The sequence below is a fragment of the Loxodonta africana genome, chromosome 11 (assembly GCF_030014295.1).
Source record: "Loxodonta africana isolate mLoxAfr1 chromosome 11, mLoxAfr1.hap2, whole genome shotgun sequence".
Lineage (NCBI taxonomy): Eukaryota > Metazoa > Chordata > Mammalia > Proboscidea > Elephantidae > Loxodonta > Loxodonta africana.
In genome coordinates, this window is record NC_087352.1 from 83,124,180 (window position 1) to 83,268,358 (window position 144,179).

At 37.5% G+C, this 144,179-nt stretch overlaps 1 protein-coding gene and 1 pseudogene across 4 annotated transcripts; one reads left to right on the forward strand and one right to left on the reverse strand.

Moving 5' to 3' along the window:
- Positions 1-8,943: 8,943 nt before the first annotated feature.
- On the forward strand, positions 8,944-108,072 carry SS18 (SS18 subunit of BAF chromatin remodeling complex). 4 transcript variants are annotated; one of them, XM_010586802.3, is made up of 11 exons: positions 8,945-9,077; positions 12,184-12,260; positions 22,357-22,441; positions 58,244-58,397; positions 62,204-62,425; positions 85,352-85,519; positions 86,182-86,286; positions 90,066-90,158; positions 90,875-90,997; positions 93,790-93,923; positions 106,303-108,072. In XM_010586802.3, exons 1-11 carry the CDS (start codon positions 9,009-9,011, stop codon positions 106,327-106,329), a joined length of 1,257 nt encoding a protein of 418 aa, XP_010585104.1. In that variant the 5' UTR covers positions 8,945-9,008; the 3' UTR covers positions 106,330-108,072. The 4 variants fall into 4 exon arrangements, with proteins under 4 accessions (XP_023399681.1, XP_010585104.1, XP_010585105.1 ...); XM_010586803.3 differs by lacking the exon at positions 90,066-90,158 and having other exon boundaries at positions 8,946-9,077; XM_023543912.2 differs by lacking the exon at positions 12,184-12,260 and having other exon boundaries at positions 8,971-9,077.
- Positions 101,252-102,142, reverse strand: LOC100653910 (mitochondrial nicotinamide adenine dinucleotide transporter SLC25A51-like; annotated as a pseudogene).
- Positions 108,073-144,179: the final 36,107 nt, after the last annotated feature.

Consider the following 144,179-nt stretch of genomic DNA (forward strand, 5'->3'; position numbering starts at 1 on the left):
ATTCAATCCATAACACCTAGTGTCATACTGTGATAGGAGCAACTAGGAACTCCAATCATGTGCATTTTTTGGTGAGTTTAGATTGGACAGAGCTTTACTTAGAAACTAATTTTTAAAAACAACTGAATACTTTTCTCTAGCATTAAACCTCCAAAGGCAATTGATTCAGCTCATCCTTAATTCATTCAATGTTTGATATTGCAAGGAGAGATGAAAATGCCCCAGATACATATTGCTATAGTTTACTTTTAATGAAATCTGCTGGAGTATTGAAAATAAAGTCTTTTATAGAGAATTGGGAAAGCTGATTTGTTCTTTCCTGGAAGAATGATTATATACACAGATATATGCTGCTCTCCTTATAGTCTTGAAATCTGTGGAAACCACAACTCAAAATGACTCATCAAATGCCATGGAGACAGTGAGCAGAAATATTTTGAAAGATATTGCCTGAGTGGTTTTGATCTGAGCCCAATTAGGTGCAGACAGACTTGGTCTAAGCCTTCTCAATGCATTCTAAGAATTTATGGCAGCATTGGGGCTTAAAATATCAGTAAATATGATGGCACATATATTCTATTGATTATAAAAGAGTATTAAAGAAATGCCTTGTGAAAGTAAAATCATTTCAATTATCTGCACCATGTATGATGTATTTTTTGTAGTTTAAGATAATTTTTAATGTCATTATTATATACCTTTACTAACTATGGAGCACATTCCTGGAGCACTTCGCTTTATTAGTCCATTGAAGTACATTTAAGGAATACCAACAAATTTGTGTGAAACATTTGAAAATCAAGCATAGGTAATATTTATGTTAGTGTTTACTTTCAGTTAAATATGTCCTACTTAAAATCATTAGTAACTCCAAGAGTATGGCCTCCAGGCACCCTTATAGCTCAGTAATGAAGTCACTCCTGAGGTTTACCCTGCAGCCAAAGATTAGACAGGCCCATAAAATAAAAGGAGGCTAAATAGGCACACCAGCCCAGAGGCAAGGACAAGAAGACAGGAAGGGACAGGAAAGCTGGTAATTGGGAATCTGGGGTTGAGAAAGGGAGAGCGTTGACACTTCGCGGTGTTGGTAAACAATGTCAGAAATAATATATGTATTAATTGTTTAATCAGAAACTAGTTTGCTCTGTAAACGTTCATCTAAAGTACAATAAAAAAATTAAAAAACAAAATAAAAAAATCATTGGTATGAATAATGAAGAATATATTGTAATGTAGACTATTTCACCTATTCTGAGCTACTATATATGTCCTTTCATTAAGATTATTTCAAAAAACCTTGTTGTTGTTGTAAGTTGTCATTGAATTGGCTCCAACTTATAGAGACCTTATGTGTAACAGAATACAATGTTGCCCACTCCTGTACCGTCTTCATGATCATTGGTAGTTTGAGTGCATCATGTTTGAGGCTATTTTGTCAATCTATCTTTTTGAGGGTTTCCCTTGTTTTCAGTGACCCTCTACTTCACCAAATATGGTGTCCCTTTCTAGCAATTGGTCTTTCCTGATGACTTGCCCAAAGTAAGCGTGCTGAAGTCTCGCTATTCTTGCTTCTAAGGAGCATACCGGTTGTATGCCTTCTAAGACTGATTTGTTTGTTTTTCTGGCAGTCCGTGGTATGCTGATATTAAAAGATTTTCACTAAACAACATAGTTCAAATGCATCAATTCTTCTTCTGGCTTCCTTTTTCATTGTCTAGCTTTTGCACATATATGAGATGATTGAAAAGACCATGGCTTGAGTCAGGCACACCTTAGTCATCAAAGTAACATTTCTTTTTAAAACTTCAAAGTGGTCTTTTGTAGCAGATTTGCCCAATGCAATATGTCCTTTCATTATTGACTGCTGCTTCCATGGACATTGCTTATTGATCCAAGTAGAATGTGTTAAATGAAATAAAGATGGAGTCATGTGGTTGACAAAATGGCATTGGCAGTCAAGTGGACAATGCCCCTAAGAGTTATCTTTATCAAAACTTAAGTGTAGCTTTCCTATAAATCAGGCCACCCTCATTGACCAATTGGTTGTGACAGTACTTCTATCCTTGTTGACTAAGGAAATCCTGACACTATTTCAATTGTAAATTATATAAGCCAATCAGAAATAAATTTCTTTTACTTCTGTATTTTACCAATAAGACGACAGTAACTGTGGATAATTGACAGAGTATCTTGCCACGTGTGGTTTGGTACTACCCGATTCGAGAAACTTCTGCGAGAATAAGCCTCGTTTGATTAATTTTATCACTGACTTGATTTCTTTAAACAGATGAAATCATTGACAACCTCAATTTTTTTCTCTATTTATCATGATGTTTGCAACACTCATTGTCAGTTTGTCATACTGTAGTGGCTTGTGTGTTGCTGTGATGCTAGAAGCTATGGCACTGGTATTTTAAATACCAGCAGGGTCACCCATGTGGACAGATTTCAGCAGAGCTTCCAGACTAAGACAGACTAAAAAGACCAGGTGAGCTGTGGGATGCCATTAAGGACATCATACATGAAGAAAGCAAAAGGTCATTAAAAAGAATAGGAAAGAAAAGACCAACATGGATGTCAGAAGAGACTCTGAAACTTGCTCTTGAATGCACAGTAGCTAAAGCAAAAGGAAAAAATGATCATGTAAAAGAGCTAAACAGATTTCAAAGGGCAGCTCTAGAAGACAAAAGTAAAATATCATAATGAAATGTGCAAAGAGCTGGAGTTAGAAAACCAAAAGGGAAGAAAACACTCCATATATCTCAAGGTGAAAGAATTGAAGAAAAAATTCAAGCCTCGAATTGTAATATTGAAGGATTCTATTCGCAAAATATTGAATGACACAGGATGCATCAAAAGAAGATGGAAGGAATACACAGTCACTGGGCCAATAGACAACATCATCATGTTGTTTTTTTTTTTTTAATTTTTATTGTGCTCTAAGTGAAAGTTCATAAATCAAATCAGTCTCTCACACAAAAATTTATATACACCTTGCTATACACACCTAGTTGCTCTCCCCCTAATGAGACAGCACACTCCTTCCCTCTACTCTCTCTTTTCGGGTCCATTGGGCCAGCTTCTGACCCTCTCTGCCCTCTCATCTCCTCTCCAGACAGGAGCTGCCCACATAGTTTCATGTGTCTACTTAGTCCAAGAAGCTCACTCTTCACCAGTATCATTTTCTATCCCATAGTCCAGTCCAATCCCTGTCTGAAGAGTTGGCTTTGGGAATGGATCCTGTCTTGGGGTAACAGAAGGTCTGGGGACCACGGCCTCTGGGGTCCTTCTAGTCTCAGTCAGACCATTAAGTCTGGTCTTTTTACGAGAATTTGAGGTCTGCATTCCACTGATCTCCTGCTCTCTCAGGGTTTCTCTGTTGTGTTCCCTGTCAGGGCTGTCATCAGTTGTAGCCAAGCACCATCTAGTTCTTCTGGTCTCAGGCTGATGTAGTCTCTGGTTTATGTGACCCTTTCTGTCTCTTGGGCTCATAATTACCTTGTCTTTGGTGTTCTTCACTCTCCTTTGCTCCAGGTGGGTTGTGGTGAATTGATTCATCTTAGATGGCTGCTTGCTAGCGCTTAAGACCCCAGACACCACTCTCCGAAGTGGAATGCAGAATGTTTTCTTAATAGATTTTATTATGCCAATTGACTTAGATGTCCCTAAGATGTTGATGCTTTTGTCTAAACCATTTCAACAGGTAGCATATGATCAAGAACCAACACACTGAAGGAAGAAGTCCTTGCACTGGTGAAAAACAAGGCTCCAGGAAGTGATGGAATATCGATTGAGATGCTTCACCAAACAGATGCTGCGCTGGAAGTGCTCACTTATCTATGCCAAGGAATTTGGAAGACAGCTACCTGGCCAAATGACAGGAAGAGATCCATATCTGTGCCCATTCCAAAGAAAAGTGATCAAACAGAATGCGGAAATTATTGAACAACATCATTAACATCACACAGAGTAAAATTTTGCTGAATTCAAAAATGGTTGCAGCAGTACATCCACAGGAACTGCCAGAAGGTCAAGCTGGATTCAGAAGAGGATGTGTCAGATCCCTCTTGGTTAAAAGTAGAGAATACCAGAAAGATGCTTACCTGTGTTTTGTTGACTATGCAAAGGCATTCCACCATGTGGATTATAACAAATTATGGATAATAGCATTGTGAAAAATGGGAATTCCAAAACACTTAATTGTGCTCAGGTGGAACCTGTACATAGACCAAAAAACAGTTGTTTGAACAGAACAAGGGGATATTGTGCGGTTTAAAAGCAGGAAAGGTGTGCATCAGGGTGTGTCCTTTCAACATACTTATTCAATCTGTATGCTGAGCAAATAATCCAAGAAGCTGGACTATATGTAGAAGAATGCAGTATCAGGATTGGAGGAAGACTCATTAACAACTTGCGATATGCAGATGACAGAACCTTGCTTGCTGAAAGTGAAGAGGACTTGAAGCACTTACTGATGAAGATCAAACACCACAGCCTTCAGTATGGATTACGCCTCAACATAAAGAAAAGAAAAATCCTCACAGCTGGATCAATAAGCAACATTATGATAAACGGAGAAAATATTGAACTTGTCAAGAAATTGATTTTACTTGGACCTACAATCAATGCCCATGGAAGCAGCAGTCAAGAAATCAAACGACATTTTGCATTGGGCAAATCGGTTACAAAAGACCTCTTTAAATTGTTAAAAAGCAAAGATATCACCTTGAGGACTAAGATGCACCTGGCCCAAGCCATGGTATTTTCAGTCATCTCACATATGCATGTGAAAGCTGAACAGTGAATAAGTAAGACTGAAGAAGAATTGATGCCTTTGAATTATGGTGTTGGTGAAGAATACTGAATATACCATGGACTCTCTCAGAACTATAGCCAGAATGTTCCTTAGAAGTGAGGATGGCAAGACTTCATCTCATGTACATTGGACTTGTTATCAGGAGGGACTAGTCCTTGGAGAATGACATCATGCTTACTAAAAAGGGTCAGCAAAAAAGACGAAGATCCTCAATGAGATGGATTGACACAGTGGGTGCAACAGTGGGCTCAACAATGATCGTGAGGATGGCATAGGACCTTGCACTGTTTCGTTCTGTTATACGTAGTGTTGCTATAAGTCAGAGATGCCTCGACGGCACCTAACAAAAACATCAACAACATGATGTTGTTTATTGGTTCAATTGTAAGATTTTCTATTTTCTTCATGTTCAGGCATAATCCGTACTGAAGGCTGTACTCTTTGACTTCATCGTAAGTACTTCATGTTGTCCTAATTTTTGGAAAGCAAAATTGAGAATGGAGGAAAACAAGACTCAAAAAAGAAAGTAGTCCATGGGACTAACAGCCCACATGAACCACATGACCTCATCTAGCCTGATATCATAAGAACTAGACGGTGCCTGGCTACCACTAGGGGCACAATAGAAGGCCCTGGATAGAAAGGGAGACGAATGTGGACCGAAACTCAAATTTCTAAATAAGGCCAAACTTACCGGACAGATAAAGAGTAGAGGAACCCCAGAGAGGATTGCCCTAAGATATCCTTTGAATATGGAACTGAAGTCACTCTCAGTGGTCACTATTCATTGAAATAATATACTGGATTATAAAATAAACATAACCTATGTATACTGTGCTGTTTTAAATGGTCGATTATAAAGAGAGCAAAGGTCAACATTTACCCTAAAACAAAGATAAGAAGGCTTCTTTAAGGGGCAGGGAAGCTAGATCAATGGAGACAGAACAAAAAGAATGGAAAATTTTTTTTTTGATACCTTGTGAAGAATGTAATCTATGTCATGGAACAAGTTGTATAAAATTTTTAAATTGGAACCTAATTTGCTATGTACACTTTCACCTCAAATGCCATAAAATATACACATATAGAAAAGTAAAATCCAAATTTTTCTTTACATCATAAAATAAAAAATATTTATGAAATTATATGAAAAAATTAAAAAAACTTTCCTAAAAAAAACCCCTAAAACAAAAAACTAAAGGTGAAGAGCGATGGACATGATATACTAGGTCTCCCTACTTATCTTTTCACTCAGGGCTTTTAAATTTCCAGAGGGAATACAAAACTCTAAGCAAGTTCCTCAAGGCACTGATGTTGAAAATACCCCTCTCGTTTTCTGAATCTTCTACTTTCTAGGTGAGGCTGATAGACTGGGTTTTATCAAGAAAGCTAGAGGCTGAAAAAGGGTTTCTTTAGGTGGTGCTTCGCTCAAGTGGATTTGCATTTCTGGCTGGACCTCTAAGCCACTGTTTCCCAATTCCCAAGATAGGGCACTAGATAATAAGATTTTTATGGCATACTGTAGTCACAGAAAAGGTGTGGTTATCCATGCCTAGGGGCTATGTGTGCCCTATGCCCTACCCTGCTACTCTGAAGGAGTTGTGAACTATTCCCAGTTGAATTCCTATTCATTTTGTTGGGAAACTCTAATTTTAACAAAGGAAGTATCTATCCTTGGGCATATTTTATTTTTATTTTTTTTAACTGGGATATAGGGATTTAGACAATTGTTGCCATTGGTTCATATTTCTCTTTAAAATATAAAAATCATGTAGTCTTGGCTTTGGTGGCATGTTGTAAGTAAATATGGCCCTAGCAGCTAACGTAGGAGTTCATGGGTGGCTCAATGGGTTAAACAGTGGACTAATTGAAAGGTTAGTGGTTCAAACTCACCCAGAGGTTCCCCTGAAGAAAGGTCTGGTGATCTGTTTCTGAAAGGTCACAGCCTTGAAAACCCTATGGAGCACAGTCTACTCTGCACACACGGGGTTGCCATGAGTTGGAATGGATTAGATGGCAACTGTTTTTTATTTTAGCAGCTCTCGTATTATAGGAAAACCAATGAAAGGAAAGATGTCTTCACCTGATGGTTTATTTTGTAATTAACAAAGGGCACAAAGACTCATAGAAATTTTGCTTGGTGTACTGCCTTGAAAAAAGCCAAGCAGAGTGATCAGGGCAGTAGGACTATTTAGAAGAAAAATCCTTCTTAGCTAAGGCACTTTTGGCTAAACATCAAGACACAATGATGAATACCAGGTGTTGGACACATGGTGATGGATGAGATTTGGTGTCTGTTCTGAATTCAGTAGAATTTTTTTCCCAAGAAATGATGACATTAAGTCCAAATACACCAGAATGCTTTCTTCAAGGCTTAAACCCCACCAAACCCACTGCCATGGAGTCAATTCTGACTCATAGTGACCCTACATGGAAGTCCAAATTTACAGAATAATAATAAAACAACACAGCAACACATAAGCCCCATTCATCTGTGTTCCTTCCATAATTTGAAAACGTGGGTTTTTTTTTTTTTTTTTTTTTCCTCACACTGACTTGAAGCCTGGCAGCTTAGGCCTAATTTATAAGCTTAAGGTAGAACAGAAAACACTAGCGCCTTAGTGGTTAAGAGCTACGGCTGCTAACCAAAGGGTCGGCAGTTCAAATCCGCTAGGTACTCCTTGGAAACTCTATGGGGGCAGTTTTACTCTGTCCTATAGGGTCGGTATGAGTCGGAATTGACTTGATGGACCTGGGTTTGGTTTTTTTTTTGTTTGTTTTTGAAGGTAGAGCAGTGGTTAAGTGCTTGGCTGCTAACCAAAAGGCCATGGATTCCAACCTTTGTTTTAAGTAATTGTTGATTCGTTTTATCTGATTATAGATGGGGTTTCGTAAAGAACCCCACCCGGTTAGAATCCACCTGCCTGCTCCAGGGAGAAAGATGTGGCCGCCTGCTTCCATTAACAAGATGTAACAGTTCTACTCTGTTCTACAGAACCATTATGAGTCAGGATCCACTCAACCGCAATAGGTTTGGTTTTAGGGCGGCAAAAACGGTTAAGCTGTTGGAACCAGCCCTCTCTGGAAGACAGGCCTGCTTATCTGCTCCTGAAAGGTCACAGCCTTGAAAGCCCTATGGAACAATTCTGTTCTGCACACATGGGGTCTCCATTGAGCCAGAATGGACTCCAGGGCAACTAACAACACCACCAAAATATAACTGTAAAAGGAAACAGTGAGGGTACTGTATCTCAAAATTCAGTTCCAAAGATCCAACTCAGTTGAAATCATCACTTATGCAAGGGTTTGTCTCAAGAGATGTGCTCCTATGGTCGCCCTGGTCAAGGTGGTTGACTGCCCCTAAGTACAGGACACAACCCTCGTTTCCCTATTTTGCGTCAGGCTTACTTTTCAATTGTTAGGCTCGACTTTGTGCGCGTGCGAGACCGTGGACTCGGAGGTGCGCATCTGGGGCGTAGCCGAGCTGTTTAAACCAGCGAATCCGCGTTCACATACTCCTTGCACCTCTGCTTCATCTTGGCTGCTGTTACCCGGGTTTGCATGACCTCCCAGGTCCTGACCCACCCCTCTCCGGGCTGCCCCGTCCTGCCCCGCACCGTGGCGAGGACCCGGACAAGTCCAGTCGGCTACTTCTTCCCAGGAGTGAGAAGGGAGTTAGGAAAACTAAATTAGGTCCAAAACGGACCACTGAAACGCAGTTGGACCGACGCTTCAGCGCGCCGGGGAGGGAGGCAAGTTGCAGCAACGCGAAAGGGGCGGGCCGGCTCGGGTCGCTAGCATTTCCTGTGACAGGGGCTGCCCCAGCCTCTCTCTCTCCCGCGGCGGCGGGACCATTTCCTGAATCGCTGAAGCGGAGGGAGGGCTGGGGCGCGGCCTTACCATTGGCAAAAACTAAAGGGGGGGAGCTGGATAAAGAAAGGCTAAGAGATGCGGGGACAGTCAAGAACAGGGAAGTTATACTGGAGCTGTCGTTCCTAAATAATAAGTAAAAACAAAAATTTCGCGGGTGAGAGTTTCTTCTTAGGGCCAGACCGGCTGATGGTTTGTTCGGCACCGGAGAATCCCCCTCCCCTTTTTCCAGAGGTGGTTTAACCCGGAGGCCGGCGTCTTTCCCCAGTTTGCCGTTCACTCGGAGCGCTCGGGACTTGCTGATAGTGGTGACGGCGGCAACATGTCTGTGGCGTTCGCAGCCCCGAGGCAGCGAGGCAAGGGGGAGATCACCCCCGCTGCTATTCAGAAGGTGAAACCTTGCGGGTCGGGGATGCCAGGCCCACCCCGCCTTTGGGAGAGACACTGGGGCAGGGCCGGCCGGGAGTCGGCCCGGCCGGGGGCGGAGGCGGGCCTGCTGGGAAGCAGTCGTGTGGGAACCAGAGCCGCGGGCTGTGCCCGAGTGGGTGGCGAAGAGGCCGAACCAGTTTTCTCGAGGAGTCTTCGCGTGTTTAGGCTCTTTCCTTCAAGCACAAAAGCCCAATTAAGCGCTGCCTGATTTCTCTAGGGATGGGGCGGCGTTTGGGCAGCGGGGCGCGTGCGCCCAGCAGCGGGGCCGAGCGAGGACAGGCTGTTGCTCGGAGTCGGCGCCCCCCGCGCCCCCGCGCGTAGCTCCGGAGTTACTTTGGCGTCGCCCCGCCCCGCGCGCTGCTGCTTGGCGCAGACCCGACCTGGGGTCGCGGGAGTCGGGGTGAAACTCGAAGCGCTGGTCAACCCCGCCTCTCTGCCTGCCCCCAGACTCCAACGGAGTTGGGGAGCACCCAGGAGGACTCGGGAGACACTGAGGGGCGGGCGAGGGAGGACCCTACGGGCTTCGGGGTTACCTTAGGAGTCCCCTTCCCCTGTCTTGAGTCACCCCATAACCGTTTGCAGATGAAGCAAGTATTTACTGAGCGCCTATTTTAGATGGTGAAGCTACAGTGGTGAGGCATGCTTCCTGCCTTCATGGAGTGTACAGTCCAGTGGTGGAAACACTCCGATGATCGAGACAAATTATAATTTGTGATAAATACACAGGGAGCTGTGTCCCCGTTAGAGTGTAGTGCTACCGCTGTTTCTGTTGTGTAGCTGCCAGTTTGGGACACAAAGGTTTTTTATTGTCCTTTTTTTTTTTTTTTACCCCTCGTTGCCTGTGAGCAAGGCTGCATTCTAAATTTTACTCAGTCGGACTTTAAAAAATTACTTCCTAAAATAAGTGTTTACCTTAGCTGTTTCGATTTGGTTTTATGCACTGAAGCAAGGATGAAAATAGAAGTCAGCTTTTAGTACCACTTAGGACACCATTGTGTCCCCAATAGAGTATGTTAATCGGCTTCTGTTTACTTTAAGCTTCTATGTAGTGTGGCGTTTGACATTTGCCCAACTGTTGCTTAATTTTATGAATAAATTGTCTTGGCAGTGACTGGAAATGTGGTGCTTCATATAGTGCATTGGGCTAAATCTGCAGCCTGGCAAACAGCGTGTGCGCGCGTGCGTGTGCGCACACACACACACAGGCACATGTTTCTGAAGGCGCTTGTTTTTCTTTTTAGGATGTAGAAACAGTCCCGAGTTTTTCTATATTTACTTTTTTCCTGTAAAGAATTTTTCTTAAGATATTTGTCATGGGTGATAATTTAAAGGATGCTGATCAATTATTTTTCATCCCCAGATGAGAAGAGAAAGTGGATTTCAAATTAAATGCCTCATTCTACAATGTGAGGGATTGACGTTAGATACAAGACATTCTTAACGGTGAAGTTTGTGAGGTTGAGGAATATACTGAAATGATATGTTGCAGAAATTTTATGTTGAGGATTAGATTAATGTCATTTCAAGGGTTTTTTTTTTTTTCTATTTTTGCATTATGTGATTCTGTTTAAGAAATAACTGCAGTAATTAGAAGGGTATATTAATTTTTTCTAACAAGTGAAGAGTGATTCGTTTGCAGAAAAAAAGTTACAATTAATGTTAAGTGGGTCTTTCTTTTTAATTAAGTGTTATCAAACCAAAACCATTGCCATCCAATCGATTCCGACTCAGGAGATCCAATGGGACAGAGTAGAACTGCCCTTAGGGTTTCCAAGGCAGTAAATCTTCACTGAAGGAGACTGCCACATCTTTACTCCTGCAACAGTTAAATTGCTACCTAGATAGTTGTGATAGAATGATTTGGTGCTATGCCCCATGTTTTCATTGAATGGCAAGTTCAGGAGGAACACTTGCTCATCTGCTCTAGTCCCTTGATTTTACAGATAAATGAGCGCCTGAAAAGTTAAGTACTTTGTTTAGGATAGCAAAGCTGGCGCTGAAACTAACCAGCTTTCCAGTTGCTACATCAGTATTTTTTCCTCAGTGCCCTTTTATGTAGATTAATTAGCCCTTAAAGCCAGGATTCCATTGAGTCATTATAAGATGGTAGAATGATAAAATGCTTTTTTTAAAAACTCTTGGGGTAACTTATATAAGAAGCTCATAAAGTTTGCCGTAAGTATTTTACATGCATAGAAATTATTGTATTTGATTATTACGCTGTATTTGGGGAATGGCAAAACCATACTGTACAACACTTGGCAGCTAGCCAGCAAACATGTCAAGTCTGCTGGACTGATGTTTTCATGAATTTACTGCAAAGTCAACTTGGACTCTTAACTTTTAGTCATAATTAACTACAGCTTCTATTGAGGAGAGAGAAATATTTGAATAAAAAAAAAAAAAAACTCCCGATTTTCTCTTCTAGGCTTTAGGTAAAAATTCAGAGGGAGAACATGGGCATAGAGGTGTTAAAAGAATTGTTGATTAAACAAATTATCATTCCAAAGATGTAAAATAAGATTTTCTGTGGTGAACCATATATTATATATGTAATAGATCTGAGTGGATTCAATTCCTATGTAGATAAAACATTTCAAGAAACCTAAGGAAAAAATCAGTTACTAAAAGAGCTGTATATATGAACTGTGCATTCGGTATTTTTTCAGTAGATTTTTTTCAATAGATTTAAGCAGTTTAATATATAAATCAATATACTTAAACAGTTTAATATTTAATTTCATAATATATGATGAAATATATATGAGAAAGCTGAATTCACTAATCTCTGAAATTTTATTTAAGGTATTAAAATGAATTAAAAAATATCTAGATTGTAGTATCAGGTAGCAACATTTAACAAAAAATAATTTTAAGGGAATTTTGTTTTTTATATTACCATGTTTGTTTAATGATTTTTAATAATGTGTAATGATTGCTTTGGGGTAACAGTGATTCATTAGGCAATCTACTTTAAAGTTCTTCTAAAAACAGTATTTGTTAACCCCCCCCCCCCCAGTTTTCTAGTTTTTTAAACTTGTAATAAACTTTTTCTAATTTTATTTCAGATGTTGGATGAAAATAACCATCTTATTCAGTGTATAATGGACTATCAAAATAAAGGAAAGACCTCAGAATGTTCTCAGTAAGATTACTATGCAACCTTTTTTGTATTGATTTTTCTGTGTTATTTTTTGCTTTACTTTAAAAAAAAATAACGTAATTGAAATACAGATCACGTATATAATTTACCTATTTAAAGTATGCAATTCAGTGGTTTTTATTATATTCACAGCGTTGTAGAGCCATTACCACAATCAGTTTTTTATTATTTTCATCAGCCCCCCTAAAAATCCCCAACCTATTAGCAGTCACTCATCATTCCATTCCTCCCACCTCTGAGCCTGAGGCAACCACTAATTTGGGTACTTTCTGTCTGTGTAGATTTCCCTATTGTGGAGATTTCATGTAAATAGAATCATACAGTATGTGATATTTTGTGATTGACTCTTTTTTAACCTAGTATAATGTTTTCAAGGTTCATCCATGTTGTAGCATGTATCAGTACTTTATTCCTTTTTACTAATGAATTATTTTGTATTGTATGGTTATACCATATTTTATTTATGTATTAGTTGGTGAACATTTGAGTTGTTCCCAGTTTTTGGCTCTCATGAATAATGCTGCTGTGAACATTTGTATACAAGTTTTGGTGTGACTTTTCTTGATTTTTGCAAAAGAAAAATTTGCTCTTTAGGAGGTGGGTAGAGGAGGTGTAAGTTTTTTTTTCCTTATTTTATCCTACGTTATAAAATAGTGACTTTGTTTGTGTATAGTCTTATGTGTGGAAAAGTTAGATCTTCACATATATAAGATACTGAGTTGCATTCATTTATGTGGTTGAGAAAGCGAAGCTTGTCTCATAAGTAGGGAATTAATTATTGTTCATAAAGGACCAGAGTTTCTTATTTTGAAGTGATGTGTCTGAAGTAAACAGTATTTCCTAGTAGAATCTGATACTGTGGAACAAATTGAATATTTTATCAAAAATCTCTAAAATAGCACTGTCCTATAGAAAATAGAATGTGAACGATACACATAATTTAAAATTTTTTAGCGCAGTTGCTGTTAGCTACTGTTGGGTCAGCCCTGACTCATGGCGACCCCATGTATAGTGGGGTTTTGCCTGGCTTTGTGCCATCCCCATGATTAGTTGTGAATTGGACTGTTTTGATCCATAGGATTTTCAGTAGCTGATTTTTGGAAGTAGATTGCCAGGCCTTTCTTCCTAGTCTTTATCTGGAAGCTTCTGTGAAACCTGCTCAGCATCATAGCAACACTCAAGCCTCTGCTGAGAGATGGGAGGTGGCTGCAAATAAGATGTATTGGCTGAGTCTTGAACCTGGGTTTTCCACATGGAAAGTGAAAATTCTACCATTGAACCACCACTGCACCCAGTTTTCTAATCCCCAACCCAACCCCAGTGAAAAAGAGTTTTAGTCATATATTCCATTTAACCTAATACTTGTAAAATAATATTTGAGTTTATAATCCATATAAAAATATTGAGATATTTTATGTTTTTTAAAATTAAGTCTTTGGAATCTATTGTGTACTTTACTCATGTAGCGCATCTTATTTTGGACTAGCCACATTTCAGGTGGAGAATAAACGTGTCTGGTGCCTACCACATTGACGGTACAGCTCCAGGATATTTTGTTCTCACCGTTGTTTTGGGGCGCATGTTTTGGGGCGCATCTGTCTTTCCTAGAGAGCTTGCTGGTAGTTCAGTCTCAGGCAGATTTTCCCAGCAACCCAGACTTTTGTTCTGCGTGGTTTTCATGGTTGTGCCGGTCTCTTGCTATTATTGAGTTCATCCTTTATCCAATTTGCACACTGGATGGGCAAATAGTTAACATGCTGAGCTGCTGACCGAAAGGTTAGAGATTCAAGTACACCCAGACGTGCCTTGAAAGAAAGGCCTGGCAGTCTGCTTCCAAAAAATCAGCTGTTGAAAGCTCCGTGGAGCGCAGTTCTACCCTGATACACGAGAGGTAGCTATGAGTTGGGGTTGACTTGATGGTAACTGGTTATCTATTTTATAGTCTCTCATTATTACTTTTCTTTTTCCCCATGTTTAAAAATTATTTTAAAATTAGAAACATCATATACAGTCATTGTAAAAAAGCCATAAGTTATAAAAGTTTGTAGAATTAAAAGTAAGTCGTCTTTTACTTCTCATTCTTATTTTTCTCTCTTCTCCACACAAGGTAACTGTTTTTAATGCTGTAGCATGTATCCTTATAAGCATTCTTCTGTGCATTTACACATAAGCACTCACATCTAAATAAACATATATGTAGTTGTTCTGTTTTTAGTATCTATGTAGGTTAGTGGGTATGTAGGTTAGAGTTTTATAAATGCAGTTGCTGGGTTAAAGACCATGGTAAGTTGCCAGATTATCCTGCAAAAAGATTGTGTGTCTTTGCAGATCACCGGTTTCTAGCCACCGATGTCAGCAATGGATATTATTGTTGTAACGTGCTGTTGAGTCGATTCTGACTCATAGCAAACCTGTAGGACAGAGTAGAACTGCTGTAATCTTTATGGAAGCAGATTGCCACATCTTTTGGAGTGACTGGTGGGTTTGAACTGTTGACCTTTTGGTAAACAACCAAATAACTGCTGCTTCACCAGGGCTCCTTAATGTATAGTGGGTATCTTTAAAAAATTTTTGCACATGTAATTGGTGAAAATGCGTGGTTTAAAATCAGGAAAGGTGTGCATCAGTGTTGTGTTATTTCACCATACTTAATTCAATTTGTATGCTGAGCAAATAATCCAAGAAGCTGAACTGTATGAAGAAGAACATGGCATCAGGATTGAAGGAAGACTCATTAAAAACCTTTGATAGGCAGTTGGCACATCCTTGCTTGCTGAAAGTGAAGAGGTCTTGAAGCACTCACTGATGAAGATGAAAGACTGCAGTGTTTAGTATGGATTACACCTCAACATAAAGAAAACAAAAATCCTCACAACTGGACCAATAAGCATCATCATGATAAATGGAGAAAATGTTGTCAAGGATTTCATTTTACTTGGGTCCACAGTCAGCGCCCTTGGAAGCAGCCAAGAAGTCAAATGAAGTATTGCAGCGTGCAAATCTACTGCAAAAGACCCCTTTAAGTATTTAAAAGCAAGGATGTCACTTTGAGGACTAAGCTGTGCCTGATTCAAGCCATGGTATTTTCAGTCACCTCGTATACATGCGGAAGCTGGACAGTGAATAAGGAAAACTGAAGAAGAATTGATGCAATTGAATTATGGCGTTGGCAAAGAGTATTGAATATACTATGGACTGACAGAAGAACGAACAAATTGGTCGTGGAAGAATACAGCCAGAATGGTCCTTAGAAGCGAGGAAGGTGTGATTTCGTCTCACATGCTTTGGACGTGTTATCAGGACGGACCAGTCCCTGGAGAAGGACGTTATGGTTGGTAAAGTACAGGGTCGGTGAAAGAGAGGAAACCCTCTATTAGATGGATTGACACAGTGGCTGCAATGATGGTCTCAAGCATAGCAACGATTGTGAGGATGGCACAAGACTGGGCAGTGTTTCATTCTGTTTTACATAGAGTTGTTATGAGGTGGAACCAACCTGGGCATCTAACAACAATGGATGAAAAGTTGTAGTATCTTTTTATTTTGAAATAATTCCCAAAAATGTTTCTAAAATAGTACAGGAAATTTCTGTATACCTTCCACTAACATTCCATTAATGCTAACATAGTTCATCATTCATTTTCCCCACATTGTTTTTCTAAAATATTTGATAATAAGTACAGATATAATTCTCTCTTACCTTGTTTTTATTTGGATAATATTTTATTGTGTTTTTGGTTAAAGTATACACAGCAAATTCGGTTCCCATTTGACAATTTCTACACAAATTATTCCCTGACATTAGTTATATTTTTCATAGTGTGTCAACATTCTACGTTCTGGTGGTTCTATTTCCAATACTTCCGTTTCCCTGAACCCTTATCTTCTCATCTTTGCTTTATAGTAATTGTTGATCATTTGGTTTCATATAGCTAGTTTTTTAACAGAGTACCTTCTTCTTTGGTAATACCCTTTGTTTTGTGTGCCAATGTGTTATTTTGCTAAAAGGTGACCTTAGGATAGTTTCAGTTCAAAGTTTAAAGATATCTCAGGGTGATAGTTTCAGGGAGTCCTGTAGTCTCAAGTGGTTCATTAAGTCTGGACTTCTTAAGAATTTGAGTCCTGTTTTTTTTTCCATGTTTTTCTCCCATCTGTCAGGGTCCATCTGTTGTGGCTCTCATTAGAATGGTGGGCAGTAGTAGCCAGGCACCATCTAGTTCTTCTGGTGTCAGGTTAGGTAAGGCCATGGCTTTTGTAGGCTGTTAGCCCCGTAGGTTAGGTTCTTCTCCGAAACTTTGGTTTCCTTCTTTCTCTTTCGCACCTGACAAGTAGAGACTAATAGAAGTATCTTCTCTCTTACCTTTAAGAACCTCAATGTGTATTTCCTAAAAGCAAGCACCTATTGTTCTATAACCACAGTATAACTGTTAAAATCAAGAATGCCATACTATATCTCCACATCATACATGAAGTGTATTTTTTCTGGTCCTTGATCCCATTCAGCATCAGATGCTACATTTGTTGTCATGTCTCTTTAGTATGTTTTAAGTTCAGTATTATTTTTATTGATGTAGACATTTTGTAGAATAGCCTTCGTTTTAAGTGAGACTGGTGTTTACGTATGATTAGATTCAGATTGCATTTTTGTCAGGTGTGCCACAGACCGGATGTTGTATCCTCTGTGTGTCCATAGTAGCCACATGGTGTCGGTTCGTCCCAATATTAGTGATGCTTTTGATCATTTCATTAAGGTGGTACATGTCAGTTTTTTCTCTGTACAGTTACTGTTTCTCTTTTTGTAATTAATACATATCATATCGGGGAGATACCTTGAGACTCACTATTTCTCATCACACTTTAACAGCAAATTTAGCATCCACTAGTGATTCTTGGCCTGAAGCAGTTAATACTGTGGTGATTGCCAAATGGTAAATAAATCCGTCATTCCTTCTACATTTACTTGGAACCAGTTAGGAGAAATTTCCCCTCCTCTCCACCTACTTATTTATTCATTTATTTATATCTGAATGGAGCAATAGATTCTTATTATATTGCTGGGTTATTCTGTTGTTTTCTTTCTCAGACTGTCTCAAATTTTGTCACTGGGAGCCCTTCAAGCTTTTTGATGTGTCTCCATTATTTTTTGAGTGTTTTCTTGCACCATGAAATGCTCTAGGCTTATTTTGTACTTTCCAGCCTCAACCTGCAGTCACTCATTTCTCCAAGTCCTGGTTCTTTTTATTGGAAAACAATATTTAGAAACTAAGATCTTGGTGTCAGGTTACATTTTTTAATGTCTTGTTTATTTTGCATTTTATATGGCTATTTCTATTTATTTTACGTATTTTGTTTCTTGGAGGCTTCGGGTGGTGCAAATGGTTAAGCAAGTACCCAACTATGAACTGAAAGGTTGGCAGCTTGAATCCACCCAAAGGCACATTGGAAGGCAGGCCTGGGATCTTCTTCCTAAAAGTCACAGTCATTGAAAACCCTGTGGAGCACAGTTCTACTCTTCAACACATGGGGTCACCATGTATCAAAAATGATTGCAGGGCAGATGATTTTAAATTGTTTCTTGATGAATATTGTTTGTTTGTGTTTGAAAAGATTAAGAAAAAATTAGTTAACTATGGAGATAATCATCAGTGGTAAAGAGATCGATACCTCAAGTCATCCATGGAGTGCTAAAAGTTGAGAGGTACTGATCTAGAATAATTATTTTTACCTGTTAATTTCCTGGTTATGATGGTTATACTCTAGTTATATAGGGGAATATCCTTGTTTTGGGGAAGCTAACAGTGAATTATTAGAAGTAATGGAATATTAGGTATGTAGTTGACTCAGATGGTTTTGAAAAAAAATGTTTATGTACGTTGATGCCTGTGTAGGTATAGAGACAGAATGATAAGATGTGGTCAAATGCTAAGAATTGGGGAATTTAGGAGAATGGTATATGAGAGTTCTTTATTCTATTCTTGAAACTTCTATAAGTTTGAAATTATTTCAAATTAAATGTTAAAAAGATTTTGTGGGTAGGGAGGGAGTTGGAGAAATGTCTTAAAATTAAACTACTCCCTAAATAAATGCTATATTTATAGGTTCACAGGTATCTTGAACTGAAAGGGACTTTAGAGCTCTTTCTCCATTATTTTACAAATAAAGCTTTAGTATGGCAGATTAGATATAACAGTTTTTTAATGATAGTTTGTTAACTGCCAGTTAAAAAGATACTAAGTTTTTTTTTTTTTTTCTTAACAGGTTATGAGCAAACCATAGTTTCTTAGTAAGGTTTGACATTTTTTAGTTTCGATGGCATGGTCAGTGGTTCTTAGCAAGTCTCATGTCTGAGTATATACAACCATTCAAGTACTAAGGAGGGAAAAGGAAAAATTGAAGGACTAGACTTTAAAATGAGTTATATGTTCTAATTAAAAAGAATTGGTTTGTTTTAGAAAACGGCAGGACTATGGAACCCTGTATCTTAAGTAACAAGATACCTACATAAGAGTGAAGTAGTTCCAGGTAGTAGTCCCTGTTAGTGTTGTTTGAAATTTTTCAACAATAATTAACCATTATGCATAATTCAGGACAATATAATAGTTATTTTTTCCCTGATCCTTGATTATATAAAGGTCACTATAAGAGAAAAATATCAAATGTCTGGTTGGATAGCATAGTGTACACGTCAGGAGAAGCACTGAGAGCATAGACTTGTCAGCGTTGTTGTCAGTTGCTCTCGGGTTGATTACAACTCTTGGTGACCCCTTGTGTGCAGAGAACTGCTCCACAGGGTGTTCAAGGCGGTGACCTTTCAGGAGCAGATTGCCAGGCCTATCTCTTGAGGGCCTCTGGGTGGGTTTGAACCACCAACCTTTTAGGTAGTAGCAAGCATTTAGCTGTGCCATCCAGGGAAACTACTTTTAAGGTCAGTGAGAAATACTTTTTTTCCCTTCTAAAAAGAAAAAAGTAGTGAAGATGAGTGTTTTTAATAGGAAAAGAGTATACACAGTGAATTTGCTTGGGTTCCTTTAATGGTATCTGTTTTAGAAAATATAATTGATCGGTGATCTGAATGTTAGACTACTCATTTAGCTGAAGAAGTTCTTTTGGCTTTTTCATTATTTTAATTTGCATTCAGTATTTTTTTTTTTTTGCTTTATTCAAAAGTTGACAGTTCAAGTTAATTTCTCACTAAAAAGTTTATACACATATAGTTATGTGACCCTAGTTGCAATTACTATAATGTGACAGCATACTCCTCCTTTCCACCCCGGATTTCCCATGTCCATTCAACGAGCTCCTATTCCTTTCTGCCTTCTCGTCTCGCCTCCAGACAGGAGCTGCCGATTTACTCTTGTTTTTTAACTACTTGAACTAACACGCACACTCTTCATGAGCATTGTTTTATAGTCCAGTCTAATCTGAAGAGTCTGGCTTTGGGAATGGTTTTAGCTCTGTGTTAACAGAAAGTACAGGGACCGTGTCTTCTGGGTTCCTCTAGTCTCAGTCAGATCGTTAAGACTGCTGTTTTTAGGTGATTTTTGAATTCTGTACCACACTTTTCTCCTGCTTTGTCAGGGACTCTTTTGTGTTCCCTATCAGGGTGGTCATTGGTAGTAGCTGGATACCGTCTAGTTTTTCTGGTTGCATTCAGTATTTTTTAGTAAATAAATTCTAAGCAGCTAAACAGTTTGATACAGGTTTTAAATTTGTATTTATGGGGTTTAATACATGCGTGTTTTGGGGTTTACAATGAATTTTACCCAAAGAATTTGGTCTTTGTTCTTTCTAAAACCTTCGAATTTTCACAGTGATTGGAGTTTTTATTATCTGTGATATTATCCAGACCACACCTGAGGGTTTATACTAATGAGGTGACTCTTGGATGGGGGCTTGCTGGGCCAGAAAGACCCACCATGTGATACTAGCCAGACCATGGGAGTGAAAGGGGTGGAGATTCAGTTCAAACATGTGGGCAATAATTCAGTCTTTCATGTCTACTTAAGATCCCCATAAAAGCTCTGGACACTGAATATCCATGAGCTTTCTTGTTGGTAAAAGACACTGGTTCTTGGGAGGGTGACGTGTCCTTTTTTTGGGACATGAAAACTTTGCGTTGGGGACCCTCTCAGGCCTTGCCCTATGTATCTCTTCATTTTTATCCCTTTTGCTATACTAAAACTAATCGTAAGTGTAGTGCTTTCCTGAGCTCTGTGAGTTAATCTAGTGAATTATCGAGGAGGGTAATGGAAATCTATGAATTTGTAGCCAGCAGGTCAGAAATGATGATGACCCTGGGAATCCTCAAGTTTATGGTTGACTTCCTGAGCAGTAGAGGGAACCCCCGAATTTGTACCCAGCAGGTCATAAATGAAGGGTCCCTGGAGACCCCCTAGCTTATGGCTGGCCTTCTGAAAGGGTAGTAAAAACAACAACAGAAAAAACAAACCTGTTGTTTTTGAGTCAATTCTGACTCATAGCGACCCTACAGGATGGAGTAGAATTGCCTTACAGGATTTCCAAGGAGTGCCTGGTGGATTCAAACTGCTGACCTTTTGGTTAGCAGCCGAACTCTTAACCACTATGCCGCCGGGGTTTCCAAAGGGCATTGGAAACTCCGAATTTGTAGCCAGAGGTCAGAAGTGAGGGTGTTACGGGGACCCCCAAGTTTATGACTGGCATGTGAAGCCTTGGGCAGACTTGGCAGTCTGGAGGACTGTGCCCTTTTACTTGTGAAATCTAACCTAGTTCTAGTAGTTAGAGTCAGAGGAAAAAGTACTGCATTTGCAGTTGGTATCCGAACAGAATTGCGTTGATTCACTCACGTATGCTGAGACCAAACGTCAGTAATTGGATCACTGCTAATTTTAATCTGGTGTCTTCTGGGTTAGTTTACAATTCTGAGGAAAGGTTTGTCGTTGCTGTTAGCTTGCCATAGAGTCGGCCTCTGACTCATGGCAACACCGACTCATGGCAGCCCTTTGTGTAACAGAACAGGGCTGCTCCGTAAGGTTTTTTTGGTTGTAATTTTTGTGAAGCAGTTTGACAGGCCTTGAAGAAAGGCTTACATAAGCTAATGTAATGCAGTGTAATGTAAGTTACAATAATCATGTTTAACTATTTAGCTTGAATGATGAGGATTTTATTTAAGTCCTATTTTTTCCTCCATCTCTGTGGTTTATCATACAATTTTTTTTTTGGCTGACGGAGGGGATAATCTGTTCATCGTCTTCTCTATATGATGAATCCTAGTAGATTTGCAGTTTAGTTGAAGCAAGCAAACTCACCAAACCAGACCTGATGCTGTCGAGTCGATTTTGACTCCGAGAGACCCAATAAAATAGAGTAGAACTACGCCACAGGGTTTCCAAGGAGCAGCTGGTAGATTCGAACTGCAGACCTTTTGGTTAGCAGCTGACCTCTTAACCACTGAGCAACCAGGGCTCCATAATTGAAGCAAGCATGTGGAAATTGCTGATCATGGCTGCAAGAGTGAGAAGGGGAAGAAATGTGTGGTTCTTACCTCCTTTCTAACAGTTTAGCAGAATACTTGGGTTTGACATTCTGAGCAACATGTAAATGGCAGTGGAAGTGTATAAGGGCATCAGTTTTGTTGAATTCCTTCACTTTAGTTCTCTTGGGGGAAAAAACAAGTTGTACAATGTGTGGAGCTAGTACATATTTCAGTTTACTGAGAGTATATGTCTCTATTCACTAGCTGTGCAGTCTTGGACAAATTGTTTAACCTTTCTAAACCTCAGTTTTCTCACCTGTAAAATGGGAAAAATGAGAATGCCTACCTCATAATGTTGGCTTGAGGTTAAATTAACTTAAAAAATTACTATGTATGTATAAAACAATTATAACTGTATCTGGCATACAGTAAGATTTCTGTTTATTATTGTTTAATGTGTTATTTGGAATTCTTTTGCAGAGGAAATAGAAAAAATTGGAAGTACTATTGATGTTCAGATAACATAAATCTTCTATTAAATTCTAGATATGATTAGAATGCTGTTTGTATTTAAGCATACGGGAATAAAATTATTTTTTAATGATATTTCTTTTGTTTTAATAGGTATCAGCAGATGTTGCATACAAACTTGGTCTACCTTGCTACAATAGCAGATTCTAATCAAAATATGCAGTCTCTCTTACCAGCGGTAAGTACCTTTGAAATAACGTGAAGTTGCCAGTATCTAGAGTTATGTATTGTATAACACATTTTTATTTAGTGAGTTTTGAGTTTTTGTTTAGTATATCTTCTCTACTCTGATATTATGAAGGTTTTTTTTGGTATTATTTAGATGCTTTGTTTTGCGTTCATATTTAGTTTGAATTAATTACCTAGAATTGATTTCCTCCCTAAAGAAGTTTTACCCACCCATCCACCCATCCACCCGTTTACTTTTTAATTTTAGGGGTAATTCAGAGCAAATCCCAAACATCATATAATTTCACTGGTAAATGCTTCAGTATGCCTCTCTAGCAGATAAGGACTTTTTTATTTAACATCATCCAAATACCACTATTCCACCAAATGAAATGAACCATAATTTCTTAATATCTTATAATAACCAATTTATTTTAATTTTTCCCTGATTTTATTTAAAAAAAGTTTTTTTAATAATGGTTTGTGTTTTAGGTGAGAGTTTACATAGTAAATTAGGTTCCCCTTTAACAATTTTTATGCAGATTTTTCCATGTCATTAATTATAGCTTTTACAGTGTGTTAGCATTCTCATTATTTCCATTCTGTTTGTTCTGTTTCCCTTGATTGAATTTCCCTTTCCCTCCTTGCCTTCTCATCTTTGATTTTGGGTAACTGTTGACCATTTGGTCTCACGTAGTTAATTGTTTAAGGGAGCACGTTAATTGCGAGTGATATTGTTTATTTTATAAGCCAGTCTATTATTTGGCTGCAAGGTGACCTGCAGAAATAGCTTCAATTCCAGGTTGGAAGCGTATCTTAGGGCAATAGTATTGGGAGTTCCTCTAGTCTCTGTCTGGCCTTTTTTAGGAATTTGAGGATTTTTAAAAATTTTTTACTGTGGTTTAGATTAAGGTTTATAGAACAAACTAGTTTCTCATTTAATAGTTAGTACACATATTGTTTTACAGCACTGATAAACAACCCCACAACATGTCGGGAGTCTTCCCTCTCGACCTCGGTTTCCTTATTACCAGCTTTCCTGTCCCCTCCTGCCTTCTAGTCTCTGCCCCTGGGCTGGTGTGTACCTTTAGTCTCACTTTGTTTTATGGGCCTCTCTAATAGGAATCTGAGTTTTGTTCTACATTTTTCTCCCATTCTATCTGGGACCTTCTGTTGTGTCTCTGGTCAGAATGGTTGGTAGTAGTAGCCTAGCACCATCTAGTTCTTCTGGTCTCAGGTTGGAAGAGGTTGTGGTTTGTATGAGCTGTTAGTCCCATGGACTTGTTTCTTTTTTGAGCCTTTGAGTTCCTTCCTTCTCTTTTGCTCCATACGAGTAGAGACCAATGAGTTGTATATTAGATGGCCACTGGCAGGCTTTTAAGACCCCAGACGCTATTCACCAAACTAGGATATAGAACATTATTTTGTGAATTGTGTTGTGCCAAGTGACTAAGTTGTCCTCCAAGGCTGTGGTTCCAAGGCTTTGGACCCAGCAAACCAATCCTGTAAGTTGTTTGATATCTAGGAAGCCTCCATAAATGTGCCGTCTATGTGGTTTGTTGTATAGGTGGATATACACACACACAAACATATATATACATGGGCCTACAGATGCACCTACATGCACGTGCATTTGCTCACATATATCTTCCTACACATATATATGCATCCATATCTACCTATGTCACCACACGTACATTTTTTGGTTGTTCCAAAATTGTATATGCCATAGCATTTACCAAAATTGTCCATTTTTGCCATACCCTTCTTAGTGTGTTTATTTACCGGTCAGGTTATGCTGGTTTCACCCATATTTGGAATTGCCTTTCCTATCACCAAAAGTAACAAATGTCTACCATCTAGAAAGTGATTCCCTCTCATCTCAAAAATATATTTTAACTGTTATTTGCCCCAAGATCCAAACAAAGTCTTTGTATTACATTGATTGATTTGTGTCTTAAGTCGCATTTAATCTTTATCAGTTTCTCTTTTTCATTCTCCATTTATTTGAAAAAACTGGCTCATATGTTCTGTAGAATTTCTCACATTCTGAATTTGGTTGATTGTATCCTCATGGTCCTTTAACATGTTTTTCAATCTAATTGCCTGTAAACTGATAATTAGAGAGGCTTGATTGAAGTTAGGTTTAGTTTTTTTTGTCAAGAGTATTTCATTGATGGTGCTGTGTATTTCTTGTATCAAGAGGAACATGCTTGGTTGCTGCATTTCTAGTAATGTTAAGATTGATCAATGGATACAGTTGACCTCAGCCTGAGTAATCCATTGCAGAGTTCCCCTTAATGGAGGCTTGTTGATGAGATCTGGGGATTTCTACTTTTACAATTCCTTCTGCATTTGTTATTATTTTTAACAAGAAAAAGTGTCTTTCATCGTTGAATTGGTTACTCTGAAAGAGAGTCCCTACTGGCAAGCCAAGATTCTGTCCACCCCCCTTTCAATCAGTTTTCAGAAAAATGAGTTGGTCCTTAGCAATCTGCAAAGGTGACCAATTATTTTTGTTTGCAGTATCATCTGAATTTACAGATTTTTATATTTTTGATGTCTTTAAATCCATTGTAGCCATTCTTTATGATGCTAGAATTATCTTTGATCAGTGGGAGCCTCTTCATTTGACTCCTATGTTCTTTTGACATGACTTCAGTGTTCTTATATGGCTTATTTACTTTTAGAATTTGAGAGTGATATCAGGCTCATTCTGTAGATTCCTACCCCAGGACAGGAATCGGCCATTTTTCTAAGGATTTTTTTTTATGGGAATTGGTATTAAGAGACCACAGTTTGGGTGTTTGGAGCATTTATTATTACAGGGTTTTCATTGTTTCTAAGCCTTTCAGTGGACAAAATTAGCAAACACATTTTTTTTGGAAAGGTAAATAAAATACTGAGTTTTTAGTGTTATTTCCACTTTAAATGAAAGATTACAGGGTTTTTACTAACTTTGATTTTATGTATTAGTATTTCTTCTCTCTTACTCTAAAAATTGTGGCTCCTTAATGGTATTTCTATATGTGCTTTATACTGAGTAATATATTAAAATTAATTCCACTATAACAATATCAATATTAAAAAAAAAAAAAGGTTGCCATGGAGTTGATTCTGACTCATGGTGACCCCATGTGTGTCAGAGTAAACTGTGCGCCATAGGGTTTTCAGTGGCTGACTTTTCAGAAGTAGATTGCCAGGACTTTCTTCTAAAACTCCACTGGGTGGACTTGAACCTCCAATTTTTCTGTTAGCAGCCAAGTGGGTTTACTGTTTGTACCTCCCAGGGGCCCCATACCAATACTGCCTCTGACAATAAGATGCTTATCTCTAAGGACTATCCCACTAGGGATATATAATCAATAAATTTTGTTTTAAGCTTGATGTAATTCTTTGTCATGTGGTTATTGTCGTGAACCCTGGTGGCGTAGTGGTTAAGTGTTATGGCTGCTAACCAACGGGTCGGCAGTTTGAATCTGCCAGCGCTCCTTGGAAACTATGGGGCAATTCTGCTGTGTCTTATAGGGTCACTATGAGTCGGAATCAACTCGACGGCACTGGGTTTGGTTTTTTGTTTGTCGTGAACTTGATTACTAGTTGTTGTTTGGAGCCGTCGAATCAGTTCTGACTCATGGTGACCCTATATGACAGAATAAAACTTCCCCCTTGGCTGTAAATCTTTATGGGAGCAGATTACTAGGTCTTTTTTCCCTACAGAGCCACTGGTGAGTTTGAACCACCAACCTTTCAGTCAGTAGTAGCCAAGTGCTTATCAGTTAGGTAGGATTTATTTTTGTGAATGGTGTGAGGTGTAAGTTCAGTTTCATTTGTTTCTATGTGAATAGTTCTCATTCCAGCATTATTTATCAGAAAAGCAAGTCAAAACATCCTTTCTCTATTTTGCTCTGACACTTGTGTCTGTATCAAATGTCTATGCATGTGTGGCTCTGTCTGGTTTCTGTTCTGCTCAGTTGGTTTGTTTTTGTAAATTCTACTATCTTGCCACACCTTTCATAGTCTAGTAAGTCTTGATGTATTTTAGGAAAGTTTCTTAACTTATTCCTTATTTTTTTCAAGAATGTCTTGGCTATTAGTCCTTTGCGTTTCCATGTATACTTAAACATCGGCAACTCAAGTTATACACGCGTACCTAATCCTGTTGATTTTGCACTGAGATTACCTTGACTCTAAATCAGTTTGGGGACAATTGATATCTTTATAATACACTGAGTCTTCCAAATCATGATCATTGCATGTCTTCTCATTTATTTCGTTCTTTAGTGTCTGTCAGTTTACAATTCTGTGGTTTTCCTTCAGAGGATTTGCACAGCTCATTGGATTTATTGCTAGATACTTCGTATTTTTTTTAAGTCTTTGCAAATGGAATCTTTGTTAAGTTTCATTTTCTAACTGCTATTTTTTTTTTTTTTATGTGGAAATGCAGTTGATTTTGAATCTCACAATCTTGTTCAACTTTTCTAACAATTTTTCTGTGGCTACTTTCAGTTTTCTATATTCACGATCATACCATTTGTGAATAATGAGTTTTGTTTCTTCCTTGCCAATCCTTAACACCTTTTATTTCTTTCTCTTGCCTTACTTTTCTGGCTAGGACCTCCAGTACCGTCCTGAATAGAAGTGGTGCTAGAGGACATCCTTGCCTTGATCAGGACCAAGAGAAAGCTTTCACTGTTTGGCCATTAATGGCCAGTATGATGTTTGCTGTAGTTTTTTCTAGATAAACTTTTTATCAGCTGAAGGAAGTTCCTTTCTATTTTTTTTTTTTTTTTATAATAACTTTTATTAAGCTTCAAGTGAACGTTTACAAATCCAATCAGTCTGTCACATATAAGTTTACATACATCTCACTCCCTACTCCCACTTACTCTCCCCGTCTTGAGTCAGCCCTTTCAGTCTCTCCTTTCTTGACAATTTTGCCGGCTTCCCTCTCTCTCTATCCTCCCATCCCCCCTCCAGGCAAGAGTTGCCAACACAATCTCAAGTGTCCACCTGATATAATTAGCTCACTCTTCATCAGCATCTCTCTCCCACCCGCTGACCAGTCCCTTTCATTTCTGATGAGTTGTCTTCGGGGATGGTTCCTGTCCTGTGTCAACAGAAGGTCTGGGGAGCATGGCCGCCGGGATTCCTCCAGTCTCAGTCAGACCATTAAGTTTGGTCTTCTTATGAGAATTTGGGGTCTGCATCCCACTGATCTCCTGCTCCCTCAGGGGTCCTCTGCTGAGCTCCCTGTCAGGGCAGACATCGATTGTGGCCGGGCACCAACTAGTTCTTCTGGTCTCAGGATGATGTAGGTCTCTGGTTCATGTGGCCCTTTCTGTCTCTTGGGCTCTTAGTTGTCATGTGGGCTTGGTGTTCTTCATTTTCCTTTGCTCCAGGTGGGTTGAGACCAATTGCTGCATCTTAGATGGCTGCTTGTTAGCATTTAAGACCCCAGACGCCACATTTCAAAGTGGGATGCAGAATGATTTCATAATAGAATTATTTTGCCAATTGACTTAGAAGTCCCCGCAAACCATGTTCCCCAGACCCCCGCGCTTGCTCCGCTGACCTTTGAAGCATTCATTTTATCCCGGAAACTTCTTTGCTTTTGGTCCAGTCCAATTGAGCTGACCTTCCATGTATTGAGTGTTGTCTTTCCCTTCACCTAAAGCAGTTCTTATCTACTGAGTAATCAATAAAAAACCCTCTCCCACCCTCCCTCCCTCCCCCCCTCGTAACCACAAAAGTATGTGTTCTTCTCAGGTTTACTATTTCTCAAGATCTTATAATAGTGGTCTTATACAATATTTGTCCTTTTGCCTCTGACTAATTTCGCTCAGCATAATGCCTTCCAGGTTCCTCCATGTTATGAAATGTTTCAGAGATTCGTCACTGTTCTTTATCGATGTGTAGTATTCCATTGTGTGAATATACCACAATTTATTTACCCATTCATCCGTTGATGGACACCTTGGTTGCTTCCAACTTTTTGCTATTGTAAACAGAGCTGCAATAAACATGGGTGTGCATATATCTGTTTGTGTGAAGGCTCTTGTATCTCTAGGGTATATTCCTAGGAGTGGGATTTCTGGGTTGTATGGTAGTTCTATTTCTAACTGTTTAAGATAACGCCAGATAGATTTCCAAAGTGGTTGTACCATTTTACATTCCCACCAGCAGTGTATGAGAGTTCCAATCTCACCGCAGCCTCTCCAACATTTATTATTTTGTGTTTTTTGGATTAATGCCAGCCTTGCTGGTGTGAGATGGAATCTCATCGTAGTTTTAATTTGCATTTCTCTAATGGCTAATGATCGAGAGCATTTTCTCATGTATCTGTTGGCTGCCTGAATATCTTCTTTAGAGAAATGTGTGTTCATATCCTTTGCCCACTTCTTGATTGGGTTGTTTGTCTTTTTGTGGTTGAGTTTTGCCAGAATCATGTAGATTTTAGAGATCAGGCGCTGTCATAGCTGAAAATTCTTTCCCAATCTGTAGGTGGTCTTTTTACTCTTTTGGTGAAGTCTTTAGATGAGCATAGGTGTTTGATTTTTAGGAGCTCCCAGTTATCGGGTTTCTCTTCATCATTTTTGGTAATGTTTTGTATTCTGTTTATACCTTGTATTAGGGCTCCTAGGGTTGTCCCAATTTTTTCTTCCATGATCTTTATCGTTTTAGTCTTTATGTTTAGGTCTTTGATCCACTTGGAGTTAGTTTTTGTGCATGGTGTGAGGTATGGGTCCTGTTTCATTTTTTTGCAAATGGATATCCAGTTATGCCAGCACCATTTGTTAAAAAGGCTATCTTTTCCCCAGTTAATTGACACTGGTCCTTTGTCAAATATCAGCTGCTCATACGTGGATGGATCTGTGTCTGGGTTCTCAATTCTGTTCCATTGGTCTATGTGTCTGTTGTTGTACCAATACCAGGCTGTTTTGACTACTGTGACTGTATAATAGGTTCTGAAGTCAGGTAAGGTGAGGCCTCCCACTTTCTTCTTCTTTTTCAGTAGTGCTTTGCTTATCCGGGGCTTCTTTCCGTTCCATATGAAATTGGTGATTTGTTTCTCTATCCCCTTAAAATATGACATTGGAATTTGGATCGGAAGTGCGTTAAATGTATAGATGGCTTTTGGTAGAATAGACATTTTTACTATGTTAAGTCTTCCTATCCATGAGCAAGGTATGTTTTTCCACTTAAGTATGTCCTTTTGAATTCCTTGTAGTAGAGCTTTGTAGTTTTCTTTGTATAGGTCTTTTACATCCTTGGTAAGATTTATTCCTAAGTATCTTATCTTCTTGGGGGCTATTGTGAATGGTATTGATTTGGTAATTTCCTCTTCGGTGTTCTTTTTGTTGATGTAGAGGAATCCAAGTGATTTTTGTATGTTTATTTTATAACCTGAGACTCTGCCAAACTCTTCTATTAGTTTCAGTAGTTTTCTGGAGGATTCCTTAGGGTTTTCTGTGTATATAATCATGTCATCTGCAAATAGTGATAACTTTACTTCTTCCTTGCCAATCCGGATACCTTTTATTTCTTTGTCTAGCCTGATTGCCCTGGCTAAGACTTCCAACACGATGTTGAATAAGAGCGGTGATAAAGGGCATCCTTGTCTGGTTCCCGTTCTCAAGGGAAATGCTTTCAGGTTCTCTCCATTTAGAGTGATGTTGGCTGTTGGCTTTGCATAGATGCCCTTTATTATGTTGAGGAATTTTCCTTCAATTCCTATTTTGGTGAGAGTTTTTATCATGAATGGGTGTTGGACTTTGTCAAATGCCTTTTCTGCATCAATTGATAAGATCATGTGGTTTTTGTCTTTTGATTTATTTATGTGATGGATTACATTAATGGTTTTTCTGATATTAAACCAGCCTTGCATACCTGGTATAAATCCCACTTGATCAGGGTGAATTATTTTTTTGATGTGTCGTTGGATTCTATTGGCTAGAATTTTGTTGAGGATTTTTGCATCAATGTTCATGAGGGATATAGGTCTATAATTTTCTTTTTTTGTAATGTCTTTACCTGGTTTTGGTATCAGGGAGATGGTGGCTTCATAGAATGAGTGGTGTAGTATTCCGTCATTTTCTATGCTTTGGAATACCTTTAGTAGTAGTGGTGTTAACTCTTCTCTGAAAATTTGGTAGAACTCTGCAGTGAAGCCGTCCGGGCCAGGACTTTTTTTTGTTGGGAGTTTTTTGATTACCGTTTCAATCTCTTTTTTTGTTATGGGTCTATTTAGTTGTTCTACTTCTGAATGTGTTAGTTTAGGTAGGTAGTGTTTCTCCAGGAATTCATCCATTTCTTCTAGGTTTTCAAATTTGTTAGAGTACAATTTTTCATAATAATCTGAAATGATTCTTTTAATTTCATTTGGTTCTGTTGTGATGTGGTCCTTCTCATTTCTTATTCGGGTTATTTGTTTCCTTTCCTGTATTTCTTTAGTCAGTCTAGCCAATGGTTTATCAATTTTGTTAATTTTTTCAAAGAACCAGCTTTTGGCTTTGTTAATTCTTTCGATTGTTTTTCTGTTCTCTAATTCATTTAGTTCAGCTCTAATTTTTATTATTTGTTTTCTTCTGGTGCCTGATGGATTCTTTTGTTGCTCACTTTGTATTTGTGCAAGTTGTAGGGACAGTTCTCTGATTTTGGCTCTTTCTTCTTTTTGTATGTGTGCATTTATTGATATAAATTGGCCTCTGAGCACTGCTTTTGCTGTGTCCCAGAGGTTTTGATAGGAAGTATTTTCATTCTCGTTGCTTTCTATGAATTTCCTTATTCCCTCCTTGATGTCTTCTATAACCCAGTCTTTTTTCAGGAGTGTATTGTTCATTTTCCAAGTATTTGATTTCTTTTCCCTCGTTTTTCTGTTATTGATCTCTAGTTTTATTGCCTTGTGGTCTGAGAAGATGCTTTGTAATATTTCGATGTTTTGGACTCTGCAAAGGTTTGTTTTATGACCTAATATGTGGTCTATTCTAGAGAATGTTCCATGTGCGCTGGAAAAAAAAGTATATTTTGCAGCAGTTGGGTGGAGAGTTCTGTATAAGTCAATGAGGTCAAGTTGGTTGATTGTTGTAATTAGATCTTCCGTGTCTCTATTGAGCTTCTTACTGGATGTCCTGTCCTTCTCCGAAAGTGGTGTGTTGAAGTCTCCTACTATAATTGTGGAGGTATCTATCTCGCTTTTCAGTTCTGTTAAAATTTGATTTATGTATCTTGCAGCCCTGTCATTGGGTGCGTAAATATTTAATATGGTTATGTCTTCCTGATCAATTGTCCCTTTTATCATTATATAGTGTCCTTCTTTATCCTTTGTGGTGGATTTAAGTCTAAAGTCTATTTTGTCAGAAATTAATATTGCTACTCCTTTTTTGCTTATTGTTTGCTTGATATACTTTTTTCCATCCTTTGAGTTTTAGTTTGTTTGTGTCTCTAAGTCTAAGGTGTGTCTCTTGTAGGCAGCATATAGATGGATCGTGTTTCTTTATCCAGTCTGTGAGTCTCTGTCTCTTTATTGGTGCATTTAGTCCATTTACATTCAGGGTAATTATAGATAAATAAGTTTTTAGTGCTGTCATTTTGATGCCTTTTTATGTGTGTTGTTGACAATTTCATTTTTCCACATACTTTTTTGTGCTGAGGCGTTTTTCTTAGTAAATTGTGAGATCCTCATTTTCATAGTGTTTGACTTTATGTTAGTTGAGTCGTTACGTTTTTCTTGGCTTTTATCTTGAGTTATAGAGTTGTTATACCTTTTTGTGGTTACCTCATTATATACCCCTATTTTACTAAGTAAAAACCTAACTTGTATTGTCCTATATCGCCTTGTATCACTCTCCATACGGCAGTTCAATGCCTCCTGTATTTAGTCCCTCTTTTTGAGTATTGTGATCTTTTACCTATTGACTTCCATGATTCCCTGTTGTGTGTATTTTTTTTTTTTTTTAATTAATCTTAATTTGTTTGTTTTTGTGATTTCCCTATTTGAGTTGATATCAGGACGTTCTGTTTTGTGACCTTGTGTTGTGCTGATATCTGATATTATTGGTTCTCTGACCAAACAATATCCTTTAGTATTTCTTGTAGCTTTGGTTTGGTTTTTGCAAATTCTCTAAACTTGTGTTTGTCTGTAAATATCTTAATTTCGCCTTCATATTTCAGAGAGAGTTTTGCTGGATATATGATCCTTGGTTGGCAGTTTTTCTCCTTCAGTGTTCTGTATATGTCGTCCCATTCCCTTCTTGCCTGCATGGTTTCTGCTGAGTAGTCAGAACATATTCTTATTGATTCTCCCTTGAAGGAAACCTTTCTTTTCTCCCTGGCTGCTTTTAAAATTTTCTGTTTATCTTTGGTTTTGGTGAGTTTGATGATAATATGCCTTGGTGTTTTTCTTTTTGTATCAATCTTAAGTGGGGTTCGATGAGCATCTTGGATAGATATCCTTTCGTCTTTCATGATGTCAGGGAAGTTTTCTCTCAGAAGTTCTTCAACTATTTTCTCTGTGTTTTCTGTCCCCCCTCCCTGTTCTGGGACTCCAATCACCCGCAGGTTATCCTTCTTGATAGAGTCCCACATAATTCTTAGGGTTTCTTCATTTTTTTTAATTCTTTTATCTGATTTTTTTTCAGCTATGTTGGTGTTGATTCCCTGGTCCTCCAGATGTCCCAGTCTGCATTCTAATTGCTCGAGTCTGCTCCTCTGACTTCCTAGTGTGTTGTCTAATTCTGTTATTTTATTGTTAATCTTTTGGATTTCTACATGTTGTCTCTCTATGGATTCTTGCAACTTATTAATTTTTCCAGTATGTTCTTGAATAATCTTTTTGAGTTCTTCAACAGTTTTATCAGTGTGTTCCTTGGCTTTTTCTACAGATATCCTAATTTCATTTGTGATATCATTAAGCATTCTGTAAATTAGTTTTTTATATTCTGTATCTGATAATTCCAAAATTGTATCTTCATTTGGGAAAGATTTTGATTCTTTTGTTTGGGGGGTTGGAGAAGCTGTCACGGTCTGCTTCTTTAAGTGGTTTGATATGGACTGTTGTCTCCGAGCCATCACTGGGAAACTAGTTTTTCCAGAAAATCCGCTAAAAAAAAACTGCAGTCAGATCCCTATCAGAGTTCTCCCTCTGGCTCAGGCTATTCAGATGTTAATGAAGCCGCCTGGGGAGGGTGGGGGAGGGAACAGAGAGATAGGAGAGTAGCACCTCAGAATATAGCCAGAGTTGCTTGTCTTGCTTGGAATGACTGTTATATCTGAGATTCCCGCGGGCGCGTCGCCTATGTGTGCTGGCTGTGTGGAGATTGCCCCCAGGGGGTCTGGCCCGCTGGAGTCATGGTCAGATCCTCCGCTTCCAGCCCCACGCCCAGCGTCAAGGCTCCCCTACTGGGACGGTGCACTCTCAACTCCAAAATCAGTCGCTGCCTCCCGGGGACTTCTCGTCTCTCCAGCCGTGTGGCCGTGCCGCCCCCGTGAACCAGGTGGGCCCCCTCCCGGGGTTAGTTCAGATGGGTGGAGTAGCTCCCCGTGCTTGTGCCGCGACCGAGTGTCCCGGCTGGAACGCTGTTCTCCCCACTCCAATACCAGTCGCTGCCTCCCGGGGACTTCTCCTACCGGCTGCGTCCCACGCCACCCGCGCGACCCGGCTGGTCCCCTTCCCGGGGTTAGTTCAGGGGGTGGAGCAACTCTCCGTGTTTATGGCGTACCTGCGTGCAGTCCAAATCCCTGCGGGACGGTTCTCCGGCTCGGATGCTGCTCTTTCTGCTCCAAGATCAGTCACTGCCTCCCGGGGACTTCTCCTACCGGCTGCGTCCCACGCCGCCCGTGGAACCGGCTGGTCCCCCTCCCGGGGTTAGTTCAGGGGGGTGGAGCAGGTCTCTGTGCTTGTGCCGTACCTGACTGGTACTCTGGCTCCAGGCTCTGGAAACTATCGCTGCTTCCCCGTATTAGTTCGTTCTCCGTCTCTAAATCTGTGTTTGTTGTTCAGGGTTCGTAGATTGTTATGTATGTGATCGATTCACTTGTTTTTCCGTGTCTTTGTTGTAAGAGGGATCCGAGGTAACGTCTGCCTAGTCCGCCATCTTGGCTCCGCCCCTCCTGTATCTCCTTTCTATTTTTGATGTGCTCTGATAAGTAAGTGTTTATATCCTGAATGGATGGTAAATTTTATCACAGACTTTTATTGAATCTAATGAGATAATAATAGTTTTCTTTTTTAATCTGTTATGTGGCAAATTACATTGATTTACTTTTTAATGCTCAATCAACTTTACATTCTTGTAATTAACCCACTTGATCATGACCCACTGGTCATGGTGTTTTTAAAATAATGCTGTGTTCAGTTTGTTAATGTTTTGATCAGAATCTTTGCATCTTCATGAATGTGATTGACCTCTAATTTTCCTTTCTTGTAATGCCTTTGTGTAGTTTTCATTTCAAGTTTATGCTGGCTTCGTAAAATGAGCTGGAGATTTTTCCCACTTTTTTTTGATCTGGGAGACCTTACACAGTATTTCTGCTATTTCTTTCTTAAGTGATTGGTACAATTCATAGGAAAAGCCATCTTTGGAGTACTCTTTGTGAGAAGGCTTTTATTTACTTATTCAGTTTCTTCATTAGTTAAAACAACTTATATATTCCTGTTTTATATATTGCCTATTTTGGTAAGTTGCTTTTTTTTAGCATTCTGTGTAAATTTTCAAATTTATTGGCATAAAGTTCATGCAATAATCTTATCTTTCTAAAGTGTACAGAATCTGTAGTGGAATTTTCTTTTTCCATTTTAACATAGCTTATTTATGCCTTCCCCTAAAAAATTTTTTTTAAATCAGTCTTGCCAAGTGTTTATCATATATGTATGATAAATGAATTTTTGCTTTGGTATTTCTCTGTTGCAACAGTTGTTAGACTTTTTGGTGTCAGGACCCCTTCACATTCTTAAAAATTATTGAAGACTCCAAAGATCTTTATGTAGGTTACATCCATCGATATGAATTACACATTTTCCTCAGTTTATGAATTAAAACTTAGAAATTAAAAAAAAATACTAATTCATTTAAAAATAATGATAAATCCATTGCATGTTAATGTAAATAACATTTTTTAAATGAAAAATAACTATCTTTGAGAACAGATTTAGTGAGGCAAATAGCATTGTTTTACATTTTTGCCAATCTCTTTTAAATGTCTGGTTTCACGGCTGTCTGGATTCTCATATCTGTTTCTGCATATGATCTGTTGTAATATATTTGTTTGGTTAAAGTAGAAGAAGATCTAGTTCCACACAGACACAGCGCTGGAAAAGGGAGGAATATTTTAATAGCCTTTTCATATTGTTGTGGATAATCGGCTTTGTTGTACAGCAAATCCCAAGGGTTTTTTTTAATAAAGGTTATTTGTAGCATGGAATGTGAAAACTTTATCAATGAATTTGTCGCACTCCGGTATCTTAAAGTCCATTGGTCTGTCTTGCACTTTGAGTGGATCATTTACTTATGCATGATTTTGTAACATTATGCTTCGGTCATTTGGAAAATACACAGGTTCACTGAGATTTGCGGATCTTCCACATGTTGACGTATTACATATTTCATTGTATGATATAAAAAACCACATTTGTTAATATCACCACCAATCTCATCAGAGAAGTCTGTACTTACTAGGATGCTTTGAAGCCCTAGGTAGTAGATATATCGCTAAATTCCCAATTTTTGCTTAAAAACTCAAATTCTTGGTAAAAATGCTATTCGTTGTTTTCCTTGAAAGGACAGTCTGAAGTGTGTTTTTGAGAAAATGTCTGCCAAATACCCAAGTCTAAATAAGTATAGTTAGTCTAGCAGTTGTTTTTTCAAGTAAAAATGGTGTTCCATGAAACAGTGTCTAGTTTTCCTAGTAACTCACTCACAAAGTGTTTTTCCTGGAGTACCTTACTTTGGTTTGCAGCTTCCCGCTTATCACACAAAATATTTAAAAGATATGGAAAATATAATAAATTAGTAGTTTTTCCTGCTTCATCAGAGGATATTCTTAAATGAAAATGACTTTATTTTTTTAACTGCTATTGTGTGATGATGAAGAATACAGCCATTGCCCTGATTCATACTATGGCTCCAGCAGTTACGTTAACTATTGCCTTTGCACCCACATTGTAAATATCGATAGAGTACAAAAAGCAAACAACATCTTGGTATTATTATGGAAATAGTATTGACCTTGCAGGCCCTTGAAGGATCCTGAGGACTATATTTTGAGAACAATTGCTTTATTATATGTTTTGTTTATAGTTAATTTCTTATCTTTTAATATTTTCTTTTTAGAATATTTTGTTCTTGTTCAGAGTTTTGGGATAAATGCCTGTTTAATCCATTTTTAGCCTTTCTTCCATTCACTTGTTTGCATTTGTGGGCATAAATTCTCTAATCATAGTTCTGATATGTATTATTTTCATATTTATTCAGTTTCAAATATTTTCTAGTTTCCACTATTTTTTATGCATGGGATGTTTGGGAATATATTTCTTAATCTCAAAAAAATGGGAATTTTATAGTTTTTCTTACTGATTTTCGGCTTCATTGCATTTTGGTTAGATAACATTTCATATTGTTTCAGTTCTTTGGAATTTTTTAAGAATTATTTTATGGTCCAGAATATGGTCAGTTTTTGTAAGTGTTCTTTGTGTACCTAAAAGGAATGTGTATTGTTAGGTGCTGGATGCAGCTGTTAGGTCTGGTAGGTCAAGTGTGTAAATCTTGTTAGCATAGTCTATAGCCTTACTGATTTTTTTTGTTTAACCTTACTGATTTTTTTTGTTTAACCTTACTGATTTTTTTTGTTTAACTTTACTGATTTTTTTTATTTGTTCTGTTAGTCACTTAGAGATGTATGTTAGAATATGCACATACAATTGTGAATTGACTGTTTTTCCTTGTACCTCTTTCAAGTTTTTTCTTAACACATTTTGAGGCTCTGTTAATAGGAGTATATAAATTTGGAAATGTTACAACTTTCTGTTTCTTTGTAACATTTATGATTATCTACTTGGTCTGAGACTAATTAAACAAAAAACCAAACACTTGGTTAAGTCAGTTCTGACTCATCGTGACCCCTTGCATTACAGAGTAGACCTGCTCTATAGGATTTTCTGGGCTGTAATCGTCACTGAAACAGATCACCAGACCTTTCTATCTTGGCACCGCTGGGTGGATTTGGACCACCAACCTTTAGGCTAGTAGTCAAGCATAAATTGTTGGCGCCACCTACTGTAGCTAAATCAGCTTTCTTTAAAGTTTGCATGGCCTTTCTCTTTCCTGTGTTAAAGATGTGTCTTATGAACATTACATGGATTTAAAAAGACAATCCAATCTGTATGTAAGTTAGAACTATAAATCCGTTTATATATACTACTCGTATATTTGGGTTTAAACATATTATCATACAGTGCGCTTCATATTTGTCTTGTCTATTGCTCACTCATACTCCCTTTTTCTGTTCTTTTTGCCTTCTTTATAATTCTTTTTTAATTATTCCTTTTTTTTCTTTATGAGTTTGGAAATTATACACACTTATCCTTTTTAGTAGTTACGATACAGATTGTATCTAAGGACCATCATATACTTTAAGTCTGTCGTTCTCTTAATGACTTATGTATTGTCGGCGTGTGTTTTAAGTCTCTGTATGTTACCCTGGGAACCCCGGTGGCATAGTGGTTAAGTGCTATGGCTGCTAACCAAAAGGTTGGCAGTTCAAATCCACCAGGTTCTCCTTGGAAACTATGGGGCAGTTCTGCTCTGTCCTATAGGGTTGCTATGTCAGAACCAACTTGATGGCAATGGGTTTGGTTTTTTTTTTTAATGTGGTACCCTAGGAGCCCTGGTGGTGCAGTGGTTAAAGCGATCGACTGCTAACCGAAAGGTTGGTGGTTCGAAACCACCAGTGGCTCCGTTGGAGAAAGATGCGGCAGTCTGGTTCTGTAGAGACTTACAGCCTTGAAAACCCTATGGAGTCACTATAAGTCAGAATGGACTTGATGGTAGTGGGCTTGGTTTGGGTTTATATGTTACCCACAAGTGATTATTATTAATGTTTTGTAAGTCAGTGTTCATTAGACTAACCCACATGGTTACTGTTTTTCATTCCTTCTTTTACAGCCTTCCGTCTCATCTGTTTTTTTCTCCATAAAGAACATCTTTTAGTATTTCTTTTAGCACTGGTTTGCTAGTAACAAATTTCCACATATTTTTCTTTTCTTACTGTCTGTCTGAAAATGCCTTTATTTCAACATTATTCTTAAACGGTATTTTCCCTAGAGATGGATTCTTGGTTGGCAGTTATTTTCTATCAGCACACTGATTCATCATTCCGTTGTTTTCTGACTTGCATCTATTGAAAATTCAGTTGTCATGTAGTAATTGTTGCTCTTTTGAAAGTAATCTGCGTATCTTCTTTGCCTGTGTTTTTGTTTTATCTAGGGTTTTCTGCAGTTTTACTATGATATGTGTAGATGTAGATTTAAAAAAAAATTTATCCTACTTAGTGTTTGTTGGAATCAACTCAATGGCAGTGGGTTTAGTGTTTGTTGGTATTTCTGAAATTTGTAGATTGATGTGTTCTGTCAGTTTTGGGAAATTCTGAAGTCATTGTCTCTTCAAATAGATAATTCTTTTCACTCCTCTGAGACTCTAATTAAATTTATGTTAGATCTTCTTACTATGTATTTTTTTTAACTTTATTGTGCTTTAGGTGAACGTTTACAGCACAAATTAGTTTCTCATTTTTACTGTATCTTTATCTCTTAACACCTCCCAGTTTTTCCAACCTTTTGTCATTCTAGACTTTTATTTTCTGACACCTATCTTCCAGTTTACTAATTTCTCTTCACTGGGCTTGATTTGATGTTATGCCTATCTGTTGTATTCTGAATTTTTATTGCATTCTGAATTTTTATTGCATTCTGATATCACTTTAACTGTATTTTCTTTATTTATTTTAGAGTATACTTTTTTTTAATTGTACTTTGGGTGAAGGTTTATAGAGCAAATTAGTTTTCCATTAAAGCAATTAATACACACTGTTTTGTAATACTGGTTTCCAACCCCATGACATGTCAACACCCTCCTCTTCTTGACCTCTTCTTTTTAGTTCTTTTTCACATCAAAATTAAAATAAAAATTCTACTCTGTGCTGAAATTGTGACTGTACTAAGCATTATTTTTTAAAAAACATTTTATTATGAAAACTTCAGTCATACTTAAAAATTCTAAGAGTGTTACACAGAACATTCATATACCCACCACCTAGATTTTACAATTAATATTTTAGTGTATTTGCTTTATGTGGTCTGTCTGTCCATCAGTCTGATTTTTAATTTTTTGGAAGGAATTGTTATTCTGAAGTCTGCATTTGAGAATTTTAATATTTGGAGTTCTCGTGAGTGTTTCACTGGTCTCTTATTTCTGCTGGTTCTTGTTTAGAGTTGTATTGCCATCTCGTGTCTGCTTATCTTGATAGTGACTCAGAAATTATTTTCTGTAATTGTTGTAGAAGTAATTTGCTTCCTAAGATGATAGTACCTTGCTCCAGAGAGCATTGTCATTTCTTCCTCCCACTGGGGACACTGGCATTCTGATATCACTTTAACTGTATTTTCTTTACGTATTTATTTTAGAGTATACTTTTTTTTATTGTAGTTTGGGTGAAGGTTTATAGAGCAAATTAGTTTCTCATTAAAGCAATTAATACACACTGTTTTGTGATATTGGTTGCCAACCCCATGACATGTCAATACCTGCCCCTTCTCGACCTCAAATTTCCATTACCAGCTTTCCTGTCCCCTCTTGCCTTCTCATCCTTGCCCCCCGGGCTGGTGTTCCCATTTAGTCTCCTTAAGTTTTATGGGCCTGTCTGATCTTCAGCTGAAGGGTGAACCTCAGGAGTGATTTCAGTACTGAGTTAAAAGGGTGTCTGGAGGCCATACTCTTGGGATTTCTCCAGTCTCTCTCAGACCAGTAAGTCTGGTCTTTTTATGTAAGTTAGAATTTTGTTCTTCATTTTTCTCTAGCTCTGTCTGGGACCCTCTATTGTGATCCCTGTCAGAGCAGTAGGTGGTGGTAGCTTAGGTACCACCTAGTTGTGCTAGACTCAGTCTGGTGGGGGCTGTGGTAGTTATGGTCCATTAGTCCTTTGGACTAATCTTTCCCTTGTGTCTTTGGTTTTCTTCATTCCTCCCTGCTCCAGACAGGGTGGGACCAGTGGAGTATCTTAGATGGACATGCACAGGCTTTTAAGACTCCAGACACTACTCACCAAAGTAGAGTGTAGACCATTTTCTTTATAAACTATGTTACGCCAATTGAGCTAGATGTCCCCCAAGACCATGGTCTTCAGCACTCAGCCTAGTAATTTGGCTGCTCAAGGAATTTGGCTGCACTTAACCACTAACGCCACCAGGGTTTCCACCTATTGTTTAGTTGGTGTTTTCCCTCCCCGCCCCTCCCCTCCCTAGTCACCATCAAAGATGTTTCTTTTTGTGTGTAAACCGTTTCGTGAGTTTTCATAATAGTGGTTTCATACAGTATAATTAAATTTTAGGTATTGGAATTTTTCTTGGTTTCTCAGAAGAATCAAATCTGGAATACAGACCATGCAAAGTTTGTTATATATCTGGTATTTCCTTATGTCTGTGTTTTACCAGGGCTTTTCTACTGTTGATGGGCCCTTGACTTTAATTTTTGCCCCTTTAGCCTGTGCATAGTACTGTCTGAACTTCTCAACGGACTTTCTGGATTGGCTAACACACCATAGCAAATGTACCCCAAATTTGGGCATACCTCTCTGGATTGTTTTTATTTTCTTGGATCTTGATCTGTTCACTGTAACTAGTTTGTTAGCTCTTCCATAACTTTATTTTAAAAATATTGTGTCTTTCTTTTATTGTTGTCCTTAGTGGACAGTTGTTTAATTTTCTTGGTCTGCCATCACTGTAGATGATTCTTTAAGTATTCGAATTGAATTGTGTTTTGCTATTCATATTACTTACTTTTATGGCTTCTTAAATATGACTGTTTCTTTGGATATATAACTAACACTTGGTGAATGACTGCCATGTTTTGGGTCCTTTAAGTACTTTCTTTCACGCTTGGAACCCATTCTGCAGTTGAGGAAACTGAGTCTCGGATCCATTAGTTAACTTGCCCAGGGATTAATAGAATTGGTAACACTAAGATTTGGACCCAGGCCTTAGTTAAAGCAGAGTTTGTGTTTTCTGCTATCACGTCATGTTACTTTTAGGGTGAGATGGAAAGAAAAACCTGACCCAGTGGACTCTTAAGTTTGTTTATTAGGCTAGGGGTTCGGTTGGGCATTCAAAGAACTTGAATCTAAATTTTACCACGTGTGGTATGCTGATTGTCCTATTGTGTTGTTGGAAACCCTGGTAGTGTAGGGGTTAAGAACTATGGCTGCTAACCAAAAGCTCTGCTATTCAAATACACCAGGTGCTTCTTGGAAACTCTATGGGGCATTCTACTATGTCCTATAGGGCCGCTCTGAGTTGGAACTGACTCGACGGCAACGCATTTGGTTTTTCTTTTTTTTTGGTTTATTGTGTTGTTAAGAAAACTAATGCCTTCTTCATTTTCGTTTCCTTGTTGTCCAGCATTGTTTCTGCACATAAATGTTTAGTTAAAAAAAATTAAAAGAATAGATATGCTTCTGGTTTGGTTCTAGGAGTTTCTGGTTGGAGACTAAGCTATAGGTTTAAGTGGTAGGTTAAGAACTTAGCTTGTTATCACCATAACCAGTTACCAGTTGCTGTCGAGTCTGTTCTGACTCAGGGCAACCCCGTACATGTCAGAGTAGAACTGTGCTTCATAGGGTTTTCAGTGGCTGCTTTTCCGGAAGTAGATCACCAGGTATTTCTTCCAAGGCACCCCCAAGGACTTAAACTTCCAACCTTTTGGTTAGCCACTGAGCCTGTTAGCCATTTGCACCATCCAGGGACCCTATTATCACCATAATTCAATGGTTCTGAAACTTTTTTCCTCCTTATTCCAGCACACCTGAAAGATATGACACTTTCTTACTACATTCTTATCAGTAACAGTAACTCACTATGGCAGGGATTCTCAAGGCAGGGCATTGAATGGGGGTGAAGAGGGGAACATTTTCTTCTAAGATAGTCTTATCAGAATCTCCTGGGTGGTTGAAGGAGGGGTGTAGTTTGCAAAATGTCCTAAGGTGATTCTGATTTGTTCCTTTTCGTAGCCCTTCTACCATCAGCCAATTGAGATTCTCTGTATAACTTAGGATACTGGTCAATTCTGGATTTTATAAGTTTGTCTTGGTTTGAAATACCATCCCAACACAAAGTGGAAATATCTTAAAGTCTTAAATGTTACAACTTCTTGAACATGTCCTATTTTCTTTCTAGCATTTTTAAACAAAACAAAATTTTGATCAGATCGTGTATTTCTCTTGCCCTTCCTTAAAGGTGGTATTCTTGAGAAGGAGCCATGATGGTGCAGTGTTTAAAGTGCTTAATGGTTATCCGAAAGGTCGGCAGTTTGAACCTGTCAGCCACTCTTTGGTAGAAAGATGTGGCAGCCTGTTTCCTTAAAGATTTATAGCCTTGGAAATCCTATGGGCAGTTCAGCTCTATTCCAAGGGAAGTCAATGTGGTAAAATTGAGCTTAACATTGTGCAGTACAATGGTTTGCCTTTTTTAAAAAAATTTTATCCTGCTTTAAGTGAAAGTTTACAAATCAAATCGGACTCTCATACAAAAATTTGTGAACACCTAGGTATGTACTCCTGATTGCGCTCCCCCTAATCCGAAAGCACAATCTTTGCCTCCACTCTCTCTTTTCGTGTCCATTCGGGCAGCTTCTGACCCCCTTTGCCCTCTCATCTCCCCTTCAGACAGGAGATGCCAGCATAGTCTCATGTGTCTACTTGACCCAAGAAGCTCATTCTTCACAAGTATCGTTGTCTATCCCATAGTCCAGTCCAATCCCTCTCTGAAGAGTTGGCTTTGGTAATGGTTCCTGTCTTGGGGGAACAGAAGGTCTAGGGACCATGACCCCCGGGGTTCTTGTATTCTCAGTCAGACCATTAAGTCTGGTCTTTTTACGATAATTTGGGGTCTGCATCCCACTGCTGTCTTGCTTCCTCGGGTTTTCTGTTGTGTTCCCTATCAGGATAGTCATCGGTTGTAGCTGAACACCATCTAGTTCTTCTGGTCTCAGGCTGATGTAGTCTCTGGTTTATGTGACCCTTTCTGCCTCTTGGGTTCATAATTACCATGTGTCTTTGGTGTTCTTCATTTTCCTTTGATCCAGGTGGGTTGAGACCGATGGATGCGTCTTAGATGGCCACTTGCTAGTGTTTAAGACTCCAGACGCCACTCTCCAAAGTGGGGTGCTTTGAAGTAATTGAAAATGTACAATACTCTGGCTTCATTTAGTTCCTTTGGTAAACCTTGGAGTCAAATGAATATTGGTTCTCAGACATGGTATTTACTTTCTGAAACAACATAAACTGTTGACCTAATTATTTTCGTCATAGGAACCAGGAACAATTTTACTAGTAAAAAATATGACTGTGTATTATGTGTACAGCAAGACTTTCATTTTCAAGCTTACTTTGAAGAAATAGCATTTCTAAGTTTTAACTTTGTATTTTTTGCTACTAGTAGCATATATGAAGTGGTAGGCACCATTGGTTTAGGAAAGAAGTATGAGGGAAGAAAAACTTAACCATTTTGTTTTTCTTTGGAATAAACTTTGGGGGGAAAATGGGCTTTCGATTTTAGTTCATATCGTAGTAGTTCATTTTAAGGTGCACACTCAAGAAATATTTCTATAGAATCAAAAATTTTAGACCTCTAAAAATAATCATATAGTCTTGTGCTTCTCAACCTTGGCTGCAGATTAGAGTGATCTGTAGACCTTTAAAAAAATACCAGTAACTAAATTGGCCTGGGGTATGGGGTTCCTGTCACAGTATTTTCAGAGCTTCCCAGGTAAATCTAATGTGCAGCTATGGATTGAGAACTTTGCATTTCTGTGCTTTTCAAATAGAGTATCTCATATTTCTGAGGATATGCAAAACTTCAGAAAAATAGATTCATATTCCTGGAGTTCATTTGATGCAGAGTAGTATGCATCATTATTTTTACAATATGAGAAAGATAACTTAGAATGTTAAGACGATTAAATAAAATAATCCACAGTGTCCAGAATGTAGAAGAACTCCGTAGATGTTGATGATGATGATGATGATGATGAAGGTAGTGCACGATTAGTATAAATGGAAAGAGGAGCCATATTCAGGAGTTATTTCAAGTGGAACTAGCAGGATTCAGTAATCAAGTGGATATGAAGGGTGAGGGAAAGAGTTTGGAGACTTTGCTGACTGTGTTGCCATTCACTTAAGATTGAAAAGGTTTTAGAGGGTATAATAGTGAGTTTGGTTTTGGATATATTAGGTTTGAGTTGCTTGAGGAACACGTAGGTATATCAGGTGATAAAAGGATTGCTAAACAGCTTTGAGTGACCAGCTAAGGCTGGAATTTGCTACTTGTCACTGCTGTGTTTTTTTTTTTTCCAGTAGCTTTTTGTAATATATTTGTAGGGGCAGAAAAAGCAGAAGATTGAATTAATTCTTTTGGGTTGGTTTAGGAATTGGCAGAAACTGAAGTCATAAATTTATGGTTCCTTAGAACAATTAAAGAAAAAAATGAAATTTGGTGAAGGCAATATTATTAGAGGACACTTCATTGAAATTTGAAGAGTAGGGAGCAGATTTGGGTCTGGAGTTCATGATTGGGTGTAAAAGCATTTTAAGGAGTAAGTTAGTGAGAACATAGACTAATTGGTGAAACAGTGGTATAATGTCAAAATGCTCTGAAAAAGTTTTACAACATAAATTTTAAGGGAGTCTCATAGAAAATCATCCGAGTTAGATGTCTTTCTGAGAGATGCTTATCAACGATGACAGCGATGGAGATGGAGGAACTAGCATTGAGTACTTAACATGCCAGTTGCTGTCTTAAGTGTACATTATCTTATCTCATTTTCATAACATGATAAAGTTGGTTCTTGGTTCTATTTCTGTCGTTATTTTGGCAGTGAGAAAATTGAGACTTAGAGTCCTTAAGTAACTTTTTTTTTTCCTGATACCCCTTTATCATTGATGGATCTTTCCCTTTTTTATTTTTCTGATTTACATTTGCTAATTTGGAATAGTTCTGTGTGATTTTAATGTAGGGTTTCAGATTGCAGTAGAACGAATCGCTTTTATATGGCCTTTTTTGCCATGGTCTTGTAACTCCTACCAAATGACTAGGTGGAACTACGCAAATAAGGTTCTTGTGGCCCACCAAGGGGATTGGTTGTTTGGTAATGATGCAAAAAAGGTGCATGGTACCCTTGCAGGGGTGGGACCATGCAGATAAGGTTATGGAAGCCTAATGAAGGGATTGGTCTGTGTTGCCATCTCTCTAGGCTTAAATGAGCCATCTCAGAGGTAGATATGGGGGACCTCACTACCACCAAGAAGAGGAGATGGGGGAGCCGAGCATGTCTTTTGGACCTAGGGCCCCTGTGCTGAGAACCTCATAGACCCAGGAGACAGAGAGCTGTAACATTGGAGACAGCAAGAAGCATTGGCAGAGAAATAGCGGCAGCAGAACTAGTAGACTCACACAGTGAGAAAGCTGAGAGCCTTCAGGCAGGAGGCTTCCTGGTGGAGTGGGGCGCCTCCGACACTTGTCAGCAGAGCTGGGCTTGCTGACCCACGGAGTGAGAGAGGTGAGCGCCTTTGGGCAGGAGGCTTTCTAGTGGAGTGGGATGCCCCCGGGCACTTACTGGCAGCACTAAAGAGCTTTGTAACACTTGCCCAAGCTGGGCAGAGGTTGGGCCAAGAGGCCAAGGGCCAGAGAGCGGCCTGCCTGCGGACATGGCTGAGGAGAGGCTTCCTGATCAGGAACTGTATCCTGAGTGTTCCTGAACCTGAATTGTAATCTGTTACTTCCCTAATAAACCCCATAACTGGGAGTAGGGTCTGTGAGTTCTGTGTGGCTATTGCAACAAATTACTGAACCCAGTGGAGAAGTAGAGAGTGCCGTGGGAGGGACGGCTAGTGTCTGAATTGGTAAAAAGGTTGGGGAGCGGAGGTATGTTTGACCTCTGCTTGATAGGAATCAGCTTTGGACTGCTTATGCTGATAATGGTTCTCTCTCCATTCTCCTGTGAAGTTAGACGAGGAGGTCAGACGTCCCCGTGCCCCCGTTTGTACACCAATAGAGGTGTGGATTCTTTAGGTGATTTTGTTTCTTTGTACAGAAGAATGCTAACCATAGGGAGGCAGTTTGAAGTAGTGCGCATTAGATGGGTTCTAGGTTTTGCTGCTATACAAGACCTAAAATAATAGTGACTTCAGATGGAAGTTTATTTTTCTATAAAGTAACAGCCTGAGTGTATGCAGTCTAGGGTTGATATGGGACTCTATGGTGATAACCGTCCAATCTCCTACCTCGTTGATTTGCTGTGTCCTGGGAATTACTGTCGTTTGCATGGTTGCAGGTGTGTTACCACCGAGTCCACAGTCCTAGTAGTGGAAAGGTGAAAGACAGGAATTAGAGGCACTTTGCTTCTCTTTAAGGGTACTGCCTGTTGTGCACGTCACTCTTGCTTACATCCCATTCACATGAATTTTATAACATGGTCACACCTGGCTGCTAAAAGCTTGGGAAATAAAATCTTGATTCTGGGTGACCATGTGCACAAGTATAATTGAAGGAACAAAGAGAATGGTTATTGAAGGACAGCTCGTTAGCATTTGCCACATAATGGAAATATCAAAAGGTTTGATTTGATGATCTAAAAAATGTTTTAAGTCTTCTAAATTTTTTTTGCTAATTAGTGGCTTGACTTTTGGACATCGTTATCTTTTGGGGCCTAGAATATAACCCATTGCTGTTGAGTTTATTCTGACTCATAGCGGCCCTAACGATCTGCATGACAGAAAGATAAGATACTTACCCAGGAAGTAGGTTTGCATTGCTGACTTCACAAGCAAAACTGCAGTGAAGAAAATTTAAATGGAACAGTTACAGCCTATGTTGAATATTTAAGCATGTGTTAATCTCAGAAAAAGGCTGAAAGCTGATTGGAATTCCTTATCTTGTGTTTTACTTAGTTTATGTGAGTATTAAGTTTAAAAATTTCCTAATTTAGCCAGATATTCTTGAATTTTAAATTTACTATGCACGATAATTTTTGTTTAATAGGTTTTTATCTACAAAGAATAGAAGTTTAGCCTATTAAGAAAAATTGATTTAGAGCCAGTAGTCTTATATTTTATATATTGCTTTTCATCTCCTAAATTGCTTTTAGCGTAATGCCACACCTGATGTTCTGGGCAACCCTTGGGCAGCCCTTCATAAGCTGCTCAATACACAGTCCTCGGTATAAAATCGTATTAGTTTTCAGGTTCAGTGATCTCACTGGCAGAACACCTGTTAAGGTACTTCACTGACAAAAATTTGATATTAAAGAATTTACTTTTTTTATAATTGCGATCAAGTGACGTGGAGGAACATATACTTAAAGCTGTGGACATTTTGGAGATTAGCAGACTATACATATTGCATTTATAAATTTTAACTTAATTTTTAGAGTAGGTAATACTTTGACATAGTTAGAACATGAAGAGCAACAAAAAATCATAGAAAAGTCTGTTGCTACCTCTTCCACCTGCTTTTTCTGCAAATAAAAGCTGATAGAAATACATCTTTTCCCCTTCTTTTCTATACAAGTGGAACCTTACCATGCGTATTGTTCTGTATCCTGTGTTTTTGTTACAATTTGTTTTTTTAATCAGAGGTGTTTACATTTTCATTTCGCATTATGAAAAGAACTTTTCTTTAATATTAGCATCAATTTAGGAATATTTAAAATTTCATTCATAACAATATTTGGTAAATATAATGTTGACAGTTTTCTCCCTTGAAATTTTCGTCCTCTGGCTTCTGTGATACATAGTTCTTTTTACCTCTAGCTGCTCAGTTCATCATCCTTAAATTGCCCATCAAATGTTGATGTTCTGTTCTTGAACATCCTCTCACAACACACATTCTGCCTGGGAGATCTCATCCAGACCCCTGGTTTCCTCCGTTCCTGACTTTAGGTTTCGTCTACGGACTGATGGTTCCCAAATATATATGTCCTTGCCTGAGTGTAAGACATGAATCCAGTTTCCTGTTGACATACCCATTTAGGTATTCCACAGGCTTCTCAACACAGTATGGTCAAAATTCATTTCTTCTCACCTTCCACTTTTGTTCTTTATTGGTTTAAAAAAAAAGTCCTTAACTTGCATTTTTCAGATTTCCTATCTCAAGAGAGGAGTATGCATACTTAGGTCTTGTAGTCAGAAGCCTGGTGGCTATTCCAGACTTCTCCCCTTGTTTCTCACCTGCCACAGCTTCCTCTCCAAGTCCTTTTCTTTCTCTAGTGCCTAGCATGCTGGTGCACAATATAAAGTGTCTCATTAAAACATTTTGGTATAAAAACAGAAAGCGGGACTGCAGGTAAAATGCCTTTGAAATGTTTATTTTTATGAGATTCAATACAAATTAAGACATCAATATTTATCTGATCTTCAGGTGAAGAAGGCTTTGTTGAGAGTAAAGCCAAGGAGAAAACTAAAGAAAGCTATTAATTCCTTTAAAAATGTAAAACAAAACATTTCATATGCCAAAAATTTTTTTAGTGAAATTAAAGTCAAGTCAACAAATAATTACAGTGTAATACACACTGTTTTAAAAGCACTGTGTATTCAAAGTACATTTGAAATAGAGTAGAAGAAGTGATTAGTTCTGCTATTTAAGATTAGGAAAAGTTTCATAAAGGAGGTAATGCTGTATTTCACAGAGAACTTAACCATGGGGGCACATTCCTCTGGATTAATATTATAGGGAGCATTTTGCCAACCACTGTCTATCTTGTCTTTCAAACCAAAAAAAACCAAACCTGTTACTGTTGAGTTGATTCTGACTCATAGCGACCCTACAGGACAGAGTAGAACTGCTCATACGATTTCCAAGGAGTGCCTGATGAATTCGAACTGCCCACCTCTTGATTAGCAGCCGAGTTCTTAACCACCATGCTACGAGGGTTTCCTCTTATCTTTCAGATATCCTAAAAAAGAAAAAATCATGTTAACTATTTGCTGGACAATATATATAAAATTAGACAGTAGACTGTCTAATTGAGTTTAGATATGTAGAGATTGAAAACGTCTCTTAATGAAAGGAATATAAATGTTAGAATGTTAGCGTACACACATAAAAATATATAACTTTTTATTTTTACTTTTTTGCAGAGCTATGTTAAAATCAGTGAAAGTAGCTACCAAAAGCATGAGGGAATCTAAAGATTGTCTCTTTGACATGAGTTGAAAATAATAAGTCTAGCTCACCGCTACTACAAACATAATTTTGAAATAAAATAAGAACTGAATATTGGAATTTAAGTAGTTCACTCTTAATTGCACATGTAAACCAAAGTATTTGCACAAGGCTATTTGTTGAACTATTGTTTACGTTAACAAAAAAAAAATTAGATACAACTGTTAGTATTAGAAATGGGTTAAAAACTATTACAGGTATTCAGTTGAATTCTACACTTTTGAATGAGATCGAGTTATATATACTGATAAGGAATAATGTCTATAATAACAGTGGCATTATGTTCACCATGCTATATATAACTGTTACCACTGCCATGTTCCAAATTATTCCATTACAGTTCACAGAAACTCAGTGTCCCGTAAGCAGTAATTCCCCATCTCAGTCTCCCTCCCACTCCTGGTAACTACTAATAAATTTTTGGTCTCTATGCATTTGCCTATTTCATGTAAGTGGGATTGTGCAGTATTTGTCCTTTTGTGACTGACTTCTTTGACTCAGCATAATGTTTTCAAGGTTCATCCATGTTTTGGTGTGTATCAGGACTTTATTTCTCTTTATAACCAAGTAATATTCCGTTGTCTGTATATACCATGTTTTGTTTATCCATTCCTCTGCTGGTGAATGAATAAACGCGTACTACTTTTGCAATTTAATCGAATTGGTGTAGATATAAAAACAATATGAAATGGAAAATTAAAAAAATACGTCTCCCTGTTTCCTAACACGTGATATTGTTACAACTTTGTGAAAGGTTTGGAGTCCTATTGCATGCTGTTTGAGGAGGGACTTAGTATTTTTTGGAAACGTACTTGAGAATACGCCTGGTCTGCGAAGAGGAAGGTGTTTACTTTTTGTTATGTAGGATTATATGGATCTGGAATAACTGTTGAGTAATTCACGTCATCCGGGTTGCGTAGATGTAGCTTTTCTAGCTCAGATAAAGTGTAACTGGTGGATTTGTTTAGGAAGGATTGCTCACTGTTTCATAAAATAGAGAAAGGTGGGATTTAATGGGGAGCCAGACAGTTGAGAGCTAGTACTAAAATTGAAGGCAGTGTGATCAGTAGATAAGTAAATCTGGGGCCTAATCCCTGAGGAAATTTGGGGAACCATCATACTTTGGAAATAAGTGGGAAATATCACTAGTTATGGAAGTTCAGCTAGTCAGGTTTTATGGTATGAGTGAGTTCTCTGTTAGCTATATTTCTTTGGCCAAAATGACAGGATGACAATTAATGAGATTATTCTTTTAGGGAAACGAGTTGGTATTGTTTAAAGCCTGCATAGATTCCAGGCTACTCAGGATCGTGTCCTAAAATTTCTTGTGAGGATGAATGAGGAACAGAAGAGAGATCTTTCTAACTTATTTCAGATAATGTGTAGAACCCATTTTGGGGATACTGATTTAGGACTAGACAATATGGTAGCTATGATACTCATAGGACTTTTGAAGCCAGTCTTGGTCACCTAGTCAAGGTTTCTTTGTGTGTGTAGAAGTTATCTCTTTATCAACTTTAGGAAGTTTTGAACATACCTTCTATTTTGAATGTATTTATTTTGAATCTCCTGTTTATTTCTCTTTTTTTTTAATTAATTTTTATTAAGCTTCAAGTGAACATTTACCATTCCAATCAGTCTGTCACATGTAGGTTTACATACATCTTTCTCCTGTTTATTTCTGTGTGTCATTTTAGTGCCTCCTTGTGGAGAACTATGCTGTCTGCAGTTCTGCTAGTGATAATTATAAAGATGAAAGGTTTCTGAACTAAAATTTCTGCAGTGGTTTTTTATATTTTAGAGAAACACTGAAGATAGTTTTGTAATCAGAATTAGTTTTATGATAAACATTTTAATTCAGGAGTTTATTTACTGAATGTTAAAGTACCTATTGTTTTAGGCAGTATTTACGTATTTTTGATACATCAGTGAACAAAACAGATAAATATTTCTATTCTCTGAGTTTTACATTCTACCAAGAAAGGGAGGCATAATAAATAAGTCAGTCATGTAACATGTTATATGATAAGAGCTAAAGAAAAGGAAGAAAAAATACAGCATGTAAAGTAAGTTAGGAATGCTGGGTGGGGGCAGGGAATTTGCAGTATGAAAGAGTTGTCAGGGTAAAACCTCATTAAAAAGGTGACATTTGAGCAAAGACTTGAGGAAGAGTGCTTTAGGCAGAGGAAGCAAGCAGTGGAAAAGTCCTGAGGTGAAACTCTGCCTGGGGTGTTCAAAGAACAGCAAGAAGGTCATTGTGGCTGGAGCAGAATAAGGTAGGGGGATGGTGTGAACAGGTTATAAGCTATTGTACGGACTTTGATTTTTACTGTGAGATAGGAAGCCATTGAAGGATTTTGAGCAGAAGAATGAATTGAAGTTTCTTCTGACTCTGTGTGGAGAATATAATAAAAAGGCATATAAATTGAAGCAGGGAAACCAGTTAGGAGGCTATTGGAATTTTCAGTGTGAGAGAGATGGTGGTAGCTTACACCAAGGTGGTAACAGAGGAGGTGGTAGTAGAAGTGGTCAAATTCTGGGTATATTTTAAATGTAGAGCCTAAAGGATATACTGAATTGGATGTGGGGATTAGGGGATGTGAGAAAAGAGAGGTGTAAGGGATAGCACCATGGTTTTCAGCAGAGCAACTGGATGGAGGGAATTGCGGTCAACTGAGACTATGAGTAAAGGGAATTGGGGTTTGGGATGGGAGAAGATCAGGATTCAGTTTTGTAGATAGTAAGTTTGAGATGTCTGAAAGCAGTCCAAATGCAGATGTGGTGGAGGTAGAGTAGGGAATTTTGACAATTAAAAAGCATATATGAAAGTTGTTAAAAAGATACTGATCCTTAATTTAATTTTGAAATGTTGCTCATACTTCAAAATCATTCTTTCATTTAGCAAATATTTATTGAGTACCTTTATTTGATACTGTGTGATTGAGGGCTACAATGATAAGCAGATAAAATTATGGACCCAGTCCTTATGGAACTTAACGTATAGTGATAGAGACAGATATTAACCAAGTAAGCACACAAACACGTTTAAAATTACAGCTGTTCTAATTGCGGAGCCCTGGTGGCACAGTGGTTAAGAGCTTGGCTGCTAATCCAAAAGTTGGTTGGTAGTTTGGATCCACCAGCCACTTCTTCAAAACCCTGTGGGGCAGGTTTCCTCTGTCCTGTAGGGCCGCTATGAGTCAGAATTGACTCCACAGCAATGGGTTTTCTGGATTTGGTTGTAAGTGCAATGAAGGAAGGGCATCTGGAGCTGTGAGAATGGATGATGGGGTACTAATTACTTTTGTGGTCAGGGAATACTTTCTTGAGGAAGTGACATTTGAGGTATAATTCACATGCAGTAAAATGCATCCATTTTAAGTGTACAGATAGATGAGTTTTGACAAGTCTGTGTAACTGCCATTATATTAAAGATATGGAGCAGTTTTATTATCCCAGAAAGCTTTTCAGTGCCTTCATTTCTTACCATTTTTAAATTGGGTTGTTTGTCTTTTTCCTAATGATTTGTAGTTCTTTATATATTCTGTGTACAAGTCTTTTGCTGGCTATACCCAACCTCTTGCCGTCGAGTTGATTGCCTCTCAGTGACCCTGTAGGACAGAGTAGAACTGCCCCATGTGGTTTCCAAGGAGCGCCTGGTGGATTCAAATTGCTGACCTTTTGGTTAGCAGCTGTAGCTCTAAATCACTACACCACCAGGGTTAAATATATTCTCCCAATTTGAAAATTGCCTTTTTATTCTCTTAGTGGTGTCTTTGGATGAACACAGTTCATAATTTAAATGAAGCCCAATTTATGAATCTTTTATGGGCAATTCTTACTGTATCTTGTTTAGGAAGTATTTTCCTATCAAAAGGTCATGAAGATATTTGCCTACGTTTTCTTGTAGAAGTTTGTTTATCCATGATCCATCACAAATTTGTTTGCAGATGATCTCAGCTAGGATTCAGGGTTCATTTTTTTCTCATATGATATTCAATTGATCCAGTGCCATTAATTGGAAAGATGGTCCCTTCTTCATTGAATGTAAGTTGTTTTGTTGTAAGGTGACTGTATGTGTGGATCTGTTTTTCAACTCTGTTCTGTGCCATTGATCTACCCTTGCATTGACCACATTCCCTAGTTACTGTAGCTTTATAGTAAATATTCGTATCTCGTAGTGTATTTTAAGATTGCCTTAGGTTATTCTGAGTCCTTTGCATTTCTGTATTAATTTAATTTAATTTTTTAAAATTGTACGTTACATGAAGGCTTACAGAGCAAATAGCTTCTCATTGAATAATTAATACACGTACTGTTTTATGACAGTGGCTGCCAGCCCCACAACATGTCAGCGCTTTCCCCTTCTCGACCTTGGGTTCCCCATTACCAGCTCTCCTGTCCCTTCCTGCCTTCTCGTCCTACCCCTGGGCTGGTGTGCCCATTTAGTCTTATTTTGTTTTATGGGTCTGACTGATCTTTGGCTGATGGGTGAACCTGAGGAGTGACTTTATTACTGAGCTGTAAGGGTATCCGGGGGCCATACTTTGAAGGTTTCTCCCAGTCTCTGTCAGACTAGTAAGTGTAGTCTTGTCTTTTTTTTTTTTTTTTGTGAGTTAGAATTTTGTTTTACATTTTTCTCCAGCTCTGTCTGGAACCTCTGTTGTGATCCCTGTCAGAGCAGTCGGTGGTGGTGGCTGGGCATCAAGTTGTGCTGGACTCAGTCTGGTGGAGACTGTCTCTATAAATTTTAGAATCACCTGGTGAGTTTATGCACAAAGCCTGCTGGGATTTTGATATGGGATTGCATAGAATCTCTAGGTAACATGAGGGAGATGAAATCTTCACAGTATTGAGTCTTCCACTTGATGAATATGGGATATCTTCACCATTTAGTCAAATTCTTCCTCAGCAGTGTTTCAGTGTAGAGGTATTTTATATCTTGTTAGATTGATTCCTAGCTATTAGTTATTTTTGATGCTGTTATTAGTGCTATTGGCTTTAAAATCTAATTTTCTATTTGTTAGAAGTATGTAGAAATACAGTTAATTTTTATATATTGACCTTATATCTAGCTACCTATGTGCCTTTTTCTATTTCCTGTTATTTCTCTTGGCTGTCCATTTATTTTTTTTAAATTGAGGTAAAATGTATATAACACAAAATTCATCATTTTAACCATTTTAAAGTATATAATTCAGTGGTTTTTAATATGCTAACAATATTATGAAGCCTTCACCATTATCTAATTCCAGAACATTTCTATCACCCCAGCAGAAACTTGTATCTGTTAATAGTCAGTCCCAGTTTCTCCTCTTCCATCCATCCCCTGACATCCACTTTCTGCCTTTATGGTTTTGCCTATTCTGGATATTTCATAAAAATGGAAATTACAATATGTGGCCTTTTGTGTCAGGCTTCTTTGATTTAGCATGTTTTGAAGGCTCTTCTTTGTTGTAGCATCAGTGCATTTCTTTTTATGACTCAATAATATTCCATTGTAAGGCTTTATACCAAAAGTTTTGTTTATGCGTTTATTGGTGGACATTGGGGTTGTTTCCACTTTTTGGCTCTTAGGAATAATGCTCCTATGATCATTCATTTACATGTTTTTGTGTGACTGTATGTTTTCAGTTCTTTTTGTATGTGTACCTAGGAGTAGAATTGCTGGGCCATTTGGTACCTCTATGTTTAACCTTTTGAGGGACTGCCAAACTGTTGGCCGCAGCATCTGTACCATCAGCACGTGTGAGTGATTCAGTTTCTTTGTATTCCCATCAACACTTGTTATCTTCTTTGTTTTTATATTATTATAATTAGGGCCATCCTAGTGGGTGTCAGCCATTTATTTAGTCTTGTTTTTTTAAAATGCTTTATAATTTTTGATAGAATGCCAGATGTTGTGAATGAACAATTGCAGGGGCTCTAGTTGCTGTTATTTTCTTTAAAGAGGGTTAAGTTTTTCTTCTGGTAGGCAAAGTAGTACTAAGAGATCATCTTGAAACTGTTGAGGGTTGATTATAAACCTTGTTAGGGCTGATCTATTTAAGTTTTGCCCTTAATCCGGAGGAGAGGCTCTTTTGAATTTTCAGCAGAGAACTTGAGTTGTACATGAAGGTATCTAACTTGGAGCTTACATTCCAATTTTTATCTCCCTAGCATGGGACGGCATCTAAAATCTCTGCTCTTCTCTTTAGCCTCCTAATAGCTGTTTTCTTGAATTTCCCCCCTATTTGTGGTTTTCTTCTTTGGAATTTTGTCCCTTAGTTTCTAGCTCTCTGATAGCCAAAAACTGACTTTTTTTTTCTCCTCAGTCCATTAGGACTGCTGCTTTCTTCTTGAGCTCTATTCTTCTCTTACATAGCAGACTCAGAAAAAAGCCAAGGTAATTGAGGAGCTGGTCTTATAAACTTCCCTTCTTTCAAGAAACGTAGCTCCTTCTGCTCCTGCCTGATGTAGTTGCTCTCCAATGCCTTCAAACAGTTTTTTACATTTTATTATTTTTATTATCAGGAGAATTAGTTTGATGCAAGGTACTCCATCATGATGGGAACTGTGAATAATGATGTTTTACAACTTGAGTCACACAAAAAATGAAAGCCTGATGCCTATTGAGAGTGAGAACATGAGTTTTCAACAGATGAGAGACTATTTGGACTAGTACGTAGGAGGAAGGATTTTCATTTTCAAACAAACACATCAAGGCCAGCCAGGTTTGAAGGATGATAACAAATAAAAGATAATTAAAAGTAAGACGTGACACTAGCTGAGCTGATGTATGTATGTTTGTTTTTAAACTGAATAAGGGTTTTAGTTGTTTAAAGAAAATAAGTTGGGTAAAGAATTTAGTATGAGAATTGAAGTGTTAATGGTGATTTTGAGAAAATATTTAGTAAAGAAGAGTTATTGTTTGGATGTAGTTAGTGAAGAAATTAAGATTCTGAATTTTGAATGGGTGTTACTACAATACCCAAAACCAAACCCATTGCCATTGAGTTAATTCTGACTCATAGCAACCCTATAGGACAGAGGAGGACCGCATCACAAGATTTCCAAGGGTGTTTTGTGTAATCTTTACGGAAGCAGACTGTCACATATAATCTTTACGGAAGCAGACTGTCACATTTTTCTCCTGTTCAGCAGCTGGTGGGTTTGAACGGCTGACCTTTCGGTTAGCAGCTGAGCGCTTTAACCACTGCACCAACAGGGCTCCTTGCTATTAGAGTAGTACTTGATTATTTCTGCAAATAATCAAGTTATTTCTGTTAGTGCTTATTAAATGACGGAGGTTTGAGTGTTCACATGTGATGGCTGAAGAGTAATGTATATGTTAAGTGTGCCAGAGGGAATTGTGTTCACAGATCTGGAAAAGTACAGATAAAATAACTAACTGGCCATCGAAAAATATGGAAGGAAGAGCATGACTGAAGTTAGAGGAATGGACATTATGTTTAGAACATGGAGAAGTAGAGAAAGAAGGCCGAAATAGATCTGTGAGAAAAATGCTTCCTCCCTGTCCTGCAGGCTTAAGAATGGGAGTTTGGAAAGAAACTAACCATTTGCTTTTTCCACGAAAATATCCCTACGAAGAGAGCCAGATGTGGCAGACCATCCTTTATCTCTGTTTTTCCTTTTGCCCTTTTTTGAACTCTCAAGGTTAGTCAGTTATTTTCTTCACAATTTCATTAGGAAATTTGCCAAAGGCATCCTTTTGAGGCAGCTGTCTCTGCACCCTTGGAGGCCATCAGTAATGTTTGCAATCTATAGTAGTCATCGGCACAGAAATGTTGGACTGAGCTCAGCTGGGTCTTTGTATTTTAAAATACTCCCTTGCCCACCACTTTTTCCCCTGAAACAGAATGAAATAAATATTATCAGTCCTTTTGTTTTTTGTTACTGTACCTTTCAGGTAAAATCCATCATTAGTAAAAATATATCCATACATATTAATGATAAAAAGATATAATTTTTAAATGCAATTAAAATAATAATGGATTAAGACTCCTTAATATACAAATAAGCATTCTTTTTGTACAGAATGTTAAAAATTTTGTTTTTACTATTGCGTTTATATAAAGTAAAATATGCTTTAATTGTGGTGTTCTTTTGGTCTAAGGTGCTTTGATGCTGTGCTCATGTTAACCATCTTGTGAAGTTTGGGAGGATATTAAATAATGATGTTACAAGTCCATGATTAAAATGCATTCGAATAGATTGAAATACATTTGTGTTTTTGTTTTTATCCAGCTTAAATATAGGCAACTGTTACACCATATGCATCTTTAATGTATTAGTCTGTTTCTCTTGTTTTACTAAACTGTCTCCTTTCAGCCACCCACACAGAATATGCCTATGGGTCTTGGAGGAATGAATCAGAGCGGCCCTCCCCCACCTCCTCGCTCTCACAACATGTCTTCAGATGGAATTGTAGGTGGGGGTCCTCCTGCACCACACATGCAGAACCAGATGAACGGCCAGATGCCTGGTAAGTTTTTCTCCTCTAAGACATTAACACCAGAGTTGCTTAGCAACTGAAACGACATGGGGGCTCAAGGGATACTAGATTGTTGATGACAAAACTGCTTTGAATGCCCCCGAGTACAAGCTCTCTTAGAGTTTGTTAGCTACAGAGCTACGTGACCTGTATTCAGTGTTTATCAGGCTGCCCTTGGGCTTTGATGTAGCTGACACACAGCATTCCTCTGATGAACAGAACTGGCTAAATTTAGTCTGTCTGAAACTATGCGATACAGCTGGCTTTAGAAGGTTTTTGGAAAAAATGCATAACACCATGGTTAAGGTTTAAAATCTGTTTATAAAAAGGTATTACAACATTTCCCTTAGTTTTGTATTTACAGAAACATTTATTGATTTCAGAAAGTGTCGTTGGAAACAACACACCAGAAAAAGAAACAAAACACTCGTCAAAGTGCTAGTGTACTTAGTATTTCCTCAGTGATGTTACGGATTTTTTGAATACCTGTTTATAGCGTAACAAATATGGAAATTGATCTTAAATGCTATATGCTTTCTTGTATAATGAGCCACTCCCTTTAATATTTATCCACTTTAAGTTTTGAGCCACTAGAATATCTTCCAGGCCTTTGAATGGTTATTTATTTACCTTTTGCTGGTTTGAATTTTTAATCTGAAAAACATCTTTATAAATTATTTTGTTTTTGTAACAACAGCAATAACCTATATCCATAATTTTTAGTGTGGGGTTAATTTTTAGTGTAGAGCTACATTAAATATAAGAATATATTTATTTTGTAAAGACAAGAGTTATTTTCATTATCAAACAATGTATATAAACAGCGATAATGGAAATAAATACAACAGTTTATTTTTAAAACTAGTAATTAACATTTTTATGATAGTGTCTACTCTAGATGATATGTGGAGTTGGTAAAATTGGTGTTCAGGGATGATGGATATAGAAAAAGAAGAAAAGAGCACATTGTTTGGTTGCAGGCATGGTAGCCTGGCTTATAGAAGACTGAAGTGATGTTTTGGTGGTTATTTCCTATTTCTTGCTCAGGCTTGCAACATCCATGACCCACACCCCAATATGGAGGTAGGAATAAAGACTTAACCACTTTTCAGGTTGTAGTCAGGAGAAAACTTTTTGGTAAATCCACATTTAGCTCATCAGGATACATTATTTTTAAAACTGGAAGGATACTGTTAGTATAGGTTAGCAAGCTTGGTGTTAGGTGACTTTTTATGGTTGTACCTTTAATTAGGATTTTGACTTAATTTCTCCATGCAACACTTAAACCTAAGAGCCAAGAAGCAGTTGAGCAGCAATGCAGTTATTGAAAAGTTAACACTTTGCTTTTATGTAAGGCCATCTGCAATAGTTATATTCTTTAATAAGCCAGAGATTATTAACCTGTTAGGACCCAGGTTATCTAGAATACTGTATAGCTTCCAAAACTATAGTTGGAGAATTATAGTTAGTTGTAGGAGAAATTGAAAGCTTAGTAATTTATTTTCTTTATTTGATAAATTTGTTATAACATTTAGCCAACATTTTTATGCATACAAATTTACATCTAGGTTCTTAATTTCCAAATTTAGTCTTATTTTTAATATTTTATAATTAAATGTCAGAGCTACTTGTATGGTGTTTGATCTTGGACATATAATCTCAGTCTTAATTTCTGCCTTTTTAAAACAGTTAATTGATTTTTTGAAAACTAGATTATACATGCTGGTGATATCAACATCAAAAGGTACCAAAGAGTATACAGTAGCTCCTGTCTTTCTAGATATTTCATTTTAGAGAGGCACTGGCTTCTAACTGTTCTTCCAGAGATGTTTTCTGTATATAAAGACATGCATATGTACATTTATTTCTTTTTCTTACTTCTCCTCCTCCTCTTCCTGCTTGTTGTCCTCTTTGTTTTCCTTCTCCTTCAACACAACTTGTAGTGTATATTAAATACTACTGTGTATCTTTTTTTTGCCCTCTTAAAGATGTATCTTAGAGACCATCTTTCCACTTAGTATATAAAGAGCTTGCCTCTTTTTTTTTTTTTTTTTTTGGCGACTGCATCACATTCTTTTTTATGGGTATACTCTAATTTAATTTAATTTAATAGTTCCCTTATGGTGAAAATACAGGTTGTGTCCAGTCTTTTGTTATTATAAATTATGCTGCCATGGATATCTGTATCCATGGATATCGATATCCATGGCAGCATAGTTTATAAATATATATGTAGTGTATATTATATACAATATACGTAAATATATTTATATATAAATACATGTGTGTGTTAAAATTTGGTAGTTATTTATATTTGCATTCCTCAAACAATGTTTCAGAATACATTTTTCTTCATAATATAGTTGGATCTAGACTTTAAAAAAAATTTTTTTCATTGTGCTTTAAGTGAAAGTTTACAAGTCAGTCTCTCATACAAAAATTTATGTACACCTTGCTATATAATCTCAATTGCTCTCCTCCTAATGAGACAGCACATTTCTCTCTACCCTCTGTTTTCGTGTCCATTTAGCCAGCTTCAGACCCCCTCTACCTTTTCATCTCCCCTCCAGACAGGAGCTGCCCCCATAGTCTCTCATGTGTCCACTTGATCCGAGCAGCTCACTCCTCATCAGTTTAATTTCTTATTCTATAGTCCAGTCCAATCCCTGTCTGAAGAGTTGGCTTTGGAAATGGTTCCTGTCTTGGGCTAACAGAAGGTCTAGGGACCATGACCTCTGGGGTTCTTCTAATTTCAGTCAGACCATTAAGCCTGGTCTTTTTATGAGAATTTGAGGTCTGCATCCTGGATCCAACTGATCTTTGCAAATCTGTGAAATGAAAAGAGGGTTTCATAGTTTTAATTTGCCATTCCGGTATAAGTGAAGCAATCAATCTTTTTCATGTATGTGAGCCCTTTTGCGGTTTCTGTGTGAAATGGTCTTTCATGTCTTTTGTTCATTTTTTTACTGGTGGTGGTCTTTTACTTAACTTTATATATTAAGTAATTCGTTCAGTCTGCTGTATGTTTTGGAAATGATTACCCCCCCCCCCCTTAATCTTATTACAGTTTTTGGGGGTTTTTTTTGCTCATGTACAATTTTTGATTTTTATGTTACCTAATTTATCAGCTTTTTATGGCTCTGGGTTTTCTGGCATACTTAAGGCCCTTCTTCTCTAAGATTATTAAATATTTTTTTTATAGATTGTAGTACTTTTATGATTTCTCTTCTTTTTCTTTTTTTAATTTTAAATTTTTTATCCATTTAGTATTAGTTTTGGTGGAAGAACTAAGATAGGGGTCCAGCCTAGTTTTTTCCAAATGACTACCCAGTTGTCACCATTTGTTGAATTATCTTTCTTTTGCCAACTGATACTTAGTATAACCACTTTTATCATCTACTAAGTTATGCATTTGAGTGTGTGTTTTAGACTTTGTTCTGGTCCATTGATCTGTTAATCAGTTCATTTATATGCTAGTACTGCACTTACTTATTCCAGCCTTATGATATGTTTTTCTCTCTTATAAAGCTGGTCCTGCCTTATTACTCTTTTTTTTCAGAATGTTCCTAGTTTTTCAGTATCAGTTTCTTAATCTGTAAAATGAGAATAATAAATAACGTCTACCTCACAGGTTTGCAGTCATTCATGTAAAGCATTTACTTTGCTATTGAGTAAATACTAAGTTATTATCAGATATTATTAACAATAATGCAAAAAATAGAAAACTTCTTTAGATACTTTTGTATAGACCATCAATTTAACTTTCATATTTTGCTTCTGATCATTTTTCTTCAAAGGGCCTAACCATATGCCTATGCAGGGACCTGGACCCAATCAACTCAATATGACGAATAGTTCCATGAACATGCCTTCAAGTAGCCATGGATCCATGGGAGGTTATAACCATTCCGTGCCATCGTCACAGAGCATGCCAGTACAGAATCAGATGACGATGAGTCAAGGACAGCCAATGGGAAACTACGGCCCCAGACCAAATATGAATATGCAGCCCAGCCAAGGTAAATAAACCTTATATCATTCTGGACTAGGATGCCTTTGAAAGTAACACGATAAAAAATGCATGTTTGAAATGAGTTGATAGTCATACCCATAAAAAGGGAAGGTTGAGTTTGAAACTAGCTTAAACTTTTTTCTTTTATTTTTTTATTTTCTACATTCAGAAAATAAATTGCTTAATTTGCTTTTTAAAGCTCATTTACTTTTATGTCTGTTGGGGTACTTGTCTTTTGGACAGTTTATTTGGGATTCTATATCGTTGAATCACGGAGCCCTGGTGGCACAGTGGTTAAAAGCTTGGCTGCTAACCAAAAGGTCGGCAGTTCAAATCCACCAGCCGCTCCTTGGAAACCCTATGGGGCAGTTCTGCTGTGTCCTATAGGGTTGCTATAGTCAGAATTGACTAGATGGCAGTGGGTTTGTTTGTTTTAATATTATTTTTGAGTTGTTTTTTAAAGCTAATCCATAAATAATGAAACATTTGGTTAAGAGCTAGAAAATTGAAAAAATATAATTTTAAAGTAAGTTTTTTTATGTACTGTCTTTGCAAGCGCAGTCTCTTCATAAACATCTACTTCTGTGGTTCATTTTACTTATTAAGATTGTGTTAATTTATGTGGTTTTCCTTTGATTTATAAGGGTGTTTTCTGACGCTAAGTTTTAGCATTAAAAAGTAATTCTAACATAATTTGCTATTAAAATGTGCAGTGGAGGTATTGCTCTACTCTTGTCTTCTTAGAGTGGTATGAGTCTATTAAAATTTACTGCTGATCTCTGAATGAAATTGTTATCTTGTTTCTCTTTTAAGTATTCATATGACTAATAACTAAAAACCAGTAAGTGGCACTCTGTTCAGCTAATTGCTTGTTAAAATATTTGGCGTATTGCCAGACTAAATCTATTTCAATTATGAAGTGTGGTGAGGTTAAGAAGTTTAAAATATAATTAAATGTATTTGTGATATAGCTGCCTAGATTTTGCTTACGAAAAACAAATCACTAAATTTCGTACCCAGATGAAGGAAGATAATGTTAATCTGTTGATAATACTCATGATGAAATAATATATTCTAATTTTAAAGTATTAATACAGATAATTTTTTCTAATGATGATACTGAAAACAAAGGGAGAGAAAAGAATAAATTTTTAGTGAATGTCACTTCACAAAATTGATCCCTCTATATTTTTTTCCAAGGTTATTTAGCACCCATGATGGAATGTTTTCTTCTTTTTTTTTAATTAGGTCAATTAATGGTTCAAAACAAAGCAGCATCCAGTCAGTGCTAGATCAGAAGGGAGTTCAGGCATTTCTCCATACACTTTGGTTTTCAAGAAAATTGATAATGGTACTGATAGCAACTGCAATAATGATGGTACACTTTTTAGAACCCTATAGTTAAGAAAAGGTAGGATGTGCACAAAAATAGATGAGCAACATAGTTTGATGTGACTCATCGTAAGCCATGAAGAAGAAAAAAATGCAGGCAGTGGTGTGCATGTAGAGAATAATTACTGTTTGTGGAAAAAGAAGTTGATGTGTTTACAGAAGTTTTTTGTTCTAAACCTAGGGACCAACTATTATTTTTTTCTAAAAATTCCATATTTTGTATTAATATATAGTTATGTTACTTTTTTGCTTCTTATAATTTTTGAATTCCTAAATAGAAAATAGAGACTAATACAGAAAATTACTATGCAGAGATCTGATGTGAAGATCTAAATGATACTTTCAAATTAGAGAGTAGGGTAGAAACATTGAGGAAATTTTTAATGTTTTACAAATCTGTCCAGGAAGAAAAAGTTTTTATTTAGTTAAATATTTTAGAATCAAAAGATCACAGAAGAAAATTACAATTTAAAAAAAAAAAAGAAAATTATACAAAGTACTGTCAACATCCAGTTTCTTAATCATATACATTTCTTATAAAAACATTTTAATTGTATGGTACCTGTTGGGTGAAAAAAATGTTTAGTATTGTGAACATTTTATTTGAAATTTAAATATTTCCATTATAAAGGGCTTTTCTAAGTAGTTTTATAAAAACTGTATATGTTACATTAAAATTTATGTTTTCGTAGATAAATAGGTAGAAGAAATTAAAGACAAATATATTTTAAATAAATCTTAAAGAAAAAGCCTGAAAAATACCAACATTCTGTAAAAGGAAAAAAAATTGACTCTTTTTTATGTGTAATGTTTATTGGAATATTATTTTTAAAAAATAATTTTTATTGTGCTTTAAGTGAAAGTTTACAGATCAAGTCATTCTCTCACACAAAAACTTACATACATCTTGCTACGTACTCCCAATCCCTCTCCCCCTAATGAGACAGCCTGCTCCCTCCTTCCACTTTCTCTTTTCTATTATTAATAATGTTTTAAGTCTAAATGTCACAACCTTCCTTTGGCTATCTCCTTATTTCTACATATTTATCTCTGTATCAAGAGATATTAGGGGAAAAAAAAAAAAAAAACTACTAAACAATTTTAAGTGATACCAAAACCAAAAACCCATTGCTGATAATTCTGACTCATAATGACCCTGTAGGACTGTGTAGAACTGCTCCATAGAGTTTCCAAGCCTGTAATCTTTATGGAAACAGACTGCCACATCTTGGTCCCATGGAGTGGCTGGTGAGTTCGAATTGCTGACCTTTATGGTTAGCAGCCAAGCACATAACCACTTCACTATCAGGGTTACTTTTTAAATGATAGTAGGGCTCATGATAGTAGGGTTTATTAGCCAAAGAAAAGAAATACTCATGGATTCCTTAGATTAAACATGTAAAGTGACAAAAAAAAAAAATGGGAAAAGACTAATGCAGAAAATTTCGTTTTGAAGAGGAATAATTAAATGGCAGTATGTAGGGCATTTTAATTTAAGTGACTTTTCTCAGAAAGTTTAATTGATTATATGGTACTAGTTTTCCAAGCAAAACATTGCGAGGCAAAGTCTAGATGTATTCATTTGGGTAGTTTTTGAGGTGGTTTTGTTTTTTGACATCTTACCCTACTCCCACCCTTCCACACATACATGCATTCTCCACCACCCTCACCTCCTGCAAATTGGTATATGAAACAAAATAAACAAAGAAAGAAAGTCTGTGCAAAGGTTAATATAACAAAAACACAGACTTACCACACAAAATGTCATTTTAAAAAGCTGCACAAAAATTTTCTCCCCATTAATAAAAGAAATCAGAGATGGAATCAAAAAATTGCTAGAATCAAATGAGAATGAAAATACATCATACAAAAACCTTTGGGAGACAGCAAAAGCAGTGCTCAGAGGTGAGTTTATAGTAATAGATGCACACACCAAAAAAGAAAAAGGGACAAAATCAAAACGTTAGCTATACAACTTGAACAAATAGAGAATAGCAAAAGAAGTCAATAACCACCAGAAGAAAGGAAATAATATAAGATCAGAGCAGAAAGAAATGAAATAGAGAATAGAAAAACAGTAGAAAGAATCAACAAAACCAAAAGTTGGTTCTTTGAAAGGATCAAGAAAATCAACAAACCATTGGACAAATTGGAAAAGAAAAACTGGAGAGGATGCAAATAACCCAAATAAGAAATGAAATGGGGGACATTACAACAGATCCAACTGAAATAAAAGGATCATAACAGAGTACTATGAAAAACTGTACTCCAACAAATTTGAAAACCTGGAGGAAACGGACAAATTTCTAGAAGTATACTACCTACTTAAACTAACACAAACTGTTGTTGAAAATCTGAACAGACCCATAATAAGAGATTGAAAAGGTAATTAAAAAACTCCCAACAGAAAAAAGCCCTGGCCCAGATGGCTTCACTAGAGAATTCTACCAAGCATTCAGAGAGGAGCTTGTACCAGTACTACTCATACTATTTTGTACATAGAAAAGAAGGGGATACTTCTGAATTCATTCTATGAAGCCAGTATAATCCTGATACCAAAACCAGGCAAAGACACCACAAAAAAAGAGAATTACGGACCAGTATTTCTCATGAATATAGATGCAAAAATTCTCAGCAAAATTCTAGCCAATAGAATTCAGGATCATATCGAAAAAATTATACACCGTGACCAAGTAGGATTCATACCAGGTATACAAGGATGGTTCAACATTAGAAAATCAATCAATATAATCCACCACATAAATAAAAGGAAAGAAGAGAATCACAGGATCATCTCAGTTGACATAGAAAAGGCATTCGACAAAGTTCAGCACCCATTCATGATAAAAACTCTCAGTAAAATAGGTATAGAAGGGAAATTCCTCGACATAATAAGGGGCATGTAACCGTGGTCAACATCATTATTAATGAAGAGAGGCTGAAAACATTGCCTTTGAGAGCAGAAACAAGACAAGGATGCCCTTTATCACCAGTCCTATTTAACATTGTGCTGAAAGTCCTAGCTAGAGCAGTAAGGCAAGAAAAAGAAATAAAGGGCATCCAGATTGATAAGGAAGAAGTAAAACTGTCTCTGTTTGTGAATGATATGATACTACAAATAGAGAACCCAAAAGACTCCACAAGAAAACTACTGGAACTAATAGATTCAGTAGAGTAGCAGGATACAAGATAAACATACAAGAATCAGTTGAATTTCTATACACTGATAAGGAGAACCTACGAAAAGGAAATCAGGAAAAAATACCATTTATAATAGTCTCTAAAAAAAGGAAATACTTATGAATAAATCTAACCAGGGATGTAAAAGACTATACAAAGAAAACTACAAAACACTACTGCAAAAAACCAAAACAGATCCACAGAAATGGAAAAACATACCATGCTCGTGAATAGGTAGACTCAACATTGTGAAAATGTCGATTATAGCCAAAGCAATCTACAAATAAAACGCAATCCTGATCCAGATACTAACAACGTCCTTTAATGAGATGGAAAAACTAATCATTATTTTTGTATGGAAAGGGAAGAGGCTCTGAATAAGTACTATTGCCGAAGAGTAAAGTAGGAGGACTTACACTACCAGACCTCGGTACCTACTATACAGCTATGGTAGTCGAAACAGCCTGGTACTGGTACAGGGACAGACACGTTGATCAATGGAACAGAATTGAGAACTCAGATGTAAATTCACCTGCCTGTGGTTCATCTGATCTTCGACAAAGGCTCAGAGTCCACCAGATGGGAAAAAGACAGTGTTTTTAACAAATGGTGCTGGCAAAACTGGATGTCCATCTGCAAAAAAATGTAACAGGACCCATACCTCACACCATACACAAAAACTAATTTAGAATGGATCAAAGACCATTTTTTCCAACTACTACCTTTTTCGTTTGTTTGTTTGTTTCCAACTTTTGTATTCCAAACACCAGTAATTATCAGTTCATCTTGATTGCATGTTTGATCAATTTCAGACTGCAAAACTTGGTAAAAATGTTCAATTTCTTTATTCTTAGTGTTTGGTGTGTAAATTCAAATAATAATCCTATTAACTGGCCGCCTTTGTAGGTATATGTATGTTATCCTATCACGGACAGCATTATCTTGCAGTGTTCTTTTTTGACGGTGAATGCGACACCATTCCTTTCCAATTTGATATTCCCATCATAGTAGACCATATGATTGTCTGAATCAAAACGGCCAATGCCAGTCCATTTCAAGTCACTAATGCCTAGGCTATTGATCTTCAGACGTTCCATTTCCTGTTTTACAACTTCCCATTTTCCTAGATTCATAGTTCGAACGTTCCACATTCCAATTATTAATGGATGTTTGCAGCTCTTTCTTCTCATTTTGAGTTGTGTGAAAAAGAGGAAGACCTCAGTGAGGTGGATTGACACAGTGGCTGCAGCACTGTACTCAAATATAGCAACGGTTGTGAGGATGACACAGACCGGGCAGTGTTTCATTCTGCTGTACCTAGTGTCACTGTAAATCGGAACCAACTTGATAGTACCTAACAATAACGCAGTAAAGAAACCTATCCCATTTTGGTTAACTCGAGTGTATCTAAAGTGTGTATTACCATTGAACTCTTCTCTGTTTTTATTTGCCACATCACATATCAAAAATAAGAGCTTATATTCATTGAGTCCATTTTAGTACCAGACACTGTGACTAAGTGCTTTACATGTCTAATTTAATCCTTACAACATCATTTAGGTAGTAGTTACTATTATTACCTCATTCTGTGCATGAGGAAATAGGCATTCTGTGTGATAGGTAGGCCTTACTTTCCACAGTTACAATATGCATGAATGTCAGTTACCACAGTCTAGTTTAATAAAACACCTGTCTCCCAAAAACCGCGGTTCACATTTCAGTTACCAGGGCATATTAAGTGTGAGTAATTGCATGAGGTACAAACTTAGTGGCTAGCTCTTTAGTCCACAAATTACTGAGTAAATAACAGATGCCCGTTATGATCATTGGCTATTCACGTCATTTTCAAGTTATGTCAGTGATTGGTCCTTGTGCATCTGTTATTTAGTTCATACACAGACAGCAAAGCATGTAGTTGTGCTTCTCGTTTGGCTCCCAGTAATATGCTTATGTGACATTTTACAAAAATGGATATTTGAAAGAAGGAATCAATGAATAAAGATGAAAATGCAGCAAAAAAATGAAAAGTGAGAATGTTGGAAGTGAAATTCAGATTAAATGTAAAGGAGTTGAGATAGTGCACAGCACTGACAGCACAAAGGATAAAATGCTGGAAGCTCATCCAGACTCATAAACAAATATGTCAGTTCCCTGAATCCTAGAAGAAAAGATGCTCATGCTCACTGCATCATCAGTTATATGATAAAAAGACTACTTTCGATAATATTTTTACAAAAATACAAACTACTTTAATTTTCAGTGTTTTAAATTAGAACCAATAATAATTTGTTAATAACTGGACCAATAAGCAACATTATGATAAATGGAGAAAATAATGAAATTGTCAAGGATTTCATTTTACTTGGATTCACAGTTCACGCCCATGGAAGCAGCAGTCAAGAAGTCAAATGACATATTGCATTGGGCAAATCTTCTGCAAAAGACCTCTTTAGAGTGTTAAAAAACAAACATGTCACTTTGAGGACTAAGGTAGGTCTGACCCAAGCCATGGTATTTTCAGTCACCTCATAATGCATGTGTAAGGGGACAGTGAATAAGGGGGATTGGAGAAGAATTGATGCCTTTCAATTATGGTGTTGGCGAAGAATATTGAAAATACCATCGATTGCCAGAAACGTGAACAAATCTGTCTTGAAAAAGTATAGCCAGAATGCTCCTTAGAAGCAAGAATAACGACACTTTGTCTCATGTACTGTGGACATGTTATTAGGAGAGACCAGTCCCTGGAGAAGGACATCATGCTTGGTAAAGTAGAGGGTCATCTAAAAAAAGGAAGACTCTCAAGGAGATAGATGAACGCAGTGGCTGTAAGAATGGGCTCACAACATAGCAACAATTTTGAAGATGGCGCAGGACTGTGCAGTGTTTTGTTCCCTTGTACATAGGGTTGCTATGAGTTGACGGCACCTGACAACAACAGCAACATTTTAAATCTCAAGATTTTAGTACTTTACTGTAATACTAAATAAATATTAGTTATTTTTCATTTACTTATGTATTTATAACGGACACTAATAGAGTTTTAAATGTTTTGACAAAATTATAGGCTGTGGAACAAGAGCAGTTCCTTCTGTTGATTGCTAAGATTGTTTTGCATGGTTTCAGCTTGCACATTTTACGGTCGCATACTACTATGCACGGTGAGGATTGCCTGTAATTTTACATAGCTTTTGGAAATGCTATTCAAGTTTTTAACTTTTTATAAACGTTTTTAGGTCAGTAGCTTTTGATTTTTGTCTGAAGACTTCATATAAAATACAAATATGTCAGGTAACGGTAAGTGCTTTGAAGAAAAATAAGCAAACTAAGGGAAGGAGGAAGAGGAGGATGTGTATGTTGTGTTAGGGTGATGTTGGTTGGTGAGCACATACAGTCGGAAGGAACAGTGAGCAAGATCCCTGAGGCTGAAGCAGTGAGGCCAGCCTAGCTGAAGCTGAATGAGTGAAGGTGGAAAGTTGTCAGAGATGAGGTCCAAGAGGTAGCTGAAGGCTAGACCGTGAAAGACCTAGTGTTATATCCCATAAGGATTTTACATTTTATTCTTAGGGAGAGGGAGAACTACTGAAGAGTTTTGAGTGAAAGAATAACATGATCTGAAGGTTTTAAAAAGATACCTTTGGCTGCTGTATGGAAAATAGACTATGTATAGATGGGCAAAGCTAGAAGCAAGGGACCTACTAAAAGGCTCTTGCATCACTGAATTATGTATGTAAAAATTGGCAACTGTTTTGTTATGTATATTTTTAAAAAAAGACTCTGGCAATATTTGGGTAAGAGGTGATAGTGGCTTTGAATGGGACAACTCTGGAGGTAATGAGAAATAATTTGGGAATATTTAGGATGTATTTGAAGATAGAGCTGCTGGAATTCGCTAGGATTTGCTGGTGGATCATATGTGGGGTACACAGAGGGGATAGAATTAAGTATGAGTCCAAGTTCAAAGAAACTGGGTGAATGGAATTGCTATTTACTGAGATTAAGACATTGAGAGAAGAAGAGATTAAGGGTAGTGAGAAGCTTTTGGTTTGGGGCATGTTAAATTTGAGCACCTATTGATATTCAAGTGGATATATCGAGTAGGTATGTTAGTCTGGAGTTGAGGAGTAGAGGTCAGAGTATTGAAAGGCATGGGATTGGAAGAGATTATTTAAAGAGTGAGTAAAGGTAAAGAAGAGAAAGAGGTCTGGGGATTCATTCCCTGAGCTGTCTAGTATTTAGACATTGGCAAGATGAGAGTTTCCTTTCAGGAAGACTCAGAAGATTGAGCAGGGATAGCGGTGAGTTGGGAGAGAAGCCAAGAGAATATAGCGTTTTAGAAGCCAACTGAAGAAAGTGTTTAAAAATGAGACAATTATTAAATGTGTTAAGTTCTGCTGATAGGTCAAGTAACATGAGGATTGAAAACTGACCATTGGCTTTTATGACCTTTAGCAGTCTGGGTAGAGGGATAGAGACAAAAGCCTTAATGGAATGTATTCAAGAGAAAATGGGAGGAAAAGTGGTAACAATCCTTTTCAGTAATTTCTCTGAAACAAACATGGGTGTCGTGGTTATCTAGTGCTGCTATAACAGAAATACCACAAGTCATGGCTTTAATAAAGAGAAATTCATTCTCTCACAGTCTCGGAGGCTAGAAGCCTGAATTTAGGGTGCCAGCTCCAGAGGAAAGCTTTCTCTGTTTGTTGTGGGGGAAAGTCTTTGCCATCAATCATCCCTGGCTGAGGAGTGTCTCAGCGCAGGGACCATGGGTCCAAAGGATGCGCTATTCTCCTGGCTCTTGTTTCTTTGTGGTGTGAGGTCCCCATGTCTCTCTGCTCACTTCTCTTTTTTATATCTCAAGAGATTGGCTTAAAACGTAACCTAATGTTATAGATTGAGTACTGCCTCACTAACATCATAGAGGTAGGATTTACAACACATAGGATGATCACATCAGATAATAAAATGGTGGACAGTTCACATAATACTGGGAATCATTGCCTAGCCTAGTTGACCCATATTTTTTGGAGAGCGAATTCCATCCATGACGATGGGTTAATAGATAGAGGAAGATGTAACATCAAGTAAGATTCTTTAAAGGTGGGAAGATATTAAATCATGCTTGTATGACAATAGGAATGATCCATTAGAGAGGGGGAAATTGATGATGTGTGTGAGAGAGGAAAGGGGTAATAGCAGGAGCAATGTTTTTGAGTTGCTGTGGGGTTAGTACAATCCCAAAGACTGCCCTCACCTATTACACCAGCTGTGCGAGTTTGGCCTACTGCAAAGTTAGAGGGCACAATTCATAAGACCACTCTAACTTTTGACACTAATTACAATTTCAAGGGGTTCCCAAAACCACCCTCAGGTTTCCTCATTTGCTGAAATGATTTATATAATTCAGTGAAAGCTGTTACACTCACGGTTAGGGGTTATTACAGAGAAAGGATGCAGATTAACATCAGCCAAGGGAAGTACGCAAGACAGAGTCCAGAAGTACCAGCCACCGAGCCTCTGTTGTCCTCTCCCCATGAAGTCAGGACATACTACTTCCTGAACGTTGACAGGTGACAGTATTGTAGAGTATTCCCAACCAGGGAAATTTCACCTGAGCCTCGGTGTTCAGAGTTTTTACTGTGGCTTCATTACATAGGCATGACTGATTAACTGACTGATTGCTCACATGGTTGATCTCAGTCTCTAGTCTCCAGCCCCTCTTGGTGTGACCCAGAGCTCACACCTTAAATCACGTGGTTGGTCTTTCTGGCCTGGCCAACCCCCACCCTAAGACTATTGGTGTGGCCAACCCTGACTCTAAATCATATTATTTGACAATCCAGGCCCAAGTCCCCAAGGCAAACAAAGGTATTCAGGCATGACATCGTAGAGAATTTACCTCTCAGAAGCCCAGGACAAAAGCAAGACCTCTTTTTGAGCAAGGATACGTTTTTTACTATACATTCACTTAGTGGGGATGTTGTACAGAAACAAACGCAGATATTGGTCTTAAGACTCATATATTCATCCATTCCAGCTGTCTGTCCCTTTCAAGGCATAGTATGTGGGTACAGATGCAGGTAGGCTGGTTGATTTAGTGGTGAGTGTTCTTTTCTGTTTCCATTTTCTTATTGAAATAAGAAGCAGAATCATCAGCTAGAATTGTGAAGAGGGCAGAGTAAGTGTTGGAGACCTCAGGAGAGAAAAAAGGGTAGGGAAGAATCCTTTCGAGAATTAAGAGAATATATTGACTAGGGAAATGTGGGATTTTTGTCCAGATTGAGTTATCTTGAGATTTGCCAAGAAGTTTGTAATTGTTTTTAAGGGTTTCTCAGTTTGTCTGCTATTTGGTATATGTGTTCAAAATAATCATTTACAGATTTATAAAAAATCTGTCAGTTAATTGATAGTCTTACATTCCTGAAATTTATAAAAGAAGCAATAGAATGCAAGGGTTAAGAGCTGAGACTTTGTCAGAGATCAAGGTTCAAATCCTGACTCTGCCACTGATTTGCTGTGTGACTTGGTTAAGTTACTTGTTTAAGCCTTTTTTTTCCTTTTATTAATTCAAGAGGCCAATAGCATCTGACAGGTAATACTGTAAAGGATTAAATGCAATAATGGGTATTGAGGTTTTACCAGGTATCAATCTGAGTAAATCTGTCTGGCATATAGTAATCACTCTGGTCTAGCAGTGAGAGCAACCATGGTTTTCCTGTTTTTGTAAACTGTATACTTTTGGAACAAAGTGAGTCAAATTTATTCTCGTGAAAAGTATTTAAAAAAAAAAACATATCTCTTCTATTTATTGTATGTGATCAAATACTGTAAAGTAGAATTATATGGAAGTGGTTAAGAGAAGCTAAACTCCCTGGTATCAGATCCTAGCTCCTTCACATATTAAGAGTGCAACGTTGGACAAATTAATTAATGTGCCTGTGCTTTAGTTTCTCCTCCTTTAAAATGGGTAAATCTTCATGGAGTTGTGCAGATTAAATGAGTTAATACATGAATGCATAGTTAATACTCATTAAATATTAGTGTTTGTTATTATTAATGAAATGAAGCGACAAAATTCTAAATAGAAATGTAACTCCTGGATCTGGGTCCAGGAACAGCAGAAATCCTAAATTGAGTAAATCTTCAGTAAGAAAAAAACACATGATATTATATGAATGTCTCTTTTTGCAAATACAACATAGAACATTTACAACTGAAGAAACTGTCTTAGTTGCCTAGTGCTGTTGTTGTAACAGAAGAACCACAAGTGGTTGGCTTTAAGGGACAGAAATTTATTTTCTCACAACTTAGGAGGCTAGAAGTCTGAATTCAGAGTGTGGCTCTAGGGGGAGGTCCTCCTTTGTCTATTTCGCTAGAGTTCCTGGGTTCTTAGATTCTGTGTCTTCAGATAGTGTCTGTCTTTCCCCGCTTTTGCTTCCTTGTCCTGTGTCTGCTTCTGCTTACCTTACTCAGTACTGATTAGGTTTAGGACACACCCTATGGCTTGTTAACATGCCAAAGAAACCTTATTTCCAGACAGGTGCAGAGGTTATTGGAACCCTGGCGGGGCAGTGGTTAAGATCTCAGCTGCTAACCAAAAGATTGGTGGTTAGAATCTGTGAGTCACTCTTTGGAAACCCTATGGGGGAATTCTGCTCTGTCCTATAGGGTCACTATGAGTCAGAATCGAGTTGAGGACAGTGGGTTTGGTTTTTTTCTTCTGGCTTATACAGGTTATGAAGGACCCCAGTGAGGAGCACTGGTGGCATAGTGGCTAAAGTGCTTGGCTGCCAACCAGAAGGTCGATGGTTCGAACCCACTAGCCACTCTGTGGGAGAAAGATGTGGTGGCAGTCTGCTTCCATAAGGTTTACAGCTTTGGAAACCCTCTAAGGGGCAGTTCTACTCTGTCCTGTAGGGTTGCTATGAGTCCGAATTGACTGAGTGACAGTGGATTTGTTTTTTTTAAATAGAGATTTTTACAGCTACAGGTATAGAGGTTAGGATTCTGACACATTTTGGGGGGGGGAGGGGCAGGAGGGAGGTGTGACAATTCAATCCATGCAGAAATTATCTCAAATATTTTATTCCATAAAAATGTCATGTTTGATGCCCTGTTTCGAAATGTAGTGGGTTTGAATGAGTGAGAATTGTCCATACCTGCATCTTTCTTTGTTGTTAAAACTGGTAAATTGATAAAATATTGCTAATACTGCAAGCGCCTCTTATAAAGAGTTCTGGATGTATTGTCATTGGCCAGTGAGTCGGCTCAGACTCCTGTCCATTCCATGTGTGGCAGGGCAGGAATGTGCTCCATAGGGTTTTCAATGGCTGATGTTTTGGAAGTAGATCGCCAGGTTTTTCTTCCAAGGTGCCTCTGAGTGAACCCAAACCTCCCATCATTCAGTTATCAGCTGAGTGTGTTAACAGCTTGTGCCATCCAGAGACTCTTGGGTATAAAAAGAACTAATGTTTAATATGAAAAACCTGGGAAATACTAGAAAAGCATAGAACAGAATCAAGTAAAAATTATCTGTAACCTTGTTTTCCATGTTTTTAATTATTCCACTGACTAGGTAAAGTTCGCTTAAGTATATTAACCTATGCTTAGGGGATTTGTAGCAGCAGTTTAAATATTTGTAATTATATGATTCTTTGTAGTTAATTTGTTTAATTATTCTTTCCTAGACTCTAAGTTCCATGAGTTCAGGAACTTGTTTTGTTCACTGGTTTATTGTATTTGTTGAGTAACTGATTAGCTAGATATAGTCCTCCTGCCACATCAAAGTATAAAATCAGCATCTCCTCTGTAGTATTGTCATCCATCAGCTGTCATTCCGAGACTGAACGAAGAAGGAGCTGACGTCCGTTACGATTAGATGAAACAGACCAATGCCAGCTACACCAAAACCTTTTGGGTTTGAGAAGCAACATCCCGATGAATTTCTGTTCAGCAGATTTAAAGACTCAGTTTTATTAGGTTTCACTTTTTAAAAAATTTGTAATTGTGAAATAATTATAGATGCACATGCAGTTACAAAGGTAGTACAGAGAGATGCAGTGTGTCCTCCCCCATCATTTCTAATCCCTGGAAACCACTCTCCCATTTTTCTCCATTTCTCTAATTTTGTCATTTTGAGAGTGTTATATAAATGAAATCATAACAGTATGTGTCCTTTTCAAATTGGATTTTTTTTACTCAACTTAATGCCCTTGAGATCTATCTAAGTTTCTGCATGTATCAATTCGTTGGTTCTTACTGCCGAGTAGTATTCTATGATGTGGATGTACCAGGCATTTACCTCAGTGAGAAACATTTTGATTGTTTACAGTTTTTGGCTGTTAAAAATACAGGTGCTGCAAACAATCATACACATATTTTTATCTGGACATAAGTTTTCATTTCTCAGGGATAAACATTCTGGGGCGCAGTTGTTGTGTCATATGGTAAGTTATGTTTCTTTTTTAGAAACCGCCAGACTTCCAGAGTGGCTATATCATTTTACAATCCCACCAGCAATGTGTGAGAGATCCTTTTCTCCAAATCCTTGTCATCATTTTGTATTGTCACTTTTTTTTCTTAGCTATTCTAATAGGTGTGTAGTGATATCTCACTGCTATTTTTATTTACATTTTCCTAATGGCCAGTGGGTTTTACTGGGTAGTGATATTGAACATCTTTTCATGTGCATATTTACCATCTGTATATCCTCTTGAGTCATTGTCTCTTCATGTCTTTTGCCCATTTTCTGGTTGGGGTGTTTATTTTTTTTTTTACTGTTGAGTTTTGAAAGGTTTTTATATATCCTCCTAGGTATGTGTCTTAGGGTTGATTTCAAAATTAAAAAAAAAAAAATTTATTATGTAAAAGTTTGAACACGGAAAAGCTGAAGAATTGTACTTGTACACCCATCCGCCCATATTTTACAGTTAATATTTTTCTAAATTTGCTTTTTCACAGCTGTCTATCCATCTACTCATCTATCAGTAAATCTTCTTTTTTAAAGTGCATTTCACAGTAATTTACAGTTACCAGTATTCTCCACCCCTAAATGCTTCAGCCTGCATATCATTAGAGTTCAAATTTTTTTTTCACGTTTTATTTCCCTTTAGGTAAAATTTACATATAACACAGACCCCTTAGGGTTCATTTTACGGCTGATTTATCCTAGGGGCCCTTATGGAATGCAGTCCTATTCCAATTTAAATATTTTATATGAACTGTAGTCTAGATTTTTTATAGTCGAAGAGGTAACACTTTTCCTTAGAAGAGTATTCTTCAGTGTGTGGACCTAGGACTCCCTGGGTCAGAATCACCTTGGGTATTTGTTAAAATAAAGGTTTGTGTGCCCCAACTTGTAACTGCTAAACAAGAATCTCTAGTGGTAGGTTTTGCAAATTATATTTTAACAAATATTCCAAATGATTTTATTCATAGCTCACTTCCTCAGAATTTTTCTGGACAAAATAATCTCTTCTGTGTCAGATGGTTCATAATTCTTCAGCTTTGAATGTTAAGGGACACAAAACTGTACGTTCTAATGTAGCCAGTATCCTTGGCTTTCTACCTGGGCAAGTTAGGATTTTTACCTTCATGGTAGATTGTTACCTTTGCTACTTAAATCTATAGCTTTGTGGAGTTCTTTTCAGTCTACAATAGATGTTTGGCAATGACTTTGTTTTTGATTGTATAGCCGAAGCAGTTGCTACTTAAGAGGGATTGTTTAAGGCATAGCCTAGCCATTTGTTTTGCTGGAATAATGAAGCCACAACATCCTTTTTTCCAATTTTTGATCAATGGAAAGCTAAGTACGTAATCTAGTTCCCAGACTATTATGTAGAAATACCCATGACTTAAAATTATACCCTGGAGAAATCCAGGATTTTGCAGTCTTGCCACTGTTGAGATTTTGGGCCAAATGATTTGCTGGGGTGGAGGGGCTGTCCTGTGTATGGTACGATGCGTTTAACAGTATTTCTGGACTCTAACCACTAGGTTGCAGTAGCAAACCCCATCCCCATTGTAACAACCAAAAATATCTCCAGACGTTGCTAACTGTGACCCCTGGTGGGCAGAATTGTCCACAGTTAAGAATCACTGCTTTATTTAGTGGTTAATGAGAGGAAATGCATATAAAAATAATCTGTTACTAAAGAAGCAAATGACAATAACAAAACTGTTGTTGATATTATTATATTAACACCTTTAAAACTTTCATCAAAAATTTTCTAAAAATTTCATGTTATGAAAGTTTGCTTCTCATAATGAACTTTATTATAAAAATAAATATAAAATTCATTTGCCATTTCGACCTTTTTTACACGTATAATTCAGTGACATTAATTGCTTTTACCATGTTGTGCGGCCATCACCACCACTATCCATTTCCAAATTTTTTCATCACCCTCAACAGAAGCTCCGTACTGTTAATTTTTTTTACCAGCTAAACTGTTGTGGTTCCGTTTTTGCATCGATTACATTGATTTACTTAGCTGGGAAAATCATCCTTAATTTTTTGGTCACTTGATTCTTGTTCTTTTGTTCTTGATGCCTGAATGTCTTATAATAAGCTTTTAAAAATTCTTGATATAGACATATAATTTTGAATAAATGAAGGATCCTATCCATTTTAGGTGAAAAATGTCTATTTAAATAGATAGTAGGTTAGCTAACTGAGTTTGTTATAATACAGGAATTTTTCTCCTTCAAATAAAATTTTAGTAATATCTTCAAATGGAGCTATGAATGATTTAGTATGCTATTGAATGGAGAACATGCCTAAAATAGGCCGGGGTATTATCTACACAGCTTCAGTGTTTAATTCTTATTATAATGGACGGATGGAGTTTGGGTGAAGAAATTTTTTTTGTATTCTAGGATTTTTATATTATAGTGATAGAGATATGTTATATGGAACTGTTGTCATGGTAGATAATTACACAAGGAGAGAATGATCTTACCTTGCAGAAGAGGTACAACATAGTGGTTAACGGCACGGGCTTTAGAGTTCTCACCATTTACCAGCTATGCAACTTTGATCAAGATGCTTAATGTTTGTGAGCCTTATCTTATTTGTAAAATGAGATTGCTAATACTCTTGTTTTATGTTGTTATGTGCCCTTGAGTCAATTCTGACTGACAGTGACCCTACAGGACACAGTAGAACTTCCCTGTAGGGTGTCTTACTCTGTAATCTTTATGGGAGCAGATTGCCAGGTCTTTTCTTCCCTGGAGCCGCTTACCTTTCAGTTAGCAATTGATTGCTTAACCGTTGCGCCACCAGGGCTTCTTACCTGTTTTATAGGGATTTAAAAAATAATCTTATTGTGGTAAATTGTATATAACAAAATAAATGACCATTTTAACCTTTTTAAAGTGTATAATGCAGTGATATTAATTATATTTACCATGTTGTGTACCACTATTTCCAGAAGGTTTTAATTTCTCCAAACAGAAACCCAGTATTATTTCTTCAAATGTTCTTTCTGTCTCTTTCTGTCTTCTTCTCAGATTCCATTACATGTGTATTGGTCCACTTTATGATGTCCCACAAGTCTCTTCACCTCTTCATTCTTTTTTGCTTGTTAGACTATAATTTTAGTTGTCCTGTCATCCAGTTCACTGATTCTTTCCTCTGCCAGCTCAAATCTACTTTGAACCCATCCAGTGAATTTTTTTTTTCAGTTATTGTTCTTTTGAGTCCTGGTATTTGTTTGGTTCCTTTTTATAATGTGTATCTCTTTATTGATATTTTTGTTGTATGCATGTATCGTTTTTCTGTGATTTCTTTTAGTTTTTCATCTGTGTTTTCCTTTAGATTTTTGAGCATATTTAATATTGTGTTCAAGCCTTAGTCTATTTACTGTATTTTTATGCAAATAATATGTGTGTGTTATGTTTGCTTGCCAACTGCACCCTCCCCCTGTGAGGTATTTTCTTAAGCAAGCCATACTCATTTATTTTTTTTTATGGCAACAGGTAAACAAAATGAACATAGCACACTTAGGAAGATACTTTGAAGGAGGAGGATGCGGTTGGCAAACAAACATAGAATGCACATATTGTTTGTGTAAAAATACAGTAGTCCATTGTCTGGGTTTCCCCAGGAGTGGTTTTTGTTGCTTTATTTTGTTCTTCCGAATGAGCCATTCTTTCCATTTTTTTGTATGCCTTGTGATTTTTTTCTGTTACAGACAAGACATTTGAATAACATAATGTTATTCTGGATATCAGATTCTCTCCCTTCCTCAGGGTTTGTTGTTTTATTATTTTTTTAATTGTTGAAAGTTGCATTAATCCGTTTAATGACTTCCTCTAACTGTTTTTTGCAAAGACTGTTCTCTTAGACATGTGTGGACGCTGAACTCTCTGTAGCCTGTGTTAAGCTAGTCTTTTGACAGTGATTTTCTTGAATGCTGGGAGGGGGGACTCCAAAACAAAAACCTTTCACACTGTTTACATATTGGCTCTGTGCCACTTCCTCTACCCTCAGCACTTCATGAGGCGTGCACTGAGTCTAGGGGTTAGCCTGAGATTAAAGCATAGGTTCTTTTTAGGTAATTTCTGAGCATGCATCTTGTCCTGGGGGTATGTGTGACCCTTTCACCTCCCCCTTATTCACAGGGCTTTTGAAAGCCATAATTTCCAAATGAAACTCTTCCCTATTTTCTTCCAGTCTTTTAAGGTAACTGTTGTATGCCGTAATGGTACTCTAGTTCCTGGTGGCTACAGGCTCTTAAAGCCTTCCAACTGTACTTTCTGCTCCTGTCCCTTGCATGAACTTGAGACAAATTCAAGAGTATCTTGTGTCAGTCCTTTGAGGCAGCCCTTAGACAGGGCTGGGGACCATTGTCTCAGGGAACATCTAGGTCAATTGTAATAACGTACATAGTTCATAAAGAAAACCTCCTTTGGTGAGTAGCGCATGGGGTCTTAAAAGCTTGTGAGCAGCCATCTAAGACACATCTATTGATTCCTTCCCACCTGGAGCAAAGGGGACTGAAGAAGACCAAAGGCACAAGGAAGATTTTAGTCCAGAGGACTAATGGACCACATGATCCACAGCCTCTACCAGCCTGAGCCCAGAAGAACTAGATGGTGCCTGGCTACCACCACCCACTGCACCGACAAGGATCACACTAGAGGGTCCTGGACAGAGCGGGAGAAAAAACGTAGAACAAAATTCAAATTCTCACACACACAAGGACCACACTTACTGATCTGACAGAGACTGGAGGAACTTCCGAGAGACTGTGGTCCCGGGACATTCCCGAAGTCCACTTTTCAGCCAAAAATTAGGCCTATAAGACAAACAATAACACACATGAGGAACTGCTTCTTTTCATAGTTCAGTCAAGTATAGGAGACCAAATGGGCAGTACTTGCCCAAAGGCAAAGACAAGGCAGGAAAGGACAGGAAAACTGGACGAATGGACATGAGGAACCCAGGGTGGAAAGGGGGAGAATGCTGACATAATGCAGGGATTGCAACCAATGTCACAAAACTATTAGTGTATAAATTTTTGAATGAGAAACTAATTTGCACTGTAAACTTTAACCTAAAGCACAATGAAAAAAAAAAAAGGGTGTAATTGAGCTCTTTGGGATTGGAACTGCTAATAGTCTCGGAAGATAAAGTGCAGAAGACACAGCCTTTTCTGCCCAGGACTTAAGCTCGAATGACTTTTGTCGTTTAGAGCAAAGCTTAGCATTTTGTTTTTATTTATATCCTTTTGGATTTTTTTCCCCCTCCGGCTATTATGTTTTTGCTTTCTTCCCTCTTTAAGTTTTATATGGTTTAGTTTAATAGATATCTTCTGTTAAGACAAGGTCTTTAGATAGTTCTTCTGATACTTTTGGAGAAGAAAGACAAGGCAAAATCTTCATTTACTGAAAATGGATAATGCCCAGTCATGTTGCCTAGTATTATTGAACACAATTATGAATTTGACTGTTCAGTACTTTATTATATACAAAATATATTTAAAACATTGTAGCTTTAATTAAACTAATTAGTGCTTTAGAATGTTTTCATGCCATGCTTTGCTTCTGAATTACTAATTTTGTTACAACTTATTTTTTAAAAATTTTGTTAAGAATATACCCAGCAAAACAGTGGTTTCTGTGTGTACTATTTAGTGACATTGATTATAATTTTTGAGTTGTGCAGCCATGCTCACCTTCCTTTTCTGAGTAAATCCTCTTCTATTAAATTCAGTGCCCCCTAAGGTTCCTATTTAACCTTTCAAGTTGCTGTTGTCAGTTTGATCCCTTACAGATAGTTCTTAAAAGAGTGTAATGCTCAAGACAGACATTTTTTGCTAGTTAAGCTAAAGTATTGCTTGGTTTTAAGAAGACTTCAGGGAATATTTTTGACTGAAGGTTTAAAGATGATCTCAGGACAATAATTTCAGGGGTTTATCCAACCTTCATAGCCCGAGGAAGTCTGGAGTCCATAAGAATTTGAACTTCTGCTCTGCACTTTGCCCCTTTTAATCATGATTCTTCTTTAGAATCTTTGATCAAAATGTTCAGTAATGCCAGCTGGCACCATCAAATTCTTCTGGTTTCATGGCAAAGGAAGTAGTTGTTTATGGAAATAATTAGCCACATACTCTATAGTCTCCTTCTAATCCTGATGCTCCTACCTGTGTTGCACCAGCTTACTAGAAACCAATTGTTGTGCCTTGGATGGCCTCTTGCAAGCTTTTAAGACCGCAGGTACTACATAATGAACTAGGAGGTAGAACAGAAGCACCGAACGTGTTATTAGGCCAGTTAACTGGAATGTCCCATGAAGCCATGACCCTAAACCTCCAAACCAAGAAACCAAATCCCATGAGGTGTTTGATTGTACATAAGCAGTTTAAACAGCTACTCTTCATTTTTGTTGTTGTAAATATATCTGTCACACAGTTTTGCCCAGTTCAGCTTTTTACAGGTGTACAACTTATTGACAGCAATTATAGTAATTGACTTTGCAACCCTACCCTTAACCAGTGTGATACTTCCGTCATTGTTAGCCCCCCGCCCCCTCCTGCCACTGGTAACCACAAATAAATTTTGTTCTTTATACACTTGCCTTTTCTTGTCATTTTATATAAGTGAGGTCATACGATATTTGTCATTTTGTGATTGACTTATTTTACTCAGCATAATTTCACTGCATCCATATTGTAACGTGTATCAAGACTTCATTTCTCCTACTGACTGAGTAGTAGTCCATTGTATGTATGCACCTCATTTTGTTTATCCATCCATCTGTTGATGGGCATTTAGGTTGTTTCCATCTGTTGGCTTTGTGAATAGTGCTGCAGTGAACATTGGTGTACAAGTCTCTGTTTTCAAGTCTTTTGGGTATATATGCAGCAGTAGAATGGCTGGGTCATATGGTAATTGTTTTTAGTTTTTTGAGGAACTGCCACACTATTTTCCACCATGGCTATGCCATTTTGCATCCCTGTCAGCATTGGGTACGGGTTCCAGTTTCTCCTCATCCTCACCAACATTTGTTACTTTCATTTTTTTTTTTTAAATCTTACCCATCCTAGTTAGAATGAAATGGTATCTCATTGTGGTTTTGATTTGCATCTCTGCTGGCTGATGACACTGAGCATCTTTTCTTGTTTTTGGTTGCCATTTGAATGTCCTCTTTGGTGAAATGTCTATTCAAGTCCTTTGCCCATTTTTATTGTAGCTTATTTTTGAGTAAAAGTAGTGAAGAATAGGGAAATAGACATGTGTTTTAAAATCAAACTCGAGTTTTGTTTGATTCTCAATTAACATATATTAGCTGTGTAATCTTGATCCTTGGTTTCCTCACCTGAAAACTTGAAAATAAGGATGTTGTTAGTGATTTACATGAAATAAATATCTGACTCTGGCAGTGTCTATACATTCTCTTCTTCTCTGTACCTTATCTCTACTAGTAATAGTTTATTACCTTGTTGTCAGAAAGGTCCCAGAGCAATCTTTGAAAAGCTTACATTTCTGATAATAGAATTAGGGAGAAGTGAAAAAGGAATATGAAAAGAAAGAAAAGAACAGAAGCAGGTGAATAGGAACAAGAAGAGCTGAGATAAAGCACATCTTCAAATAAAACCGTTCTTTAAGTTGGAAATGAAATGAAGCCTTTCTTGTGCTGTTGTAGGTCAGTGATACATTTAAAGAGGTGGGCTTTTGTTTTGTTTAAATAACCTTTTGGCTCACCTGGGTGATTTTGCCTGTAAAACTTTTCCAGTATTTTTAGTCTTTACCTTTTGTGTTTTTTTTTCTTAAATTGTCCCCAAGTCGGTAAAGGGGGAAGTATGTAGTTGTTGTACACAGGGTCACTATGTGGCAGAACTGACTTGAGGGCGCCTAACAACAACAGTGTAGCTATCTTCGCAGTAAACTGGGAGATGACTCATACATCTGAGACAGTAATGGTTATAATGGCAGAATGATGAGCTCCACACAGTTACTTGGCCCAGTGAATCTCTGAGGAGCTGCTTACATTGTTAGATGGCAACATGGAACTTTATGGCCATTGTTGATTATTTCATGTGATATATTTTTGTTGTCATTGTGATACTATAGCAGTGGTAGTTTGGCTACTACGGTATTGTTCACTTTGAAAACTGCATAGTACTGATTTCCGAGCCTATGGTTTTTATTAAGAAGTTTTTGATGTGTGCATGTGGGGGCGGGGGTAGAGAGAGAGACTTGTTAAAAAGTGCGTCAGCTCTTTGATTTCAAGAAAACCTTTTTAGTTTTTAAATTTTATTGTTGTAAAAGGAAAGAAGAGCCTTTAAAATTTTGCCCCAAAATTAAAGTTTATGAAATTCTGTTGATGAAGGCATATTTATAAAAGTTCGTATGGTTTCCCTATCTACCGTTATGTAATGAGTGCTTTTGGAAAAGGAAACAATAATGAAAATGCAGAAATTTGTTTTTTTTTTCCTTGGTTTGACTACTCATTTTACTGTGTGTTTTGTTAAATTCATTTTGTTGTCAGTGTATAGCATAAGGATTATATCTTTTCTGGAAAGATTTTTTAGGGGTAAGTATATAGAGTATAACGGAAAACATATATTCAGGATGTTCATATATTGTATCTTTCGATTCTTAAAAAATGATTAGAATACTCTTCCAGTGGTATTCAAATCATCTACCATTGATTAGTTGCTTTGTTTTTTGTTTGTAGATTGTTTTAGCCATGAGAACTTTAAAACTTTTTCTTTGTTATTTAAAGCTGATTTTTTTTTTTTTTTTTGCATTTGTGTTTTTTGAGATTATATGAAAAAATTTCTTCAGTTTCTCTTAAGATGTTGAAATCGTATGTGCAGAAATGTTGTATGTGTAATGTTGTGTCTGTTTTCAGGTCCAATGATGCATCAACAGCCTCCTTCTCAACAATATAATATGCCACAGGGAGGTGGGCAACATTACCAAGGACAGCAGCCACCTATGGGAATGATGGGTCAAGTTAATCAAGGCAATCATATGATGGGTCAGAGACAGATCCCTCCTTATAGACCACCTCAACAGGGTAAGATTCCATTTTGAAAATTTTCCTGCTTAATGTAAATAAGAGAACTTGAAAGGCTTTACATTTTAGTGAACTTTTGGTTTTTAAACATAATTAGGCAGAGTTGGGGCTTCTTTGCCTTGACTTTTTTTTTTTTTTAAACCCCCAAAAAGGTAGTAAATATAGTAGGTGCAAAGGGTCATATAGTGGTTAGGGACTTCCAGTTATATAGATTTCTTTTATCTGTCCTTTTCTGGTACAAAGTTACATCATAAATTTTATATAAAAAACTCACTAATTAATGGCAGAAGGTACTAGTTTGTTTTTGAAAGTTACTAAATATATGGTCACGAACAAACCCCATTTTATTTCATAGTGCTCTAATACCAAAATTAATTTTCTACCAGTTTGAACTTCTTTTTAAGAATTGAGTGTTTGTTTTTCTGAATTGGTATTGTTTGATATTGCATGTATCGTCTTCATATTAATTTTAGTGGAATGTGTGTGGAGCTATGTGTGTGTGTATGAGTGTTATAAAAATAGTTAAAAGTATCTGAAATGCCAGGGAATGGGAGGGGAATCTACAGCTGATAAATAATCTCTCGTAACATCAGATTAGAAAGCAAGCCTTTGATGACATAGAGAGCAAATTATTTACATCTTGACTGGTTGTGGTTTTTCAGGCCCACCACAGCAGTACTCAGGCCAGGAAGACTATTATGGGGACCAGTACAGTCATGGTGGACAAGGTCCTCCAGAAGGCATGAACCAGCAATATTACCCTGATGGTAATCTCTCCTAATGTTAACTTGCCCATTTTCTATCCCTGCCCAGTATTAATGGAGATAGCTATTGAAAACATTTTAACAGGGATGAAGAAACTAACAATCTGTTTCTTCTGAATTTAGGAACACTTTAAGTAATCTGAAGCATCAATGATAGCATTAGTTTATAAGCTAGTTTAAAATATATTTTGTGTAGCTATTCCATATTAGTACCATCAGGAATCACATTCTGTCATTGGAATCCTTGCTTATATAAAAGAGGGCCCTTTTTTATTCAGAATTGTTAATTTCAACCAAAGCAAGTATCACTGATTTACTCTTTTTTTTAAATAACAGCTTTATTGGGAAATTGTTCACATACCATAAAGTTCACTTGTTGGTTTATGTTTATGCATTGTATAAATACATAGAGAATATAACTCTTAGGTGTTTTTCCAACTTTGTGTTGTATACTTCTCAAAGAACAATGGTTTATATACATTAACCATTTGAGAAAAAATCTGGAAGCTAAATTATGTTCATAATATAGCTTTTATAGCTTTGGCAGGATAGAACAGACATTTAGAAACCAGGTTTTAGTATTAGTTAGTTTTTAAAGAAGTTTTTAGTGGAAAGGTGACTTGTAAAAAAATAAACTGCACTTCAAGAAAATCTAAACAGTAATAGTCCAGGCATACATAGAGATTTTCACTGTACAATTCTTTACATGCTTTATATTTTTGAAAATTTTAAAATGTTGAACAAAAAATTATTCAGACATATAAAACCAATAAGTTAAGAGGTGATTATTCACGTTACAAAACGACTCACATTGCTATGAAAGGATTTGCCAAAAGCTCTTTTTATAAAGTAAGCTCCCTTGGTGTATTCCCAAAGAAACTTGGGAAACTAAGAAACTTAGAGTATTGGAAGCCATTGACAAGAAGCTAATATAAGTCAGCAAGATATAAGTTGGTGTATTTAAAAAATCATTTTGCCTGCCATTTTTTGTAAAGGCTTGAAGAATAAAGGGATAACAGTACTTAAGAATATTAGTTTTTACTGTCGAGGCTTTGACTACACAGGCAGAGCAGACATACACCTGTAGAAATCATTGTCTTTTGCACACGATAAATGTCTGTTAGTGATAGTGATGATGCGTAAGGATAATTCTGGTCAGAAAACAATGCATTATTTACCACAGATTTTCTTGCACTGAGTTATTCAGAATTTTTTTTTTTCTTTTTCCTTTCCCATGTTGACATGCTATTAGGATTTTTTTAATTAAAAACTTTAATAAAAGTTTATAGTAGACTGTAGATATTTTAAAAAGATGAAATCTACTCTTAAATTATATGCATTAGGAAGTCGTCTGAAAACTAAATGATTGTTTTAATGGTTTAATTTTAAGAATACATTTTAAGTAATTGAGTTAAACTTGACATTGTTATTTTAGTCTTAACTTCCTGAAATGTGAAACTTGTTATAAATATATTTTTCCAAATATCAAAACTTTAAGGTTGCTATAAGTAATTAATTTTATTTCATTAGTGAAGGATTATTGAGTTAAATGGTATCTTTTTTGCATAGGCGTGTATTAATACATGTGTTTGATATTTACATAGAGTATTTATTACGTTTACATCAATAAGTAATTTTCTTAAATAGCATTGGGTATTTTCTGTCATTGTGTTTAGTTATATATGCCAGTAAATATATATAGATCAGAAGTCAGTAGACTTCTTCTGTAAAGAGCCAGGTAATATTTTAGTCTTCACTGGCTGTACGTTCTTGGTCTTAACTACTGAATTCTACTGTTGGAGCAAAAAGCAGCGATAGACAATAGGTAAATGAGTGGGCATGACTGTACAGTAGCCCCCCCATCCACAGTTTTGCATTTTGTGATTTCAGTTACCTGCACTCAACTGTAGTCTGAAAATACTAAATTGGAAAACTTCAGAAATAAACAATTCATAAGTTTTAAATTGCACACCATTCTGAGTAGTGTGATCAAATCTCACACTGTCCTGCTCCAGCCCTGCCCAGGATTTGAATCATCCCTTCATCCAGCGTATCCACTCTATATATGCTACCCGCCCGTTAGATCAACTCTCATAGTATCACAGTGCTTGTGTTCAAGTAACCCTTATTTTACTTAATAATGGCTCCAAAGCACAAGAGTAGTGATGCTGGCAATTCAGATATGGTTTCTTTAAGTGAAAAAGTAAACATTCTCAACTTAATAAGGAGAAAAAAATCATATGCTAAGGTTGCTAAGATAGGGTTTGGTACTATCCATGGTTTCAGGCATCTGTGTGGGGTCTTGAAACATATCTCCAGTGGCTAAGGGGGAACTACCGTATTCCAATAAAACTTTATTTATAAAAACAGGTCGTTGGTCTACCTGCTGTAGTTTGCCAACCCTTGATACAGATATTTATGAGGTAGTTTGAGAATGTTCAAATACACCCTCTCCTCACTTATCGACATGGTTAGGTTCCAAAGATCAGGCCGTTAACGTAAAATTGGTGTTATGTGAAAATGGAGGATGACCACATCAGACCACAACATGGAGGATGACTACATTACTATGTAACTGCCAAGTTAAAATCATTACATAACTGCAAAGTTACGTTTTACGTAACTGCCAAATTACATTATTACATAACTGCTAAACCACTGAGAATCATGGCCCCAGCCAAGCTGACAGATAACCTTAACCATCAAAGCCAGCATTCCTCGTTTGCACTTTCGCATTTGTTACTGCCAGACGTACGTCGTTAGTATGCAAAATACTCAGATAGTAGGTTTTTTTACTATTGTCGTAAATGTGAAATGTTGGATGACAAGATAGTCGATAAGTGAGGAGTAGGTATACTAGAGTACTGAGTATAAGATTTATTTTAACTATATTCCTTATGGGGTTACCATGAATTGGAATTGACTCAATGGCAGTGGGTTTTCCTCTTCCTTAATTAGGCACTTTGCTAAAATTTAGTTCATTCAGACTCTAGTTAATGGAAAGATTATTTTCTGCATTTTCTTTGTGAAACTTAATTAAAAATATGAGTATTATTTTTCATTAGATTCTAGACATCTTGCATATGAAACTTGTGTCTTAAAACAACATGTAGGTGGGGCTTTTCTTAAGTGTTGGAGCTGCTAAGCTAAAGGTGTACTCTGGCACTTAAAACAGTATTTTACACTACTTTATAGATATTTTCTATAGACATAAAATGGCAACATTAAAAATAATTTTTGCATCTGAAAATACTTTGAGATACATATACTTTATGCAGGTAAATAGAATGTGAAAGATATGTTTCAGTTTCTTTCAGGGGAAAAAAACTTATGGAGCTCTTTATATTTTGCACTGTTTTTAGCATATGCTGTGGAATTGGAGATCAGCAGAACAGGTGTTTGACAAAATATGATAATTGCTTCCTTTGTTCATTCTAATTTAATTCAAGTTATTTACATGTGAAAGGCCTAAATGCTTTCATTCTCTCCTTTTTAAAAAATGGAATTAAAGTTTTTTTTCCCTTCGATGAGGATTATCATAGTTAAGACAATAAGTGTAATGTATCTAAAACTACAGCTTTTTGCTTAAAAAAAAATTGCACGTTAACGCAGTATGAAAACAGTCACATTGGTAAATATTTGGCTAATGCAATTGAAATTATTTTTTATGTTATTTCCAGTTCATTTTCTTTTTTTCAATTTTATCTGAAAGTTTAAATATTTTTAGGGTTTCACTCAGTGGCCATTAACGTTTCTTCCTGTCTCTTGTCGAATTGATGTAGGTCATAATGATTACGGTTATCAGCAACCGTCGTATCCTGAACAAGGCTACGATAGGCCTTATGAGGATTCCTCACAACATTACTACGAAGGAGGTATCTATATACCTTCACACATATACACACACACATCCCCTTCCACAGGAATGAACATTCTTGCATTAAGACAACTTCTACCCATGCAAAGCTTCTTGTAGAGTACTAGCTGCTGGCTGTCTTGAAAATTATAGGGAGCCCAAAACAATCAGTTTCCTTACAAATATTTAAAATGTATAACCGTGACTTCTCATTTCTAACAACAGTAAAAAGACTAAAACATTTAAAAATAATTTTCCTCAGTGGAAATTTTCTATTTGAACATAAATCCATCAATCCAATTTTTTTTTCTCGTGTGTGTTTACATATATATATATATATATATATAATTTTACATATAAGTATAGTGCCTTTAGGAAACAGCTTGCTGATCTTGTGTAGCTAGTGTGTGCTCTTGTAGCTGTCTTTAATTTTGTCTTTTTTATTTTATTTAGCATAGTCATGATCTTATGACTGTGATGTTCCAGTAAATGTAATGCTCGTATGGCAGAGACGCTGAAAATGCTGCAGTTGAACCTTGCAAAATTGGCTTTAACTGCAGTTTGTTTGGCCGAAATCCTTCTGTTTGGTTTGAGTTTTTCCTTTGTTTTGTTAACTTTTAAAATCAATATGGCATTTCATTTTGTTCTTGTGTTGTTGGCTATGCATTTTAGAAGAAAAAGGTTAATTAAACAAATTTCTCAGGTTTTTTTCCCTCTTCTCCAATTACCCTATAGGAAATTCCCAATATGGCCAACAGCAAGATGCTTACCAAGGACCACCTCCACAGCAGGGATATGCACCCCAGCAACAGCAGTACCCGGGGCAGCAGGGCTATCCAGGACAGCAGCAGGGCTACGGTAAGGAGCTCGCTGCAGATCATTTGTCACAAAAAATGTGATAACTACCATTTTAAAGTATAGAAGTAGATATTTAATATTTATATTTCTAAGAATGTTCACTTTTAAAAATCCATAATTTTAGCTCAGTCTACTTATTATTAGGGTATTTATTAAAATGTTGCTCTTAGACAAAATAGTGAATCATTTGAAAAGGACCACAGAGATGATTCATTGACCGAAGGTAAGGTGTATAGTTATTTAAGAGACAAAAACGTGAATTCTCAAACCTGCTTCCCATTCATAACCCACCAGTACCTTTGTATGTGCTTGGAAAACTGATGGTTTGGGTGATTATTGACCACATCTACATAATCTGCTTAGCAAGTTTGTTTCTAAAACTGAAGACTGTTACTGTGAAAAATAACATTGATTTTTTTTTAGAGTACAAATAAAGAGATCTATTCAGAAAGCATAAAGAAAATGTTTTTGTCATTTCTAGTTAAGTAACACTATGTACAAGTGTATTATTTGCAGAGTTATGTTTCTTGCAGAATTTTGGGGAAATGTAACCATACTTTCCTATTATATACTCCCTATAATGTGTACTGTGGAGCCCTGGTGGTGCAGTGGTTAAGAGCTCAAGTGCTAACCAAAAGGTTAGCAGTCTGAATCTACCAGCTGCTCCTTGGAAACCCTACAGGGCAGTTCTGCTCTGTCCAGTAGCGTCACTATGAGTTGGGATTGACTCGATGGCAGTGGGTTTTGTTTTTGATTTTTTTGTGCTGTCTACTCTGGAGCCCTGCTGGTGCAGTGGTTAGGAGCTTGGCTGCTAACCAAAAGATTGATGATTTGAATCTACCAGCTGCCCTTCGGAAACCCTGTGGTGCAGTTCTGCTCTGTCCTGTAGGGTTGCTATGAGTCGGAATTGACTTGATGGCAGCAGGTTTGGTTTTATGTCTACTAGCTGGACATCTGATTTTATTTAAAAATAATTTTTAATTTATTAGAGAGTATGGAATGATGAGGACGTGAGGGGAAATTATCTCAGTCTCAAATTTCAGGCTGCTATAAACCCCGGTGGCATAGTGGGTAAGTGCTACGGCTGCTAACCAAGAGGTCAGCAGTTTGAATCTGCCTGGTGTTCCTTGGAAACTCTATCGGGCAGTTCTACTCTATCCTATAGGGTTGCTATGAGTCGGAATCAACTCGATGGCAGCGGGCTTGGGTTTATAACCAATGTAGATGTAGGAAATTGGCTCTAATAGCAGAGAAATAGCTGCTTGCTAGTACTGACTTGCTCTTTTGGTAACTTGTCTTTTTTTCACATCAGTAGTGTTTTATTTTTCATTGATTTAAGCTTTGCTGTTATTGTGGGCACTTATGCCTACCTTTGTTATTGTGGGCACTTATGCCTACCTATGATAGTAAATGTAAGAACCAAGATTAGGTTGAAATTCTCTTGCCCCCTCGACGTACACATTGAAACTAAACCAGGTATTTTCCCCAGAATGATAAGTTCCGCTCCTCTTATTCCAGACGTGGCTTTAGAAATACTCCATGAATTTTCTGCTTTCACAATGGACTTTCTCATGCTTCTCAAATAGTGTTTCCATTTCATGACTATTTAGCATTTGTACTTTGAATGAATAGAATGTTCTGGTTTTTTTTATTGCATTTGCTTGAAAATAAGTATGTGCCTAAATAAGGTTAAATTCATTGACTTAAGAGAAATATTTTCAGTGGAAAGAAAGGGTAAAAGAAAATGTAATATTTTTCGTTTGAGTAGTTTAATGCTGTGTTGTAAAAAGTCAGGAATCCTGAAGTAGAGAAGTTTCCATTTTGCTTCTCCATAGACTTCAGCTTATTGACCTTCCCCTAATAGAAAATGTAGAGTTTTAATAATTAGACTGATGGAATTTATTTAAGGTTGAAAACGTATTATCCTCTTTTGACAGTTTCTTCTGAGATCATTGTTTTTATATCTGAGTTTGAATGTAAGTGTTAAAGCTTTCCAGCCTACACTTTCTAAAGTGTTTTTTATTATAGATTATAGTAGAGTTTAGTAAACCAACATACCTGTTTGGAAAACCAGATCAGTCCCTTGCCATCTCTGGAATTTGAAATCATTCATTTTTATGGGTAAAGTATTAAAGATCATTGGTACTTAGAGCATAATTTTCAAATTAAGTTTTTTTTCCACATGTATCCATTGGCTTTCAAGGCTCCTTTAGTTTCTATTTTAAAATTTTAAATTATTATGATAAGTTTATCAGTACAGAACATAGCCATGTGATTCTTTTGGTGAATGCAAACGTAAATCTCACTGGCTCCCAGACTTTTCAGAAATTATTTCAATATTTTCAGTTAGACCTGCTTCTTGCTTTTTGTTTTGCCTTTTGTTTACACTGGTTAACTCTCCAGTAGAGGTATAGATGAATTTTCTTGTTACCGTGGAATTAACTGACATTACAACTCTTGAGTCTCTTACTATTTTGACATGTAAATTTTTAATGGCTAAGTAGGTTTTTTTTTTTTTTTTAAGTAGTAGTGTTTTTTTTTTTTTTTTAAGTAGTAGTGCAGTAGTTACACTGAATCAAAGCATCTGGTATGCGGTAGTAGCATTACAATATTTTCATTCTTCTTAGAACCATTACATTTGTTCCAGAAAGCATTGATAAAATCAAGATATGAAGCTATCCTTTTAAATTTGGATAAAAAATATAGTAACATCTAGTTCTCAATGCTTGCCAGAGTTCTAGGGACTTGTTACATTTTTATCTGGACTTTTGTTTGTGTTTTTTATTTTGCAGGTCCTTCACAGGGTGGTCCAGGTCCTCAGTATCCCAACTACCCACAGGGACAAGGTCAGCAGTATGGAGGATATAGACCAACACAGCCTGGACCACCACAGCCACCCCAACAGAGGCCTTATGGATACGACCAAGTAAGTTATTTGGCTAGCTGTGAGATTGCCTCATTGTTTGTTCTCTCTTGATTACGTTAAATATTTTTCACTGGAGGACTCATTTTTCCCTTCTGTTCATGGTACATGAATTAACAAAGAAAATGCATTAAAGTCTCTTTCATAGAATGTTAGCACAGCCAATCATAGCTACTCTGACATGTAAAATATGTATTATCTCTAGACACCAGCATTCATTCATTCTCTGTCTCTCTTTCAGCCTCTCAACCTCTCCCTCTATTCTGTCTTTACTCCTAGGAATATTTTTCTTAACTGTTTTAAACATCCTTTCCTCTTCTAAAGCCCCAAGTTTCTCAGACCTCCCTTATGTTTATTGCTGAAGACTGTGTCTTGACCTATTGAGATGTGTAGTCCATCTTGTGTCAGTGCTCTCATATTCATTTCAACATATCTACCACACTTCCTTCACATCCGTGATATCCTGAAAACTCATTGCCATCCAGTCGATTCTGACTCATAGTGATGCTGTGATATCCCATTTCTTTAAATTCACACTTTTCACTTGTCTCTGTTATTTCTTTCCATACACATATCCATTATCTCAAGTATTATTAATCTTTTCCCTCTATTATCTTTCATTCTACCTGCCAATATGCAGACATGTAGCTTATCCTAAGACAACTGTATTACCTTGGATCCTAGTGCTCGTTTAAGTTCCTTCCTTTCCTCATTAAATTTCTCTGATTTATAATCCATAGCAGTCTTTGTTTTATGAATTTTCTCATACATACTTTGAATTATAATGGAAATAATTTCTTATGTTGGTAATTCTTTTAGATTGAATTCAAGTTTGTCTAATGGCTTTCCAGTGAGAGTAATCTAGTCTGTTTATCACTTAAGCTACCTGAGATATAGGTTATTTTTACATGGAACTATTCTTGATTTGTAAGTTGAGGTTTTAGGGCCAGTGAAGGTGATCTTCACAGAGGAACAACTTATATGTAGCACTAATTAGAATTTCAGTTATGAACAGTTCTTCTATTCATTGTCATTCAAGCCTATCCCTCTCCTCTGCCCCACCCCATACTGACACTTCCTGTTTAAGTAATAAAGACGAAGGACATATAAGGTACACTAAAAGAGTAAGGACAGAAGAATAATATTGAAAAAAAAAAAAAGCAAACACAAAAACCACTAGGACAAAATCAAAGTATCAGGCAGAGTTTTTAACCTAAATTTTAAAAGTAAAGTCTTGGCTAGTGAGTCTTTAAGGGCAGGATTTCCTGAGCAGATAAAATTTAGGCTCATTCTAAGCCACAAGTTAACGTTAAAAAAAAAATGAGATTCTAGCCATTTATTCCCTCATTCAGCTAATACTTAATAATTGTCTACATGTGCTAGACTCTATTACTGAATATCCTACGTGAGTAAAATAGACATGTTCCCTAAGGCTTGTGGAGCAACTGGCTGTCTTGGTCTTCATTAACTTTAGCATTTGATACATGTTGCTTTTTTGTTCTTGAATAGTCTCCTTTAATGTCTATATTAATGTACTATTCTATTTCACTTATATTTCCAATGTTTTTTTTTTTTTTTTTTACTGGCTTCCTTTTTATTACCCCAGTATTAATCCTTGACTCTGTTTTTCTTCGTCTCTCTTGTCATCCTGTCTTACACTTTCAGTATCCTTATCTCTTGCTTCTCAACCCGATTTCAGTTTCCTTTTTCCAACTGTATGCAGAATATCTCTTGTTGGATTTCTTGCCATTCTCTCCGTTTTAGCATGTTATGGACTAAACTGACCGTTTTTCTCTGTAAATCAGTATATTTCTAAATCCCCTATTCATTAAGCAAAAGCCTGTTGAGCAACAATTATACTAAGTACCATGTTCAAATTGGGGTACATACTGGGAAATAGTATAGACTTGGACTCTACCTTTGTGAACTTAAGTCTAGATGAGGATACAGATAAGTAAACAGATGATTATAATAGAGTGTGATAGATAGTTGGATGAAGAAAACAAAAATTTATGTGGAAGGAAGCTCCTAACCCAGATTTAGAGAAAATGTTACTTGGGAAGTAGTCTATGAGTGTGAGATCCCAAGGAATGGAGGAGGGAAAGGTATTCTAGTCAGAAAGAAGAGCATTCATAAAGGACTGATGGTAAGAGGTTGTTTAGTAAAGCAGAAGCCTGGGGGAGAAGGGGCAAAACTGGAGACATTAGGGTTAGATTTATCAAGGCTCTCATAAACCATATTGGTCTTGGACTTTATCCTGATACCAGTGTGGAACCTTTGAAGAGTTTTCAACAATGTATGTAAAGTACCTAACAGTGGCTGGCGCTTGGTAGATGTGATAAATATATGATTTTATTCTCCTTTTATCGTCATCATTATTCCAGCCCCTAAAGTTGTCAGGAATTTGGGACCGGGCTGTGGATAAAGAGCCATGGTGTTTGGGTAGCTGCCAGCGCATCTCCTTTTCTACCAGAAAAGGATATGAGGAGAGGGCCACCTTATCTACTGTGTTGTCAGTAATCTTCCCACATTGATCTTATGTTTCACCTTATGTATTCCTTTACACAAACACCTGTTGATCTCTTCATTGTAGGGAAAGTAGTTCACCTCTTGAAAGATGGTTGAAGCAATGGAAAACCAATGTAAATTCTTATTTTTTTTAAATAATTTCATTTTTTGTTGTAGTTGAGAATATACACAGCAAAACATATACCAATTCAATGATTTCTATATGTATAGTTCAGTGACATTGATTACATTCTTTGAGTTGTGCAACCATTCTAACCCTCGTTCCTCCTCCATTAACATAAATTCACTCCCCTCTAAGGTTCCTATCTAATCTTTCAAGTAGTTGTTAATTTGATCCCATACAGATAGATCTTAAAAGAGCATAATGCTCAAGGCAGACATTTTTTACTAAACCGATTTTTTACTAGTTAAGCTGAACTATTTGATTTTAAGAAGACTTAGGGGATATTTTTGGTTTAAGGTTTAAAGATTATCTCAGGGCAATAGTTTTAGGGGCTCATACCTATGTAAATTCTTATATCAAATAGTAATAGTAATTATAGTGGTGGTTTAGGCAGATTAATCTTCTAGCAGTGTGCAGGATAAATTAAAAGGGGGGTAATTGAGAGAGAGAGCCTTGTTAGGAGTCTGCTGCTCCTCCATCAGTCTTCCCCATCTCAGCAAGCAGCAGCTTGATTCTTCTAGTTCCTCAGGCTAAAATCCTGGAGTCATTCTTGACTCCCTTTTTTTTTTTTTTTTGCAAATCATATGTCCAATAAATCGTCAAATCTCATCACCTCTTCCTTCAAAATATATCCAGAATCTAACCATTTCTCAATCCCCTGCTCTTACCTAAGTCAACATCACTAGCGATCGCTCATCTGAACAATTGCAGTATTCTTTTATTGATCCTACTCTTACCCTGGCTTCCCTATAGGATATTTTCCACACGGGATCTGTAATGATCTTTTAAAAACGTTAGTCAGATGGTGTTCTCCCTCTGCATAATTTCTCTATTGAAGAAGTCATGGTTTTCCCTTTTTTTAGTTTGTTAATATGTTGAATTACATTGTTAGATTTTCAAACTTTAAATCAGCCTTGCGTATTTGGGATAAACTCTTCTTGGTCACAATATATTAACCTTTTTATATTATTGGATATGCTAAAATTTTGTTAAGGAGTTTTGCATCTGTATTTATGAGTAATATTGGACTGTAGTATGGGCTTTCTTGTAATGTCTTTGGCTTGTTTTATTATTGAGGTAATACTGAACTCATAGAGTGAGTTGGGAAGAATTTTCCCTTTTCATTTTTTTGGAAGGCTTTGTGTAAAAGTGGTACTCTTTCTAAAATGTTTGGGCCGGGAGTTTTCTTCATGGAGAGGTTTTTAATTACAAATTTAATTTCTTTATTAGCTATAGGAGTATTCAGATTAACTATTTCTTTTTGAGTAAACTTTGTGCTTTTCAAGGAATTTGTTCATTTTATGTATGTTGTTGAATATTTCCTTATTATCCTTTTTAATATCTGTAGAATCTGTATTGATATTACCTCTTTCATTTCTAATATCGGTAATTTGTTTCTCCCCTTTTTTTTCCTGATTAATCTGACGACAAGCTTTTATCTATTTTATTGATCTTCTCAAAGCACTAGCTTTTGGTTTGTTTTTTTCCCTTTAATTTTTTGTGTTTTCTTTCACTGATTTCACTCTGATCTTACTGCTTTTCTTCTGCTTACTTTGAATTTAATTTAATTTTTTGTGTTTTCTTTCACTGATTTTGCTCTGGTGTTATTTCTTTTCTTCTGCTTACTTCAAATTTCATTTGCCCTTCTTTTCCAGTTTCTTAAGGTGGGAACTGATGATTCATTGATTTCAGAGCTTTCTTTTTTTCTAATGCAGGTGTTCATTGCTGTGAATTTCCCTCCAAGTACTGCTTTAACTGCATCCACCAAATTTTTACAGGTTGTGTTTTCATTTTCAATCAGTTCAAAATACATTCTGATTTCTTTTTAATTTCTTCTTTGACCCCACGCCCCCCAAAAAAGAACAAAACAAAATCTGCTGCTGTCCTTGATTCCGACTAATAGCGACACTATAGCGTTTCCATAGTGTTTCCAAAGAGCGCCTGGTGGATTCAAACTGGTGATCTTTTGGTTAGCAGCCATAGCATTTAACTGCTATGCCACCAGTGTTTCCTTTGACCCAAGAATAATTTATTATCCAGATACTTGGATATTTTCCAGATATCTTCCTGTTACTGATTACTAATATAAGTCCATCATAATAATAGAACATCCTTAATGATTTGAATTCTTTTACATTTATTGAGACTTGTTTTATGGGTCAGAATCTGGTCTATGATGAAGTGTTCTGTAAATGTTAGTTTGATCAAGTTGGTTGATAGTATTTTCAGTCTTCTATATCTTAGCTAACCTTTCTGTTCTATCATTTATTAAGAAAGGGATATTAAATCTCTGACTATAATTGTGCATTTGTGTATTTCTCCTTGCAGTTGTTTTTACTTCATGTATTTTGAAGCTATGTTATTAGGTGTATTAGTGTTTAGGATTTTTATGTCTTCTTGATGAATTTACCCCTTTACCATTAAGAAGTGCCCTTCTTTATTCCTGGTAGTATTCTTTGCTCTGAAATCTGATCTGTCTGATATTGATATAAGTATACAAGCTTTCTTTGGGTTAGTTCACCATAGTATATCTATTTCATGTAGGCAGCACATGATTGGGTCTTACTTTTTTATCCACCCTGACAATGCCTGCCTTTTAATTGGGTGTTTTGAACAGTATGTTTAATGTGATTATTGGTATGGTTGTCTGTCTTCTTCATATTTGTTTTCATTTGTCACATCTGTTCTTTGTTGTTTTTTCTTCTGCCTTTTCTGTTGATTTTTTTCCTGTTTTTTTAAACAGCTTTATTGAGATATAATTCACACTATACAATTTGCCATTTTAAATTGTACAATTCAATGGTTTTTAGTATATTCTCAGAGTTACTCAACCATCACCACAGTCTAAGTATAGATCATTTCACCACTTGAAAAAGAAACAGTCTACCTGCTAGCTGTCTCTTGTCACTTCCTTACAAACACGCTACATTGCTTTATAGTTCTCAGTGTATAAGTCTTTCACCTCCCTGGTTAAATTTATTTCTAGGTGTTTTATTCCTTTTGTTGCTATCGTTAATGGAATTGTTTTTTTAATTTTCTTTTCAGATCGTTCACTATTAATGTGTAGAAACGGGATTGATTTTTGTTTTGACCTTATACTGTGAAACTTTGCTGAATTTATTTGTTAGCTCTGGTGGCTTTCTTTTAGATTCTTTGGCGTTTTCCTCTGTATAGGATCATTTCATCTGCATATAGGCACAGTTTTACTTCTTTCTTCCTGATTTGGATACCTTTTATTTCTTTTTCATGCCTGTTTGCTCTGGCTGGGATTTCCAAGGCAATATGAATAGTAGTGCTAAGAGCAGGCATTCTTGTTTTGTTCCTGATCATAAGAGGAAAACTACTTTCTCCATTGAGTATGATGTTAGTTTTGTGTTTTTCATAAATATTCTGTATCATATTAAAGGATTTTGATTCTATTCTTAGCTTGTTGAATGTTTTTATCATGAAAGTGTGTTGTCGCCTTAATTTTTGGAAGATATTTTCTCAGGGTGTAGAATTCTAGTCTGACAGCTCCATACCCCCCACCCCTCCTTTAAGGATGTTTCTCTAGTGTCTTCTTGCTTTCGTTGTTTCCAAAGCTACGTCAGATCTTTGTTTTCTGGTGGTCAGTGTATCTTTTAGGATTTTTCTTTTATCAAGTTGATGGATTGAAAAAAAAATTCCCTCTCTCAAATTGTTATAAGCAAAATACACCAATCCTTTGGTGTGTATTTCTTCATGTTTACTATGCTTAAGGTATGTTGAAGCTTCTTGAATCTGTGGCATTACAGTTTTCATCAAACTTGGAAAAAATTTTGGCCAAATGTTTTTCCTGTCTCTGCCTCCCCAAATCCCTTTCGCTCTTTTCCACACTTCAATTACATGTATATTAGGCTGTTTGAAGTTTCTCTATAGTGCACTGATCAGCTGTTCAGTTTTTTAAATTGTTTTTTTGGTTTGATTTGGATAGTTCATTGAAGATAACTGGTATTTTGAAGTTAACTAATAAACAGCTACCATTAGCTAATATTTTCTTGTTCACTTTCTAATCTGCTTTTTTTAATCCCTTGCAAGGTATTTTTTCTTTTTTTCATCTTAAACATTATGGTTCGCTTCTCTAGAATTTCAGTTTGGGTCTTTTAAAAATATCTTCCATGCCTCTGCTTAACTTTTTGAACGTATGGTATACAACTATAATTGTTCTAATATCTTTTTTCTGCTGATTCTAACATCTGTGTCAGTTCTGGGTCCATTTCAGTTCATTGGTTTTTTTTTTTCTCTTCCTTATGGGTCATATTTTCCTCCTTTGTATGTCTGTTAATCTTTGAATACTACGTATTGTGAGTTTTTATTTGTTGGGTGATAGATGTATTTCTATTCCTAGAAATATTATTGACCTTTGTTTTGAGAGGCAGTTAAGTAAGTTAGAAACAGTTTGATCCTTTCAGGAATACTTTTTTTTTTTTTTTCTCCTGTTATCCTATTGAAACCTTTTATTCTGTTATTGTTGCATGCTTAAGGAAAACAGCTTTGCCTATAATTCATTGTGCCCTGAACTTATGACAGTAGCTTGTATTTGGCCAATTGGAATCCAGGCCAAACCGCAATCTTAGAGGGTCTGTTCGGCTGATAAGTGGCCCTTCACTGATGATTTCCTTCATATAACCTTTAACAGGAAAGCATAAGTTGCATCGATTGTGCCCTAAGAGATGAGGGACTGAAGGTAATTCAGATTGGCACCTCTGAAAAGATTTGTCAGGTTTCTGTCTTGTTGTAGCCAGATTTTTTTTTAAAAAAAAAAACCTTAGGGAAAGACTGAACACCCCCACCTATCTGACACTGCATGTGAATTTTTATAGTTTTAATTAGAAAAAATAAGAATCTCATCATGGCACCCAATAGACTTCCACAGATAAAATCACTGACTGAATGAGTACTGTAAGTCATTGCAGTAGGTAAATATTTCTTTACGGGGCCTCAAAGACCAAAAAAAAAAAGGACATTGTTGAATCCAGAATGGGCACTATGCCACAGTAATATTCTCCAATTCCATGACATTTCAGGACCTTGAAATTCTGATAAGTGTGTGTAAATTTCTCATGATGCTTGTGGTCTTGAAGCAATATTCAAAGTATTTCCAGTGGGGTAAAAATTGTTTCTATTGTCCTTGCAAATACTACCACCACATTGAGTTGCAAACTCTGGGGTACTGACGTGTTTGTAGAGAAGACAAGATAAATCCTCATATAGACCAGACATAAGTGCCAGTGTAGTTGTCTTCTGCTGTAATGGAGGAAGGATTCCTTGACACAAGTTTCTGAATCCATCCCTCCTCAACTGAGGTATTGCATCCCAGGATTTGATCCCAAAAAGCTTTTGCCAAAAGAAGACTCTCTGAATGGAAATGTTATTGTTACGTTACTGAAAGCTGCATAGTTGCCACACAAGTAGTACTTTATTTGACCGACATTTTCAATGTGAGGTGATGTATCTTGTTTTGAAGTGGTAGGCCCCTTGGCCTCTTTTCATGGGCTTCTGAATCTATCATGTTGCTTAAAATCTTTCTTCATGAGGAATTTTTTTTAAACCTGTAATACCACCTGGGTCTGGTGTTTTGGGACATGGTAGCTGTTTGGTTACTTTATCTGTTTCTTCCATTGTTACTGATAGGTTCTCTTCCCTGGAGACAATTTTGATAATTGAATTTCTCATGGCTGCGGGTGTCCAGGCCCCATGCCTGGTAGCCACCTGCCCTTAGGCCTTAGGTTGGTGAGTGAGCAGGTCCATGAGCCAGTGCCCACGCAGGTGCAGCTCAGGATTGCTTTTAAGATTTATTAGTCAGGCGCCAGAGCATGTTTAGTCTAAGGCTAAATTTTCCCCACTTCCAAGATAATACCCTTTGATTACCCAGTGGCCTGGAAATTCTGAGGTTTTTTACCGTGCCTGGTGGATATAGGCACTATCTTTCTTTTTGTGTGAGCACCAAGTATTACTTCCTCTAATACTTTTGGGTATATCTTTCCCAGCCTTGAGTATTTTCCTCATATGTATTCGTAATTTTTTCTATCCAAACCCATTGTTCCTTTCTGTATTCTTTATCAAAGAGGATACCATCACCAAGCCTGAATGCCAAGTGACATATTCGATTTTTAAGTCTCTCTCAGTTTTCCTCCCACATCTGATAAATGACAATCTTGTTGACCCTCCTTCCTAAAAAGCTCCTGAATCCATCCTTTTATCTCTAACCTACTGTCCTATCTTAGTTTGGCCATTCTCATCTCCTGTCTTCATTCCAGCAGGATCCTTCTAATATCTTCTTGCGGCTTTTCCCATTCATTCTGTACACTATAGTCAGAGGAATTTTGTAATTAAAAAAAAAAAGAGGCAGAAGGAGTAGAGCTGGGGCTTAGAGAGTTAGAGTGGCTTACCCACAATGATAAACTCAGAAGTGGTGGAGCTCATGATAAATATTGAGTGACGAGAGCCCAGGCTCTGTTCACTGTACCCAATTGCCTTCAGTAATGTTAATGAGTACTTGAGTCATTTGCAAAACTTCCCTGTTTTCTTTTTGAATAACTTTGTGAGGTGTAGGGATCTTAATTACCCACACCTGTTAGATGAGAACACATAAACTCAAGGCATGTTAGGCTACTTGGCCAAGGACAGGAAGCTGTTAAGTGTTGGAATTAGTAGTAGAAATTAGTTTCTGCCTTCAAAACCCATACTTGTAACCATTCATAGTGCACTGGAATTTGCTAATGGTTGCAAATGCACAGTATACCTTTTGGGCTTGTGATTGGTTTAGTCCCAGCCGTGTTCAAGTGTGTGTGAGTCAAGTTATCTAATCTCCCAGTGCCTCAATTTCTTAATTTATAAAATGGAGACAATATTTACTGCATAGATATAGATGGACGCACAGCATGTATTACAGTGGCCAACACGTGGTAAGCTCTTAGTTATTGAGATGTATTAAGTTAGCTATTGCTAATATTAACAAGACTTCTTAGTCTCCATTACTTCAGACTTTGTTTTACCAATCGATTCTTAGCTTCTACTTTTCGTTATTGTATATTCTTTCATTCTGTTCATGTCCCTAAACATTCTGTATGTATTTTTTCCCATGCCTTTGCTTTAGCTGTTGCTTCTAATTTGCCCTCTCCTCTCCTCTGCTCTTCAAATCTTACGACTTCCTTAATGCTCCCATGTTCCCTTAAATATTTTTCTAATTATTTTAGCCCATGTTAAGTTTTCCCTTTCTGAAGTCTTGTAGAATTTATTTTCTATTCTGTAATTGTACTTTAGTTATTTATAAATCTTACCTTCTGTGTTTTTCAAATTTATTACAGTGATGAGCATATAATATTTGTTCAATAGATGTTTATAATTGCTTGAATATTATGTATTTGGCATACATTATTGAAGATGTCTTATGTGTCAGGTACTTTTCAATACTTGAGGCATAAAGATGAATAAGACCTTGTCCCTGTCCTCAAATAATTCATAATATAGTAGATAAGTTACAGCTTGTATAGCACAGTGGTTCTCAGCCTCTCTTCTGCTTTCACATCATTTATGTGTGCAGCTCACTTTCATCGTTAATATCTCACTACATATATTCACTAGTGCAGCATTTCCCTCCAGTATCGAGATTGACTGATTTATAATTCTTTGTAATTTTGAAAAGCCCTTTGTCATGTTCTCTTTTATTTAAGTAGCATAACAAATGAGATAGGAATTAAATATAGCCATTAATGGAAAGGAAATTGAGATCCAGAGAGGTAGGTGTTATTGTCCAACCTTAGGGGTGAAGAAATTGAGTCTCAAAGAGCTTCAGAATAGAGTTGGAGCTTAAACTCAGCTTTAGTATCTAGGTAATCTAACAGTTGAATAATCAGCTCCTAATTTTTTTATCAACAGTAACTAATAACAGCAATATGCTAAACATTGACTTTATTTAAACTTTTTATATAAGAAAGCAAATGACAAAAAGTTAGTATCATGAATCTATCACCCAACTTTAGCAGTTATCAACGTTTTGTCAATGTTGTTTATTTATCCACTCCCCCTACACTATTTTATGTTTTTAGAATATTTTAGAGCAAATCCTAGATATGCATCATTTTACCCATAAATACTTCAAGATACATGACTTAAATTAGGGTGAATACAGCTCTGTAAAGGACATTAATCTAAAATACGTTAATTCTGTTTGTGGTGCATTATTCCTTTAGATGTATCATGACACTCAGCAGTCCTCCAAGCATATCTACTTTTGTGGAAATATAAACTTCCAAGGTACTATTTCTGATGGTACAGAAATATGTCAACTCTACAATACTTTCTTCATATAAAATAATTGATATAACTTACAATGGGAAACAACTAGCTAATTATGTGCTCCCAGTGAGTAATTTTCCTGGAAAATAGGTACTGCTATTCACAGGACCAAACGTTTCGTTTCCATTATACGTCAGGTTGTCATGAATGGGAGCCCACTCGACAGCAACTAACAACAAGTTTTAAACATATTTAAGAAATATTTTATGAAATATATTTGTATATAGGCAGTCCCTGGGTTACGAATGTCCGGCTTACTTATAGCCTGTAGTTACGAACCAACCCCAATCCCGGTAAAGCCTATTATGTTAAAAATTCGACGTACATACAGTGGTTCATAATAAGAAATGCATGCTACTTTGAGACACACATCAAAACACTATTATTACTGTATTACTATGTTAAAGATGTTTTAGCACATCTTAAAGTGTTTTTTATTTTTGTACATAGAAAGGTACACTCTATATTATAACAGATATTTGACTAACAATTAGATATGAACCATACCTAACTGTTCTGACTTAACATACAAATTCAACTTAAAGATAGATTTAGGAATGGAACTCATTTGTAATCTGGAGACTGCCTGTATGTTATTCTCTTGTTCTACCTTTCTTCTGTTTTAGGGAAGATGTTCCTTATCTCCTCCAAAAGCCAATCTTAACATATGCATACTGGAATCATTCACCTTCCCCATGGGATTTGCCACTTCATTTGTCACCTCTTTTGTATCTATACTTTCTTTTTCTCTCCCGTCCTGTCAATCTACAGGCTTTCAAGTCTGCCTTATTAAGAACAGCAAAAACAAAACAAGCTTTCCTTGATTTTATGTCCTAGCTGCCTAACTAAATACCTTTGCTGGCCTCAGGGAAAGGCTCAGATTCTTTAGCATGAGTAAAAGGTTCTTGACCCTCAGTCTCCAAGATAGCTTTCCATCTTCACTTACCGCTTGCTATTGTTAATTCATTAATAGCAATTAATAGCTAAGCAGTCATAAAGTTGTCACAAAACTAATACTACATCAGAGTTTAGGAAATAGAATCTCTCATTTACTCTTGCTTAATTCAGTTCAGCAGAATTCACCAAACATTGACATTCCTGCTATGTGAAAGGCTGTTTGCTAGTTTCTTGCATATTTAGAATTATGAAATCAATTTACAGTTTAATATATTTTCAGAAGAAATTATGGTGTGACACTGTGTACCTGAATTTTTTTTGTTGTAGGTGCAGTTGCTTTTATAGTATGCCAGTGTTAAAAATAACTTTTTTATAATTTTCTGTGCTAAACTATATATTTTTTTATGCTAAACTATTATGGTAGAATTATGGTCAAAACTATTATCTAATTACATTTTTAAATTTATTTTTTAGGGACAGTATGGAAACTACCAGCAGTGAAAAAGTACTTAACATTCCAATAGCCAGTACCTATTAGCAGCCATATTGTCACCTCATCACTGTGGACACCTTCCTGTGAAGAGATCTTTTCATTCCATCTAGTTTTTGGAAAAACTTTGTGGATATGAGGCTGTTTCTTCAGTAAACAGCCTTTGTGGCTTAGTTGTAAAAGGCTTAGTAGCTCAGAAATACTCTTGATTTCACATTTCTACTCTAGATGGCAACATTGGACAGAAAATGCAATGACATAACCAATTTGCAATGATTTCGGAACTGTTTCAAATGGACTGTTACAGACTGAAAGGTGTGAACAGCTTTGTATGTTTATGAAGGTTAAGGGAATTTAATACTTTTCCACAGATTCTTTTGTAAGGGGAAGAGGGAAATGTACACTTTTTACAGCAGCAATATTTTGTATATTATGTTTATTTCATGTGAATATGCAAGGCAGTACACTACGCACCAGGCAGAATCAGAAATCCTGTTAACATGGATTGGAGCATGGTAGATGCTTGATTGTGTTGGTCTCAAAATGGTGTACTATAAAGATAAAGGTGAGAGAGGAGACAAAGCACACCATATGTCCACTGTTATGTTCTTATAGAGGAGATTCAAATCCCTTTTATCTATTAGATAATCAAGGGCACTGTGATACAGTTTTGACTAAAAAGACATTTTTTAAAAACCTTCCAGTTTTGTGGATTAAAACCTTTTTATAAAGATCATTTATAATATAGTTTTAAAACGTAAGGCAATAATTACTTCATGTTGGATCTGAAGAATCTTTGGTAACAGTTTCATGGAGATGAAATGGTAATCCTCCCTCCCCTAAAATAGCAATAACTGAAAATGGAAGTATTAATTTTACTTTGAGCAATCAGGGAATTTAGTAATATCAAAGAATTTTATAAATGATATCTAAGAAGAGCCAACATTGATCCAGTAATTTTATTTTTTAACATTAAAAGGTAATTGGTTTATATAGTAAAATAGTTCAGGAGACTTTACAAACCTTTATTTCAACTTTCTTAACTGGAACTAATACCGTTTATAAAGGGACACGTTTATGCTTTTCCCTTTTTTATGTTGGTTCGTATAAGACAGAGATGTTGATGAGGTTTTTATTCTGATCTGTATTAAAAGCATAGAGGTTGCATGCTAGATCACCTTTTTTATTAGCATGGCATATTTAATCATTATTTGAGACTGTCCTGTGCCTGATTATTTTAACTAAATTCAGGGATATTGTATTGGGCGAGAAAGCATGCATAGAGAAGTTTTTAACCATGATTATTTAGGCATAATCTGAAAACATCTAGCCCAAAGGTAAGTTGCTATTTTCATCACAGTTGCCTATGCCCAGGGAATAAGATGTATTCTTTATAATTGAATTAGTTTTTTCTCACATCTAACTGGAAATGAAACAGAAGGGGTACCATAAATTTGAATAAGCAAAATGTACTGTTCTCAACATACTGTAATCAAAAGAAGGAATTTCAGTGTGTCTGTGTGTGAGAGACAGAGCGAGAGTGTGTATGTGTTTTCATATCAAAATAGGTTTGCTTTTTTTTTTCAAGTTGGTCAGTAGAAAATGACATCAAGGTTTGAACAGATGAAGCATGGACAGCCTTATTGTGATTGAAATACTTGTAGGTTCTGTGCCAATTTTCCACCACTGTGTACTTTGTTGCTATTTAAAACTGTATCAACTCTAACGGAAGAATAAATTATTTGTGATTTTAATTTTCTCATTTGTTTCTTTAAATTAGATCTCTTTGAGTCTTGTTTTGTCTGGAGACTATGCTGTGGGTTTTTTATATAAGTTAGACTAGTATAAGCAGCCTATATTTGTATTCTAGGGCTTGATCAAAATTCTCGTCCCGTGCCCAAGTTAATTAGAATTAACTGTTCAGTAATCAGCATGTTGTGTAGGCTGTTTGTTACAGAATTCTTTCTCTGAAAATGAAGTCCGTGAAGCTATAATCAAGATGACTGAATTAGATAAATGAGTTGAGGAGACAAAATTGTACTGAACCCAACCTGGTGTAGATATGTTATCTCATTTGAAGTAAGCTCAGCTGACATTAAGAAATAATTTGTCTTGCCAACCCGTCTTCTGTTGTCTTATTCTCCTTTTAATGGAAACTAAAATTGCAATTTTAATAAGCAGAATTTCCTCCAGGACTTTCTTCCTGGAGACTAGTGCATTTGCAAGGTTTAATTGTTTTATAACAGTCCTATTTCGTAGAAGTTTTTAATTGGTGGTGACAAAAATTACCTTACTCCTTTGATACTTAGTAAGAAAATAACTACCAGTAGCCCTCTACCAAATTTGGTATTTCCATATAGATTACATATCCTAAAATTGAAATATTTATTTTATCAAAATGTATTATAATAAATATCATACCATCCCATAAAATTGTAGAAGCGAAATAATAAATTACTAAAAAAAGAGCAGGGTGATTATTGATCAACATTTAAAAATACTTAAGTGTGCTAGGTTAGTGGTTTGTTAATTAAATTGTTAATACTGTTATTTTGTGTTACAGTGGCACATTATTTTTGGATTTATTTTTAACTTTTTAAATGGATTTCTCAAACATACACCAAAGTGGAGAGCCCGCATGTACTAGTTTCCTAACTTACCCACTTAGTAACTCATGACCAATCTTGTGTCATCTAAACAAAACAAAACAAGAAATTCCCAAACCCCTTGCTGTCAGGTTGATTCTGACTCATAACAACCCTACAGGACAGGGTAGAACTGCCCCATAGGGTTTCCAAGGAGCACCTGGTGGATTCGAACTGCCCGACCTTTTTGGTTAGCAGCCATAGGTCTTAACCACTGTGCCACCAGGGCTCATGTGTCATCTAATCCCCAAATATTTTAGTACCATTATTACCACTACCCATTGCAGTCGAGTCAATTCTGACTCACTGCGACCCTATGGGACAGAGTAGAACTGCCCCACAGGGTTTCCAAGGAGCACCTGGTGGATTCAAACTGATGACCGTTTGGTTAGCAGCTGTGGCACCTAACCACTATGCCACCAGGGTTTTGAAATATTTTAATGAGGATGTCTAAAAGATAAGTACTCTTTAAAACACCACCTTGGATGATCTGTGAGGACTATTCAGAAATCGTATGTTTTCATTTTTAACATTGAATTAGAAACCATTCTCAGAATCTCTTAGAGAATACTTATCATCCCCCAATATTCTTTCTCTTCTTTTAAAAATAACCCCCAAGTTTTAGGTGGGTACGTGGCTGCCTACCTAGAGATTACATTTAACAGCCTCCTTTGCAGCTAGGTATGACTTTGGGCCAGTGAGATATGAGCTGAAGTGATTTGTGCAGATTCTAGGTTATACTCTTAAAGTTGTGCTCCACTTTCTTTTCCCATTCAGTGAACTGGGACATGATAAGTCGGTTGGGAGTCTGACCTTACAGATTTGAAAAATACTCTGGAAATTGGCACTGCAACTGGATAGAGTCGAAAGTCGTTGTGTGACTTCATCAAGTCTGCTCCTCTGTACTGTCCACGAGCTTGGACTTTAACATGAGAGAAAAGTAACACTTTCAAGACCCAATTATTTTTTCTTTTAATTTTTTGTTGGTACTATGTGTTTTCTATAATGGAGGGTATGCTGAATCATTGAGTGTGTTTGAATTTTTGGTGGGTAATATGGTTTTTGTCTTATGCCTCATCCCACAGATCGTACCCTTGGAATCCAGAGGTACATATATGTACTCCTTGACACCCCAAATTCTACCCCCAGAGCCCAGAGGTATATATGTATACCAAATTAAAAAATTTCAAAATTCGTGTTTTTCCTACTAAAAATTCAACGATTCAGCACCACTTCATATCAAAAAGAAAGAAGATCCCCAAACCCATTGCCGTTGAGTCAGTTCCAACTCATAGCAACTCTGTAGGACAGGGTAGAACTGCTTCAGAGGGCTTGGTTGGCTGTGGAGCTCTTTACCACTGCACCACCAGGGCTCCAATATAATACCTTGTAGAAACAGGCACATGCCGGCAGCATGTACTGTCACTCATAAACCCCAGAGGCCGAAAAAGTAAGTGGTAGCCATGGGTCACAAAAAGGTTAAGGCCCCTGTATTTTGGGGACTCTCCTTAAACCAGCAAAGCCTGTATGGTAATGTAGGGTCATGTAGTGGAGAATCAGCTCATACTACCCTATAGTAAATTCTGTATGGCATCATATTTTTTAGGAATGTCAAGTTAGTTTATTGTGTGTGTAGTGTACATCATAGTCATTCAGGTCATATTCTTGACTAATGATGTAGAACAAAATTCTTTAGTATTTTAAAATCATCCTCTGCTTTCCATCACTTGAATGAATGAGAACGGCATATGTAAGAACCAATTAATAGATTTAGATAATTTCAAAAAAAAAAAAGTATTGGTAAAATATACTTTATGATCTCTTTGGCATACTAAAACCACTTTGATTTTATACCTATAAAAAAAAACCTATAGTGGCTCTTATTATTCCGCTTGGATCAATATAAAGGTTTTTTTTTTTTTTTTTTTTGTCTACAGGAGGTATAACACTGTGGAAGAATATTTTAGAATAGTGATTATTTTTCATATACTGTTGTGGGATACCATTGTATACATGTGAGAGTCCTGGTGGGACAGTGGTTAAGCACTTGACTGCTAACCAAAAGGTTGGCGGTTTGAACCCACTGGCTGCTCTGTGGGAGGAAAATGTGGCGATCTGTTTCTGTAAAGATTGCAGCCTTAGAGACCCTATGGAGCAGCCCTGTTCTGTCCTGTAAGGTCACTATGAGTCGGAATCAACTTGATGGCATGGGTATTTTTTTTTTTTTAGTATTGTATACATGTGGCCAAATTTTATAACTTTGAGGAACTGAGATCAGTGGATCAAAATACTGTTTATAGCTATGAAGGATTTTATCTTCTATGAATATAGCTAACTTAGGGGATTATTTCTGTTAATGCTTAATTAAGAGCAAGGAAGTAATGATTGTGGCTTTCTTTTCAGGACTAATGTCATTCTATCCATAGAAATCCTATTTCCTGTTCACTGATTTCAGTATTCCATTCTTTCTCAAGATCTTGCTTCACAGCAAGCTTTCATACTTCAAGCTCTACATGTTAGTGCTCAGTCCTCATTCCCACATAAACACAACCATTTTGAAAACATGAACTGATATTAATTACCCCCTTGGCACCAAAAAGTCAGGATTTCCTGATGCGGCACGCTAATGTAAAATGCATTAGTGCAAATGCTGGCTCCAAGGGGTAATACTCTCTAAATAAACACAGCAATGTTTTTCTTTATTCACAACTCTCAGGCTATTCTGAAAGTCATTCATCCTCCACACCCCCCAAAAAGAATTTTGAGTTTTAATATAACTGGATTTTCAGAAGAAGGACTTGAATTTTAAGCTGCACATCAGTGGCACAGAAGTCTTTTTGGTTCTTTGGAATAAAATCTACCTAAATGTGCTGGTGATTAAATGACCTTGAACCATAATTTGCAGTAGTTCAGTGGAGAAGAGTAATGTTTTATGTTTAATCATCAGTATCACTAAAAACGTATGTTACACATTTTGACTTAATGTATTTGGACATTGAAAACTAATTCCGTTTTTTCCTTCATTCACTTAAGGCCAGAGAGTACGGGTATGGGTTTCATTTGTCTTGTTAATGTGTGTGTGTGTGTGTGTCCATATGAATATTCCATGTAGGCTTCCGGTCAAGAAGGCTTTACTGTTTCATGTTTTGGTGCACCCTCTTCAAACACATAATGATAATAATAGATAAAACTAAAAGAGACCAAACCAGAGGTAGTTAGGTTCAAAATAAGCTAAACATCTCTATGGACCAGAAATGGAATAAAAATGTAAATTGGTGAGTGAGACCAAAGCCACGGGCCTCCAGGGCTCTGAGTCTAGAAGCTGATAGTGGTACTTGAGAAATTGGTTCCTATGGAGTAATAGAGACTAAAAATAATTACACAAAATCGGGTTTATAGCTTGAAGCCAGAGGCTGGAATGGAGCTTTCCCTGCACTGTTCCCATTAATAAAAAGAAACTTAAAAAAAAAAGCTTGCTGCTGATAACCACTACCTGAGACCTTGTTTTGAGAAATCTGAGCCTAATTTTGCTTATTCTTGTTAGCTGTTGTTGAGTTGGCCCCTGACTCATGGCGACCCCAGGTACGATGGAATGAAACACTTCCTGGCCCCGCACCCTCCCCACGATCAGTTGCAGACTGGATCTTTGTGATCCGTAGGGTCTTCATTGGCTGATTTTTGAAAGCAGATCACAAGGCCTTTCTTCCTAGTCTGTCTTTGTCTGGAAGATCTGCTGAAACCTGTTCAACTTTATGGCAACATGCAATCCACCACTGACAGAGGGGGAGTAGTGGTTGAGCATGGGGTCCTTTGTTCAGGAATTGAACCCAGGTCTCTTACCTGGGGGGTGAGAATTCTACCACTGAACCACCAATGCCTCCCACTGATGCTAAAAGATACCCTTTTGATCAGCAACTGAACTAAGCTGTTGTGAGACTTAGTAATTAGGTCTAAAATATCCTTAAAGTTATTGCAGTGCTGAATGACATGGTTCTGGACTTGATGGGGACTTTGGGTGGAAGCATAGAAGGAAGGGCAGGGAAGAGAGACAAAAAGACAAATTTCCCACTTTCAATAAGCTCATGAACTAAATTTTCAAAATATGTTACTAAAATTGCTTAGCAGAACAGTGACAGGTTTGAAAATATGTATGTTTTGGGTGCTGAAAGAGAGATTTCATCCATCGACATCAATCCTCAAACAGATAAGAAATTACAAAGCAAAAACATGGAGAAAGTCAACCGCAGGTGCATATGAAGACCATTTAGAAATCTTAAAACAAGCTCAGTTGGTGGCATAAACTGTAGGCTGGACGCAGTTACGGGAAATTTGTGAATTAGGTGATGGTATGAGAAACTGTTCCAGAGCACAAAGAAAAAGATAAATATATGAAGGCACAATTAAGAGAGATGGAAGTGAATGCAGTGCTTTAATATGCGACTCGTGAAGAAGGAAGAGAAGGGATTGGTGGAAAAGCAATATATATGTTAAAAGCTGACAATTTCCCACAATTGAATGAGTAAGTGAATTCTAAGGCCAAGCAGGACAAATAAAAATGAATCCATATCTAGACACATTATTAATGGTTGTTTAGAAATTTTTTTTTAAAAGAGGAAAGGTACATTGCCTGTTAAAAAATAAGATTTGGACAGGAGAATTCTCTGCAACAATCAAAAGACATGGAAATTGTCTTCAAAGTACTGAGAAAAACTGTTAAACCCAGCTAAACTACAATTCTAAAGGTGAGGGCAAAATACAAACATTTTCAGGCTTACAAAGACCAAGAGAGTTTATCATCCATAGAAGGTGTGCTTCAACAAAAAGAAAATCCAAATGGAAGGCGTAGGGTCCAACATTTGTCAAATATAATTGTTGATAGAAAACATTTTCTTTTGGGTGAGAACAAAGGGTAAACAGATGTGGTAGGTTAATTGCATTAGTGGCCTCAAATTTTTACCCCTCCATAAGTCCATACCCCTTTGCCGTGTGGTTTCCCAGTTCATCTCACTGTCCCTTGTTTCTGAGTTTGGCCATGTGACTTGCTTTGGCCAATGAGATGTTAGCATATGTAACTCATACAGGGGCTTGTAAAAGTACTTGTATCTCTCTGCCTTCGCTGTGAAAGCCTGCCAAGGCTTGCCTACCAGGGGAATGTGGGAGCTACGTGAGGCAAAGCCAAGCCACCACAGCTGATGCCAGGTGACTCCAATCAAGATCAGCAGAGCCACCCAGCAGGTGACCACAGATGCATAAGCAAGCCTAGTTCAGATCAGCTGAACTCTGCAAGCTCTTAAGCTAAATAAATGTTTATTGTTGTCTGGGGGGTCTCTGGCTGGCACAAATGGTTAGACAGTGGACAACTGGCCGAAAAGTTTGGCAGTTCAAACGCACCCAGAAGAGCCTCGGAAGAAAGGCCTGCTTCTGAAAGACCACAGCCCTGAAAACCATGTCTGAAACACATGGGTTGCCATGAGTCAGAGTTGATTCAATGGCAACAGGTTTGAGTTTTTTGTTTTGACCCAGAGCAGCACCTGGCACATACAAGTACTCAAAAAATATTGATTGAAAACAGGAATAAATAACAATGAATGAATATCCAGCGGGACCTGGTTACTCTTATTTTTACTTTGTTTTTTGCTGGCCATGTAATTCTGCTTATAAACTTTTGATTTTTCAAGACCTCAAGAAAACTTTGCTACTTAACACAAAAGCATTCATTTCTACTACTGCTTTTCTTGCAGTAAAGGGAACAGTCTTATTTTCATTTGGATTTCTCTCAGACATTTTCTCTTATTTTTAAAGGAGTATTTAGCTGAAAAAAAATTTTTAATTTGATTCATTTTTTCAATTGCTGATGTTACTCTTGTGTTGTTTTTAGGTGTCGTTGAGTTGGTTCTGAGTCACAGCGATGGATGAAACACTGCTCAGTCCTGCACCATTCTCATAATTGTTGCTATGTCTGAACCGTTGTTGCAGCCACTGCGTCCAGTCCATCTCGTTCCATATGTAAATGCCTAACACTGCTTGGTTCCCTTGTGCTGCCCTTTTTGTTTTTGTCTTACCTTTTAGTTTTTTAAGAAAAAATTGCAAATATGTTGTTATTAAATATATTTAAGTATACTTAAGAAAAATACTTAAATTCCCCTCTTTTACCTCATGAGACAACCAATATTAATGTGATGATGCACATTGTTCCACAGCTTTCTCTGGGCTCTACAGATGGACAAATATTGCATCTTTGTTTATTTTTAAAAGGATTGAGTTATTCTATGCACATTACATATTACTCCACAACGGTTTTTTTAAGCAGCTTTTTTTTTTTTTATTGAGGTAAATTTACATGCTAGAAAATTCACCCATTTTTAAGTGTATTTCTTCAATGAGTTTTAACCAATGCATACATAACAAGTCCATATTGGGTAATCGTCACCACAATACAATTTTATAACACTTCCATCACTCCAAAGTATTTCCTCATGCCCACGTATAGGCAATCCCTGTTCCCATCCTTGGTTCCAGCAACCATGCTCTGCTTTCTGTTGCTATAGTTCTGCCTTTTTCTAGAAATTTCACATAAATGGAGTTACACAATATATAGAATTTGTGTCTGAGTTTTTTCACATAGCATGATGATTTTGAGGTTCACGTTTTGTGTGGTCAGTATTTTTTCCCTTTTTTTGCTGAGTAATAAATATTCCACTGTAAGGACATAACACATTTTGCATTTCCATTAATCAGTTAATGGACGTTTGCATTGTTTACGGTATCAGGCTGTTATGAATAATGCTGTTATGAACATTTGTTTACAAAATCTTTGTGTATTCATATGTTTTAATTTTTCTTGGATAAGCATCTCTGAATGGAATTGCTGGGTTTTATGGTAAATGTATATTGAAGATTTTAAGAAACACCCACAAAGATTTTAGAGGGAAGATGAAGGATACAAGTTTGATGAGTCCATGAGCTATCTAACTTGGAGCTGCTTGTAGGCAATCGGAAATCTAAGTACAAAACCAAGGAGACAGTTTGGATCTGGAGTGCGAGAGTTGTGAGCCATAAAACACAGTGGTGATATATGAAGCTATGAGAGTGAATGAGCCCGAGGAGGTCATGTAATCTAAGCAGTTGCACCCCCAAAACTGTGGCCTCCGGACGTTTTGGTACCCACAGCTAAAAGCATTCTGGAAGCCCACTCTTCAGACAAAGATTAGACAGGACTATGAAACAAAAAATAATACACGTGAGGAGTGTGCTTCTTACTTCAGTCAGATACGTGAGACCAAATGGGCAGTTCCTGTCTGGAGGCAGGATGAGAAGGCAGGAAGGGACAGGAACTGGTTGAATGGACACAGGGAACCCAGGGTGGAAAGGGGAGTGTGCTATAACATTGTGGGGATTGCAACTAATGTCACAAAACAATGTATATAAATTTTTCTATGAGAAATTAACTTGAGCTAAAGCACAATACACACACATGCACACACACACACATATGAAACCAGTTGCTGTCAAGTCGATTCCAACTCATGGCGACCCCATGTGTGTCAGAGTAGAACGGTGCTCCATAGGGTTTTCAATGGCTGATTTTTTCAGAAGTAGATCGCCAGGCCTTTTTTCTGAGGTCCCTCTGGGTTGTCTAGAACCTCCAACGTTTTGGTTAGCAGCCAAGTGCATTAACTATTTGCACCACCCAGGAACTCCTTCATGTAATATAAAAAAAAAAAAAAAAAAAAAGGAGGACTAAATCCTTGGAGATAAAAGCATTTAGCAGGAGTAGGTAGATAAAGAGGAATTAGTGGGACAATGTGAGAAATCAAGAGATAGAAGACCGGGAGAAATTGTTTCACAGAAACTAAGGGAAGAAATTTTAATATATGAAGTGGGAGGTTGTGTCGTATTCTAGTCTTAAGAACTCCATCTGTTTTATGCCCTTGGGGTGGGTGTTGGAATAAAAGTCTTAGCCACCTCCTTAGCCATTCTGCTTAGGTCAGTTAGCACCTCGTTTTGGAGTGTATGTGCTATTTTGGGCCTCTGCCTGCTAAGGCTGAAACCAAAAAACCAAACCCATTGCCATCGAGTTGATTCAGACTCATAGGGTTACACCATAGGACAGAGTAGAACTGCCCCACAGAGTTTCTAAGGAGCAGGCTGGTGGATTCTAAGGAGCGGGCTGGTGGATTCTAAGGAGCGGCTGGTGGATTCTAAGGAGCGGGCTGGTGGATTCTAAGGAGCTGGCTGGTGGATTCTAAGGAGCGGGCTGGTGGATTCTAAGGAGCGGCTGGTGGATTCAGCCGAGCTCTTAACCACTGAACCAGGAAGGTCCCATTTTAAGACCCTTGATTTCCAAGCACTCCAGAGTAATTAGCGCCAGTGAACTCTCAGTGGATATTGAACGAAACGATTCCACAAATGAATGGATCATTCCTGTCATCACGTCTTGGTACCATTTCTTACTACTCTCTTTCTCAAGTCACTCTTCTCCCTTGGCTCCCTGACAGCACCCTCTCCTGACTCCATTCCTACCTGTCTCTCTGCTGTTTCTCATCATCTCCTCATGCTCCCTTTTAGCTGCCCTTTAAATGCTGATACCCTTCAGGGTTCCATCCCAGCTACCTTCTCTCCCCTTCTTACTGAATATATTACCCCGGGGGACTCTCACCCCATCTCTGGCTTTGCCTACTATCTGTACACATCCTATGTTCCCGCCCAGACTCTCCATTTCAAACCTGCAGTGAGCAAGAGCCAGCGTGTACCAGCACATGAGAGCCAAGAGGCAACTTTTCAGGACTTTTGTGAGCCCGTTGTTAAGTTCTGCCATTATTAAAACTGTATAAACTTACAATTAAATATATTAAAAACAAAGGCAATAAATATTGAAAACTCATCACTTCCTTTTCTGCTACATTTTTCTATTATTTATTTTGGAGATCATTTATGTCTATTGTGGCTGGATGGTGGAAATACCATAAAGTGATGTGCTCCTATGGCATGTTGGTGGCCTGAAATCTGCCACAATGGGAGTTTTACACCACAGAAATTGGCAAAAGCTACAAATCAGGGCTCAATTTATTGTTTTGTTGATTGTCTAAACAAAGCAATTGGGCAAATGTTAATAAAGTAGATTAGATTCAATAGTGTGTGGGGTCTATAGATGAATAAAAAAATTGGGAAAATATTTTTCTAATATTCAAAAAATACCTGCTTTAGCAAAAAATTTAAGTCATTGATTAACAAGTGAAATTCTGACCCGTCTTTGTTGTTTCACTTTCTTTTACTCTTTAACATACTCATAAATATCAACTAACATTCATGAAGTCAGAATTATACTCATTTGTCAGTTGCAACCATAGCTTGGCTGTGGATACAAGAATTGGCAATAATCAACAAAAGTATTCTGTGAGAATTGATTGGTGGTATGGAATTTACAATAAACAGCACTGTGTATTATTAATTCGATACCACACATCATTTATATGAGTAAAACCTGTGAAAAGAAATACACCCGCTGGAGTTAGTGATTAAGTATTTACCAGCACACCATCAGTTGAGACCCTGATTATTCTGCCTGTTCGACACTTTAGATTCAGTATGATAGGCATTTCAGATTTAACATGTCAAAAACTGAATGCTTCTTTTTCCTAAAATCTTTACCAAAAACTAGTGCAAATGGTTACATGCTCTACTGCTAACTGAAAAGTTGGCAGTTCAAGTCCACCCAGAAGCACCTCAGAAGAAAGGCCTAGTTATCTGCTTCTGAAAAATCAGCCACTGAAAACTTTACAGAGCAAAATTCTACCCTGAGACACATGGGGTCACCATGAGTTGGCATCAATTCTACATCTTTTTTTTTTTTTAATGAAGACCAGAAAGAGAAGGTAAGAGGGAGACAAAGGGTTGATGGAGTTTTTAGTTTTGTTTTAAGAAAGAATGGTCTTGAATATATTCATATGGGAAAGAGATAACTGGAAGGAACAAATTTAAAGATTCAGAAGAGGGGTTAGATGACAGAACAAAGTGTCTGGGGAGGCAGGTGGGTGAGGGCAGGATCAGAGCACAGGGGTCTGGGACAAGGGGAGCAAAGTTTCTTCCACAGTGACAGAGGAAAAGAAGTAAGGCTCAGCATATGTCTTAGGTTGCCTTCCCCAGGAGCAGGGCCAGGGACAGGGATGCTTGTTCAAGTGATTGGGGTGGGGGGGGGCAGTGCTCTCCAGAGAAGGGCAATGAGGGAAATAGGATTGGGCAGGGAAGAAAGCTACGCAGGAATGTGATCTTGACTGGAAACTAACAGCAGTCTGATCCTGGAGTAAAGCACTGGACCACCAACTTCACCAAAGGTTATTCCCACCTAAAAGCAGAGGACTGGCCTTTTCATCCTGTGCCAGTCACTCACTGGTTGAGACCCCCCCCCCCACCAGGGAATGGGACATACAGCCTCAGTCCTGTAGGGCTGAGGGCAGTTCTCCAGTGAAGGGGGTAGCTGTGAATTTTAAACAATCAGCACTCATGGCAGCTGGGGGACGGGAGCATCTGCCAGCAAAGGGGATCTGAGTGGGGCACCAACAGCGTCCACTGTAGGGTGGGTACATACATGTAGTTATAAGTGGGGTGGTGGAAAGGGGGAGAAGGAATTGAGACCGTTCCTGATGAGTGGTCTGTTTCTCCAAGAGTAATCCAAATTAACTACTGAGAGTCTGGAGGAGCCTGGTGGGGGCAGAGAGCTTGACTAGAGTGGGATGGCTGGAGCAGTTGTTATATTTAAGCAATGGGAGAAGGGCTGTCCTGGGCAGTGCTTACGGTCCTGTTACTGCTGGGGACCATGAAGAGGGTAATGGCCACAATTTGCATTGTTATTTATTCTTCAGCAGTCTCAGTAGGAGTGGAAATGGTAGGTGGTTGTCTTGACCCAGTGTTGAGATTTTGCTGGGTGAATGCAGTGTGAGCAGAAAGGGGCAAGAGGCTTGAGGATGATGGTGAGAGAGTTATTGAAAGCTCTTACCAGCTTTTGGGAAAGTGGAGACAGGCACAGAAAATTATAGGGAAGACGGTGTGTTCTCACTGCAATGGTAGAAGCACAAAGTAGTGGGGAGATTAAAAAAAAAAAAAAGAGAGAGAGAAGCATTTCCTCAGAGTTGAGGAGGGGAGTTTCTATGGCTTCACATAGGAGACTGCATTTAAACTAGCCCTTGAAGGACCGGTGGGGGTGGTGGTGGGGAGGCACAGATTCTTCGTGGAGTAAGATGGAAAAGAATGGTGTAGAAAACGTGGGGAAAAAGTATGAACGCAATCTAGTTAGAGACCTCTGATGTACAAGTATGGTAAACCCTGCAACAAGGCACCCTGTGATCAGTATAGTTAGATAGTATGGTCAGCTTTGGTTTTTGCTCTCGCTCAGGCCCTGTTCTCACTTGGGGCAGGCTAAGGTTCTTGTCCTGGGTGGAGGGGCTATGGCAATGATTTGGAGTGGAGGCCTGTCCAGGGAAGTGGCAGGCTAAGGATGTGTTGCTGCATCCCACTAATACCCTAGACTTCTCCTGGCTGTGAACTGGATGCCGGTTAACGGGGAAATAACTGGGCATGATGACACTGCCTTTGAAGTACCAGCCAGCCACAGAGCCCAGAGTTGTCCCTATTGATATTTAAACCAAAGCAGATACCACCACTAGTAGACAAATCAGGCCACAACCAAACCACTTTTGAATCGAGCAGCCTGACCCAAAACTCCTGGTGGCTAGACGTGCAGGCTCCTCCCAACTTTAAGTTTATAAAAAATAACACATTTTACCCAATCGAATATTTTGGTTTCTGCACATGTGGGATTTTGGTGGTGTTTTATTAAGATCATTATTGTTAAAAATTTGGTATATTGCTCTTCATACATGTGTAAGCACATGTGGAATTTATGTGTATGTAACCCACTGCCATCGAGTCGATTCCAACTCATAGCGACCCTATAGTACAGAGCAGAACTGCCCCATAGAGTTTCCAAGGAGCGCCTGGTGGATTTGAACTGCTGACCTTTTGGTTAGCAGCCGTAGCACTTAACCACTCTGCCACAAGGGTTTCCTATGTGTATATATGAATATAAATGTGCCTATTTTTTTTTGGTCTCTAATTTGCTACTTTTCAGTCAATAATGTATCTTGGGTATTTTAGCATGATTAGGGAGATAATTGTGCCTTTTTTTTGTAGCTGCCTAATATTCCATGGTATGGAAGTATCATTACTTATTTAACAAATTCCCCATTGATGAGAATTTAGGTAGATTTCACATTTTTATCATAAACAATGCAACAATAAGCATCTTTCTATATACTTTTTGTATTTATTTTTGATAAATTTCTAGAAATGGAATTGCCGGGTCAAAGGATATGCTATTTTCACCTATCAGTTAGCCATGTGATACACATTGCCAGACCATCTCCCAAAACTTTATACAGTTCTACTCCCAGCCAACCGTGTAGAAAAGTGCTTCTTTCTTTTCTAACAGAGTACTACGAGTATTTCTATCTGAGCAGTTAAAGTTATATTTTAAGAAGCCATTTTTAATACTCATAATGCTAAGAGATGAAAACTTGCACCAGGACTGCTGGTATTGCAGATGGATAATATTCTCCGGGAAATTGAGCTCAACAGTGTATTCTGTGGTGAACTTTTCTGAGAGCCTCTTATGAGTTTTATTGGGTTGATGAAGCTGGTATGGAAATCCTGAGGCTACTGCCTCTACTCACCTAGTTGGAAACTCCCCAAATTCACGGAGGTGTAATTCACCTATATGTATGGAGGCAGTAACTTGGTACAGCTGTTTTTAAGAGTTTACTTGTGATATACGGAAATAATACTATCAAGACCTTTCAGTATGTGGGAAATGCTTCTCAGAGATGCTAAGCTCTCCATATTATTTTAGAGCCATTATGAAATTCTCTAAGTTTTAAAAAGAAAAATGCCTTAGTTTTTTAAATTTTTTATTAATGAGTTAGACTAGGTGAATGTCAGGAATTAGAACTGTCATATGCATAAGTGAAAATATGTGCTTAGATGGAAAGGAAATTGAAAACATCATTATAAGAATGAATATTTTGTTAAAAGTTTGTGTTTCTCTATCTCAGGTCCATCTTAATCTCTGACTCTGGAGTGTTTTTCTGATATGTGAGCATTAGCGCTTCCGTGGTAAAATTCTCACTTCCATGCAGGAGACCTGGGTTCATTTTCTGGCCAGTGCATCTCATGTGCAGCCACCACCCACCCATCTGTCAGTGGTGGTTTGTGTTGTTAAGATGCTGGACAGGTTTTCCAGTGGAGCTTCCAGACTAAGATGGACTAGGAAGAAAGGCCTGGCAATCTACTTCTAAAAATCAGAAAAGGAAAACCCTATGGATCAAAATGGTCTGATCTTCAACTGATCATGGAGATAGTGCAGGACCGGGCAGCGTCTTCTTCCGTTGCACATGGGTTAGCCGTGAGTTGGGTGCTGACTCGACAACAGCTAACAACAACAACAGCACAACTTTGAAACCAAATGTGGTTCACTGAATTCTTCGGCTTGGTTTTTCACCCCTTCCAGCATTCACACCCTTGCTGGATCCTCATCATGAGTGGAGTGTTCTTCCTTCTTCTTTGACTTTGGGCTTGGCCATGTTACATGCTTTCGCTAACGGAATGGAGCGGAAGTTGTAGTTTTGCTCCTGGACCCATGAGGAGAACATGCCCTGGCTAGTCCACTGGTACAAGGAGGATAAGAGACACATGGAACAGATCTAATCTCTGTATCGCCGTATCTTCCTCTCCATATGGAAGGTGTATGATTACATTTCTTAGTCCGTCTTTATTATTTTAAAGTTGTCTTCTTTTATATAATAGCATCACCGTTACCCTGTGTTGGGCTTTTTTTTTTTTTTTTAAATCTTTCTTTGTTTTTTTGGATTTCCCTGTCTGGGTTGACTTCTGGTTGCTCTGCCCAGTGTTCTAGTCTTGGGTTGATACCTGATATTATTGATTTTCTAACCAAAGAACTCTCTTTAGTATTTCTTGTAGTTTTGGTTTGGTTTTTACGAATTCACTCAACTTGGGTTTATCATGAAATGTCTTAATTTCACCTTCATATTTAAGAGACAGTTTTGCTGGATATATGATTCTTGGCAGGCAATTTTTTTCCTTCGATTTTTTGAATATGTCATCCCATTGCCTTCTTGCCTGCATGGTTTCTGCCAAGTGGTGCGAGTTTATTCTTATTGGCTCTCCTTTGCAGGTGACTTTTCTTTTGTCCCTCACTGCTCTTATAATTGTCTCTTTCTCTTTGGTTTTGGCAAGCTTGATTATAATATGTCTTGGTGACTTTCTTTTAAGATCCACCTTACGTGGAGTTCGATGAGCATCTTGGATAGATATCTTTTCATCTTTCACAATATCAGGGAAGTTTTCTGCCAACAAATCCTTAACAATTTTCTCTTTATTTTCTGTTATCCCTCCCTGTTCTGGTACTCCAATCACTCGTAGGTTATTTCTCTTGATAGAGTCCCACATGATTCTTAAGGTTTCTTCATTTTTTAAAATTCTTTTATCTGATTTTTCTTCAAATATGTTAGTGCCAAGTGATTTATCTTTGAGTTCAGAAATTCTAGCTTCTACTTGCTCAATTCTGCTCCTCTGACTTTCTATTGAGTTATCTAATTCTGTAATTTTATTGTTAATCTTGTGAATTTCTGATTGCTGTCTGTCTACGGATTTTTCCAGCTTATTAAACTTTTCATTATGTTCCTGAATAATCTTTCTAATTTCTTCAGTTGCTTTACCTGTGAGTTCGCCTCATTTCCTTCCTGATGTCTTGAAGGGTTCTGTATATTAAACTTTTGTATTCTGCATCTGGTAATTCCAGGAATGCACTTTCATCTAAAAGATTCCTGGATTCTTTTTTTTGAGAGCCTGTTGAGGTGATCATGGCCTGTTTCTTTATGTGACTTGGTATTGACTATTGTCTCCGAGCCATCTATAAGTTATTGTATTAGTTTATGCTTGGTTACTGTGTCGTAGCTGCTTGCTTTGTTTTGTTTTGGTATACCCCTATGGGTTGCTTGAGTGAGCTAGCTTGATTATTTTTGTCTTTGGCACTCTGATGTCCTGTCTCCAGCTGGCTAGAGCTGTTATCAGGTATATCAGTCTAGGAGTCTATTCAGTTTTCTTGTATGAATTCAGCTTAGGTTTCCAGGTAGCTAGCTGATCATTCAATGTGTGGTACAGGCTCTGTCCTACATTCTTAGAGGGGCAAGCGTGATTGGCGTATATACTGGTATCTGATTGCAGCAGGGGGTCATGCACTGAACAAGGCAGAGGGCTGAGAACCAACCCCCAAGTGTCTCTGAGGAAAACGCGTTTCTGTTCCCTAGAGCGTGCTGGTGGGTGGGTTCTGCAGAGGCACCATGGGCACCCAAAGTTTTTGTTGTAAGGACTGGGAGGTACCAGTTATCTTTGGACCCCTGTTGCGGGTGGCTGGGTGACTGAATGGAGCTACCGGTCCTTAGGTCCCTGTTGTGAGTAGGTGAGGACCTTGTTTAATAGACAATGCAATGTCAAACTTGAAGCACCCGCCTCTCCACTGCACAGCTGAAATGGTTGGAGTTTGCCAACGAGGGCTTATTCTCCCGAAATAGGCCCACACAGGTCCATGCAGAAAGGAAAAGTGCTCAAGGTCCAGAGATGGCTTATGCCTGGATAGGAGCCGCTTCTGTCCTGAGCTCCCCCAGTTAATGGAGCTAGCAAATTATCTTTTCCTCCCAGTTGCAATTTTTTTTCCTTCCCCAAGGCTGGGAGGATGGCTCTAGATGCTCACCAGGGTCTATCTCAGGCCTAGGGATTCAGCTGCTGAAGCTGGCTTGGGGGTGGGGGGGGGGCGCAGTAAAATATACGCAAGTACTTAGCTTTTTCCGAGAGTGCCCTTCTGCTCAGGTTCCGGAGGTGTGAGTGGGCTGTGTGGCTGGCTGCTTCTCCCTGAGGAAACTGTGGCCTAATGCTAAAGCCAGCCCACCGCTGCCACCGCTCCAGGAATGGTGCCTGAGGGCTCCCCGCAATTCAGGTCCCGGTAACTCCTCTCCACTTCTGAACGGCCTCTTCCTCCCCCTGCCCCTCAGTTCGTTATCTAAGCTTGCCTTTGATGCTCAGGGCTCCCAGCTTGTCACAAATCTACTCCTTTCACTTGTTTTTTTGGGTCTTCGTTGTAAAGAGGGCTCAACGGAAGCATTTGTCTATTCCGCCCTCTTGGCTCCGCCTCCCAGATCCAATCTCACATGTAAGCAGGGGTAGCCCATCTGGTTCATAGATCCATAAGAATAAGCCCTTATTGTTACATTCCACTGGTTTTTGTTGTTGTCTGTTATGCAGCATTATTTTGGCAATAGCTAACTTCTATGCACACAAAGATTTTTAAAGTTTCTTAGTGCAGCTGTAGTTCTCCACTGATTTTAAAATTTGGCATACTACCTCTAATGTGTTTTATATCTGTAATATATTTTATATTTATCCCTTTCAATCTTTATTTTGTACAAGAATTTCTTGGTCAAATCACAGTCCAAGAGCAAATTCACCAAACTTTGTTCCCTCAAAGACTGATAAAAATGAGAACATGAGCTTGATTTTATTTTCCTCAAATTCCTATTTAATTGTAAATATGCTTTGGCCTTTTAAATCCCACGCTAGAGTCACGACAACAAAAATGGATACTGAAGTTCTTTTAATGTCTCCTTCTTGCATTTAGCTTTCAGAATTCTCTTTATGTCAGGCAGGTCTGAAAGGTTAAAAATAACTGTACCTCCAGAGACTTCTTCTTGGGCTGTGTTCCTCCTTGGGATCCTCTAAGCTTTTTCCACACAAACTGGGTCATCATCCTTGCCTAATTTTAAAATCTTCCAGATTCAACGCTCTGCAAAAATCAATGAGATCTTCCCCACCAGATGATCCCAGCAGCCACACATTGTATTCTCTGGTTTGGTTCTGCATGAGTTTGATTTTATATACTCTATTGTCATAATTTATTAACTTGATAAAATCTGCTGACTCCTCATGGAGAATGTTGTTTATATTTTATATTTCCTGTGGCTTTCTTTCTGTAGACTTTGTTATTATGAGTATTTACATGAGAATAGGGCTTTTGTTTTTTAAAAGTTCATCTGTGCCTGCTGTTTGTTGCCTCCCCTGAAGTCACAGCCCTCTGTGACACATATCGCTCTTTTCATATTGAAAGCACTCAGTGAACCCTGAATAATTCATCTTCCCATCATGACTGTGAGTTATTTAGGCGAGTGGAATTAGCCCCATTTTACAGGCAGGGTAACTGAAAGATAAAGAAGGTGGTCGCTTGAAAACGTCTGAGTATAGAGCTCTTGTATCTCTTGTACTAGATGAAGCCCCTTGCCTTAGTTGCATTTGGTTCCGTTGAATTGTTGTCATGTATTTTTTTTTATATTACAGTATGCTTGCTTTTTCTCTGTAACATTTCTTGAAGGAAAGGTATATCAGTGGGTGGGGAAAGATGAACCACTGTATGACAAAACCTCACAAATAGTCATTCCAAATGTTTTCCAGGGAAGTGGTTGCTGGATAAGCTGTTGGTAAAGTAGAGGCAGTAGCCTTACCTAAGAGCATGTTGGCATGGACTGAAAAGCAAGTTCTGACTTTGAATTCTCCTTCAAACAGTTGCCTTTCAGTTGACTCACACTCATGTGTGTTAGAATAGAAGTGTGCTCCATGAGTTTTCAGTGGCTGATTTTTTTGGAAGTAAATTGCCAGGCCTTTCATCCAAGGTATTTCTGGGTAGGTTTGAGCCTCCAATCTTTTTGTTAGCAGCAAAGCACTTGACTTTGTATCCCTCAGGGATTCCTGAGTTTTCTTTACATTCTGTCTATTCCTGGCCTGGACCACAACTTTGGGTCAATCAGTAAATAACAAATTGAATCATGAATAGCAGATCCAGTTTATTCACATTAGCCGTTAAACTAGCTTGATTTATTCAGATTCTTTTGGTTATTACACTTAGATGTTGGTGTTCTTGTTAGCTGACCTCAAGTCGACCCCTGACTCATAGCAACCTTGTGCGACACATAGGGTTTGTATTGACTTACTTTTCAGAAGCAGATCAGCAGGCTTTTCTTCCTAGCCTGTCTTAGTCTGGAAGCTCTGCTGAAACCTGTTCAGCATCATAGCAACACACAAGCCTCCACTGACAGGTGAGTGGTGGCTGCGCTTGAGGTGCCTTGGCCAGGATCAAACCCAGGTCTCCTGTGTGGAAGGTCTACCACTGAATCGCCAGTGCTCCTTTGGCCTAGATAATATTAAAAATTTACTTACTGATTGATGATTGCCAGCAATGATGACTACAACAAAACAAGACAAAACAGAATAAAAATCTACAGGGGATTTTTCATATTCAATTTGGTTTTGCAGAAAAGGATAAGTCATGGTGTTCTTATAGACGCATGTTTAGAACCATGAGTAATGCAGAGAGTGACTGGTGCTTGCCTGCCCTCTGGAATGTGTTCCAGAACATTCTATTCCTTCTCCCCACAATATCTTCGTATTAAAATCCTTCAAGGCTCTTCTTGAATGCAGCAACCTCTATCTCATTGCTCTCAGCTCATCTTTGTTTTTTGAATCCACTTTGTATGTTGTTTGAAGCTTTCTTATGTAAGTTATCACAGCCTACTACCTGTCTTATTTACTTCTACTAGATTATAAAATTTCTTGGGGGCGAGAGCTGTAATTAATTCATCTTTATATTCTCTGAAGGGCAGTATTTCAGTGGTATTCTTCTATTCTTTCTATTTGTATAGTATTCAATTAAATGCTAAAGCCACTAATGAAATTTAGTAAATATATATGTATATGTGTGTGTGTGTATATATACCCAACCCAGTGCATGCATATATATATATATATATATATATATATATATATATAAATTATATACCCTCTCCAGTTGGTTGGGTTAGACTTGGATGGAGAATCTAGGCTTAGGGTAAGCCCCTTGAGGAAAAACAAAGTTAAAATCGCAATCATTCTATTATTTAGGAGCTTATTCAAACCAAATCCAGGGTCACAGTTTTGGTGAATTTCGGTTTTTGTAGCGTGCATGTCATAGAGATTCCAAAACCTTTTAATTCCAATTTTCAAGAGACTCAGGTTGCCTTAGGTAGGTATCAGGGTCTGTGACTAACAGCTCTGCTTGCGTGTCATCGATAAGAAAAAACACATGGTGGGATAAATAGGGAAATAGTAGTGGAATTAATTCTTGAATCCATACGAGAATAGAGTATATTCTCATATGGACTCAGAATTAATTCCAGTGCTATTCATCCACCTTCAGGAATCTGGAAATAATATGCCTGTTGGCTATTTGTGTTAGAAACAGATGTAAAATTAATCGGTCTAGCTGACAGTACTTGGTCTGCCTTGTCCAGAGATTTTTAAACAGTTCTTCCGAAACAGAAATCATAAACAAGTCTTCCAAATTACATTAGTCCAAAATATTGTCATTGTATCATATTTACTCATGTTTCCTCTTCTAATGAATGATTTTTACCATCCCCCAGGAGACACAGGATTGTTTTCTCTGCATAGCTTGCCCTTCCTGGAAGGCAGCTTTCTGCCCACTGCAGTGGGGCCTTCCAGTAGGGCTTGGTAAGAACAATGGGTACGACCTGAATAGCCAGCTCTTCAGCTGCCCCTTCAGGAACTGGGAAACTCTCCCTGGCAAGACTAGGCATTCGAGTATGTTGTTGTTCAGTGCTGTCATGTTGGCCCTGACTCGTGGTGACCTTATGCACAAGAGAACAAAATATTGCCCAGTCCTGGGCCATCTTCATGATCTTTGATATGTTTGAGCCCGTTGTTGAGGTCATTTTGTCAATCCATCTCATTGAGGGTTTTCCTCATTTACGCTGACCCTCTACTGTACTAAACATGATGTCTTTTTCTAGTGATTGGTCTTTTCTGATGATGCGTCCAAAGTAAGTCTTGCCATCCTCACTTCTAAGGACCATTTTGGCTGTATTTTTTTCTAAGAATCTTCTAAGATCTCCTGGTAGTCCATGATATATTTAATATTATTCAGCAACACTACAACTCAAATGCATCAATTCTTCTGTCTCCCCTTTTTTTCTTCCACGATCTTTATCATTTTAGATTTTATATTCAGGTCTTTGATCCATTTTGAGCTTGTTTTTGTGCATGGAGTGAGGTATGGGTCTTGTTTCATTTTTTTGCAGATGGGTATCCAGTTATGCTAGCACCATTTGTTAAAAAGACTGTCTTTTCCCCCATTTAACTGTTTTGGGGCCTTTGTCAAATATCAATTGATCATATGTGGATGGATTTATGTCTGGATTCTCAATTCTGTTCCATTGGTCTATGTATCTGTTGTCATCTGTCTTCCTTTTTCATTGCCTAGCTTTCATATGCATTTGAGGCAATTGCAAAGACCATGGCTTGGGTCAAGCATCATGGTATACCCCTGTTAAGTTGTAGAGAACACAAGGCGTACCCTGTTAGCCATAGTATTTGAAGTGATATACTTCTTAATCTTTTCTGCCTCCCTTGCCTTTTGCTGCTAACATGAAAATGGAGATAAATCCTTTCAATAGACATTCTACTTCTATATTGATTCCTAATAATCTTCCAAGGTTGAGTTACTCAGGAAAGTTATTAAACTCTTGCAAGTGGATTAAGGAAACCAAGAGTTTTATTCCTTAAGAAACAATGTGAACAGTAATTGACTTTGAGGGCAAGGATGTCAGCTTGAGTGCTAGCTTCTACATTATCAGACCAATTCACCCAATGGCCAGTTAAATACTTGACATCTGAATTGCTCTTTTGCTTTGTGGTAATCTAGATCCCTCCTTGCTTGGTTCATGTCCACCTTCTCCCAAGCATCCTACTTTTCTTTCTTATTACTCTCTTAACTCCCAGCATTCTTTAAAAACCTAGATTTAAACTCAGTTCACTGTGATCCAAACTCACTCCACTCTTAGTCTCTTTTAACTAAATTATCCAGCCTTAGCATCAGCGCCTGAGGACCCAGAGCCACGTGGCTCGCCCAAGTCCTTGTGAGTGTGGAGGTTATACATAATCTCTGAAAGCCTGAGTTTTCCTCATTTCTAAAATGGAGCTAATTATCTGTCTCATATAGTTTTGTGAAATTAAAGCCCTATGCTATCTCAATTTTATTCAACCAACTAATTAAGCACTGTACCAGGCATTGGAGCTACAGATGAATAAATTATAGTTTTCTGGTGAAGAAAAACAAGAAGTCAAAGCTAATAGAGGAATATACAGAAAGTTACAGGAATATAGGATTTGCTTAGTGTGGTATCAGTTCATTAGCATGGATAGAGAAGGAAGGTGCATCTATAAAAGCTTCCAAAAGAAAGTTACACTTGAGTTAAGTTTGAAGCACATTTTGGAATTAGACAGCTGAGGAAATAGAGTAAGAACCTTCTAGACAAATGGAACAGAGACGTGTTAATACGCAGTTGGCATACTAGAGAGAGCTGGGCTCTGTGATCCTAGGCAAGTGGCTTAATGTCTGCTAGTTACCAAAACTATGAAGAAAAAAAAAAAAGAGGGAAGGAATTATTTTGATCAAGTGGAGATGACAGTGAGCAAGTAGAAATAAAAGTGTGAACTTCAGAGGCAAGAGCTGAGCTGGAGACAAACACGTGGAAGTCATCGGTTATAGGCGGTTAGTCAAGTCCTGAACACCCCAGCATTTAATGGACAAACAACAGCATCTGGCTGAGGATTGGCCAGAGAGGCGGGAGAGGAACCAGATGATACTGATGCCTGAGCAGCCATCTGTAGCAAATATGGCAGATTGGGAATAAAAAGAAAGTCAAAAGGAAGAATCATCCCTTTGGATTTAGAAGAATTTCAGTGGTGGTGTGTGGCATGGTCGGGTAAAATCCAGACTGCAGGAGCTGAAGAGGCAGCTTGTTGAGGAAATAAAGGCATGTTGTTGTTAGTCTCCATCTAGTCAATTCTGACTCATGGCCACCCCATGTGACCCCATGTATGCAGAATAGGACTGTTCCGTTTTCAAGGCTGTGATCTTTGCTTCTACAGAGCCTCTGAGTGGGTTCAAACCACCAACCTTTTGGATAGTAGTCGAGTGTTTAACCTATCGCGCCACCCAGGGAACCAATAAAGGCATAGACCAGTCATTTAAGATGCTTGACTGGCTACTTCCAGTCAAGTACAGAGTTCAGGTAAATGCATTTTTCTCCCACCTCAAACCTTTCTACACAGATGAAAGAAGGTTAAAAGAAACATCAAATATAGGCTCAGCCCTAATAAGGTAAAGTCTAGAGGAAAGTGAATATGGGAGTGTGGGCTTTATGCTGATGGTGTGGTTGTGAAAGTGTGTGTTTTTATGCTGTTTATGAATTTATATTCATTGAGTCAACAAATACTTACGGAGTGTCTCTCACGTGCTGGACACTATTGAAGAACCTGGAGATACCACAGTGAACAGAAAAGCCAATAATTCCGCATGGAAACTACATTCTAGATGGGGGTGGGGGAAAAAATAAAGCAGGAGAGGGAAGTGGGGGTTTAGGGGAGACGGTAGTGTTGCAATTTTAAATAGGATGGTCAGGGAAAGCCTCCCTGAGAAGGTGGCAATTGAGTGACCTGAAAGAGGTGAGGGCGTAAGCTATTGCCATATCTGTTCAAAGAGCATTTTATTATTTTTTTTATTTAGTTATTTTTTGTTCATTGTATTTTTTTATTGAAAAATCCGAAGTGGTTTCTAAATACTATAACCAAGAGTAACCAGTTACATACCATTGTCTCCTTCTGTCATGCTGGTATCATTCAGGAGCACAATGTTAGTGAGGGCGTCTCTTCTCTCCAGCTCCAAACGGGGAATTCTCTAAATTTTATGCAAACCTTGGAAGTTCTCCTTGACTCTCCCATCTCCTTCATGTGCTATATCCAGTATCAGCAAGTCCCACCGCATTGCTCTTTGAAATGTCCCTTGGATCTGCTCCTTCTGTTGCACAACTAACCACCTGAATTACAGCAGGAGAAACTCGAAAGAGACCAAAATTGAAGAAAGGGATTCAAAGAGCAGTTTAGGCAGAGAGAACATAATTTTATGAACAGCTCGGGATTTTTTTTTTTTTTTTTTGACATTAGCTGGTGGAGGCATTGTCTCTCTTCTTGAGTTACTCTGGAGCACCAATGCAGGCTGGTGAGTAGGAAGCACTCTGAAAAGAAATAGTTCTATCTAAAGGAACAACTTGCTGGGGCCACCTAGTCATTGCTTCCTGAGGCAAGTGTGCTGGCCCTGGGGTGGGCGGGGTTCTGGTATAAAACCGTCCGAAAGAGAAAGGCCTAGCAACCCCGAAGGTGCTAGGGTAGCAACTGTAGAGACGGTGAATTTTAAAATATCAATTCTCCCTTCAACCTTTATGTGTAAATTTACAATTATGTTTCACTAAGCTTAAATAGTTCATTTTGCCTTTGCTCAGAACCAGTTTATGAGAGAAATGTTACAAATCATCCTCTTGTATTTGCTAAATCTGGACCTAATTTCATTTTTCAAGAAATTGTGTTTGCAGAAATAAGGCCACATGGAAATGAACAAATAATGAGAAATTGAATGTAACAAACCTCCTATGTCCTAGAGAATTAGAACTCTGCCAGAATTATTTATAAAAGGTGCACCAGTATCCAAAAGTATTTATAATTTACTCCATGGCTTGTAAAATCTGGTACAATTCAAACATTCTTGGGAGTTCCATGAGACCCAAAACATGTTTCAGAAATGCCGCGCCCAACTCCTGTGTAAAGCAAAGAGCCCCATACGGTGGGCTCAGACTCCTGACAGACAAGATTCCCGCTAACTGGAGACGTTCAGTGTCATTCAGTGTAGCAGATTTCTGTATGTAACTCTGGGCTACTCTCTAGTAAGCATATAACTATAGATGAATATCCACTTTCCTACAGCTCACTGAAGTTGGTGCACGGTAGGGAGTTGGAGATTCTGAATTGGGAGTTGGTGGGGGTAAAAAAAGGGTCCCTCTGCGGTGCAAATGGTATGATCTTGACTATTAACCTAAAGGTTGGAGGTTTGAGCCCACTCAATGCTGCCATTGAAGACAGACCTGGTGATACGCTTTCTTAAAGATTACAGCCCCTACCTCTTCTTCCCCCCCGACCCAAAAAACAAAAAACCCTACAGAGAAGTTCTACTCTGTTGCCATGAGTTGACTCCGTGCAATCAGGTTTTTTGTTTGTTCGCAGGTGAAGTGGGTGGACTTTCACAGAAATCAGAATGTAGGAAGAGAAGGGATAAAGATCACAAGGCCTTTTGAAATACAAAGTGGTTTCTCAGCACCAATCAAGTGATTTATTAGTGCTCCAGTGATGTGGAGTCTGATCAGGCTTTACAGTTCTCGGTACACAGCAACGTTGGGACCGACACTGCGGAGGGATTTTGGTGTCCTCCCTTCTCTTCGTTGAAACACACGTTCCTTGCTCCTGTGACCCATTCAGGTGGTGGGAACACAATGCCATCCATCTGTACGTTTTTGAAACAAGAATCTCACATTCAAGCGTCCTTTTTAAATGGTGGAGACAAGAGCCAACTCGTGCTGCTAGCACGCCGCCTCACAAGGCTGTTAATCATCAAGTACTGAGCCACCGTTCAGCGTTGGATGAATACCAATTAGAGAGATGGGGCGACCTGAGGAACAAGAGGGAAGAACAGTGGGGCACTGGCTTTGTTGTTTTGGGGAGGGGTTGCCAAAAAAATATTACCTGGGGCGCCAATGCTCTTCTCGCCAACCCTGAGGGGTGACTGATGGGACTGGCAGACTAATTTGCAAAGAATAACGTAGAGAATGAACCAGAAGCATCTCATTATTAATAGAGTTTGTTTTTACAAATAGTAATGGCTGAATCTTACTTGTTTTTAGTCTTAGAGCCAGGCAGCATTTGTGGAAACTTCATAATTCTGTTTGTGTTTTCTCTCATGATATCTCCTAAAAGAGGTTGTCTGAAGCTCCGGGGAAGCTTAGAAGAAACAGAAAATTTACCAAAAGCAGAGGCGAAGAATTTATGGGGAAACAACGAAGAGTCCTTCCAAAGTCAAGAACATCTCAATTGGACATCCCTTCTAAATTGGGTCAAGTAGCTTAAACCATTAGGGCATTCATTCCAAATGAGATTATTTGCTCATGTACATCTTTCTACTCAGCCAGTGGCATGAAAAGTCAGTGTTCAGTATGGAAATTTGCTCTTTTTTAAGTGCCTGGTATGAATCCCTGCCTGGTATCAGAACTTTCTCAGTACCTTTGGATGAGTCTGGAGGGGAGTGATTCTCCATGTGATGATAAAGGTTGTATGACTGGCTACTTACTATACCAGAAGCAAACTTGTTGAGAGCCAACTACAGGCTCAGGAACAGGGTAGGAAAAACATGTTTTCTTTAGTTGATGTTAGAGCTGTCTTTCCCTCTCCCAGAGTGCTGAGAGCACAGCCTGGAGCTGCTCAGTAAACCTAATTATGTTCCACAGTGCTCAGCACAGAGAGTTTCAAGAGGCTGAGAAATTGTTACCATTGGAAGGAGTATGAAAAATGACCCATGTAGGGGGAGGGCAAAAATTAAACTGAGATGGCTAAGAAACAGATTAACTAAAATTATGTTTGATTTGCCATCAAGAGCTCTATTCTTTTAGATGCTTGGAAAAGTGCCTCCATGGGGAGTTGAAAAGCGTTCAAGGCCTCTCCTGAATTGATAGTGTTCCCAGGGCTGATGTTAACATTTCAGGAGTGGGGAGTGGGGGAGCCATAGAGACCTTCAATTAGCCAGGAGGCCCTTGTGATAGATTTGGAGAGGAATGGGCTTGAAAGAAAGAAGAAAAAATCATTTGACTGTAAGAATTGTTCCTTTATTCTTTTGTTCCTCGCGTGTAGTAGGCACTCAATAAATATTTATTGAATAAAGGAGTGCTTATTCTAACATATTAAACTAGTACGCAGTTTGAAACCAAGTGGTGGATAAGGCCAGGATGTTGTTTCTCAGATTACTATCCCATGACAAGGAATACCTCACTTTGTGTGAAAATGGAGTCTAAAGACAGTAGAAATTTACCCTGGATTTGAGCTTATTGGTTCATTATTTGCTGAAGTGATTCATGATCTTGAGATTGTAGAAGTTATAACAATACGGAAATTGCCAAGTAGAAATAAAAGCAAGCCCTATGTAGCAAATTCTTGTGTTGAACATAATCATGGAGGCAGCTGACAAGCAAGTCTATTTGCGGGGTAGGAGGGGAAGAATCTACAGAGGCTGCCTTGAGTACAAAGCAGAGCTTGGCTGTTTGGTTGATATACTAGTGACTATAGTGATTGTATGAATTTTGACATGACTAAATATTTCAATGTCTTTACAAACACAATGCAATGGACTTCATGTAGCTAGTTTTGTGTTTTGGTTTTTCTTTTTTCTTAAAAAAAAAAAAATAAATAAACAAAGGCAATGCCCTCATAGATTGATGTCCTTTGAAACCTTCTAACAAGATCACAGAGGATGGAATACACTATTTCATCTCAGTTGGTGAAAAAGTGGGAGCTTGAGAAGGCCATGGCAGGAGGCCTTTGGAATCATTCTGGAGGAAGACACATTACTGATTGGCTAAATATGTAAAGGAAAAATCTCACTTTATAAAGACTTGCCCTTTGCATAAAGACTACTAGATCAAAACTGATTAAACCCAAATGAAGAAGAAAAGAATAGTCTCTATAGAAGAAAAACTGGAAGAAGAATAGAAAACTTCATAAACTTGGGCTGCTAAATTGCAGCAGATTTTGAGATCAGGGGAGACGTATGTCAGGTATGGAGAGAAAAACAATTCATCCTAACAGCCATTCAGGTGCAGAAAGATCAGTCTAAAGACCAAATTGAAAATATACAGCATCAGTATCTTGTCAACCTTTCTTTATGGGGCTCAGTGGGAACAGCTCTCTTGAAAAGAAGAGAAGAGATTGAATCCTCTGGACTCGTGGTATTTTTGAGGAATTCTTGGAAGCTGCCAAAAAGGAGTGTGACTTTTTGCGGATCAGCTACATGGTCAAAGTTAAAGAAGTGATACCAAGGAGCAATACCAAGACACCACTGTAGGGTGAATTTAGACTACTATCACCTGTCAGTGGAGGCTTGCATGTTGCTATGATGCTGAAAGCTATGCCACCAGTATTTTGAATACCAGTAGGGTCACCCATGGCAGACAGGTTTCAGCAGAGCTTCCAGACTAAGATAGACTAGAAAGAAAGGCTTGGCGATCTACTTCTGGAAATTATCCAGTGAAAACCCTATGGATCACAACAGAAGATTGTCTGATACAGTGCTAGAAGATGAGCCCCCTAAGTTGGTTGGAAACCAAAAAAAAAACCAAAGCCATTGCCTTTGAGTTGATTCTGACTCATAGTGACCTTATAGACAGAGTAGAACTGCCCCATAGGGTTTCCAAGGAGTGGCTGGTGAATTTGAACTGCCGACCTTTTGGTTAGCAGCCAAGTGCTTAACCATTGTGCCATCAGGTACTCAAAATACACAGGCTGCAACAATAGCCTTGAGCATACCAGCGATCTTGAAGATGGCATAGCGCTGGGCAACATTTTGTTCTGTTGACATGAGGCCTCCATGAGTTGGAGCAACTTGAAGTCAACTAACGATGACAATGGGTACCTGAACTCAGGTAGGAAGCAAAGGGTCTAGATCAGTGCTTCTCAAACTTAAACATAATAATTAATCACCTGGGATCTTGTTAAAATGTAGATTCTGACTCAGTAGACCTTGGGTGGAGCCTGAGATTCTATGCTCCCGTCAAGCTCCCAGATGATGCTCATGATACTGTTCCAAAGATCATACTTTGAGTAGCAATGTTCAAGACTATGTGTATTAATTTTATTAGGTTATTTCTTAACATGTTTTTAATTGTTAATATTCGGAGTATGTTGGGTTATATAGTTTGCTTAAGCCACCTTTGGCAACAAGTACTGTATCAGTGTCCTATTCAGATAACTGTCTATTTGTATTTTTGATTGTTGGGATTTGATCCTTTCTTTTCAGGTGATATTACACAGGGAGGATGCTGGGAAGTGGCATTACCTTTATGCAGCCCTAACCGCAACAGGATATACTAGAACTCCTTTTCTCTCTTCCTTTCTCTTGATTTCTTTTCTTCTTTTTTCAAACTGCTACCGAGTCAATGGAATCCAGCCAAATCCCTGGAAATAATCCAGACCTACACATTCCTCTTGCCCGTGACAACTAAAACAGTAGTAGCAAAAATAGAAATAGCTCTATTTACAAAGACATTTTCTCCATACGATTTAAGATTGCAACTGGCATGCCAGATCAATACCAGGAACATGTTTAATATACTTATGTATTTTGAGGGTGGGGAATAGAGATAACACCTTTTATTTCAAAATCAATTTGAAGGCAGCTGACTTCATACACTAAATAGAGATCTCAGCCCATAATGTTGGGTTCCTGAGCACATGGCACCAGCTTAGCTTCTAATTTACTCTTGGGTGACTTAATGGTATTGCTTAATTATAACAGTTGCAAATTTTATCCTCTGAAATATATCACAGGCAGCCAAACATCTGCAGGGTTTTGTAGTAAGGATGATGCCAAATGAAATGCTCATTTTTTGTATTATTTTGCTTTTATTAGTTTTTAATACATATATGTAATAAACAAGATGAGCAAGACAATACTTAAATATGCACCAATGGTAATCGAATGTAAGATATTAAGTTGCAAAAACGCCCATTCTATGGAAAAGAATATGCTCCTCCGGAGAATCTAGGCTTCGACCGGGGACATTTTAAGATAACATTAACTTTTCAGTGATAGCATTGAAGTAGGAAGACTTCTCAACATGGGAAGTGTAGATCGGAGCCAGAAAAGACTCGGCGGAATGTACTGAATGCCAGCGGGAAATTTTGTTTTTCTGTTGTGAGGAGGGTTAACTGCTGACTAACTGAAACCTCCCTGTTCCTGAATACAAGATCTTCAGGTTAGCTTACCAAAATGCAAAGTGGTGTCAACAAGCTAGAAATTTAAAAAGGAAGTTAGCTCTGGTTGGTCTCAAGCTTGTGACTGGCAAACAATAATTAAAATAAACTTTTTTTTTTTCCAATAAGAGAAAAAAAATGTTTTTAAGATAAGCAGAAAATATATAACTGTCATGTCCAGAAATTAAATGTATATGTTATTTTGCAAAGAAATGAATGATATAATTTTACATGTACAACAGTTTTTTGAAAACTCTTTTTGGAGCGAGTTTTTCTTTATTACGTTACACAAAGAACTCTCTCATCATTAAAAAAAAGACATATATGAAATACGTATTTTTAGTTGGCTAGGTCTAAAAGGAGAATATTCTTTACCACAATACCTTAAAAACATTCTAAGAAAACTTCCCAGATGACTGACTTATCATCTCCCTTGTGCAATACTGTTTGTGTAAACTAAAAAAAAAAAAAGGAAGAAGAAAAAAGAAAAGTACAAAATATAAAAAAAATAGCCAATTAAAAAAATTGCTTCTGTGTATACTCAGCAGGGATCTGGTAAAAATTAAGCTGAGGCTAATGAAGCTCCAAGCCCCTGCATAACGCCACAGAGGGAGGAAGCCTGAATATTGCCTGCTATGAGGCAATGCTTAAGGAGCTTTGTGAAAGTCTCACTGAAACCAACTTAGCAAACGCTCCTGTCCCCTGGCCTTTATGAAGATCATCTCCAACCCGATAATATTGCCGCCACCATGAAGCTAGGTGTGACTCCAGTGCATGCTTACAGCTTAGTCACCTCAGCGAGGTGCTCACGTCAAAGTCAAGGGAGCCTGCTAAGTGTATCTCATTAAACAGTCCAGGACTCCAGGCTTGTATTGATACCCAGGTGAGTGCTCGGCATGTAGACGGTTGATTATTAGACTTACCCATTCTCTTCGCTGAACCCAGCTAAGTATTATTATTATTTTTTTTCCAAATCAGGGCAGCTTCCAGCAAAACGAAGAGTTTTTGTTGCTTTGTCTTTCCTGTGGAGTCCCTGGGAAGTGTAAATGGTTAATGCACTCAGCTGCTAACTGGAAGGTTGGTGGTTTGAGTCCACCCAGAGATGCCTTGGAAGAAAGGCTTGGAGATCTACTCCTGAGAAATCAGCCATTGAAAACTCTATGGAGACCAATTGTTGTGCCTTGGATGGCCACTTGCAAGTTTTTAAGACCCCAGGGACTATGCATCAAACTAGGAGGTAGGACAGAGGTGCTAAACATGTTTTTAGGCCAATTAACTTGGATGTCCCATGAAACCATGACCCTAAACTTCCAGACCAAGAAGCCAAATCCCATAAAGTGTTTGTTCATACATAATTAGCCTCAGCAGCTGGTCTTTTTTTTTGTCATCATTGAAAATATATAACACAGCTTTTGCCAATTCAACTTTTTACAAGTGTACAACTTATAGCAATTAACGATAATAGGTTGCACAACCCTGCCCGTAATCTATGTGATATTTCCATCACTGTTACCCCCTATTCCTCCCCTCCTTGTTGCCCCTGGTAACCACGAATAATGTTTGTTCTCTCTACCTTTGTCTTTTCTTGTCTTTAAATATAAGTGAGGTCATACAATATTTGTCCTTTTGTGATTGACTTATTTTACTCAGTATAATGTCTTCCAGCTCTATCCATTTTGTAGCATATATCAAGACTTCATTTCTCCTACCAGCTGAGTTGTATTCCATCGTATGTATTTTTTTTTTTTTACTACATTTTGTTTATCCATTCAACTGTTGATAGGCGTTTATGTTGTTTCCACCTTTTTGGCTATTGTGAACAGTGCTGCAGTGAACATTGGTGTACAAATTTCTGTTTGAGTCTCTGCTTTCAAGTCTTTTGAAAACAACAGAAGAAGAAGGAGAGTTAGGAATAGGAGGAGGATGCAGGATACGTGGCTAACTGCCTCCATGAACAACTGTCTCTTTTGTCATGAGACCAGAAGAACTGGATGGTGCTCAGCTACCATTACTGAACATTTTAATCGAAGATTCCATAGAAGAATCCTGATCAAAAGGGGGGAAAAGTAGAACATAATTTCAAATTCTCATAGGCTTCAGACTGCCTGGAGCCAGGAAGTTTGGATGAATCCCTGAAACTTTCGCCCTGAGGTCATCTTTAAACCTTAAACCAAAAGTATCCCCAGAAGTCTTCTTAAAACCAAACAGTAATTTAGCTTAACTAGTAAAAAATGTCTGCCTTTAGTATTATCTTCTTTTAACAGCTATCTATATGGGATCAAATTGACAACAACTACTCAAAAGATTAGATAGGAACCTTAGCGGGTAGTGAATTTATGTTAATAGGAGAGGAACAACTCAGAAAATGAGGGTGAGAATGGTTACACAACTTGAATGTAAGCAATGTCACTAAATGGTACATGTTGAATTGGTCTATGCTTTGCTGGGTGTATTCTCAACAACAAAAAAATAAATAAAATTATACATATAAAAAACAAAGTTCCTATAGAACAAAGCTCTACTCTGACGCACATGGGTTCACCATGAGTTGGAACTGACTCAATGGCAGTTAATTTGGTTTATCTTCTCTGTGGCTCCTGGCCACTTTCAGGCCTTTCCTAGAGGATTTTCAGAGCTTCCCACTGAAGGGGCCCCAAGGAACCTCTCTGAGTATAGAGTTCATGCTAAAGCCTCATTCTATCAAAATTTTCATTATGTATTCTAGTCCCTCTAGGTCTTTTCTGGAAGCTCGTTTGCTAATTTCAGATAGTCTACTCAAAGTGTGGCCCACAGACCAGGAGCATCGGCTTCTTAGAAATGCAGAAACTCAGACTCCACCTGAGAACTACTGAATCAGTACTGTTTTAACAAGAGGCCAAGGTAATGGCTCTGCACAATTTCCTGAAGCACTGGTCTAATTTATTTTGGAGGTTTTAATGGCTGAATAAGGAACCTGGTGACACAATGGCTAAGTGCTTGGCTGCTAACAGGAAGATTAGCAGTTTGAACCCACCAGCTGCTCTGTGGGAGAAAGACATGGCAGTCTGCATCTGTAAAGATTACAGTACTGGAAGCCCTAAGGGGCAGTTCTACTCTGTCCTATAGGGTCACTATGGGATGGACTCGACTTGAAGGCAATGAATTTGAGGAATGGCTGAATGAATTGGCCTACCTAGAGTGTTTGCATTAGAAAAAGGGATTTCTGGTGATGCAAAATTTTGTACTAAAGGAGCAAAAGTTTGTGATAGACAGGAATCTCTAGGAAAAAGACTTTTGGAAATTGAGTCCTCTTGGTGTTTCTTTAGCCACTCCTAGATTTAATCACCTAGGGGACACTCTATGCCTTCGCAACTCAAGGCTAGTCTTGGGAAAGCCAGGACAGCCAACCATGGCTAATCAAGACCATAGAACTGAATATATTTCCTTTGGAATGTGCATCTATTTTCCCACTGAGTAGGAGATTTGGGCAATTATTTAGCAAATACGTATTAAACTTTTGGGTCATATGAACTGTAAGCAGTGTGGCAATAGCAGTGATAACACTGGACTTGGAATCTGGAGGTCTAGGTTCCAGTCCCAGCTCTGCCACCAACCAGCTGTATTGTCTTGGACAAATGACTTAATTCATATGACATTACTGAGTTCCTACTACATGCCCAGACAATGAGCGTGGTAAGGAAGAGAAGACACTGTAGTGGGTTTTTGTTCCCCAGAGGAACATTAAAAAAAAACAAAACAAAGAAACAAAAAAACACTTTTTGGAAGACTAATAACAACACAAATAAAATTTGAGCTGTTCTCTTTGAAGCGGAAGTGCAGGGTCCTGAAGCACCTGCTCAGACTCTCCCTTATTCCTGATGGGGACCCTGAGGCACTTCTTTGGAACTGCATGTTTCCAAATTTAAAAAACCATCAAATGTGATGATACCTACAGTCAGTTTTGACGTTGTCAGCTTTCACATTGCTTGATTGTCCTTGTGTCTTGCTACCAGGTAATTATTTTGGTTGTGCCAGAGCCAGCTCTTCCCTTTGATTCCCCAAAACCCATCCTGCCACTCTCTTTTAAGAATTGTAGGCACCAAAAGCAGGAAAAGAATGACAAATTTGACCAAAAAATAATTTAAAACTTCTTTATGGCAAAAGAAAATGCAATACAATAAATAGCATCTAAAAACCAAAAATTGATAATCTGGAAAAAACCAAACACTTGCCATGTATATGATTGAGGGTTAATATACTTAATACATAAAGAACTTCTGCAAATCAATATAAAAAAAGATAGGTTTCAATAGAAAAAATAGACCAAAAATAAGTAGGCAACACAAATGATAAATACAAACGGCTAAAGATGATTTAACCTCAACTTAAAATGACAGTAAGATAGCATTTTCAACTTTTCAGATAAATAAAGCTTTAAAAGGATGCTAATTTCTGTTGTTGTTAAAGGTATTGGGCAAAGAGCACTCATAAACACTGCTGGTTATAAATGTTTGTTCTTTCTGGAGAACAATTTGCTTTACAACCTCAAAAACATGCATGTGACTGGGCAGTTCTAAGATTTGCCATTAGAAATCAACCAGAAATGTATACAAAGATTTGTGCAAAAGAATATTATTGGCAAAACAAAGAAACTGGAAATAATTAAATTACAGTATGGGAATGGTGAAATATATTTTGCTAAGCAGGTGCAATGGAATACTTTAGAATGATTAAAAATAAAGTGGAAGAATAACAAGTGATGTGTAAAGACGTTTATGGAAAAACAATATATAAATTATGATGCCAGTTTTGAAAAACAAATTATATAAATATATAAATAAATAAAAAAATATAGATAAGAGAGAGATATGAGATAGGAGGTGATAGCTGCAAGGATAAGAAAGTTATTGCTGGGTTGTGATATTAAAAGTGGCTTTAAGTTTTTTTCTTGTTTATGAGTATTTTAAAATTTTTCAATAATAATAATAAACATATATTTTTCTATTAAAAAAAAGAAAAGAATTGGGGAGGTCTTATGAGGGGACCAGACTCAGGACATTTGTGTTGTTAGATGTGTACATCTAACAAGTTGCACCACTTTTGGTAAAAGTACCTTCTTTTGGTCTTGGTTTCTTCATTTGTGAAATAGACACTTCGGAATAAATTATTCCTAAGATCTAGTTAGTTCTAAAAGTACTAAAAAAAAAAAAAATATAATTTGCTTAGTGAGATAGAGAGAAATTAAGAGAGAAAGATTTCCGTGCAATAGTTTGGAACTAACTTTATTCTACCCTCATCATGTATTTTCTCTTGCTTTTAAAATAGAAAGATAGTAAATATTACAAGATACAGAAATATCTATAATATGGAGAAATTAGAACTCCCAGCCATTACTGGTGGAATTATAAAATGATGCAGCCGTTGTGAAAAACTTCTGGTTCCTCAAAAAGTTAAACACGTAATTACCATACGACCCAGCAATTCTGCTCCTAGGTATGTGCCCAGAAGAACTGAAGGCAGGAGTGCAAGCACATACTTGTACACTAATGTTCATTGCAGCTTTATTCACAATAGCCAAAGGTGGAAACAACCCAAGTGTCCATCAACAGATGAGTGGATGAACAAATTGTGGTAGATCCATACTATGGAATATTACTTAGCCATAAAGAGAAATGAAACTGGTACATGCTACAACATGGATGAACCTTGAAGATACTGTGCTGTGTGAAATATGTCAGTCACAGGGGAACATATATTTTATGATTTCAGTCATGAAATATCTAGAATATGCAAATGCGTAGGTGCAAAAGTCTATTAGTGGTTACCAGAGGTGGAAGGGAGGGAGAAAGAGGAAGTCATTATTTGGGGGGTACTGAGAGTCTGTTACCGGTGATGGAAAAAATTAGAGACAGATGGTGGTGATGGTTGCACAGCATGACAAGTGTAATTAATGTCACTGAATTGTACATGTAAAAATGTTGAAATGACAATTTTTTAATATATATTTTTACCACAATAGAAAATATCTCTGAAAAGGAGAGAATAACTTTATATTAACTTATTTTATAGAGAACCAAATTGTGCCTGTGGTTTTTATAATTAATCTTAGGGTCTACTTTTAGTTGCAGTTACCTGTACACCATATTTAGGTACTTAGAGACTGT

Excerpts from the sequence above, each read along its gene's own strand:
- SS18 (XM_010586802.3), top strand. The coding sequence starts at position 9,009 with ATGTCTGTGGCGTTCGCAGCCCCGAGGCAGCGAGGCAAGGGGGAGATC. Across the intron at positions 58,398-62,203 it reads GATGAACGGCCAGATGCCTG|GGCCTAACCATATGCCTATG; the intron begins GTAAGTTTTTCT and ends TTTTCTTCAAAG. Across the intron at positions 93,924-106,302 it reads GGCCTTATGGATACGACCAA|GGACAGTATGGAAACTACCA; the intron begins GTAAGTTATTTG and ends TTTATTTTTTAG.